The sequence below is a fragment of the Phalacrocorax aristotelis genome, chromosome 2 (genome assembly GCF_949628215.1).
Source record: "Phalacrocorax aristotelis chromosome 2, bGulAri2.1, whole genome shotgun sequence".
Lineage (NCBI taxonomy): Eukaryota > Metazoa > Chordata > Aves > Suliformes > Phalacrocoracidae > Phalacrocorax > Phalacrocorax aristotelis.
The window spans coordinates 24,809,422-24,953,600 of NC_134277.1; the positions used below are offsets into that span (position 1 = coordinate 24,809,422).

At 38.7% G+C, this 144,179-nt stretch overlaps 1 protein-coding gene across 1 annotated transcript; it reads left to right on the forward strand.

Moving 5' to 3' along the window:
• Nucleotides 1–38,269: 38,269 nt before the first annotated feature.
• On the forward strand, nucleotides 38,270–73,293 carry ZNF804B (zinc finger protein 804B). Its single transcript, XM_075081989.1, has 4 exons — nucleotides 38,270–38,311; nucleotides 38,553–38,771; nucleotides 66,693–66,823; nucleotides 69,502–73,293. Exons 1-4 carry the CDS (start codon nucleotides 38,270–38,272, stop codon nucleotides 73,190–73,192), a joined length of 4,083 nt encoding a protein of 1,360 aa, XP_074938090.1. The 3' UTR covers nucleotides 73,193–73,293.
• Nucleotides 73,294–144,179: the final 70,886 nt, after the last annotated feature.

Genomic DNA, 144,179 nt, shown 5'->3' on the forward strand with positions numbered 1-144,179 from the left:
TCATAATTTAGTCTGCTCAAGACCTTTTTTCACCTCCTGCACTAAACATAGAATTTTGGCAGTTTAGCATGTATTAATTGACTTGTTCTTGGGCTTTATTTTCATCATGTAAGTATTTGGTAGCTAATGATCTATTGGGCTGTAACATTTGGATTTTGTTTGTAAACATTTCTAGACATCTTGCTTCATAGCCCTCAAGATTTTTACAAAGCTCATGGGCTTGTGGTGGCATGATATTGCTGTCCAGCCCAACGCAAAGATTAAGGATCAGTAGGAAAATTTGCTTTCTGGTTGTATCTATCACTCTTCACTGATTAAATACTGTCTGAGACTTGTTACCCAAACTTTTAGATTGCTAAACTTAACAAATATGAATCCTCTTGGCTATGTTATTCATCACACAATAGTACTGAATTTTTTGCAATGGCGTAGAGATCCATAAGATGTATCACCTGACATCATGGTTCAGTTGGTTAGTCTATGAATTGATCACAGATTTTGATAAAAGCATATATTTATTGATTTTAGAGGGATGAGCTTGTTTCCACATAAGAGTTTCTTGAAGATAAGATGTATTAAGGCCATCAAAACATTGCTCACTATCTTACATTGGAACACAGAAATCTTTCACATTTCAGTATTTTCATGCCAGACCTGCTGGCTGTCTGAAAAGATCCTGAAAAAGACTGTATAGCACTTCATGACAGAATTATTTTTTCTAACCTACATTCTGGCTAAGGGCACCCACATGTGGAACTGCCTGATGTGTTTTCATACTCAGCACAAAGATTTTTAGGAGGTTTCTATGTACATCTAGGGCCTTCCCATTCAGTTATGACACTGTTGGATGGAAGGTTCCATTCCTGGTAGTGTTAAAGAGCAGAACAGCAATATTTGCCAGTTGCAAAACGGGTTTTATTGTGATCAGTGAAATATTTAACAACTGAAAGTCGAATATCTGCTTTGTCAAAGAAACTGGCAACATGCACTCTCACGGAATACTCCAGTCTTTCATTAATTTCATTCTCTATTTATGCCTCTGATGGCCCATCAATCTTTTCCACTCTTTCAAATATCTCACTAATGCACACATTGTCTACCAACATCTGAAATTTCAAGAACTGGAGACTGGAACCAAACGTCAGAAACATGTAATTGGTGTTCCAGACAGGATTGCTGAGAAATCTTTTAGATTTGTCTCAATATAACCTTGAATGGCAAAGGTGTAAAAATGATAAGTACTGGGAGAACAAAATATCCTGACATTTATTTAGATAGTGCGGGTATGGTTTTGGGTGATGCTTTGTTCATGATTACTCTTGGTTTTCTCTGGGTAGATAGAAGTAGATGCACTTGACATGTTATTGTGTCTGAATTTTCTCTCTTAGTCTCTACAGAATAGTACAAACTATTTTCCTTGTTTCAGAAATGCAGCATTAATAGAAGTTTAAGCAGCACAGCCTTTCATCTAGTTACAGTTGTGGTGCTGAACAAATCTGGATGAATGACCAAAAACTGAAACTTGACCCGTAGGAGTAATTTGTTTGAGAAGAGGACATGGGTGTGTAAGCATGGAGTTATAACAGGTTTTTCCTATGCTGAAAACACATAGACCTGCTTGGAAACAGCACAAAGCAGAGACAAGTTGCTAAAGTTAACGGAAACAATACAGATGGTTGTCACATATTATAAACACCAAAAAAAGAAGGAAAGCATTTTTACTGTGGCCTCTTCCACTCCCATCTAGTAGCATTATTGGTATTATTAATTCTATTAATTGTCTAATATTAATCATAAAAGAGTTTGTAATGAAATTTTATATGTTCGTACAAAGTAATCTGTGCTGATTTGTTACCCTTGGGGGACAATTTTTCCTTTTCCAAAGGCAGAGTTTTGCCTGTTGTGTTTAAGAAGTTTCATTTTCTTTTTCTTGATAAAGTTTTATTTCCTACTGTCAATTATTTTCAAGGCTAATGAACTGGAAATTGGTTTGCCTTTGCAATTCCCAGAATCTCCTGTTATGTGAAAAATTGTGTCAAACTATAGGCAAAATAGTGACAATGAGTGAAAAACACATAGAACATTTCTGCATGTGTGGGTTTCTAATGTTCAATGCAAGTTAAAGGCCTTGATTAATACACTTGCGACTGATTCCATTTGTAATTTCTTTCTCCAGCAAGACTCAGTTTTATGGGCAATAATAGCACAGAACACTGTGGTTAATTGTGTTATGGCTTCTAAAATTGTGTACACGATTCATTTGGAGGTCTTGCAATGTACATGCACAAGCCAAATAAATTAAAAACAAAGGCCTCTTATTAATAACAATTTTTTGACACTTGGCGCAGTCTTTTGTGCTGCGTGAAAAAATAGACACACAGCTGTTAATTCACAAGGTAAGTAATAATCCTTTGATTACAGTAGCTAAAGGCTGTCCTTTAATGGATTTTACTTGTCACTTTTAATTCTTTTTAATCTATGTCTGCATTTCATTAGAATGGCTTTATCATTCTGATGGCCCTCCTGTCGTTATTCTGATTGAGTTAATGGGTTGTCGTCATACCACAGAGCTCCAGTATAAAATATAATAGTGTTATATTTATAGTCTTCAGGGACATTTTTAAGATGATTGCTTTGCCAATCAGCTTTTCTGGTTTTACATAGTACATTATTGTAAATGGAGTGCTGTATTTTGCTTTCTCTTGCCTGGTAGGTACTCTGAGCAAAGCTTCTGTCTTAATCTTCCATGACTTAATCTACATAGAAAATTCAACAGCCAGTTGGCGAGGGAGCTAGAAAAGATCTGTTATAATTTCCTGTCCTGCTCATCAGCTGCGATTTTGACTTTCTGTTTAAAAGCTACATGCCTGCACTGCAGTTTTCCTAACAGATGATACAGGTACTTGAATATTACTCAAAAACTTACCTGAGGTCTCATAATGCAGCTAGTAAAGTGGATTTGTTACTATCTCGTGTTCTCAACTACAGCTGTATAGCTGAAGGATGTGTGATATTTAGGCCTTTATGCTTCATTTACTTATCTTTGGTAAAACTAGTGTTCAGGGTACAGTATTTTTTCCATATGTTACTGAAGAGTCTGATAAATTGCTAATAATTTTAAAGATAATACTTTTTAATAGAAGGAAACCTTGTTAAATAATTATGGAACATGTGTCAGGCAGTTCATGATTACTTTTTCAATTATATTCTTTAAAAATTATGCTTGTTGCACATAGAACAATGTTTGGAAGGAGAATAATATTTGCCTTTTTAGGTTGACAGAAACAATATACTATACAAGAAATTATTGTAAAGAATCCATTAATACAGTATTGATGATTTTATCTATGGTACAAGTGCAGCTCTGACACCGACCCATGCTGGTGGTATTGAACTATATAATACCCTGCTGCATGACAGATGTCATAATTATAATAGGCAACATTTTACGATATGTTTTTGGAAAGCTTCCTAAAGTATGACTTATATGTTTATAACAATGAGTTAATCTTGCTTACGAGCTAGGAAATGAGGAAGATATGTGGAAAATAGCTAGATAAATAAATACATTTTTATTTTAAAAATAATTTCAGTGTAACATTTTCATTTCTCCCTTTTCTGTAGAGATTTGCTAAAATAGGATGCAGTTTTCAAAGAACATTAGTACTTATATTTATATTCTAAAAATTGACGAAGAAGCAGAGATATGCTGCTAACTTATTATATCAGTAGGTAAGGTTTTCAGAACTATATATAGAGATGCAGAGGATTTTTTAAAACTGTCTTCTAGAAAGAAAAAATATTTGTTATATTTGGGGTAGTCTGAGTTGGCAGTGTTAAAAAGCAATTTCTTGGAAAGAGCTACTTATATACTTTGTGTTACTTGAATCTGTTAATGTTAAGTAGTGTAGAATGTCTGTCAATATGTATATATTCATATATATATTTATGTTTGCTTGTGCTCACTGTTCTTGCAATTAAGTATTTAATTGGAGTTTTGTTTTATTTTAGTCAATGAAACTTTTAATTGAGGCACACTTTCATAGGCTCCATTATTAGCAGACCTTAAACATGTAACAGATACCTGACTGTGACCTTTGTTCTATCCAGTTCCACTGTACTAAATTGCAGATGTCAAAGCTTGGTTAATCATGTGCTGCCGTGCTGCCAAAGAATTGTATTTTGTCGAAGTTCTAGTTGCAACTATATTTAAATATTCTAATCAGAGATAGAGGCTCCAGAACAATAACCTCTATGATTTTTTCCTGGACCCACCAGGGAACATCCTTCAGGCTGTCTAGCTTTTGTATAATTACTATTATTATTTGCATTCCTATAGTGCTGAGGAACCCTAGCTGGGAAGGAACTCCATCTGAGTCCTCCTACATAACGACAATCCAGTATGAAATCTTTACTATACAGGCAAAGCTCACTTTACAAATTCTGTCCCATGCAAATCATTGAATCCAAGTACAAGATACATTGAGATTTTTTTATAGTAGCAACCAGTGCACTTTTTTAAAACCTTTCAAATATTAATATTTTCAAAACACTATACTTAGTGCCCAGGCTTTCCCTTTTTGGGTAGCTACAGCAAAAAAGGCTTACATCAGCATTAGCATATTGCACAGAAGTCCATGTAACAGCACTCTGAGGAATGGAGAGCTTTTACTGGTTCACAGGCTTTCCTTTCTCTTGTAATTTTTAATGATTTCTAATATAGTACCTATGGTCTAAGTTTTTTCCAATTCCAATATGTCTGCAGTTATATAGATTTCTGCTTGACTTGGATGGAAGCAGCTTCTCCTGTTTTCTATACTTGCTTATATGTGTATAAGTACAGAAGCTCAGCATAATTGTCTTTATAACTTGCTTAAAGAATGATGCATAGATCTGTATTGATTCATATTTCTTTCTCTCCTGTATGAATTTTTCATTTCTGGATGTTGCCAAAAAAACTCAGCAAATTTATTATGGTATTTTTCTAGCCTGAGTTAAAGGACAGGCAAGAGCAGATGATGGTTTCATGTGGGACCTATTAGAACACAGTGGTCATAGAACCATAAACATTTACCAGAAACCTACAAAGAAATAAAATGGCTGCTAGAAATGTTTTCGTGTAGATTTACTCCACTGAGCTGAATCAGCAGAGAAAAATTTGTAAATTTAGAAGTGTTTTTTTGAAGGATCCATTCACTCTCAACGGGTTTGCTGGACTACCCTGATTCTACATCAGTAAATGAGGGCTCGTTGACAGAGGTAGATGAGTGGCAAAACAGAAAAGACACAGGAAAGACACAATGAACATTTAGAAGATATTGCGTAGAGAAATGGAGGCAAAAATTGACAGAAAGCAGGGAGGGAGGGGGAAAAAGGAGACACAGACTAAAACAGAAGAACTTAGAAACAGTAATAAGAGAGAGTATGTGCAAGTTGAAAACAGCAGGATTTTAACTTCAGTTTAGACTGATGATTTTTAATGCCTTAAGTGTCTAGTTATCCTAGCAATAGTTGGGCTTATCTTTTTCATCTCTCTTTGCTTCAGCACTGCACTATGGGTTATAATTAAAGCTGGTCTAAGATAGCACCAAAATTGAATAAATTATACATTGAAAACTGGCAATATTTTCTAAATAATGTATTCAATAAATAATATTCAGCTAAAAATAGGTAGAATATACGGAGTATTCTGTGCACACTCAGAGTTGGTCCTTGGCCCACATTTTATTATAACTAGTAGATTGATTTATTTTCTTTTTAGGGGAAGCAAGCAAGAAACACTGCTTTTCTTTCTAGCTTCACAAGATAGGATATATGAGTGCATTTCACTGTTACAATTTATAGTTCATTTTCGTGTATTATTCTAATAAGTAGAAAGTAATTAGTCCCTTCACTGGAACTTATTGGTGGCCTAGACATCAGTGATAATGATATGATTACGCTCAGAAGAGGAAAATAAAGGTAGTTCCAACTCCCTGGATGTATATTTAGTGCTTCAGAAAAGTTAATTTTCAAACCCAAACAAAATTAAGAGAAAATTCTGACTAACAGCAAAAAGGTACACAGAAAATTTTGTCTGGAAGTGGATATGAGAAAATATTTATAGAATAGAAAGAAAGCTGCATTGCCTTACTAAAAAGGACATCTTTTTTCTAAAAGTCCATTGCAGCTCAGTGGCAATATAAAGGACAGAAATTGTCAATGTAAAGCAATGAGGAGAAAGTGGAAGAAAGGATACATAAAAATTAACCGATAAACATGGCAGTATAAAACACAGAGTATTTAAAGGAAGATAAAAAACCAGGGTAAAAGGCAATCTGTTGATCTAAGACCTATGAGCTTCACAAAATACATTATGAATGAAATAAATATTGTCAAAGTTATATATTCTGTAAGTATGAAAAATCACATTTTGAATAGATGTGAATTATATATATATACACATATACACATATATAAAATAATGCAGAGAAGCCAAATATAATCAACACCTATTTGCGTAAAACAAATATGATGAGCAGAAAGCTAATGGAATTGAGACGAGAAAGTGCTCTCTATTACTTTACCAATCATTAATCTAAACATTAAACTGTAGTCTACAAAAAATATGAGTCTTTTCTAAGCCACCAGGCCTAACCCACTTATTGCTAAAAGTCTTTGGTTTTAGCTGGGCCTATGAAATATTTAAATAAATGTTGGGTGATGAGAGGTATTCCAGAAAGCTGAAGGAGTACAGATATTATGTCAGTATTCAATAAGGCTGCCAGGATGTTCCACAAAACCATAATCCAGTTTAGTTTCTAGCCAAAATAATGTAAAAGCCAGTATGGGAAGAACAGTATCAAGATGTGCCAATACCTAAAACATCTATCTCCATAGATGTTCTTCTCTTCTTCCTTGGACCCTTTCCAGGAGCAAACGTTACCTTGTCCTGCTCATCCTACCACTACATATCAGCAACCCTTCTTTGTGGTTGTCAGTGCAAAGGAAGGAGGACTGGTGGGACATATTCTTTTCTTGGTGCTCCTATCAACAGGATGTTTGTGGAGGAAACCCATCTTGCTTCCCTTGCTACAGCTCTGGTTAGAGAAAACAATCTAATATAGTGGCTCGGTTAATTAAATTTTTATCAAGATTTCTAGGAAAACTTGCCATGTCAACTAAACATTTCTTAGCTAAACACAGTTTTTTACATGTGTGGACATGGAAAACATACAAAGGAAAAAAAAATATCTATTCTTTCTCTATACTTTCCTTGTTTTAATCCTAAAAATTTACATTTTTTTCTTTACCACATAGGCATGGAAATCCATGTAGAGCTATTTGTTAGTTCTGAACCCTCAGTGTAATGCAGCTGAGATAGATGAAGTCATATTTCATATTATATTTTAATAAATTAGAATGTTAAATGGATTTAGAACTGCCCCTCTTTCTCTCTTTCCTAAGAAGCTGGACCTTTTATAACTAGTTTTACATTAACATTTACATTTACATTACATTACATAAACATGTTGTTTAGTTTTACATGAAATAAATACATATTTTTAAAGCCACCATCAAAATAATCTTGTTGAAAAGTGGGATGATGAAGGGGTTATTGACAGAACACTGGATTTTATTGTCAATTGAGATAAATTGAATAAATTGTTTGTGGCTTTATCACACAAAAGCATAGTTGCCATTCTGTACAGAAGTCATCACCACCCCACTTGTCAGGACTTTATAAAATCTACTAAAAACAGGAACACGGAAAGAAATTTAGGGGAAAATATCTGTTTTGACTCATTCAAACTGCTCTTGTTAAAGCATTTAAAATAAATAGATTCTCTGAAAAGTTTCTTGTTCAACCACAATCACTGTAATCTGCATTCATTATAATACTGTGCATTGTACTCCTTTGACAGCAGAGCTAAGCAGTCAATATGCTCCTTTTTAGCAGTCTCTGCTGTACCAATCTCATATTATTAATAGTTGAGGCAGATGTACTGTATAAGAATTCCACAATTGTACCAAACGCATGTTGGCTTCTTACAGCCTTCTGTTAGCAAGCAAATGTTTAAAGCAATACCTACTACAATAACTTCTTGCTTAGCTTTTAGAATAATTTAAATGGAAGAGCTAAAATTCATACTTTATATCCAGAAGAAAAAGTGGTATAGCAATGTAGTTTAAATTACATACAAACAAATTATTATATAAAGCCAACAGTTAAAAAAACCTAAAATGTCAGAATATGCAAATGCATAGCTAAGACGCCCAAACAAACTCAATTTTATGTAGGCCATAAAGAAGACAAAGATCCGTATTATATACAGCCCGTGCTTCTTAGTGATATAAACTTCCTTTTACTTAGCCATATATCTATCTAACTACATTTGTTCCTCTCTTGTAAATCATTTTCTTTGAAGTTTAGTTGTCTTTTGTATTTAGAATAATGTCTCACTGAATGTAGAAGAATGTCAGATAATAATTAAGTCTACATAATACATCTGCTTAATGCCACAGCTGTGTTAGACAAAGAAACAAAGCCCAAGATGCCCTGACGTGGCAGTTAACAAGTCTGTACATGTTATGTAGGATCCAAATATTTATATGAGTTTTGAGGCGTTTTATATTTGATAAAATTCATATTGTTTCTGATTTGTGCTTATGAAAGCTGACATCACAGAATTATAGGACCACAGGATAATTCAGGATGGAAGAGACCTCAGGAGGTCTCTAGTCCGAACTCCTGCTCAAGCGCTGCTGTGGCTATGAAGTTGTACAGTACGTTTTTTTCTCCTTTGCTGGAAGGACTATATAAAATTAATGGGAAGCTCTCTTTTCCAAGGGATCTTCTTAACTTCTTGGCTAATGCTTTACCTTTTTTTTAATGATGTCTTTAAAAAATCACATTGGATAACTGGCATTGGAAAAGTCAATGAAATCTATTATTTTTCTTTTATAATAATTCAGTGAAGATAGTAATAATTATAATATCATATGTCCTTCATGGCAAATTTCACTGAATTTTGCTCTTTGCATGGACCTAATTTATCTTTGCTTAGTTATCCTTGAAAATGTTCTTTGCCTGCTTGAGCATATGATAGATTTTTTTCATCTGCCACAGAAACCAGATTTTTAAAGGCTTTTCAGTTTAACTTTGACATTTGCTGCTATGATTTCAATCCTAGATGTTCCAAAGGTAGTCTTTGCAAAACAAATATGGAAGAATAATAACTGGACTGAACTTCAGCTGACTGCATTTGGGCACAAATTCGTGACTAGAGAAAGACCTAAAAAGTCATTGTATTTCTCAAATTCTCCAAATTAGGAACAAGATTCTGTAGTCATTATTCTTTCTTCACAAAACTTAACTAAGATTTCTCATGCAAGACCACTCTGTTCATCTGTGTTTATGCCAAATTTTGATTAGGACTCTTGGGTACTACTGCAATATAAATAATTAATAATTAGAATTATGCTAATAGTATAAGGTTTGAATGCACAGGGAAAGGAACATTGGTATTCAATTTATTGTTGATTTGATTAGCAATCGTGCTTTCTGGAAACAATAGTACAGTGATAACTAAAATCAATGTCATTCTTTTGGTAAAATAGTTTGTGATTTTTCATTCTTCTTGCCCTCCTTTGGAAAAACACTCTCAATACACTTATTCCTTATAAGGCTGCATTTTTTCAGACATGGCAGCTTCATGCAGGATGAGCAATGGGTTTATGATGTCATTCAAGCCTAGCACAACAAACTGGCAAAAAATGTCTATTTTTATTTACTATTTGACTTGCTTTTCAATGTGTCATTTAGTACTTAGAGCCAAAATATTTGTTCATCTAATGTGATTTGGCAGTTACATACAGTACGGATTATATTAGGAAATAGAAAGTTAGAGTGTTGCCAGTTTGGTAAACCCTTTTCATGAGAAGTTTCCAAACCTTAATAAAATAATAATGTCAGAAACTCAAAACTACTAAAGCCAAAATCACAAAATTGAAACTTTGGGTGATGGCAATAGACAAACTATGTGTCTTAGTAAACAAGAGAATCAGTGTAGATATTTTCCCTGTTGAGAATTCCTACAGAGGAAAATATCTGCAGTTATTGACATGGATTAAATATTTATTTAAAACAGTGCCTTGGAATCAGTCTCTTTTTAAATTTTCCTAAAACCACTGGGTAGGGTGAGTTATTAAAAAATTGTTACAGTGGGTTTTAGTTGGTTTCAGAGAAGCTATTCATTCTGCTAGAGAATTTATTGCTTTGTTAACATATTGGAGCTGGTTTTGGCCAACCTGCTCATTAAATTCCGAGCTTTCATGCACCTTGTTCTTAAATATGTAAACATTGATTAGAATTTTCAAAGAAAAATGGGCATTTACATGTAATTGGTGCAGAATACCCTGATGACAAGCTCATTCCAGCTCATTATTAGTGGAAATAAACATTCCTGGAATTTTAGAGGTTGTAAATGAGTTTGCCACTGCAATCATCTTCCATTTGCTCCAGCACGATAAGGGATGATCAAACAGCCAGTTATGAACAACTTCAAGAAAAGCAAACAATAAGCTATATAGCTCTCCAATTATTAATAATCTTCTTCCTAATATGCAGACAGCTTTAAGGAACATCTTTGCTATAGAACTGCAGTTTCATAGTATTTATCAATGTTTGTTTACCATTTAATCAAAGAACCAGTGCTCATAAACCTGCCTTCCAAAAAAATGACTCATTCTTTATGATTAATTTTACAACAAATTAATTCACAGAAAGTTAAATTCTCTAATGCAGGACAATGCATACACACCCTGCTTGATGTCCAGCTCCAAAGCCATACTGTCCCGAATGGTTTGTTCCTCCTTGCTTAGTACTACAACCTGTGAACTTATCTATGAAGACACTGGCAATATACCAGAAGAGGGATGTTCGGTGTGCTTTGTCTCAGTTTCTACCTATGAATACCATTAAGTTTCCAAATCATGTGTTTAAATTCACTGGACAAAGAAGTATTAAATTACTATCCATTATGAGCATTTTTACAGTTCTGATATTCGACATTTATGGACCTGAAAGTGTGGGCAGAAATGTTGAGGTGACCTATGTTTTACATTATAACTATCCAGAAAGACCAATAGAAAACTCGGAAAAAAATCTTTACAGTGGTTTTCACATAGAAAGAAGGTGATATAATTCCTTACAGAGGATCAAAATTAAATACTTGTTAGATTATGGAACTGGTCGTGAGAGTAGGAGGTTTACTGATCTCTAGGGATAGGTATAATTAAAGACTCTGTCAGGATTAAAAAATAAAATAAACTAACTGAGAAGGCAGACTTGATAATCATCTATAAAGCTTAGCCATGGAGCGGTAAACAAAAAGTCACAATCTCCCCACAGGCTACCCTCACAACATGACATTCAGGAACAGAACAAATACTGGCACAGAATCTTATACATCTTTAGTGGAGACAAAACAAGGCAAACAATAATCCCAAAATGGTCTATCTCATTTAAATTTAGTAATCTAAAATTAGGTGTCTAATTTTTTCATCCAAGGCCCTCAGCCTTAAGAACATTTTATCTCATCTATTTTAGGACCCCTATTTTACAATGGCCATTGTACAGCTGAGAATTATTTGCCCATTGGCTGTAAAAGAAGTCTAAAGTGAGTAGTCCTGTCTAAGACCAAATGTAATTTTTAGACGGTTGAATCAGGGTGAGTAAATCTATCCATGTAAGATTAATCACAATTCACTGCTAGTAAAGCAATATGTTGAATGAATTTTCACCATGGGTGTAGAGATGTGCCATTGAGGGCTAGCTCAGGACTCAGCAGTTTCCATTCAGATAAGCACGTAACAGGTATACCTTTGTAGAGATTCATATTATACTACAATAGAGAAATGTCTGCTGTAGTGCAGAAGCTGAATATCTGGGCTGGACTAGTAAATTGCTGTAATACCTGAGCCTCAAAAAATATGTGCATGTGTATCTGTGTGTGTGTCTGCATGTGAATGTATATGTAAATTTGCAGACAGCCACCCTTGTCTGTCACTCATCATGTAAAGTGTAGATTCAGGAAATAGCATAAAAATGTTGTAGAGTCCTTGTCATATCAGAGCATTTCTCTTGGCAGAAAAGCCCAATCAGTGCCAAGGAAGAGGAGTGGGCCCTGCATGTGGGGTTCAGGGCTGATGCCCCCAGGGAATTACGGGATTATCTTTATTGTTTTTATTACAGTACCATCTGGGACTACTAGGCTTGGAGCTGGAGCCTTCTGTGGCAAGTAACATGCAAACAGCCAGAAGGTATCTGCCCTGGATTTGTTATAATTCAAATTAAAATACAAAGGACAGCAGATGGATATAGACAGAAAGAGGAAGGGGGAAGAAACAAAAGGGAACAGTGAGATAATACAACATCAGTAGCCAAAACATCTTCTAGTTTTGCATTACAGCAAAGGAGAGGCTTCCCAAGCAAAGTGAAGGAGAGTGACGTCATGACTTGCTGGATGTTCACAGGTAACTGTCCCCCAACATATGGGAGATGCTGTAAGCAAGTGTGAAGGTAGGTATTTTAAAATCCAAGCAACTAAGAGATACACATTTATGAGGTCAGACTCTGAGTTCAAAGTAAGGAAGAATGAGATATTCTGAGACGCGATAGGTAACATGAGCATAAGCTTTGAGCTTTGACAGGAACAACAGATATTCCATGAGCTTCATTCAACTGGACAGGGACTATGTTAGCCAACATTCAACAAAATATGTTTCTTGCCATATAATTATAATTATAATTATAATTATTTCTTGTCTTTCAATTACAAAAAGAGGAAATCTCCAATATCTTTTCTTATTTTTAATTGCTAATACACAACAGGAATGGATTTATAAAGACCAAAAATCTTTAAAGCAATTCAGTTTATTCATGACTTGTACAATCACCAGTTATCACACTCTGAAACTTGTTTTGGAGACGTAGTTACATAATTGAAGGATAATTAACTGGGCCCTTTCCAATAGTTTCATTACAAAATGAGTGAAAACATTAAAGCTGCTTCAAAATTTACTGAATATCTGTTCTGGCCTTCAGGGTTTTTTTAGAAAGCCTGACAGTCTGCGAATCCATTTAATGACCTTGAATTTGAAGTTGCTCCATCACTGCTAGATTTTGTGCCATTTAATCAGTTATATCCTCAAGAACATCCTGCAACACAAGTGACACAAGGTAATTCAAAGCTGTTAGATAAGGGAATCTGAGGCATTAAAAGCTCAGGGCTGAATTTTTGATACATGCCTCTCCTTGGGCAATTTTGACACACAGAGCTATGCACACGCAAAAAAAGGGAATACATTGAGACCCTTCAGAAAACTCTAACATGAAACATTGGTCCTCAAGGGTGAGCTTCAGAGCATAGCTTTGTAAATAAAGCAGTAGAATAACATGATATCTAATATCAAATAGAATATAAGGAATTACCTGCTCCATAATCAATGGCTCTAGTACAACTGAGATAGGCCTGTAATCTCTAATAAAATCATAACCAAAAATTATTTCCATTGTCTTTCTCCCTTGCATTTTCCTCTAAATTCTTTTGCCTTTATTAATGAGAGCAGAGGAGAAATAGCAGAGGTATACAATGAGATGTCTTTAAAATGTTAAAATGGAGTGAAATTTGTTTGGGTTTTTTTTTGTTAAAAGTCTTCACTGATTGCTAAAACTGAACAAACATGTAAATAAAGCAGCAGTGGCTGAAATGCAATGTCCATTTTGTGGATTCCCATTCTCTCAATCTGAACTTTCACAGCTATTTTAAGAGTACTGTGTGCTGCTGAAATCTGTAAAGTACAATGAAATGTAATCTAATTGACAAGAGTTTGATTAATAAAACTGAAATGTCAAGTTATTTAAGATTAATATGTGACTTAGCTTTCACTGGCATTATCAACAGTAGTTCAAACAGTGAAAGCACTGGAATTTGTTTTAGGCAGTATTTGTCCTCATTTTAAACTGAAAAGCAAATGAAATTAATATTGTGTTGGGTAGTGCATTATCTTTCACAGCTAAGCAAGGAAGGAAGGTGAAATAAGGAATTTAACAAAGGCAATGAAGACTAACAAAGGCAATGAAGACATACTCAGCTCTGGTGTGAACAGAGTATGTAACTTTACCTAGTTTTGCTGTATCTGAGTTTCAGGGAGGGAGCAGATGTCTGTGGGCTTGTTGATCAGAGAATAGAATAAAATGATCCTTTTCGAGACCTATTGTAGTTTGGTGTATGTTCACACAATCACAAAATTGCAAGCAATTGAATTAGTCATCTTAAGGAGTTTCCGTCTGCCAACACAGACACAGCAATGGACAAACTCCAGCCTATACAAATAGTAAAGCGAAAATTAAGTTTCAAGACAAGGACAGGGAGAGGTATATTCCCATGATCTCTGTCCTGAGGATTCTTGTCACTGTGGTTTACAGCTGTCAGTAGAGCCAACATTACTGAACAATGGGTACTGAGGGAACTGCTACATACAAAGGTCATATTCAAGGCTGGATGTATTTCAAGATAAGGACACTGTACTTAGCAGTGTGTTCAGATTCTCCCTCCTTTTAGCGCTTTGTAGAGACTGTGGAATACAGGAGAGCTGGACAGTGAGCCCTTCTTGGTGTCCTGCCATCATTTGGCTGTCACAGTGCTGTGAGGCTTGGGGATACACTGTGAAGTGACTTTCTTCTGTGGTTATCAAAGAGACATGCATAATGGCATGGAAAATATACTGATTATTCAAAATTTACTTGTTCTTTTACCTTGTATTTATAGGTTTTACATTAAGTCTCCAGAAATAAAAGGAAGTTATGAAATACAGGCTAAAGAACAGAAGAATACACTAGACTAAAATCTCATGTTTCACTTCATTAAAAATATTGAGCTACACAAACAACAAATGCTGACATAATCAATTTGATAATATAGTCATATAGATCAATGTTTTTACTGGCCATTTAGTATCACTTATTGATTTGACACCATTGTCTTCACCAGCCGTTCTTAACATTCATCTAGTTATAAATAAACACACTGTGGCAAAACTATACACTTCTGCATATTCTTTGTAATATGCATTATAGAAAATTGCTGGGTGGGGGATTGCTAGGACAGCAGAAAAAAAGGGTTTCTATGGCAGCATTTTTTCCCTGCTGGGAGAAACCTGGACAAGATTTGGCTTTGAAGTAATAGCAGGTATGAGATTTACTAGACCTATTTCTATATCCATATTGAATACAGCAGAGACACCTGAATGGGCAAGTGTTGAACAGGTGAAAACAAAAAGATTCAAAGAGCCACTGTGGCTATATTATCACTAGATCTGCAGCTTCAGCCATTTCCGACCACAGCTATGTGCCTTATATTTTTTATTTGACTGGAAGGCACTCTTTTAACTTCTGATGTGTTGATTTTGTAGTTACACAGCAGCAGCATCACGCAGTGTTGTCCAGAGTTCTAGCATGTAGGAATTTCCACTGTGCCATTTTGATTGTATTGATGTGTTCAAGGTGCACCTAGAAGCTGACTAGGAGTGCCTGTGAAGCAGACTATGATGTTTATCAGTGAGCATTTTCCCTAGTATTGGCTCAGACCTGAGATTCCTTAAATCTCCAAAAACTTCTGACAAACTGTAATTGTATTGCATATGTGTATAATAGAGGTGGAGCATTACAATAAGGCTTGATATTTTCTTAGATGCTAGAGAAGAACACTAAAATAGGGTTCACTTTCTGCAGCCCGCAAAATGTTACATTTTCCTTACAGTCATGTGAGAAGTGTGATAGGGACCCTCTGAGTGTGTGTGTGCATCCACCCTTAGTTTTTCTCAGGGACGTATTCAAAGCCGGTTCCTCTGGTACAGCAGCAACAGCTGCATGGGTCACCTTTTGCTTTTGGAAATTATTTTCTTCTTAACACTCTTGTGCTTGATCATTTGTCTAGGTTCAGACTTGTGCCTTGTGATAATTTGGAAAGCATTGTGGAACAGACAAATAAAATACAATTTAGTGTTTTAGCATTGTGGAACAGACAAATAAAATACAATTTAGTGTTTTATTTTTTTGAAGGCACATATTGTGGCCTAGAAGAAAAGATACAGTTAGGAAACGCTGGAAGTTTTGCAAACTTTATGGGCTCAAACCCAAAAAATCTAATCTGCATGTCAGCAGACAAGTACTTCAGTGCCTCTATATGTGCTCTGATTCAAGCATTTTCAGTATTTTCTAAGGTTGTAGAGCAACAGACAATCGCAGTCACTGCATATTATGTATTTTGTGCTAAAACCAACAGCTATGGTCTGGTGTACAGCACGGGCAGTGCTATTTTGAAAAACCTAACAACACAGAAGCATTCAGTTTATTGATCCTGTCTCTTCATTAGTTCCTATCTCATCTGACTTCTTTCTCAACAACATAAGCTGTGAAGCAGAGAAAGACACAGTGCCGGAAACATTCATAGTAACTCTGAGACCAAATCCCACGCAACAGAAGAGCTATTGCCAGTCATATTTTTCTTCTTCTGAAATACGAGCATTTTTAATTGCCAACTTTGGATCAAGCTGATCTTCATGTAATTATGCAATAGCAAATACAGTCCTACAAGTAAATAGTCTTTTACCAGCAATACCAGTGAGTCTTTCCCTTCTTCTAACCTCCTGTCTGTGTAATGCTCAGTCCAGTGACGTAGGGGAGTAAGGAAATACACTGCCAGCAGACTGGATTAATTCTTCTTTTGTCTTTCATATATCTTTTTACAGTTAAGTCTACTTTAGTGGATTTGTGAACCTGAAAGTGGGACAGGTTCTTCACAGAGCTCTCCCAAGCTGCATGCCAGTTTTGCAGACTGCTGTTGAAAATGTGCTTGCATTTATACAAAGTTAGCCCAAATCAGCTAAAGAGAGCTGTGAAGTATTAAGAAAGTATAAAAATTAGGGCATAACAGTAAGGAAGTGCTCTAGAGAAGCATCTGAAGAAGAACTGCCCCAGTCACAATGTAGTGGCAGAGTAATCCTATCTTGGCATCACCCTGATGGAAAAGTGAAACCTCATGAGAAAGGTAGAAAAACTCCTGCTTGAAAGTGCCAGGCTCACAAAAGATTAAATTAAAAAGCATGAAATTATTCAGAAGTTTAATGAAATGACTGAGTCAGTATCAGTCCATTTCTTTGGTCCTTCCGGCACAATTTATTCACTCCCTTTTAAAAATTAGATTATTTGTATTCTCTCCAGATTCAGTAATTCTCTAGCTATTTTATCATTGAGTTACGTTATGTTTCCTAACTCTACCTTTTTTCCCCAGCATGTGGCATTTACCTTTTTTTTGTCCCCAGTAGAGCTTTTTACATTGAAATTTTGTTCTTGCCTCTTGATATTCATTTGTGGTGTTTTACATAATCATTCTAATATTCTACGAATGTGTATATGTAGTGTTTGTACAGCTACTAGAAATTAGTCTTAAGCCCAGCAAATTAGCACAACTGATGAATAATTGTAAAAGCTAGCTACAACGGCATTTGCCAAAGGCCACAGAAAGGCTCAGACAAAAGGTTTGTCAGTGTTTAATGCTTTTGGGGGAACCAATTTTGCAAAAGCTGAAGCCAGTGTTACCTCACAGGTTGCAAGCCTGAATTCTTAATACATGCCCCTGTTGAAACCACAGGACAAAGACGTCTTCAGCTTCTCTTACAGTTTTTGACTCCATGGAACAGAATGATTGGCTTTGGTCAGAGGCTCTAGGAAGGAGAGATTACTTTTATTCAGATCGCAGCCATATAAAGTTAGGGAGGACTGGAGATATCATGTCTAGTATTGATCTCTACATTATTGGAGGGAACTCTATTTTCTTAAGATTTTGCATTTCAAAAGCAAAATCTTTGAAATTTTCAAATTCAGAGTGGAAAACACTTTTCATGTTGTCCATCAGTCTGTATGACAAAAGATAAACCCTTCCAGAATCCATTTGAACAAAATATTTAACACTGAGCGAGAACAGAATTAAAAAAAAAAACCACAACCTACTTTTTTCCTATTATTCTAAAAGAAAATTTGATAACATCTTTTTGGGCAGTCTCACAGTCAAGGTGGCTAAGACTTCAGTGGTCTGTGTAGACTTCTTAAGGAGTAATGCATATGAAATTGATTTTACCTAGGCTATTGCACATAGTAACTGAAAATTGCCTACCTAAAGTGCAATCATTATTTTTATTCCTGCAATGCTTGCAAATATTTGTAGGGAAAAAATTGCAGGTATGCTGTGATTTTATAGCACACATTGAACTCTGGCATCCCCCAAAGAGTCCAACAGACCTTTATGAAATATCAGCAAAAACTATAATTTGTTGAAAGTCAATTCTCTTCTTTTAACCAAAATACCCTGTGGCTAGAGTGTAGCTACACAAACAAATTCATCCTTACAGACAAAAAATTCTGAACAGTCTCTTTCTAATGCCATTTACTTTACTATGATAGCACATTACGAACGCGTACTCCCCCTGTATTAACAAGAGGAGTTCTGGATTTTTTTGCTTTATGTTGAAAAATAACTTGCAGAAGCAGGTTTTCGCATTATTTGAACACTGATAGGGGTCACACTGGTCACTCTCCTTTTAAGCTAATATAAAAGAGAACTACATGTGGTGGACCAGCTGCAGAATAAGTGTCTTCCCTCACTGTTTGTTCAGGTGACAGTTCCATCGTCCCCAAGGAGAAGGGCTGTCAAGGGACATCCTGCCTATGAAGAGATTCTTGGTCCCTACTGACGCTGGAAAAATAAAAGTAATAAATGACCTGAAAATTAGGATTTAAAAAAAAATCTTTTTTTCTCTGTTCAGTCAATAGTCAGTGAGGTTAATAGGACAGTGCAAGAACAATATTTTACTAACATGCTTTACTAGGATACAAGCTCCCCCAACCTAACCCAGGATAGGTTTTGAAGTTATTGAAGCTTAGGAATAAAAAAACATAAATGTCTCCAAACTCATGTCCTAATCTGACACGGTTGACTTCTTTCCCTTGTCAGCTGTATGTATCAGCAGAAAAGATTTGAAAAGGTTTCAGTTTTTCCATTAGCTGTAAGCACTTAATCAACGTTCCAAGATGAGACCCATCTCCAGACTGAAATATCTAAGTTTAGGTGTCTAGACATGGGCTATTGAAAGGATTCAGTTGCTTGAGATGCCTCACCTAGTAGCATTTTCAATGCCCAAGGGTATTCTACCTGCTCCTCAGGTGCCTCTTCTAGAAAGGTGTGAGTCTTAAGTGGGGTCCAGTGTACCACCAGTGTATGTCTTGATAAACACAAACACCTGAAAAGACACTCAAAAATCCTGCATTGAGCCTCTGACCAGCACAGGCCATATAGTCTAGAGGACGGCTCATTTTGCTCCAAAGTAAATCCCGAGTGCAGGTTTGGTCTCTCCCTGCCCACTTGCTCAGCTGACAAGGCATTAGATGCAGTTGCTCTTGACAGCATCTAGGGTGAAAATTACCACATGGGTGGTAGATAGGATCTAATGCAGACTGATACTCTTACAGAGCAGTGCTAAGGATATATTAGGTAGCACTGGATGTGTGTGGGCAGCAGAACCAAACCCCAGCACTCAACTGACTGTATTAGGAGAGCCCAGACAGTACACATTTAGACGCTCATCCTTAGGTCATGAAATGAGTACCTTTCTAAATGTCTGCACTGATGACTACGTGGGTTTGTGCTCAGTACGACTGCCTTGTTAAAGTCATCTTCTGTTACCCAGCTACATGTAATGCTTTGGCATTCCATGGGAGCAAGCATCCTTACAGTGCCTTCTGCCTCACTGCTCTTAGGAAAACCTCTTGGAGATGATAATGAGAATGCCCTCAGGGATAATGGGGAAAGCAGAGTGTGGAAATGCTGTCTGGGTGCCAAAGGTCAGCATCTGTTTTCTAGCTTTTCTTGCCCTGGTGTTGAATCTGGAGTTGGATCATTTTGTGCCTAAACTGAGCAAGCTAATGGAACTGTGCAAGCTTACTACTTTGCACACATAGCAGGTGACTTTACAGCCTGATAATACACTGTAGTATGCTTCTCAATGGCATCAGATAAATCTGAGGATACTATTCAAAGCTGATGATAGCATTTTATTGGTTTTTTTTTTTTTTATAAATAAATAGGTGTTATTATAGCTATATCAATTCCTCACTATATGATCTACCCATGGTACATATGGTACATCATTATTCTCCCTGTGCAAAACTATAGCTAGTGAAAATCTATTCCTATAACTACGGTGAAATTCGTGCTATACTAGCAATCAAATTACTACTAGAGCACTGGCCCAAGAAAGAAAACATTGCAGAGATGGATAGGAAATTTAAAAAAAAAATCCAACAAATTCTCTTTTACTATAGGTAAATGGTGTATATAGCATATATATCATATTTAACATATATTAACTGTGTATACTGTAAAGCAAACTAAGAGGACAGAAAGCATAATTTGGTTAATCAGGATTCTGTCTCTAAACCATTCTTTGTCTTGAATCACTTCAAAATCCAGCTGGCAGTATAAATTTCCTGACTGCCTCCAAGCCAGATTGCCAGCTTTGGACTGGAGGCCTGTACCAAGCCAAAGTATACTCCTCCGTACAGACACCCTGTGCTGGGGAGGTTAAACCCCAGAGGAAAATCCTTTGAACAGTTCTAAAAATAACATCTCTTTTCTTATTCTTCTCTGCCAAATCAAATTACTAATATTTTCCCTATGTAAAAGCTCCAATAACATTGCTATTAGGAGCTCAGCTGCTCTGAGACCAAAAAGCCACCCAATAAATCCAATAAAAAAGCACAGAAAAGCAAAAAAGAGGGTATTACTCTAACACACTTCAGGTGCATGAGCATGTAACTGTCATGCAGTTACAGGGAGAGGGACAAGATCACCTAGAATATATGTCTTTTATTCTCTATCAAAAATTGTTATGGTTCTATAATTAGATCAAACAAAGTCATGCTTTCTTCAGCCTGCAAGCAGTGCCAAGTGTTATCAGTATGGAAAGGCAGGACATTTAAACCACTCAAGCAGGTGAAGTCACTGTCACTGATATTTTTTTCCTGAGTGCTGATAACGCTGTTCAGCTAATCCAGTTCATAGACTGCTTTCCTATATTGTAATGATATTTGAACCCCTGGAAGACAGCCACATGCTATGGAAATGTTGCTTGATAATGTTTCTGTACCAGTTCTGCTTCAATTGACCTGACTGCAGTGTTATCAAAACGTTCACTTTATAGAACCTAAGCTATATTTGGCGTCTCCTTGATTGAAAAGAAAAATCTGTCCCTAAATGTGGTGACCTTAATGCATAAGTTATAGATGACACTTTTCTTGAATCCAAGAGGGAGAAAATTCACTTCAGGGGCTCACTTTCTTTGCACTGCTATTTTAAAGCTACAGGTTGCTAATGGACTGTCCTTCACTTCCTCACAAAGCAATCCTCGTGTTTGACCCCTTCTTGGTGACAGGCTGGATGCAGGCTAATGGGTAGGCTAGTGAGCTTGTATTTGTGTAACTCAGAAAGCTACTGTTCTCATTTTTAATGTAAACCCCTCAAAGCCAGAAAGATATAGAGAAGCCTAACAACCCAGCAGTTGACCAACTGTATAAGGGTCTGTATAATACAGCATGCTGACAAATGGCCTCCTGGTGTGTAGCAAAACCTTTGTGCTTTACTGAGTTCAGGAGAATCAGGGCCAAAAGTGGTAGAGCACCTGATAGGGGAAATTGCAAAAAAGGGATCCTAGTCTGCTATGACTATCATGTAGCCAGGCCTTGTCTACATCAACAAATAATTCAGTATAGTAGGAGTGGATTTGTGATTTGAAACTGTTGGTTTTGAGACACCTGCATTGACCTTGTTGTTCAGAGATTTTGCTCTGGACAAGATTTAGGCTGCTCACTTGGAGCAGTTGTCCCCACCACACATGTGGCTCAAAGGTGTTTGCAGGATAAATCATTAGTTTAGACCTTTACGTTTCCATCAGTGGTTGGAGCCCATTTGGCATGCACCCAGGGCAAATAATCTCTTGTAGTTTCCCTTGAAAGAAAGCCAGCTGCATGCACCAAAGCTATTCCATGAACCAAACCAGCATGCAGGAAGTGGAGAAGGCTTTTAGGTTTGCTTCAAAAGCCTGCTACTGCTTTGATCCAAAATACTAAGGCAGAGACAGCCACATTCTCTGAAGAACACCTGCTTGAGGCCTGATTTTTATTTCTGGTATAAATAAAGAAAAAATTAAATAAAACACATTGCCTCAAACTTAGCTTTTTTAAGTTTCTCATCTCTGCACTGCAACTACTTTCCTTTTGCCTTAAGATTCTTGAAGTCTTTTGTATGAGGTGTCGTGGCTGAAATGATTTGACTACAGGCACTGTTATACGAGAGCAATGATTACTCTGTACTTGAATAAGAGGTTCCAGAATCTGAAAAGAGCATGTCAGCAGCATTTGGGGACCTAGAGTCCAACCAACCCCAAAAGACCTTGACAACTCAAGAGACTAGACGATATGTCTTATTTCAACGAAAGCAAGATAAACACAAACACAGGGGTCCATTTTTGTGCGTAAGAATACTAACTCAGAATTCCCATCTGCTTCTTTTGCTAGAGCTTGCAAATGGAAAAATAAGCTTAAATTCCACTTAAAACTGTAGCGCAAGCAGACAACATGCAGTCCTCACCCTTCCTCCAGTAACTTTGAAAACCTTCTTCATAATCTGCACACTGACACTCATTGAAAATGGAATTCATCCCAGTGCAGAGCACTAGTCAAGCTCCTAATTTTTGCCCAAGGGAGAGCAGAGAATCATAAGCAGGTTTTCTATGCAGGGTTGAATTTCATCCAAAATTAGATGCCAGTGTCACATCATTACATTTCAGGGCAATACAGCTAATTATCAAATGCAGGATCTGAGATGAAATGAGTTAGCTTCAGAAAATGTCTTGGTGAGCAATTAGTGTAAAAAAAAGAGATTTTATTTTGTTTGATATATGACAAATTTTTGAGCAGGAGTATAATTTCTGAATAAAGTAATATATGAAATGGGCTGGGTTTGTTCCTGTTGTATGAATATCTTGTTTGCTTTGTCACTTCAGTTTTCCATTATTTTATTGTATCCTGACTCCTTTTTTGTTTATGGGAAATATAAGCATGACATTAATTTCATTATCGTATTCTGCATGCAAACATGTATTACATTTGCAAATGAGGAAGTGGTAAGGAGAAGCAAATTCAGTGAGAGGGTTTATTATGCATGCATAACCAAGCAAGTGCTAGTTTTAGAACAGTACGTCTTGAACAGTTGCAATAAGGATTGCCAGGATTTAAGTATGAGTTTTATGAATAGAAATTTTTAAAAAGTAACTACTATAGAAATTACTTCACTTCATTGACCTCTGCATGTTTTATCCTGAGTAGCACCACAAATTGTGATATTCATTATTAGACTGAGTTGAAATCTGAAACAAAGAAACAAAGGACAAATGTGGGTATTATTAAAATATGTAACTTGTCATAAACTCTCATTAGTTTAAGTAGCCTCCTTTTTTATGACATCTTAAGTAAAAATGAAGAGAACTGCAAAAAGATGTTTTTCAGCACTAACCATAAAAGCAAAAATATTGAGAACAAGAATTTTGTACATTCAAACGAATCTAAAATACTTGTTCCCATAAAATCTGCACTTTGCTGTAAATTTGGAGATATTAATACTATGCATGAAGTGATGGAACCATAGGTTTACTTGAAGTGATTTGTGAAAATGCAGCTCATTAGCAGAGCCAAGCTGGTAGCAGAGATAGTAGTAACACTATTTCTCCTTGTGGCATAGCATAATGTTGCAACATTATTTAGATTTAGTGATGTCAACTTCTGTTTCTTTTAAAGTCACACTTATGTATCTGGTTTTAGTTCATAATGCAGGTGGCCTATCCTCAGTGACACGATGTTATATGAAGGATACTAATGTAGAAATTAATCATAAAATTTTTAATACAGAAACTCGGATGTTCAATGGAATGTTGTGACTTGCAATATCAGTAACCATTTCACACAATATATTTCTATATTGTGTTACACTAACGTTATACTATATATAATAATATCATATTTTAATTTATAATATTAAGAATGTAAAAAAATACCGATGATATTCTATTTATAATATATTAATATTAACATTAACTTGATATTACATATAGCATTATATTTTTATTATATTATTATACTAATGATTTAATAGTATAATAATATAATGAATGTGATGTATATTAGATGGAACTATAGTATAGTTTCATAGTTATACTATATATACTAAATTACATAAACTACACATACTATATAAACTAAACAGACAGAAAGGTTGAATCATATGTCAATACAATGGGGTTTTTTTTTTCACCTAGGTAATTAGTATGAAGTTTTATTTTCTTTCATCTTCCATGGTTGTATTTTCTCCTTCCTCATTTTCTCCAGTGCCTTGTCATTTGTTCCTTTATTTTCTAACCATTTTTACCTTCTTTTTTGTATTTTTCCATGTTTTCTAGATATCTTCCACTCACTAAAATTATTGAAGATGTAGTCATGCAGCCCATTCACTGGGCTAAGGCAGGATCATGGGGTGCTATTTCTGGCACAACCACAAACATGCAGGCAAATCTTATTCATGTCATCTCACTGCTTGCATTCACTTCCATAGTGCTAGAAGCATACAGTGTTGTACTGAGCTCCTCTGTCCTCCAAGTGATTAGAAAAGGGATGAGAATAAATGCAGTGCCATGTTCCCAACTCAATCAGAAAATTCACCATGTGTGGGCAAGTGTGAAAGAGAGACCAACAACTTTGTGAGGAATTGCTTAGCTATTTAACTTCAGGAAATCCCTGAAAGACACATACATCTCCATTTTTTGTCTTGGTACTTCCTAATACTGTCTCATTAAATATGCTGGATTTATGCTGGGCTCACAATAGGCAGCTGTGATGCCTAATTCAGCTCTACAGGTTCTAGTATGGGCAGGGCTCTTACAAGTTCAGTGCTGCAAAGTTGAGAATGGTGAGGCCAAAGTCTTAGCACTGCATTCAGTGCAGGAGTCAGTCAGGCTTCAGAATGATGTTTTGAATATTAAATGTAACCTTATGCAACCATATAACAAATAGACTCAGAGACGAAGACAGATGACCATATAAATCACATATAGACATATTTGGTTTTTATATTTCCTTCTATAAAACATATACAGTAATTCCATCAAAACTTGTCATAGTCATTCTACTAGAACAGAATAGGTTATTTTGAATATATGAAAATATCTTGTACTGAATTCATAAATGGAATTTACTGTATAGAGGTCACTGAATATGGCTGAGTGTCCTGCATTTAAGAGCTGTGTTCCTCTCAAATGGGGAAAAGGCAAATTTGGAGGACAGCAGTAACTGCTAATATGAAGTTTGAGTCTCACATGGTCACCCCTGACATGATGCGTACGAAGATCTGATTGTTTTTAAATCACTAGACTTGCTTCTCAAATGATCTATTCATAGCCCTAATGAATCGAGTCAGAACTTCTGCTTTAGTAATTTCATATGGTGTAGTACTTATATTAAAATGGGAGGAGAATATCTCTAAATACAGGCAGTGAGAGCTGACAAAAATATTCCCTGAACATTTCTACAGTGCACTTGTGTTATCCCCAACACGTGTGGGGAATGGTTGTGAATTCTTGCACTACTGAGAATGCACATCCCATCACACAGCTATTGATACTAGTGTGAGCCAGCTCAGAACAATCCAGCTTCACATTAACACATCAAATCTTGTAATGGCCAATTTTCGGTTGGGTTTTCCTGACAGTATATTGACTGTGTAACAGAAAGCTGCTCATGGATGGAAGTTAGACCAAAATCACTGGTGATGAAATGTACCAGAATAAGTGACTTTAAAACAAAATGTAAGCAATAAAGTGTCAATGGGACGTATACAAAATAATGAGTTTTAGAGACTGAGGCAGTGGAAAATTTGTGCAGAAGGGAGGTAATTAACAGAACACTGTGTAAAATAGCTCCCCTAAACTTATTAATAAACTTGCCATACAAAGATTATTTTTTTTTTGTGCCCATCCACATTAACTCTTTGTTAAACTTTTCATTCATATTGCAAGTACCAACTCAGTCTGAGTTATCCAATAGTTTAGAAATTACATTCATATTGATTACAGGCATATACATGATGTTACACAAAACACTGAGTGTGGTCCCTGGATGCTCTCATGCTGTAGCCATTCAGTGAAGTCTCAATGTACTAGAGGACTGTGTTGCTGCTAGTATCGTAGAACCATACAGTATCTTGAGTTGGAAGGGACTCATAAGGATTGAGTCCAACTCTCTGTTCCTCGCACGTCTACCTAAAACTAAATTGTATGACTAACAGTGTCAGCCAGAAAAAAATTACTGTTCATTTGCTTCTGCTTTCATACAGACAGTTATGTAACCAAATATTCTAGTAAAGGGAGTGGCAAGCCAGTGAAACTATAAGCAGGTTTTTTGTTTGTTGTATTTTATTCAAGGACAGGCAGTTTACTAAGAAGGTTTTAAATACTGGCAGGAAATGTCTCATCATTAATTCATTGAGTTGTCTATTTTAATTAGATCAAGAGTTCGAGAGCTCACACCCTTGTTTTCATATTAATTAAGGAAATGCACTATCAAATCTGTTATAAGTTTGTGGACTGTTTTATGACACAGGTTGTTGTGCTAGCAGGTTATCAAAAATCAAAGCTATAAAGTGCTTCTGTTCGTTTATATAGCATTAAAATCATTAAAGATTCAATGCAGAGTCACGGTTCAAAAATAAAGAAGAATCCAGAGCCCATAATGGATATAAATTCAGTCAGTTTTTAAGATGACTCACGCTTAATAAATGTGACAGAGTAAGATAGGAAATTTAATGATGGTACTCTTCAAGTTGAGAACTCCCCATCTCTAAGGTGAAGCCAGAAATATTCTTTCAAGTTGAGAGACACCAGCCTAGCTCATTTTTCTGAAATCAAGAATCTCTAACATTGCACTATGTTGAGTAAATTCATGGGATTAATTGACATCCCAGGAAGCCTCGTGAAACAGCATCAGGCTGTAATCAGCTGCTTGAGTTGTTGTCACAGGAAGCCTCAGGTCTCCACGGCAGCGCTAGAAGTGCTTGTTAAGTCTGGGTAATGTATTCCCAACCAAGTACTTGTGACAGAATTAGTTCTATGTTATACAGTTTGTTCATTTCAAGGGAGATGAGGATGGATCATTTTTTATTTGTTCAACAAAGTGTCTATTTAAGACCTTTTGTGCCCCAGATATATTTATTTTAAATTGCATGTTGTATTCTACAACGCCGTTCCTAATACCAGCGATCACGTATGGTGAATCCAAGAGCACAATAGATGTTTGCTATAATTTTGGTACCATATTAGGCTGATAAAAATATCGCAGCAGAAAAAAATGTAGTCTTTGATTATAAAGAGGTATTCTTTTCCTTTTTCACATCTTGTTTTTTTTTCCAAATCTGCCTCTGCAAGAATATGCTCACCCTCCCTTTTAATAATTTTAATAATCTCAGGAAATCCCCCTGGATGTAAATTTTATCTTCTCTTTTGAATGTTTTGTTTTTCCATGTATTATGTTTGTTATAGCTGGATCTTACACTCTCTGGTTTGTTGTTTCCCAGTTTCTGGGGAGGGACCTCACCAAGAGGTGAGGACTGAGTGGAGTATTTTAGGCAAACATTTGTAGATAGTCCTTCATGCCCTTTTGCAATATGTCCTTACCCTGGGTGAAAGAACAGTAAGAGCTGTTGGTAAGTGGCACCAAGGTGTCCCAACCCATCACGAGAGTGGGGATTTCTCCACACTCTCACGAGGGCTGGGAATTTGCACCAATGATACAATCTGACTAAAATTTCTTTCTTTTCTGTTAATAAATAATCAAACACATTGCAGACTTGCAGCTGTTTAACATCATTACTGACTATACTGCCTGGTAAACACAGAAACTGGCAGGTAGGACCAGGGTTCTGTCTCTGTCATGAAGGAAAGGTGGAACCAATAAAAAAAAAAAAAAAGGAGGGAAGTGAACAAAGACAGAAAGCACAAAGTCATTCAGCATCAGCCATAAGTTGAACAAGATACCATGGGCTGGAAGGATTCTGCTGCATGGCCTGGAATTGTTGTACGCTGAGCATGGAAACTGTGACAAAAACTACTTGGCCCTTGAATCACATTCACCTGCAGCAGTGCTCAGCATTGCTGCTGAGCTGTCACTTCCTGTGTGTCTCCACTCATTTCACTAATGCATTCACTCTTCCCTGCTGAGGAGGCCTCGTCATGCTGAAAATAAAAACTAGCATTTTATCTTGAAAAGTCTCTCCTAGGGGAAGGTTGGAACTGAAGATATGATGCAAGAATGTAGACTTTGCAGAGGTTTTGGGATAGTTAGCATTAATTCAATTTTAAGTTTGGAGGTGGTGGACAGAGGCTGAATTAATGTCTTCAGTCAATAATTTTTTTCTACAGTCAACAATCAAATATTCATATTAATTCCTTAGATATCTCAGTAACTACTGTCTTTTGCTTGTGGACGTATTCCCAAGTTATCACACAGAAGTAACTTGGGAAAATAGTTGTTTCCCTTCAGGTGCAGGGGATACTACAAGGCAATTAATTATTCCTGTATGACAGCATTTGAGCATGGAATGGCAGAGTTTTATCTTGGAAACTGCCATAATGGTGCCATTAATCTGCAATTTGAGCGCCCAGTTGTATTTAGAAATTAAATTACTTCTAATTGCCAGGTGTGCTGCAGGGCGGATTTCAAGCAGGGTGGGTTTTGGCTAGAAAAGAGCTAGAAAAAGTCTTTGTTCCTCCTTGCCTCCCTCCCTCTGTTCCTTCCTAACTTCCTCTTTCTCAACCTCTCATGCATTTTTTTTCAATCAGACTGCAAACAGTAACCTTTCATTTGGCAGAAGAATGAAAGGAACTTTTTTGCTTTGACTCCGATCAGTGGAATTGAAACATGTATAAAACTGCAGAGTTAACACAAAAAAAGAGTATATAGAGTTTTGCAACTCACATAAATGCATTTGGGGAGAGGCAGAGGAAGAGGGGTATATGTGTGTGTAAATAACCTTCCTTTTTCCATTTGGTCTTTATAGAGCAATTTGGAATTCTTTCTTTTTCACTCAAGTGAACTCAGTGAAACCTCAAGTGCTGAGGAAAGCCAAAGCTTTCATAAATCAGTGTTTTGGGCTCCTGTTGAAAAAAATGCAAAAAGGGACACATGAAAAGCTAATGTGCAGAAATACCTTGGTTTCTGGATAAAAACGTCATCAAATGCTACACAATGCAATGATGAGGCAGTATTTTATGGGGAAGTTTTAAGAGAAGGTGTGCAGTATAGGTATAATTCAAATTTATGATTAATGCTTATCCTGCAGGATATTTTTCTGAAGTAGACTGCAAATATACGTAATATAAGAAAATAAATTTACCAATCTGGATTTACTAGAAGTTTCTTAATATTTTATCATAAAATTAACAATTATTCTCCATTGCTATGAGCAATAGAAACCCACTGATATTGCATCATTTATGATATTGAACTGGCTTTAATTTTATGGTATCTACAAAGAAAGAGTCAAACAATATTAAAAGAGAGAGGATGTAAATGTTTAATGTTATTGGTATTAAAGACTATAAAAAGCTATCTGATATGATTAGCCTGTATTTTATGAAAAAGTCACTTAATAAAAAAAACAGTTCTAAAAGCTACAGATGAGTTGTGTGATAACTATTCCTGTGCTCATAACAAATGCTGTTACTGCGTGATCAATACCATTATTATAAAGTGCTTTTAGCTAACTCAAATATGAAAGACCCTGCACATAAGTTAAATTGTGTTGTGTTCTATAGAAGAAGGTTTTAGGTCAAAATGTACAAAGATCTTAAATTATGTCAAGTAGGTTTCATCTGAAAAGATGTTTCAGACAAAGAAATACAACATCACACAATCTATTAAATGCAGTGCTGGAACATGGATTGTACTCTAAAAATTGCAGTTGGAAGAATGAGAATAGTAAGGGAAAAATGGAGGACTAACTCTTCAGATTAATTGATAATATCTCACTCATCAGAAACCAGGTAAAAGAAATGATCACTTGAGAGAAGGAGAGAGAAAGTAGTATGAAATAGTGATCAAATTGAAGGAATTAACTTTAAATGGAAGGCAGACAATAATGTCACAATCAGATTCACTGAAGGACTTGCATTTGTGCAGAGAAGCAGGACTATAAGGAAAAAGTGAGTAATGTACTTTTTTTTCTTCTTCTGTGTAACAGGAACAGTTCTGCTGTCCAACTTAGAAAAAACATTACTATTCTATCTACATTTTAAGATGGCCATACTAAAATATAATTTAACTGAAGCCTTAGGAGAGAGTCTATGTTTACAGCAGTCACACTAGTCACCATATCTGCAGAGTAGCTGGAAACATTCCGAGATCCTCTATAATTTTCTATCTTTTGAGTCATACTCATGAGTCTCTTAGAAGTTGCTTTTAAATGCCAGAATATAATCCTAACAGTAATAAAACCACATTCATTTCTATGGTTATCCCAGAAATCGTTTCAGCCTCTTCAACCATGTCACAACCCTGACAGTTCTGATATCCTTTGTGTTTTCATGTTGTCCTTGAGTCACATCCCTTCATCTTTTTTGGGCTGTTGCTCTAGTTACAGAATGACAACAATCTTTATTTTTTTAATGGCAGAGTTAGTATTTGGAAATTGTTATTTAATTTCTTCGTACCTAGAAAATACTTTCAAAATAATAAGTCAAATACTAATCATAGCACTAATAGAGGACATAGATTAACAATGAAGATCAGAGCTACAAATCAGGCAGCCTCACATATCATTAAGCAGATTTAGTATAACTGTAGATTTTCCTAAATCTTCAAACCAAACTTAGTTTTCTAGTAGCATAGTCATCCAAAGGACATCATATATTCCCCTTCAGAAATGTATCATGCTCCATCTTAAAATGACACCCCCTGCTTCAATGTGAAGGCTGTTCTTAAGTCTCTTCCACTGATTATAATAAACCTTGTGGATTCCAGTCTAAATATAGTGAAGGCTTTGTGTACCATTTGGTCTTTACAGAATCACAGAATGGCAGGGGTTGGAAGGGGCCTCTGGAGATCATCTCCCCCAACCCTCCTGCTTGATCAGGCACACCTAGAGCAGGGGGCACAGGACCGTGTCCAGGCAGGTTTTAAATGTTTCCAGGGAAGGAGACTCCACAACCTCTCTGGGCAAACATTTGGGTGTATTTCCCCATCTCTCTGGAAATTCTGCATTTGCTGTATTAAAATATTATAATTTCTACATCTGAATCTCACTAGTTGGTTAATACATGAGAGCAGATCCTTCATCACCTTCTGTTTCAGCTGCAGGTTGCCCCACTCAGGTGCAGGGCCTTGCACCTGAAGTTCATGATGTTCACACGGGCCCACTTCTCGAGCTTGTCCAGGTCACTCTGGATGGCACCCCATCCCTCAGGTGTGTCAACCACACAACTCAGCTTGGTGTCGTCTGCAAATTTGCTGAGGGTGCACTTGATCCTACTGTCTCTATCACTGATGAAGACATTAAACAGTACTGGTCCCAGTATGGACCCCTGAGGGACACCACTCACCGCTTATCTCCACGTTATGCCTTCATTTTCTGAAATTGGTGATTTAGTTTTCTTTATTATTTATATTATTTCCATTCTGGTTCTAATATCCTCTTTGAGCTGCTTATTTATCCTAGAACTCTTGTTTCTGCACTTTGTGTCATTCCAGGCAGTTTTGTTCACTTAAAGAAATTACATTTTGCTAATTACTTCCTTCAAGCTCTTTAAATATATCCCTTTGGAATGAAAAATTATCTAAACTCTCAAATGCACTTTATTATATATTTCTTTTAAAATTAAACTGAACACATACAATTTTGTATGTAACTTTCAGTTAGGTAGCTAATTCCCTTTGCAGGTCAACTTTTGATCATATTTTCGGGTAATCTAATAGATGTAGCTGCTTAAGTTCCACCAATTTCTGAAAATGAGGGGGAAAATGTTGAATCACATTGAGATGTTTGAAAAATGTCTTCTATATCCACAGCAAAGATTTTGAGTGTTTATATGCTCCATTTATAAAGTTGAAAAAGTGTTTAGAAAATCTCAAAGTGTAAGTCCTTATAAAGTTATGAGAAGCAGTAGTGTGTCTTAGAATATTAAAGATTTGCTGAAGACCTGAATAGCTCTGCTGCTTTTCTTTGAATACATGTGTCCTGTAAGGCTGATCCCAATCTGCACTGATGTTTTTGATTAATACTAAATAAGTTAGGAATAGGTTTATGACTCCTTAAAGTTACAGCTCTCTATCTGTCCTATTAGTTCCAGCAGGTTTGTACTCTGAAGGGCATGTGAGACCTGCTAAAAGCATTGCACTTCTCAGGTCTCAGCATTCTAGTAGCAAATGGAAGTGCATATAATCGAAAATGCTGCAGTAATTGGCTGCGTGTGAAAAATATGAAGATGTATTTATTTGCAGAAGTTAGGAGCTGCCCTCTATAAGTCAGTGGAGAATGGTAGTATTGGCTGCTTTTGAAGAAGAAAGAATTCCTTTGCAACAGACCACTCTGTAATTCCTCACCAGAGATCCCACACTGGCAGAAACTCTGCATAGAGTTTTCAAGGTGGAGAATGCCAGAACATGTGTGAGGTAAATGAGTGTTCTGTGTTGCTGGTTATTGCAGCTGAACAACATTACTTGCTTTCTATTCTATCTCCACAGCTAAACTTTCCTAGGAAATTCCTTAGGTAAGAGGGCAGAGTCTTCTCCTGGGGAAAAAAAGAGGGCATTCAGGGAAATTCAACCATCCTGATGTTCAGTTACATATCCTAATATAAGGACATTTTTGTGGTACTCAAGTTTCACACTGCACACGAGTACTTTGATTAATTCCTGCATTCTATCACCTGCCTACTAAGTTTTAGAAATCTTTTAAAATCTATTTCACTGTAGCTGCGGAAGAAAAGATAAGGGCCTAAAAATTACATGTGGTTATCCCAAGAATTGGTGAATGAGGAAGAAGTGGTGAATGAACACTCAAAATGAATGTCCTACAGTTGCTCTCTCTACCCATCCATGTGCAGGTCCTGACCCCCAGAGATGTTCTGTACCAGCCCCCACAGTTCTACAGATTTCCCTCAATAAAAGTTAATTACAAGTGCTTACATGAATGATCCAATGAAAATATGAATTATAGATTGAAATCTAGGTTGTCTAATTTAAGGATGTTATTCACTTTTAAACCTCTTATCCCTACTGTCCTGCTCAAGGATCTCCCAGGTACATATATTTCTTTCTCAAATCGTGGGGACCAAAATTGCCTTTAAGGCTACATCTACACTTTGATCTGCCCCAACAAGCAGACCTAGTATCTCAGGCCCAGTGATGTAGAAAAAACTGTCAGCCACACTGCATCCCGGGACAAACAGGTTATGTCCCTGTTTGGCCTAAGTCCCCTCAGGTCTGTGTGGCCGTACCCTCAGGTATATTTTCAATATTTGTTTTTATTTCAGTCTGTCTGAAAAAGTGTGAGCGCTATGTTAAAATACTGCCTGGGTAGTTCTTCTGTGGCATGATGTTGCAATGCTTTTTCACGGCATACACGTTGCTTGCCTTGGGGGAGGTCATGAGATGGGGATGCCTGGGGGAATGCAGACTGATGGTTATTGGAAGACTATACAAGGCATGGAGAGCCTGGTGAAGTCTCACCCCTGTTGCCTGTAGAGTGTGGTCCCTGAACAGAATGTTATTCTAGAACTGCACTCATTTTTATCTCAAAGGGAACCAGCAAGTTTAATCCGAAATGAAAAGCTGAGAATGAACTGTCACACATGGAGTGGGGATGATGGAGGGCCAGGTTCCAGGAGCCAAGTTATTTGCTGGTGTAGATGTATCCAATAGTATTTTACAGCTGACGTTTCACCAATACTGAATCAAGTCAAATTATTACCCTCAGCGTCTTACATATAACACTGCTATTAACATGCCAGAATGTGATTCGCCTTGACTTTCATTGTTGACTTTCATTTAATTTCTTTTCTACTCTAACCTCCCGAACTTTTTCCCTTGCATTGGTGTTTACTCAGCTACTTACAATCTGGTATTTGTGAATGAGATTTCCCTCTCCAAAAGGCAGCACTTGACACACATCTTACTGAACTTTATCTTGCTGATTTCAGACCATATCTCAAGATTATTACAGTAATTTTGAATCACAATCCTGGTCCCTAAAGCATTTGTATGCCCTGTGCTTTTAATTACTATCATTCATATATTTCATACACAATCACAATTAATTTTTGTCATCTAAGTCACTAATGAAAACATACTTAAAATTCTTAGACATAGAATATAGTTCTGTAGCTTATATTTGTCCTACTTCTTCTCTAACCTCTAGTCTGAGAATGCCCAAGAGGCATCTCAGTAGTTGCATCGGTATTTAATACTTGCACTCATATCTAATCTGATTCACACAATTATATTTAAGTTATCAAACTCTAACAACTCTGATTGCTTATGTCCCCAAAGAGGGAGCAGTCTGTCACTTACTGAGTTCTGCATTAATGTGAGTTAGCTGTTCTGTCACTAAATCTGCATTCCATTCCAATTTAGAAACAGGTGACCAAAAGAGGGCTAATAATGTAATATTTTTGTCATGTTCTATTTACGAGCACTGTGCATTTACTCCACTATATTTGTAGAAATCCATGGGTTTATAGAAAACTGCCTCTGAAAGTTTTGCTGTATCAGGTGACCTACTTTTCACCTTAATCCATTTGAACACAGCAGATATATTTACTATCAGTTACTGAGGCAGGGAATGTGGTATTGTTTTGTCTAGATCAGCATACTTTAATGGCCATGCAGTCTATTAAATATCTCTTACAGACGCTGGATTTAATAAACGATTTCTAATTGACTAGATGTCAGTGGCAACATTCTAGAAAACTCAGTTACATGGAATCTTCCATTGATTTTCCCTATATTAGAAAATGAAATGTCAGATACCATTAATTGCATTTTCACAATAAGAAGCATACTGCAAAAGTAACTGCTAAGCGAAAGCACTTCCAGCCTAACGGGCAATAGAGGTATTCTTTTTAAATTAATCCAATATATAAACATTAATTACAGTTATATGCCTCTGTGGGCCAAACTGATGTGAATGTAATTACAATTTATAATATGGAATCATTTTGCGGGCTTCTAGGAAAAAAATGCATTTAGGTATATTTTGCACTTATATATCCTTATACAGTATGCTGTCTGCATCCAGCAACATGGACGGTGGTTAGCCCATGGTTTCTAGGAATTCGTACCTACAACGACTGCATCATCCCTGACATCAGCTTGCACTTACTGTTGTCCATGGTTCAAAGACAGAACTGTTAATGTATGTTATCTTATAAGTATGCATGCATTTGTTAACCCCGGCTATATGCCATTAGTAAGTAGCGTATGATCCAGAATAAAGTTTATGAGACTGTGACACACTTATTCATTACCATTGGTGGTCCCTAGTTTAAAAAACTTTGGTGCATCTTTCCTGCTTTCCTGTGTCTGCATTGGTGTGGTCAGGCGTTCATGGTCACATATGTTTTCTGCAGGTGTAATTCTACAGATTTTCTTTCACATGACCGTATTTATTATGCCAAAATTGACCACCAGTAACTATAGTCCTAGGGAGATGATATTAGCAGTCTGGATGTGAAAATTCATTTGACTATGCACAATTTACTGTAGTGCTAGAAGTTCTTATGTCTTTGTAGAGAAAGAAAAATCCATGACCTTTCTAAAGTATGTGATGTAGCATTCAATTTCCCTGCATCTGATCGATAAGCAAGCAGGAAATTATATCTTCTGCCGTGGTAGACAAGCATAATTAAGCAATAAGGCAATGGAGGTAGTTGTGATTATCTTAGGGTGCACCTGGGAGCTGCCTTGTTGCTATTTTAAAACATCTTTATGCTAAGGGAACTGTATTAATTTCTGCTGAGAAAGATAAAGTTGACAGTTTGGAATGCTCATGAGCAGCAGTTTCAGTTGTGCTTCACAGACAGTAATGTGGTGTGTTCGCCCTAAACAATTAGGCTTCTCCTTCAGCAGAAGCAAAGATGGAGTAGGCTGTAAACATTTAATTGACAGTTCAGACCCGGGGAAAAAAAAAGCCCACCCACCAAAAAAAGAATTGTGCATTGGCTGGCTGCCAGTGAGTGCAAAACTTACATTTTTACCAGTTTAGAATAAAAATATGTTGCCCCCAACACTTGACTTCCAGGGAAGACAGCTCTGCATAATTAATGCTATTGCATCCACATTCTAATTTATGCATTTTAATTATACCAAAGGCCCGGTGAATAATTAATGCTATCAAAAGAATGGGTCTGAAGCATAAGCCGAAAAGTATCAGTTTTTAATGGGCTTTGTAGATTTAAATAACTAATGAAAGCTACTTAACTATTTGATTGCAAGAATATTTCCCCCTGATACAATCAGGTATTAACTACCATTACTGAGCAGCTTCTCAAGAGGAGAAATGTTAGCTCAGGCTACCTGTTTACACAGTTGACCAATCTGAGTACACCACAGTACACTAACCCACCTGAGCTGTATGCATGTAGGAAAGAGATTTATTTGGGTGTTTGCCCTGTGGGGGGGGACTGGCATGTCATTGGCATCTTCTGTAAGACGTAAAATCAAAATTCTAGGCACAAAATTCCTCTTTGTTCGCCTTCCTTCAAGCAGGTCAGTTCATCCAAGTTCCATGGGGGGATTTAGAATTGAATATAAAGAAATACAACATAGAATTCATTATCCCTGAGTTCAGCAATCTAAGAATTAAAGATGTAGGCCAGGTTAGTAATTTAGAGCCTTGCAGTGGTCAATGGAGAGAGATAGCACCTCTGGAGAGTTTCATCTCATCCTAAAACAGGTTTTTGAAATAGATGGAATTAATCACCCTTTGGCAGTGGTTATCATTTTTCTATTTCTTACAGAGGAACCTTAGAATACTGCCTTAGATCATACACCTAACTTCTAGACAGTCTAGTTTAGGTGAAGTTAATTTCACTAGCAACAGCAGCCTCTAAACTACTGTGTGAGAAAGACCTACTGTAACCAACCTGATGGCATAAAGACCAGGGCAGAGCAGAAGGGCTCAGAGCACAGAGCTGTCCAAAGCTCAGTGTCACATTGACAACCAGCACCCCTGCTGCTTGGTCAAGTCTCTGACTCGAAACATGTGACACTCATTAAGAAAGTCCTTCCCCCTCTGAAAGGCTCAGAATATTTATTCACATTGATCTGCTGTGCCCAGAGGCTTGCCTCCACCCTGGCGTGGTCCCTAGAGCAGTGCTGGGCAGCAGGATATACTAGGAGCAGGGTGTCCCAGATGTGCAGTATGTCCCTGGTTTGGTGTACTTTGAGTTTGTCATGCAAAGGGTAGTGAAAACATGTAGACAGTAGACAGAACTGACTGCATAGCATGGAAAGCCTGGTGGCAGAAAGTATCCATTTCTTTAGGTGAGTAAAATGATACAGCAAATGATGAATTACTACAATTTCTGGCAATATATTACATACACTCAAGTAATATCAACTTGTCAATACAAATATAAAATGAATTACTTTACCAACTTTTTTGTTCGTGTTTTCCATGTCAGAAGTTTGCTTTTTAACCTCTAATGTAAAATGTATAAAAAGTGTCATAATAATAAGGTTGGCAAAGGCTGCTGCCAATTTTGAATATCAGTCCCCTTGTTTAAGTGCATTTTTTGGACCTCAGTAACTTTTGGCTCCTAAGTTTTAAATTTTCTCTTTTACCTAATACTGTATATTGAAATCAATGTACTTGACCCTCCAGAGCACCCACCTGAGTCATTAGGGAGGCATGGAGGGGGACTACATAGGAACTAATTGTGTTTTTCCTGTTTTTGGCTGTGTTTGCCTGAGGCTGGACATGAGTTAGTGCTCTTGCCAGTGGTTGGGGTCTGTGAGGGGTGGGTGAGAGTTACATTCAGTTTGGGTGGGCTGGATTGTGTGTCCCCTCACGCAGACATGGGGAAGGGACAGGGTGGCATGGAAAAGGCTCCTGCTGAGGTGGCTCTGCTCCAGGGAAATCTCAGCCAGCCATAGCCTGGCCCTGCTGAATGTTTCATAGAAGGTAGAAAGCAGAACACAAAAGTTAATCAGCCTTAATATCAGACTAAAACTAGTTTCTTTCTTCTAAGCAATAATACCTGAAAGAGCAGACACATGTTGGTGCAAACTGGGACAGTGCTGTAACAGTTTACAGACTAACCCTGCATACCTGGTGGCTCATGTCTTCTCCACTGCTCAGCTTTCCTGCCCAGGAGCTAGGCAGTGTCCTGATGGTATTCCTCTACAACCCATTCCTTTGCTTCTTCCTTTGCAGGACTATGCTGAGAAGGAGAAAGCTGCAGCCAAGGCTCTGGAGGATGTGAAGGCTAACTTCTACTGTGAACTGTGTGACAAGCAGTACCACAAACACCAGGAATTTGACAACCACATCAATTCTTATGATCACGCTCACAAGCAGGTAAACCTGACAAATATCCGTGCATGTTACAGTAGTCCATCTTTGTCCCTCACTGATTGTGGGAGGTTTCTAAATTCACACAAGTAGAAGGGAATTTAACATTTGATGGTTTTGATTTCAACATGCTATTTTTCATTAAAATAAAATGTGAAATATGAATTGTTTTAATCTTTACCACAATTTTTTTAAGCCCCTTTGACTGAAAGATCACTGTCTATAGTTTTAGATAGGTGCTCAACACCAATATTCACACTGAATTTGATATATCTAAATGAAATGTGGAATTGCTTATAAACTAGAGGGAGGGGAAAGGACCACTTCGTCAAATATCCAGGTCCCTCTTTTGGATGCAGAAGGCATATGACCATGTTGTTTCAAGGACAGAAAAGCTTTTTTTAAAAAAGCATATGTTTCTTGTAGCTGTACGCTTCTACGGGAGAACTTATCTTGGGCCGCATATCTCCGGGACACAGGGCTCTACCCACCCTGGGGACAGCGATGCACAGACATCAATATGATGGATACAAAATGTCCGTTTATTTAGCTGCGTCACACGCTTATATAGCTCTTGCGCTTCCTGTTCCTGCCACTCCTATGGGGAGGAGTCTATCTTTCCGTCACATCCCGTGATCTTCCGGTCGCCGATCCCTGTCTATTCCCCTACAGTTTCTGAAGTTGAAATCTATGTCTCTTAATATTTCTCAGGGTAGAATACATTTTACCTTGCATGCAGAACATAATAGAAAATAATGGCTACTTTTGAACAAGGTATTAGGTTCTTGGGAAAAGATAATAGATGCTAATTTTTTGTCATTGCTTTTGTATTAACTTTATCAGATCTGTATATGGTAGGTATATCCTACCCATATATACCTATTAACCTTCTATGTCTGCTTTTTACATCCTAGTTTTCCTCCAGTTTTAGCAAAATCCTTATTTCAGTTGGCATTATGGAAACAAAATGCAATTAAGTCACATAAGCACTTCAGAATTTGAAGAACATTGTTTGCAAAGTTCAGGACTGAGCAGTTCTGAACTTCTGATGAACAGATGTTATCTGCTAATCTAAGACATAAGAACATTGAACAGGATTCCACAGAAGTTTTTCTACTGGCACTTACATGCATTACACAGTTCAAGTTCTCATGTATATTGTGCATTTAAGTCGCCAGGGTATTAGTGTCTTCTGGGTGATCACACTTCTGGGTGCATGGGGGTCAGGAGCTACCTTGTAAATATATGAATCATTTAGAAGCTGGAGGTATTTCTGACAGAGGACTAGAAATAATAAATGTTGAGTAAAACAAACCGTGCTAAAGGCAAACCTCCTCACTCTTGCTGCAAGCAATCTTATTGTCTTTTGCAGTATTATAGAGCATGCAAATCAGCCTGGAATTTTCTGCATGCATCTATCACCGCCCTGCATTAACAAACTGCCTAGTGTCTGCCCACCCATCATGTTGAAACATCCCGCTGAAGTCAAGCAGCCCAGAGTCAGTTATCCATGGATATTAATGGGACTTTTTTGGCCCATCACTTCCAAAACAGGGCTAAATTCATCTAACATATTTTTGTATGAAATCAAAAGCAATTCCTTACATCACCATTCCATTAATTAATCCATATAAATGGTTATAATAATACAAGACAAATGCTTCTCCAGATCCTAAACATGTGACTCTAATCCCTATAAATCCTCATTTGCTGCACAAAGAATCTTTTTCACCCTTCAGCTGTTTTTTTACTTGCCAGAAATGCATCTGAACTCAAATGAGTCCATTTGTGCCCTTCCCTCTTCACACACACACCCTGCAAAGAGCAGCTGATGCAAAATAAAACATCCTGCTTGATGTATCATCTATGATTGGGTTGTTGGGCAGGGGAAGTTTTGGCAGCTTTCCGTTATAAAAGGGGATGTTTAAGCAATTTTTAGGTAAATTTACTGCTTTAAAAGCTGGCAGACATAGTACTGGGAATTAAGAGTCTGTATGGAAATGCACAAGACATACTAGCAGTACAAGCCCACCCCATCCTGCCCTTTCAGATGTAGTTCAGTTAGCGCAAGATTAACTAGCTACCCTCCTGATGTGTCAGGGTAATTCAGTCTCTTCTCCCCTCTCACTTCTTGACTGCTCAACCAAGTATGGGAACAGCATTACTTTGCCTCTAGGAATAGTGTGGATGTACCCTTTTCTCTGACTTTTATAGTCTGTCTGGAAGAGCCTTTATTCTTCTTACTTTTATCAGAGTAATCTTCAAAGAAAACAAGTTAATTTATTGTTTCCTGTGGTTTTAGTTAGCTTAGTTTCAAAATGTTTTTTATGGAAGGGATAGTAGCCACCTGGAAATCTTCTTTCTCCTAAGGTATGTTTTCTGTTTCCCAGCAGAAATGTAAGGGTACCTTTAGTCATCCGCAGGGATATGTTCTAAGCATCATTCTTCTAATGGAGAGTAAATTAAAATGAGGGACTCTTTCCATCGCAGAAACAATACAGTGTAGACCTCCCATGAGATTTCCCATTTAAATGTTACTACTTCAAAATTTGTATTAAAGTGGCAATGCTGTTTAGAGAAGATATAAAGGCAGAAAAAAGGATGTTGCACTGAGTACTTTGTCATAAGCTTTTTGTTTCTCTTCCAGAGGAAACAGATTTTATTCAAAGAATTACGACTCTAATCTCCCAATATTATGGTTTTATAAAATTAATTTTGTGATCCATTTTCTTATCTATAATTTCAAGCAGTTGCTAAAGCAGAAAGTACTGAGTCTCAGATCTAGGAGTTGGCATACCAGCCCTGTCCTCAGATGGGTGCAAAATATTATGATGACAATCTGGCCCCATTTGCTTAACTGGCCTTTCTACTGTGTTAGGTTATTCTAAAGCAGTATAGTCAGAAACATTTTCTTTCTCTCTCTGTATACTCATACATTATTACTTACATATATATAAAACCTACATATATATGTGCACATATATACACACATAAGCATACAAAGAAAACTTTGACAGAATATCAATGATCTCCCCAGCCTATATCTTCATTATCTTCTAACACTGTAATGACCCTGGAGGGGTCTAATATGATTTATATATTTTTGAGTAATATTGTCTGAGTATTTAACAGCTCTTATTTCTTTGGTTGTCTAGTCAGCATTAATCTTAATTAATGTTGTCAACATCTTTCCTAATGCACTACTCTATAATAATTTTTCATTGATATTACCTGTTATTGGAAATTAATTTCAGTGCAAAGTTGGATAAAGTAAACTCAGAAAATCTGTTTGAGTGGAAGGCTGTGTTCCCATCCAGCTTTTCTTGAGCTCTCTATTGCTAAACCTAATACCTAACACGGCTGGGTGGGAGTGTGGGTGACTTTCCTGGGACCACCTAATCTTTCACCACCATATAGCCCTGTGCATACCTGCTTCATCAGTGCATACCAGCTAACCCACTTGAAATCAACAGCTTTTTTCCTTTGTGTTTTTCCTTTGCTATGGAATCTATGACTTTATAAATTTCTGGGCACCAGTCACGGGCAGTAGCACATCTAATAAATCCACAGTATCTCTCATCAAGCATCAAGGTGAATGATGAGTGCTATCAGTTGCTCACCGTGTTCTCTACAACAAAAGTTAACTGCATCAGGACTGATTGCCTTGGCACTGTTGAAACTATCTGAACACTGAAAAGGATAAAGGTCCTCATGTGAATTTGTTCAAAAGTGATTAGTATATAGGTAATCAATATAGGCTGCTGCCTGAAAATGTAATATATGTGGATGTATGTTACATGCTAAGCTGAAAAAATATGGAAGTTTAGATTTTTTTAACAGGGTTGTTAAGTCATGTGCTTCTCTAAAAGGAAGCTGAACTTGAGCAGGATGTCTATTTGGTCGATGTTATTAAATGGAATCTTTTAATACCTCCAGGTCATGCATAGCATTCATCCATTCAGTTAACGTCAAAGTAGTTGGAGCTTTCAGTTTTTGTATAAATAATCCTTAGCTATCAGCAAGACTTTTAGATGTCAGCAAAGGAGAAAATCACAAATCTATTCCATGTACTGCACTATAATAATTGTAATGATAATAATAATAATAGAAATAAGTAGCAAAGAAAAACAAGGCTGTATTGCCATCTTGGGGTTTCTGATGACAAAACAGGTCTTTTAGTTCTGTTGTCAAAATTTAGCCATACAGTTAAATACATCACATTCTCTCTGATGAAAAACAAAATCTCTAAATTTTAGTGTTCTTGAAGCAGGCATCACTGTATAAGTAGGTGAACAGAACTTTCGGTCTACGCTAGTTCACATGCACATACCTGTATCTTAGTATTTAAATCCATACATACTAGCACTTCGGTGTATTTTTTGCATGAAAGTCTGATTTAGTGCGTACAGCTGTGGGCACTTGCCATTAAGCCTTTATAGTGCCTGTGGATTTAAACTCTAATTCAGGCAGAGATTTAGCTCCTGTTAAACATCAAAGCTAGCAAATATGCTTACATTTTAGCTAGCATTGCATCTACCACCTAGAAAATGCACAGATAAGTGAACACAGAGAAAGCGCCAGGAATAAGTGTAATGCTGAGATCTTGTTCATTCATCTTTAGGGATTTTTTTCCAGCATCTGCATGTTTACTGGAGGAAAAGCAATTCTTGTATTTTGGCCCTAAGGTACACCTCTCCTATTACCCAAACAGTACTCATCTGGAGGAAAGGCAACTGATTTAGCAATATCTGAAAGATTTCACCTTGGGATCTGGGAAATTAGGCAAACACAGCAACACCAAGAAATCTTCTTCTGGACAAAGTATCATATATTTAGCTGTAAGAGCACACCAATCAAACAGAAAGGGCTACACTACCATGAAGGTCCACTACTATGTGTGCTTGTGGGGTCCCTGCTGTTTTCCCTTGATGTACATGTGGACCCACTGTCCCTCTTGTACTCCCATGTGATCAAGGTTAACGTCCTTCCCTGCAGCCCTGATTCTGTTTCTCTGTATCAGGACACTGGCTGTTAAGAACTGCCTGCTTTTTTAGGGCCAGGTTTTGCACATGAGGTCTGTACTCTCTATAGCCTCCTCAGAAAACAACTTGAATGGCAAAAGACCTCAGCATTTCTTTCTCCCAGTTAACGAGAGCTGCTGCCTGCAGCCATCAGCATTCTGCTCCTGTAACCTCACAAAAATCACCTTGGTTTGATGCTTGTTAAGAAATGCCTGCATACTTTTAATAAAATTTTCACATTTGTTACATCCCTAGTAAGAAACCCTGAACCAGAATTGTATTAAAGATAAAAGAAAAGGAGTCAAGTGGGAGAAACGGTAATATGATGTTAGATTCCCTCAAACAGCTGGTTTATAAGTGGACTTGAAGTGATAAAGGAATTTTGTATGTGTGGTAGTTATTGCCCTATTTTTAGGTACCAATAGATTGCTATGTTCAAAAGCAACTACCACATACACAAATGGTTGTGTGTGCGCAATTTGGAGGGTGTTAATTAGGCTCAGTTGTGAAAACAATTGTGAACTTCCTAAGGTGTATGTCTATAAGTAGCCCCACAAAAATAAAGGAAAACATTCAAATGCACAAAATGCAGGATGCTGAGATGTTTTACAGGAGAAGGGTTTTAGAGATGAAGGTTATTACTTATTATTTATTTTTTCTATCTTCAGAACATTTACCATAAGTATCTCTAGCCTGATTAGATGCTTCTGTTGCACATAGCAAAATACTGAAATTGTGATTCAATATGGTGAACAGTTTCTTAGATTTTTCCACAAATTATTCTTTAATTTCAGTGAAATGCCCATTTATTTTAGCTTCAGGCAAATCTATTACCTATTATGTTTTAACCATCACCATTAGACAATTATTTAGAATGATCATCTGTGCCTGTACACCCTTTGTCAGACACTTCTGCTTCATCACAATATTTATTTTCTCTTGAACTTGGGGGGGGGGGGGGTTTGATGTTGAGGAATTCTTTACTGTTACTTTATTCATTATTCTACAATACACATACCGACTCAATTTTCTCTGCTCTTTCTTTTAAGCACATCATTCTCTTCCCTTGGAAACAGTATACTCTACATTTCTGGCATAAGTCTTGTTTTCTTTCATGTGAAAACAAAAGCTAAAAGAAAGAATTAATTTCTATAGTCTATCCTATGATTTCAGTATCCTTTTGCCTTAAAGACATGCTGTTCTCTTGCTCATTTTGAAACTAGCTATTTTCTTACTGTTTCTTATGCGTATGACATTCTCTAATTTCTGTTATAGCTTTACACTTTCTTAGCTTTTCATCATACACTGATTTTGCGGTGTGTGTTCTTGTTCATACTCCCCAAAATTACTTCCACTCTGACTGTAACTGTTCCCAAAGAGCAGGTTTTTGATAATTTCTTGCTGAATAGTTTTCATTTTCTCACACTGCCTTTCCCATAATTAACTTTAAAAGTTCTCATTCTTTCAGAATTTGTTCCTGTGAATTAACCCCTTTAATTCGTCCCTTTTGTTCCTAAATTAGTTTTGATTACAAACTATATCATCCCGTGGTTTCTAGTGGATTGTTAGATACCGAACTGGCTGTGATGCTTATAATTAAGGTTTCCAAACATTTTGCATTTTAAGACCCAGGTTTCTGTTGCTTTCAGAGATTGGACTGAAATTTTCTTTTTGGATCCCAACCATTAGTAAATTACAGTCAAAATATATAGTATTTGCAAAGTCTAGAATAAGGAAGTGATAAGGCACCAGAATTAATACTGTTTGGACAACCTAATCTGATACTTCTATATATCTGCTCTTTAATAAAATCTTTAATTGCAGGTTGCATGTTGTTTTCTCTAAGAAAACTCTCCGACTCAGTACTGAAGATGGACCATACCTGAGGAATGAATCCATCTTGTGCAGGGAATGAAGCTGTTGGCTACAAAAGAACTGATGATGTGAAACGAGGGGGAAACAGAAGAAGTGGGTTTAGGAAGTAATTATGGGAATAGGTGTAATGAACAGAGAGAGACAGAAATTGCAAGAACAGAAAGGCATGCAGTATCACTCTGAAATTAGAAGACAATGAAAGGTGTGTACAAGAAAGGGAGAAAATCGAGTTAAAAGAGGAAGGACCTGGAGAAATAATCCATAAATAATGGGGAATATCAGGATAAAGCACAGGAGGAGACTGTCAATGTCAGCCACTTAAAGCCACCAATGTCTAAGCCATTCCACTTAGAGCTGAGGTAAATCAACATCATCAACCTTATCTGGAGATAAATCAACCAGAAAGGCTATATGAAAATCGCATTTCACAACACTAATTCTGTTAACAAGAATACTGCAGATGTTTTATTGCACAAAATATTGTATTGAAAATAATTCAGACTTACACAACATTAAAAATATCTGGGGTCTGGAAAAAAGCAAAGAATGAATGTATAATGCTGCTGCTCATGTACAATTCCATCTTTTGCCACTGATGGATAATATAAGACCAAAATACTCTATTTTCTTGGCCTCAACACTTCCTTCTGCTATTTAGAAACAGAGAAAACCTGCCTTTCTAAAAGCATGTTTTCATCACAGCTACCGTGCTTCAAAATACCTGCAATCCAGCATCTTTGAAATACTGAAGTAGCAGCGCAGTGAAACAGACAATCGGGTCGTGTCACATCACAGAAACTGATGTAAATAAAGTTAACATAAAGCAATACAGGATGACATCAACATTTAAGCAAAGAGAGTATACAGCATATGAGCAAAAGCAAGATGTAAACAATATGATAATTCTGTGGCATCAATGTATGAAGAATATTTATTTTGCCAGTTTGAAATGATGTTAAAGTGAATGCTTAGTTTACGTTATCATGCAAGATTTTCTTAAATGTTATGAGGGGAGGCTTGTATTTATAGCTATGCTACGCAGAGATGTTGCAATTGCACACTACAGCAAGTGCATGTACCCGAGCAGCTCCAGAGCAGCAGAAGCAACATTAGCAAATACCACTGAGCACACTCTGGTGATTGGGCATGACTCAAGGCAACAGATTCCAAAGAAATGTCACCAGAAACAATTCTTTATTTTAAAGTTACAAATCTGTGCAGGTCAGTGGGCGTTATTAAGAATTGCTGAACCTGCTGCCCTGGCAATGCTTTGCTGCTTTCTTAGTACTCAGTGATAAAGTAAATAAATGGCCAGCATTCATCCTTTCTAAATTGCATGTTGCTTAGAATAATGAGATTCCTTTCATCATTAGCCCTCAAAAAAAACTTCTTGCAAATAACGCAGAGCTTCTTTTAAATTTAATGTCTTGATAAGCCAAATTGTTAAATGCTAGATGCTATGGAATTACATTTGGTGTTCTTTAGAATGAATGCTAATTAACATGTAAATTAGCAATTTAACCCTCTTTAAATTGGAAAAGAAAACCTATGGGACACCTAATTTCATAGTTGTTAGTGATGGTCCAATGACTGTAAGATATTTCTTAAGTATTTCATTATATAAGGAATTACAGAAGTGTATTATCAGATTTTGGCATTTAAGACATAGTAATAACCAGAATGTCAGTTAGAGGAAGTGCTCTCCATTAATGCCCACGTTATTGTCCTTTCCATTCTTCTCAGAGGATATACTTCTTAATTACTAAAGTTTTAAAACTAATTTTTCAAGCAGGAGGAATGGTTGATGCAGTGTAATGGATGGCTTATTCAAATAAGCAGGGAATCTGCAGGATTAGGTTTCTAAAAAAAAACCCCAGATTATGCCAAACTGCAGACAAATATTAAATTCTGCCCCAAAATATCAGTTTAGGGTTTAATTTTGTACAGTAATTCCCCACCCAGAACATGAAGAAAGATACTCTTATTTAATTATATTTAGACAAATTGTGTGATAAATCTGGCTGAAACTCATCATCTCTGGTTCAAATAATTTTCCATTGTTTTGACCTTTGCTTCCATTTCAAATATGGATAAGAAAAATATTTTGAAAAACAAATTTTGTTATGACTAATTTTACATGGCAATTACAATGTAAATTCAATAAAATTTGAAATTAAAGACTTCCTGAAACATTCCATTTAAATAAAAAGTTTTTTTGAGCCAGTCACACTTTTTCATACTGTGTAAAAAGGAGTGATTAAAATCAACATATTCCTCTTTGGTTCTCAGTTCTGAAATGTTACTACATGGAGTACATAGGATATTACTTAAGAAAACAGGATAGATATGGAAACCTAAACATTCATGTTTAAATTATTATTCTAATTTTCAGTTAACCTTTAGGACAGTCAGGCTGGAGTTGTGTCTGTATTGATAAATGAATAAGATAAACTATACTTGGTGTTACTCTCCTTTTTTTAGGTGTCTGTATTCAGATGTCTTTTACACTTTTTAAATGCTAGTAATAAGGACATAAGAAACATAACATACAGCATGTTTTCTACCTACTTCTATGTAAAATATTACCATTCATGCAAAAATGTCTATTCACCATGAACTAATAAGAACTGGGCAAGACTGAACACAGACATACATTGAATTTCACATGCCAGCTTTGAAAGACTGGCAAACATTACCTACTGTTCTTTACAGGCTATATATTTTGCAGGTGTTTTTGTGATTTTTTTTTTCTGTTAAATCAATAGATCTGGAATAACTGGTGTCATCTTAAGGTCAGGCTTTACAAGTCTTGCTTTAAATATAAGGTGATAGGCACAAAGCACTGCCAGATGTTATAATTGTCTTTGATTATTGTCTGTTCACAAGTATGTTAATTTATATTTGTGGAATGACTTGTAGAAGAAGGTATTGTTGAGCCAGATTAAGGAATCTGTTGTGCAGGTTACAACACATCTGTACCTATCTTACCTGAGGCAATTCTGTGCTATAGTCAGCTTTTTGGAAATACTGGGCAATTAGCTTTGCTGGCTAAACGATGTATCCTCAAATGTTCACAGAAGAATTATATTTCTGTTGGCTTCTGCCTAACTTTTAAACAGTGATCTCTTGCTCATATTTTTCCCTCCTTTGGAAACGTAATCATAGAATCATAGAATGGTTTGGGTTGGAAGTGGCCTTACAGATCATCTAGTTCTATCCCCCCCTGCCAAGGGCAGGGACACCTTCCACTAGCCCACGTTGCTCAAAGCCCCATCCAATCTGGCCTTGAACACTTCCAGGGATGGGGCATCCACAACTTCTCTGGGCAACCTGTACCAGTGCCTCACCACCCTCATAGTGAAGAATTTCTTCCTTATACTTAATCTAAATCTATCCTCTTTCAGTTTAAAGCCATTACCCCTTGCCCTATCACAACATGTCCTTGTAAATAATCCCTCTTGAGCTTTCTTGTAGGCCCCCTTCAGGTACTTGAAGGTCTCCCCCAGAGCCTTCTTCAGGCTGAACAACCCCAACTCCCTCAACCTGTCCTCATAGGAGAGGTGCTGCAGCCCACTGATCGTCTTCATGGCCCTCCTCCAGACTCACTCTAACAGATCCATGTCCTTCTTATGTTGGGGTCCCCAGAGCTGAACACAGTACTCCATGTGGGGTCTCACAAGAGTGGTGGAGCAGGGGAAGAATCACCTTCCTCAACCTGCTGGTCACACTTCTTTTGATGCAGCCCAGGATATAGTTAGCTTTCTGGCCTCGAGCACACATTGCCAGGTCCTGTTGAGCGTCTCACCAACCAAAACCCCACAAGTTCTCCTCAGAGCTGCCCTCAATCCATTCTCTGTCCAGCCTGTATTTGTGCTAGGGATTGCCCCAGCCCAGCTGCAGGACCTTGCAATTGACCTTGTTGAACTTCATGAGGTTCACCTGGGCCCACCATCCCCCAAACCTGTCAAGGTCCCTCTGGGTGGCATCCCTTCCCTCCAGAGTATCACACAGCTTGGTGTCATCAGCAGACTGGCTGAGGGTGTACGCAATCCGCCTGTCCATATCACTGACAAAGATGTTAAACAGTGCCTGTCCCAATAGCAACCCCTGAGGAACACCACTCATCACTGGTCTCCACTTGGACATTGAGACATTGACCACAACCTTTTGAGTGTGACCATCCAGCCAATTCGTTATCCACCAAGTGGTCCACCTGTCAAATCCGTGACTCCCCAACTTAGAGACAAGGATGTAGTATGGGACAGCATCAAATGCTTTGACCAAGTCCAGGTAGATGATGCCAGTTGCCGTTGTAGAAGGCCACCAAATTTGTGCAGGCACAAGTTGTCCTTAGTGAACCAATCACCTCCTTATTTTCCATGTACCTTAGCATAGTTTCCCAGAGGATCTGCTCCATGATCTTGCTGGGCACAGAGGTGAGACTGACTGGCCTGTAGTTCCCTGCGTCTTCCTTTCCTCCCTTTTTAAAAATGGTGGTTATGTTTCCCCTTTCCTGTCAGTGGGAACTTCACCAGGCTGCCACAGCTTCTCAGATATGATGGATAGTGTCTTAGCAACTTCATCTGCCAGTTCCCTCAGGACCCACAGATGCATCTCATCAGGTCCCATGGACTTGTGCACTTTCAGGTTCCTTAGGTGGTCTTGAACAAGGCCTTCTCCTACAGTGGGCGGTTCTTCATTATCCCAGTCCCTGCCTTTGCCTTCTGTGACTTGGGTGGTGTGGCTTGAGCACTTGCCAGTGAAGACTGAGGCAAAAAAAGTAGCTGAGTACCTCAGCCTTCTCCATATCCTGGGTAACCAGGTCTCCCATTTCCTTCTAGAGAGGGTGCACACTTTCCCCAGTCTTCCTTTTATCACTGATGTACCTATAGAAGTTTTCTGTGTTGTCCTTGATGTCTCTGGCCAGATTTAATTCTATCAGGGCTTTAGCTTTCCTAACCTGATCCCTAGCTGTATTCCTCCCAGGCTACCTGTCCTTGCTTCCACCCTCTATAGGCTTCCTTTTTGTGTCTGGGTTTGCCCAGAAGCTCCTTGTTTATCCATGCAGGCCTCCTGGCACTTTTGCCTGAATTCCTCTTTGTTGGGATGCATTACTCCTGAGCTTGGAGGAGGTGATCCTTGAATATTAACCAGCCCTCTTGGGCCCTTCTTCCCTCCAGGGCTTTAGCCCATGGTACTCTACCAAGCAGGCTCCTGAAGAGGCAAAGTCTGCTCTCCTATAGTCCAGGGTAGTGAGTTTGCTGTGCAGCCTCCTTGGTGCCCTAAGGATCTTGAACTCTATCACTCCACCAGTTCATGGCCACTGAAGCCAAGGCTGCCCTTGAGCTTCACTTTCACTACCAACCCTTCCTTGTTGGTGAGAACAAGGTGCAGCATAACACTTCTCCTCATTGGCTACTCTATCTCTTGGAGAAGAAAGTTATCAATGCATTCCAGGAACCTCCCAGATTGCTTTTACCCTGCTATGTTGTCTCTCCAACAAATATTGAGGTGGTTGAAGTCCCCCATGAGGACCAGGGCTCCTGAACATGAGGCTGCTCCTGCTTGGTCTTCCTGGTCAGGCGACCTGTAGAAGACCCCCCACTATAATGTCACCAGTCCCTGCCCTCCATTTAATCCTGACCCATAAACTCTTGGCCAGCTTCTCATCTGTTCCAAGGTGGAGCTCCATGCAATCCAGCTGGTCGTTGACAGAGAGGGTGACACCCCCTCCTTGTCTTCCCTCCCTGTCCTTCCTAAAGACCCTGTGTCCTTCCATTCCAACACTCCAGTCATGGGAACCATCCCACCACATCTCTGTGTGGCCAATAAGATCATAGTCCTGCAGGCATGCACACATCCCTAACTCCTCTTGTTTATTCCCCATACTACATTTGTTTGCACAGAGGCATTTAAGTTGGTCCCCGATGAAGCTGGCTTACTGGCTTGAGTGGCTGGAATTCCTTTGTGCTGCTTTTCAGATGCTCTCCTGCTGACCTGTAATCCTTCTCCCGTTAGGAGACTGGGCATCTGTTGCTGGCATTGGCATCAAACTGTTAGAAGTGGAATGGATTGAGGTTCCTCTTCCCTGGCAACTTTAGTTTAAAGCCCTCTTCACCAGTTTTGCAAGACTATGACCCAAGATACTCTTTCCCTTCTCTGACAAGCGGACCACATCAGCTCCCAGTAGATCAGGTTTCTCAAAGTGAGTCCCACGGTCTAAGTAGTCAAACCCCTAGCTGTGGCACCAGTCCTGTAACTATGTGTTGATTTGCCAGACTCAACTGGCCCTTCCAAACCCCTTCCCTTTGACCAGGAGGATTGCTGAAAGAACTACCTGCACTCCAGAGTCCCTTACCACTGCTCCCAGGGCTCTGCAATCCTTCTTGATACTCCTTAGAGTGCTCCTGGCTGTATCTCTGGTGCCCAGGTGAAACAACAGCAACAGATAATAGTCAGTGGTCTGCAAGAGGTTTGGTAGTATCTTGGTGACATCCCTGATAAAAGCTGCCAGTAAGCAGCACACCTCTCCAGAAAGCGTGTCTGGTCAGCAAATGGGTGCCTCTGTACCTCTCAGAAGAGAGGTACTATTATCACCCATAGCCTTTTCTTAATTCTTCTAATCCCATTGGCATCCACAAAGTGTAACTGGCACTAGGATCATCTGTCTAGAATCTGCATCTATTATGGTTCTGTTAATTTTTGACCATCTGCACCTTCCATGCAGTAATTAATGTGCAAGAATGTAGCTGAGCGATTGATTCGTGTGGAGCTCTGAAGTCATGCTAATCCACTATGTTTGTGTTTGAAGAAATGTACAATGTGCTGTGTATGTCTTTAAGGGGCATTCATAGCAGAAACAAATATTTAAAAACAAACCAGAAACATATCTGTGCATCACCAAGACAGCAATAAAAATGGTAAGATTAGTCATTTATTACCCTTACTTAGTTAAAAGCATTAATTAACATTTTTTAACATGTCTCTAAGGGAAAAATAAAGGAGGTAACCCAGACTAATTACCATTTCACAGCTTTTGCAATTTCATAATAATTAGGCTCCACCAGGAGCCATTAAAAAGATGAGGGCTCTTGAAGCACCTTCTCAGATTAAATTGCAGGGAATATCTAGAGAAATGTAGATGATATTCACATGAATACTGAGCAAATATTTTATCACAGGTGATGGGACAGTAAAAAACAAATGTTTCCTGAAGAAAGAAAAATTGACAACTAAACACTTTTTTTATCATGAAATGCTATCTTTAGAGTAGAATGGTTTTGCAGGAATGTGAGAATATCAAAAACATTTTTCATTTTAAATGTTTATATCATTTACGAACCATTTGAATCTGATTGAAACTAAAGATTGAAATACTTTGCTTCAACAGTGTTACTTATAAAAACTTTAAAAATGTATTGTCAAGTATTTAAAAATACTATTAAAATTAAATTGCAACATATGCACACATATTTACTATTCTTGAGATAAAGAAATGATGAAAATTATAACTTTAATACATTATGTTTCATTGCTATTTAGATTTATTGACATCAAGTCACTTGGAAACACTTGAAATTTTAGTATTTCTACTATTTTTCCAAAGACTAAAAAGTAAAGAAATCCCAAATGTCAAAATTTCCTGCAGAGCAGAAACTCTGGTTCTTTAAACAAGAGTGTAAGTATAGAGGAATTCCCCTTTGCAACCCTGTAAGATACTTTCTACCTAAAGTTAGCATTTCTCTCCTTGTTTTAGCGTGTTGAATGTTGATTAGATTAACATGTTAGCTAATGTTGATGGATTCTTAGCACTGCTTCCTTCAAAACAGACACTTAAATACTGATCTTTAAAAGTGCAAATGCAGTCACATTCCATTGCTCTAGATTTACACTTTCCATTTAGGCTCTGTGGGATTCAATAACATAATAAATCATATCCAGTAGGAGTGATAAAACCTATTGCTTGTGTTCTGAACCTGCCCTGGATCTCCAGTCTTAGATAAGGATCTGACTGTATGAATATCAAATCATAATTCATTGAGAAATTATAGGATAAAGTAATATCATTTTAGGGGTAAAGCAATACAATTTATTAAGTCACATAATTACCAATATTTGTATAGAAAAATATTGCCTAAAAGGTACAATACAATTTTTACCTTTTAAAAGGCACCCAGAATAGTCAGATTAACCTCATCTTGTTCTTTACTTCAAAGCAAAATTCAGTCTTCTCACCAGCTCCTAATGACCATATTTTCTGAATTCTGCATTACTTTTGTAGCGTTTGAACCTGGGTTACACCAAACATTCAATTTATTGACATAATTACGGCTCTCAATAGCCCACATTACATTATGATTTCCTTCCCATTTTGAAATTTAACACAGCATAATGTCCTTTTGCTTGGTTAAAAAACGAAAATGAAGATTCTGGCCTGCAATTTGAAAATAATCATAAACTGGGCCTCTACACACAGAAAACAGCAAGTCATAGCCTAGTAAATCTGAACATGGAGCATGTGGGAAGTGTACAATAATTGTTATAGAAATTTTCTGTTATTTCTAGGAAATGAACACAGTTTTTTATATAATTCGTTTTTTAGTTTTTGCACAAGGTCTTTCTAAAAGCAAAACCAGTAATATCTGGGAAAAACAATGGAATTTTTTTTTTCAGAATTTAAAATTATAACATATAATCTAGTTGCCCTACTTCTCCTTGTCTCCAGAATAATTCACAGTATTGTTTTAACTCACCAAGTCCGAAGAATATAAAGTCACTATAACCATATTGTATGTGTTGGTGCATATTTTAAGAGGATTGTTGTTCCATTTGAGCACATAAACTCACAATATTTCTTTATTTGCAAGAAATAATTATAATTCAGGAGCATAGAAAAGTATGGATTACTAGAATAAGAAGCCATGGTATAAATAAAAGATCAACTTCAAATGTTACAGGACTAAAATTTTCCTGGGAGGGAGTAGTAGAGTAAAGCTTGCTTCAAAGGTTGGTTGTGTCAAGTGAGAGGCAAAGAATTTGAGAAGTAACATAAAGCATTTCAGAAGCAGTGAGCAATAGATCAGCTGTAAAATATTAAAAATATTCATGTCTACATGAACAACTAGATGTGTGTTTACAGCAACATTTGATATAAGAGTGAATATGAAGAGACAGATTCTGGAGCATGGGTAAGAGGGCAGAGGGGATACACAGGGATGAGAGCAGTAATCTGGGATTGCTTTTACAAGAGTGCATCATGCTCATTTCCACCCTCTTTCCAGGGAGCAGTTTCTACAGTATTAATTCAATTTTAAATTATGGAATCACAATTGAAGGGTGTCAAGTTGCAGCTCGATGATATGTTATACACCACTGGGCTGAACTGCATATCTTGACCATGTGCTTGCTTTTATCTCACTCTCTCAGTGAAAACCTCAGGCACTGCAGGTTGCAACAGCAGTATGTTCAAAGAGACCAAGTACAAATAACAAATTGCAAATAAATAATATTTTAAGCACGTGGCAATAAAAAGGGTGCCAGATAGGCCAAAATATCTTTGCCTTTATAAACTGGAAAATTAGGACATCATTCACTCTGCACAGTTTGGTCATCTTTTTCCATGACACACTAAATTTGCTTAGGAAGCACCTTATTGCTTTTGTTATTTCAGAGGGAAATGCTGCTGAACTGGGAAGTGAGATGGATAAGACAAGTAGAGGGAAGAAAGGACACTAAAGTCAAAGGAGATAACACATAATGTGAGACAAAATTGGAAAAGAATTAAATAAAAGAAAAAACATATAATCAAAATAAACTTTTTAAAATCAGTATAATTTACTGAGTTGTGTTCTCAGAAGATTGTCTCAGATAAGCAAAGGCTAAACCAGGATATTGCAGGAGTTAATTACCCTGGAAAAAAAAAGGGACATCTGTTCATCTCCTCCTGTAAATAAGCCACGGACTGGAACATAAACTACAACTCCAATCCCATGCATGTAGAAATTAAAATTAACAGATTATCCATCTGAATTTGCTGCCTCTATGGGCCTCCCTTATGTCAAGAATAGCACAAAAATACTTCATCCACATTATTGGTGTCTAAAAAAGTGATCTTTAATCTATACATTATTAGGATTGTGATGACCAACACAGGCATACAGGAAATTTAGTAAATGCAAATCCAATATTTGCACAAATTTGTATATAAAACAAACTGTAACATACACTTATTTAAGGAATCTAGTTTCATACAGGTGAATGAGCTTGCCAAATGGACAGGGAGGAGGAATTCAAACAGAAAGATGTGAAAGAGACCTAAGAAATTTTACAGACAACAGAGTACAGGGCAGATGGTTTAAAAACCCAAATCCCACAACTGAAAACAACCAAATAGGTTATAAACAGCTAATTTCATTTAGAAGGAAAGTCAGTTCTCTGTGGCTTAAAATTGTAATGAAGGAAACAAAGGAAAAATGGATTGTAAAAATCATAAATCAGAAGGCAAAAAAGTGGAAAAATATGACGGAGGAAGTAAAGAGGTGTGGTAGCTTGACACTGGCTGGCACGCCACATGCCCACCAAAGCCACTCTGTCACTCCCCCTCCTCAGCTGAGCAGGGGAGAGAAAATATAAGGAAAGACTCATGGGTCAAGGTAAGGACAGGGAGAGAACGGTTACCAATTACTATCATGGGGAAATCAGACTCAACTTGGGAAAATTAATTTAATTTATTACCAATCAAATCAGAGCAGGGTAATGAGAAATAAAACCAAATCTTAAAACATCTTCCAACTACCCTCCCTTCTTCCCAGGCTTAACTTTACTCCTGATTTTCTCTACCTCCCCTCCAGCAGTGCAGGGGGACAGGGAATGGGGGCTGTGGTCAGTTCATCATACTTACTTTGTTTCTGCTTCCCCTTCCTCCTCATGGGGAGGACTCCTCACACTCTTCCCCTGCTCCAGCCTGGGGTCCCTCCCACAGGAGACAGTCCTCCACAAACCTCTCCAATGTGAATCCTTCCCATGGGCTGCAGTTCTTTATGAATTGCTCCAGCATGGGTCCCTTCCACAGGGTGCAGTCCTTCAGGAACAGACTGCTCCAGCATGGGTCCCTTCCACAGGGTCACAAGTCCTGCCAGCAAACCTGCTCCAGCATGAGCTTCTCTCTCCATGGGTCTACAGATTCTGCCCAGATCCTGCTCCCGTGTGGACTTCCCATGGGTCACAGCCTCCTTTGGGCATCCACCTGCTCTGGCATGGGGTCCTCCATGTGCTGCAGGTGGATATCTGCTCCACCATTAACGTCCAATGGGCTGCAGGTGGACAGCCTGCCTTGCTGTGGTCTTCACCATGGGCTGCAGGGAAATCTCTGCTCCAGTGCCTGGCGCATCTCCTTCCCCTCCTTTACTGACCTTGGTGTCTGCAGAGTTGTTCCTCTCACATATTCTCACCCTTCTCCCTAGATAGGGTTGCACAGGTTTTTTCCCCACCTTCTTAAATATGTTATCCCAGAGGTGCTACCACCACTGCTGATGGGCTCAGCCTTGGCCAGTGGTGGGCCTGTCTTGGAGCTAGTGGTGGGCCTCTCTTAGAGCCAGTTGGTTCTGGCTCTGTTGGACATGGGGGGAGCTTCTAGCACCTTCTCACAGGAAAGCCACCCCTATAGCCTCCCTGCTACCAAAACCTTGCCATGCAAACCCAATATGAAAGTGCATAAGGAAAATCTGTAATTATGAGAGGTGAGGGCAAGAAGGTTTCTGAAAGTATATTGAGGACATAAAGAATCTTTTCCTCCAAATAGAAATTAGTAACTTCTTAGAAGTTATGTGAAAAGAACTGTTCAATACAGATTCCTGTTCTATACTTGGCGCTAAACCAGACGATTTAGTCACACCTATAATGTTAATGATGATTGTGAAGTACCACTCTACCAATAGCTGAGAAGGATATTAAACAACAATCTAGAGCTAAATATTTTTGTATGAGCATGTCCAAGTGACCAACATTTAAGTATTAGAAAAGAGATGGCCGTAAACTCTCCTAATCTTTACAGTTGATTTTTAGTAAGTCTTAGAGCACTAGAGGAAAATGCATCAATCTAGAAGCTAGATAATGCCATGCTAGTATTTAAAGAAAATAAATAAGATGATCTGTCATCCTGACATAGTGCCAGGGAAAATACTGGCATGACCAATACAGAACTCCATAAAGTATTAACAAGTGATAAAGTAATTAATTTCATTTGATGTGGTTTATGTAAAATAGATCTTGTCAAAGTAGCTTGATTCTATCAATTTATCTATTAAAAGATAACAAATCAGGATGTCCTCTGTCTTGTGCTATTGAAAAGTTTTGATCAGGTGATTAGAAAAGTGGCCTTTTTTTATTGACAAAAACTGCAAGGAAATGTCATTTCTTAAATCTCCTTTACTTTGAGCAGGCATTTTGTTTTAGTATTATTGCTAGATTCCCAGTTACCTCAACTCTCTTACTCCAGAAGAGAACAGTCTACTTTAAGCAAATACAAGAGAAGAGTATTTTGGGGTTTGACTGAAAAAACCAACCAACAAAAAACCCAACACACACAGAAGAACAGAAAAACAAAACACTAAAATGCTTTTTATGGATAACTATTACATCCTATTAGAAAAAGCAATATTTTACTTCCTTGAGATATCTGATGAGGCTTCTGTTTATAGCTACTTTTAATATCCTTCATGCACATATTAGTCTTCACTATTTGCCCTGACGACACTTTTTCATCTAAAGTGCAGTGAGACGTACCTATCAACAACACTAGATTTATCTCAAGTACATATTAAAATGACTCTTTTTAGTGATGAACTTGTTCTCTGGTACAGCACTTCAAAGTCGCTGTTTAGTGGTCTGCTGACTCAACTTTCTTTTTGTAAACCTATGGACATAGCACAATAGTTTCTAATAGGTTTATTCTTTCATGCTTTGTCATTATTCCTTCAGCACTACCACAGTTATCAAGAATCAACTGATTATACAAGTAAATCAAATGTAGGCTTAATTCAGATGTCTGGCATTTTTCTCTTGTTTCAATGGGCTTATAAAGAATGAGATATACTAATTAAACATATATTTACAAGTGCTCATTCAGCCTCCTCCCTGCTCTTTTCAGAAGTCACTCCATTTCTCTTTGCCTTCATTTATTTATTTGTAAAAGATAAAATGGTAAAGACAGCCTGTTTCATAAGAAGCCTGAGCTCTATGGAATGTGCTGTGTAAAATGTATGTTTGATCATTTCTACTATCATTTTTTTTTAGTCTGAAAGTCTGATGACCACATTGAAGAAAGTTTGATGCTAGGCTTTGGACTTGCCTGTTAAATTATTGGATAATTCCGACTTTAGCTCTTTTCCTTAAAATGTAGGTGATTTTGTATTCTGCCTGCTATAGTTAGAACAGAGAAATACAGTGTGGTAAGACAGGCTTCAAAAAGATATAGAAAAGGCTTAAATATTTTTTAAATAAGATTACAAGAAGTGCTGGAAGTTTTGAAAGGAGCTAATCTTGCACAGGGTCTGTAATACCAGTTTCTTCTCTTTAAGCTGCTTAAAAGAGAAGGAAAAAGAAATAAAATACATGAGATGTTGTTTTTCCTCTGGCTAAGAAATAGAGCCCAACACCTCGATGAGTGAGGTAATATATGGAGATGCAGTGAAGATACAGTCCCTCCCCCAAGTTTCTTACCATTCAAATGTGTTGCTTTTACTAAGTAAATGACTTTGTATTCCACAATGGCACTGAATATGTCTAATCGAATTGTGCAGTGCACAGCCAGGCTGTTGGAACAGGTGACAATAAATTCACTGGAACTAATATAAACGTGGGTGGTCAAGTGGAGCATATGGTGGATCCACAAATAGCTCAGGCCTTCAGATCAGTGAATTGGTGCCACAAAGTGCTTGTTCTGTCTTCTCCCCTGTGGAAATGGCCCCCATTAAATCCATCTGTTTTAACTTTACTTGGGGGATTCTCATGAGTAGTACAAATGTACCCTGAAATTCATTTGTCCAAACTCACACTTTGGGCAATGGATGAAATTAGTTTAATTACCAGGAATATTTGCAGATCTGGTTGAACAGTAAGAAGCTCCCACAGAAAAGGCACAGGTAAGCACTAGTAGGTCTTGATGTTTTCTGGCAGGAAGACCCAGTGCACTAGCTCAGACTACCTTCCTATAAAGACTTACCAGGAGTTTCTATGAAGACATGCAAAAACAAGCCATCCAAAAAGGCATCTGTAATTTATCCTTGCAGTCGGATCTGTGATCAATATCCCATTCATCAACAGATGGGCTCCCTAGGGCATGCCTGAGGGCTGACTTTTCCCCTCTCCTGCTATCATCTCATTCCCTAACCCAGTCATACCAGGATATTTTCTTTCTGTCTTCCCATTCACTCCTGCTAACACTATTGAATCTGTTAAGAGTTACTATAATATAATTTGCTCTAAAAAACAATCACTGTCACATACTTCGAAGTGATCTGTAGTTATTTATGGGTAAAACAAATGAAAATTTATTAGCTAGTTTTTGAGCTTCATGTCTTACGGTTAATTCCTGCATGTAATAGCCTTTCTGATTTATTTTTAGGATTTTATTCACCATACTAAAAGCAAATTTCTTCGCTGCTCTTTCCTCCCTTTCACTCAGAGAGCTAATACCGTAAGCTTCAGACATAAAGTCTAATTACGTTCTTTAGTAACTGTCATTCTCATTTGATAGTTTGCAGTGTGAATTCATTTTACAAATAATGTAATTGGTTCCATCGTTAGGGTTAGAGGCAACAGAATAATTGCTGAAAGTCACATTCTGTTTTTTCATTTAACCCTTCTATGGTGAATTTGTTTAGAATTTAATTAAGGAGCTTTTCAGCAAAGTGGAAATCAATCTTTAAAGCCGATCAGGCACTCAGACACTCACATTGGTTTATGGACTTTGATTCAGAGAAGGCTCTCTACATATGACAGGAGACATACACCTAATGCTGACCGAAGAAAGCAGAGGTACATACGATATTTTTATCTGGGGCTGCAATGCATTACAGAATGATGGATATTTTGGAGGATGCGTTATGAAAAAAGGTCTGAATGTAAATGAAAAAAAATGTTTAACTCATACTAACCTGCCATTTTCTAACTTAATGCATGGAGGTTTTTTTTTCCAAAGCTGCCTTCTATTTACATCAATGCAGTTATGCTACTGTGAATAACAACATCATTTGCTTCTCAGTGTGCTTGCAGCAACAGTTATGCCCCAGCACTGAACTACAGTTATACTGAGAACCCCAGGTAGACCTATATAATGAGATGAACATGGCCCCTAGCAAAATGCTCAAGAAGTAATGCTGTCCCCCTGTTCTGTGTTCCCTCTGGTCCCCAAACTGAGAGAGTGATTGAGAAAGCAATATAGAAAAAATTATTCCTGAAGCCAGAGATGCCCTGGAGTATGAAGGGTGGCAAATCTGGCAGGGAAATGCAGATTATGAAAATTTTCTCTGTATTCTTGTCCATGCTTTATAAAAAACCCCAGATATCTTCCCCAATTTTCTTTCTATTACATGTGCCAAAAGTGCACTAATATAAAGTACTCTTTTATGAAACCTGTAAACATGAATATTGTCTGTAGCAATGTGAATGTATTGATAGCACCCATTTCCTCTGTCTGTCAAAAGTCCATGTCTGAGACAGCCACCCTTATGTGGTGGTTTAACCCCAGCCAGCAACTAAGCACCAGAGAGCCGCTCACTTGCTCCCCCTCTGTGAGGGGGGAAAGAATTCAAAAAGTGAGAAGACTCGTGGGTTGAGATAAAGACAATTTAATGGGTAAAGCAAAAGCCGCTCCCACAAGCAAAGCAAAACAAGGAATTCACTCATTACTTCCCATCAGCAGGCAGGTGTTCAGCCATCTCCAGGAAAGCAGGGCTCCATCAAGCGTAACAGTTACTTGAGAAGACAAATGCCATCATTTAGAAAGTTTCCCCTTTCCTCTTCTTCCCCCAGCTTTATACACTGAGCATGATGTCATACGGTGTGGGATATCCCTTTGGTCAGTTGGGGTCAGCTGTCCCAGCCATGTCCCCTCCCAACTTCTTGTGCACACCCAGCCTGCTCACTGGTGGGGTGGGGTGAGAGGCAGAAAAGGCCTTGACTCTGTGTAAGCACTGCTGAGCAGTAACTAAAACATCCCTGTGTTATCAACACTGTTTTTATCACAAATCCAAAGCACAGTCCCATATTAGCTTCTGTGAATAAAATTAACTCTATCCCAGCGAAACCAACATACCTTAATACCCTCTGTACACAACAAGAAGAAGGAGGTACTTTCACATCTCACTTTATCCCACTTGTTTCAGACAGTTGCCTTAAGAAGAGGTGATTAGGTCCCTTAAAAGTGTTTGTTTCTTTCCAGTGGTTGTAAAGAAAAATCTAAGCAACCACTGTAGGCATCAAACTTTGATCAGATGAATAGCAATCAGGAGAAGCATTCACCTGCACAGGGAGGAATAGAAATCAGGATGATAACTCTGGAAAGAAAGTAATCTTGGTACTACAAATGCAGCCAGTGGTAAGTATGCTACAGGTGCTCATAGGTCAGTGAAATGCAAGTACTGGTGTTGTGGTTCAGCCTCAGTTGGCAACTGAACACCACGCAGCCGCTCGCTCACTCCCTCCACCCCTGTGGGATGGGGAAGAGAATTGGAAGAGCAAAAGAACGTGTGGGTTGAGATAAGCACAGTTTAATAATTACAATAAAATAATAATTATAATAATGATTATGATAATACTGACAATAATGATAATATAATAAAATGGAAAAGGAAAAAAGCCAGAAACAAACGATACAGCTGCTCACCACCCGCCAACTGACACTGCCCCTCCCCAAGCCGCGATTGCTGCCTGCCTCCCCCAGCCAGCCCCTCCCAGGTAACATACTGGGCATGACATTACATGATATGGAATATCCCTTCGGTCAGTTTGAATCCGCTCTCTTGGCTGTGCCCCCTCCCCTCCCGGCTTCTTGTGCCCCCAGCAGAGCATGGGAAGCTGGAAAAGGCCTTGACTAGTACAAGCGCTACCCAGCAACAGCCCAAACATCTGTGTGTTATCTCAACATTGTTTTCATGCTAAGTTCAAAGCACAGCACTGTGCCAGCTGCAGTGAAGAAAATTAACACTATCCCAGCTAAAACCATGACAACTGGCCACAGTAAAGCAACAATTTTTAAAAACAAGCCAACATTAAGGATGAGCAGAAAATGTTAAAGTACAGGTATTTGGCCACTGATATTTCATGCCTAGCAAAAGTAGGTGGTGAAGATGCAGCTCCATTAACTCATTTGGATGTCCAGATGATCATACCAGAGTTCAGGAGGACAAGGAGATATTCAGAAGATTTTGAGGGGGACTTAGACAGAGAAGCCAACGTGACTCAGGCCTAGTTATATAAGTAAACCTTTCTATAACAGTGAATATTATTTCATATTCTTTTAATATCCTGCGTGGGTGCTTATAAAAAAGGTATGGGTTACTTTTAGATATGGCAATGTCCACACGCACATGTACACGACAACCAGAGAAAAAATAGAACATGAGTCTAAAAATGAAATATAACTCCAAGGTAATGATATTTGTATCAAATGAAGGAAAGAGTACAAGACTCCTATTAAATAAATCATAATTTATTACACATGCCTGTATTTGGATGCCCAGTTAAGTACCTAATTACATGAAAAATGCAATTGCTGTGTAAAGTGATGTTAATTTTCAAGCACACCTGCTGAGCTTAGGGTTGTCATTCAGGTACCTGCTCAGTTGCATGTTGTTGTGCACCACCTGCAGAAAATATTTGTGTGCCTGTCAGGAGGCTGGCACAGGTTAGTAGTGAGGAAAACCATGGCTTTGCAGGTTCAGCAGGCAGTCCCATGGTCTATCTAACATAGCTGACAAATTTCATTACAATTCCTAACCAGAGCTCTGGCAGTGCAGCTTTTTTTGTTTTGATGAGGGGATGTGCAGGGAGAGCCCTTTCTCTGTTGAGACTGTAGATGCTTTTGATTTCTTGGATTTCATCTCCAGTTGATGAGTCCTCTGCTATGCTTACTTATATTTTTTTTTATTCTTTTCTCTATTTCCCTGACACATGCTGTATGCCTTTAGAGAGCAAAAATACTGCTAGAACTTCTATTCTTAGTGTTGGTCCATTTGCTTTGTTGATTATCATCCTAACTGTCAAAGAAGTGAAATGGCATTGCTTTGCAGTACCTGTGCTCCATAGTACTAGCTTTCAGATTGTTCTTTGTTTCCTTGACAGGTAGAAACTGTTTCTGTTTTTCCTCATGGATGCTTTATGCATGATACCGAACAGCTCACGGTGACAGCTAAACCATAGCAAGCGGCACTAAGGGACATTTCTCAAGTGTGCTTCTTTGCCCTTTCTTCACACTGAAGATGTTAATAAGACTCACGACTACCTGTGTTTTTCTATGGAGGATAGGATCTTTACTGCTTAAATAGCTTTACGCACTTGTAAACATTACTTAGGTGACAGAAAGTGTGGATTCATTCTGGGAATATTCTCTAATTTCTTTTATAGCTTTGGCTTTAACATATTATATTAAAAGCTTCTTTCTTGGACCAAAGTAATGTTGTCTTACATGTTCATCCATTTTACTGTAATTTGCAGGGAATGAGGTCAAGGGAATGGAGCGCTATATAACTGGCCAAGCAAGGGGAAAGTGAACAGTGAGGGAGGGCATTTAAGAGGACAGGAATAAGCTAAAAATGAGGTGGAGCATCTATTTCTTTCCCAAGGACTGAAACCTAAGAGCTTTAAAGAGGACTTTGCAGCTGTCCTGTTTCAGAGTCTAGTTCGGTGAAGTACTAGGTGTTGGAGCTGATAGAAACTTTCTGGAGAAACATACAGGTTTGGCAGACTAAATATTTCTGATGAATATGGCTAAACTTTCAACAGGCAGAGGCAGCAGGACAGTTATTGCTGGTTGGAGCTGTACCATTTCCTTGAGGAGCTCCCTCTCCTCATCCAAGGGAGTTTGCCTGTGCAGAGACATCAAGGATGTTGAGAAGCAGCTCTTAAGCTTCCTTAGCAACTCATTCATGGGCAGCCCAGCTCCCCCTACCTCCAGATCAGTGCTCAGCAGCACATGTCTTGTGGTCCAGAATGCAGAGAGCAAACAAGAAACATCTGTTCTTAGTCTCCCAGCATTCATTTATTTTTCTTTCACAGGTGTTATCTGGCCTTTTAAAAAATCCTGTACTTGAAGGACAGCTGATGTGACAGTAGTGGGAGACACCCACTACAGCTTTCCAGCACTCTTCACAGAATGTAGTCATGGACCCTGCATGACTTGTTTCCACCAAGGGTTCCTCCATGCCTCTCTGTCATACTATGGCATTGCCACTAACTGGATGACTTCATTTTAGCTGGAGAAAGAAGAAGCTGCCATCTCTTTAGATTGTATACAGCAACGACACAGTAGTTTTCACCTATTCTCTTTGTCTACAGACAAAAGAGAAAGCTCTCTCCAGAAAGCAGTTCTCTCTAATGCATTCATCATTCTTTTGACCACTACAGGTTGAGGACTCTCTGTCTTCAGCCCTGTTTCTCAAAGGCAGGTACCTGTTGGCCTGTGCAGAGCTGTGTGCCATGGCTAGACTGCTCCACATACCTGAGCTGCAGAAAGCAGTATTTGTTGCTACAATGCTGGGTCAGCCTCCAATTTATCCTACTGATTGACGCATGTTACACTTTTGGTCATGCTATAGGGAAACAACAGCATGAGATGACGGCAGTGATTAGGATGTTGATCTCTAGGTGCTGGTGGACAGGCAAGTAGGCATAGATATTGGCAGCTGAGCGGAAGTTTAAAAATGATTGTTATACCAAAGCTTTTCTTCAAGTCTAGCTTGCTAAAACAGCTCTCTGGGATCCATGGAAAATTTAGCATTTCCTGTTGTTGTTACTGTAGTTCTGAATTTCACAGAAGAGCACAGGGCCACCTCCAGACCAAGGGGCAAACGGATGCAGCGGTTTAGTTCTCAGTCCTGGTCCTCAAAGTTTTCAGTTTAGGCACCTGGCTGAATGCACCAGAGCTCCCTTCTGGCTTGTAGACCTGCCTTCCCCAAACACCACAGCATTGGAGAGGTGGTGAAAGGATGAAGGTGTTTCTGCCACGGACCATGGAAGCATGGATCTGAACCAGGAAGTTGGAAGGTTGGACATGACCTGATGAGTCTTAGAGAGCACAGTGAATTCAAACACAAGATAACAACATTTATTTTTTTTTTGCAGAGGATGTTTCTGATACTTTTTGGTTTGTGTCTTCTTCTTCACTTTCCTTCAGCAGTGCAAAACCATGTAATAAAAAATGTAATAAAAGCAAAGAATTTTGTTCTCTCCAACAGGAATTACCTGATTTATAGATGCTCAAGGAGATAAAAAACATATTGTGAAAATGGCCATAAAAGGGTTTCCTGATCAAATATTTCAGACAGTAGTTCTCTCTTTTGAAAAAACAAATGCAGTCTTTAAAAGCTACAAAACCAACACAGAAACACTCATAGCTCCCTGCATACATGTGCAGGTATAGAGATCTATAAAATATATTACACACACGAGTTCAGCTTTATTCCAGTATTTGCCTATGGATTAAATTCCAACTGTCTGAATTAAATAGGAAAATTTCTACTACATTAAACGTTTTTGTGTACATATTTGTACACAAAAGATTTGTGTGTTCATAAGAAACTAAAAAGCTATCGTTCATATATGGGTATATATAGATAGATAGTGATGGTCCAATCATGTTGTTTTGTTAGACAAAAATAGCATTTTCAATCTCTTCTTAGGATGATAACATTTTATGCATATTTTTGCTCTCTATTTGCATACTAACTTCAACAAAAGCAAATAAATTGAGTAAGAGGAAATGTATCTGCTGTGTACATATTTAATCCTTTCTCTTTTTGTTCTTTTCACACAGAGATTGAAAGATTTAAAACAAAGGGAATTTGCTCGAAATGTGGCTTCAAAGTCATGGAAAGATGAGAAGAAACAGGAAAAAGCACTCAAGCGGCTCCACCAGCTTGCAGAATTACGGAAGCAATCAGAATGGCAAGTATTTAAAATTTATATTATGTTTTAATGCCCTCTTTCCTCAGTCCCAGAAGAAATCTCCACATTTTTACTCCTACACTCTGTAATACAGAGAGATTGTGTATACTGTAACCTGTTTTCAGCTGTCCCCAACTCCAAATGTTCCTGTTCTGCAAACCATAAAATTGAAAGCTCCTGAATAAATTATTTGCTGTTTGAAGGTTTGTGGTTTTTTCTCCTGTAGCTAGTTAATATCTTCTTTTCTGAACTGAGAGGTTTGAAGATGTTTTTATATCATCACCATTTTATCTTATTCAAACTGACCTGAATAGATTAGTATAACTGTCTTATCATTTGGTAGTAAGTGAATAGGAGAGGAAAAATGCCTTTTAGAGCATCTGTACTTAGTCTGTGAATCATTTTCACTACTTTTAGTATACTGAGATTATTCTCACAGTTTCTCTATAGAGTAATGGAAGTATCATTAAGTGAATGAAAAACAAGTAATTAACTGAGTTAAGTTTGCCCAACACTGTTATCTGTATTGATGAATATCAAGATACAGTACAAAGTTTGCACTAATAAACATCTACATTTCAGAAATCTCCTTTTTTTAATGACACTGAATGCTTCAGTAGAATAGATTGCCACCAGAACAATTGTTTCTGTTAATCTATGACCATAATGAGTTAAGTAGATAATTAAACTGACATTCTTTTAAATTCATATCATGCTTACTGTACCCCAGAAATAATAACATTCACAGTTTATTATATACCCATTTTGGCCTAAGTAATTGCTTTTGAGTAATCTGCTGAAATGTAACAGTTTAGTGCTAATGTATCACTTTTATGGTTACAACTCTATTTTCATACAAATCTACTGAAAGAAATGTAACTGCCTGTGGGAAGGTGCCGTTATGCCCGTGCACTTGAAGATGTAGTCTCAAAGAGACCGATAAGGTCAGTGATAAAAGTAAAGCCAGAGCGAGACTGGGAGGGGAAAAACAGGTTTGCTTTTAGAAAGAGCCAGGAGTCCACAATCCCTCACCAAGAGCCTGGAAAGACAGTGCTTGCTCTTCCTGTTCGTAATGACTAATAGGTTGACGCGTGGCTGAGAACCATGATCTTGGTGGAGGGGTAGCACTCCCAGATGCTCAGGCAAGACAGAAAGTCAGCCTTTCTGCGCAAAAGTCTACACACACACACACAATCGTTATTGTCCCCGAGTATTGTGTCTCAGTTCCAACAGAGTTCCTTACAACGAGCTAATGAAATTTGACAACAAATTACTGTTAATCTTGTGCACAGGAAAACTGAAAATGCAGTTTTATTTTGCTGTTCCAAGGAGACTTTGAAAAGGATCTGTTTACACGCCTTCAAGAGATAATTCCTTCTTGATGTACAAATAGGGGTGAATTAGTATCTCCTGATGCCAAAATCGTGGCAAATGCAAATATATTCTCAGAAATGCATACATATTCTCATACTCCAAACTGACCCTACTCCAGGGAGTCTTTATGTCGTTCCTACTGCTGAAGATCAATGCATTTTTATAACATTTATAAAGCACGCTAGCCTATTTATAGATAGCTGTTACACAGATCTGGCAGTTGTAATTTACTTATATTTAATTAAAATATTTTCTAATTTTTAATCAAACTCTTTAATGAAGCTGGTTCCAAAATTTTTTCATGTAAGTGTACTGTAGTACTGCATTGATAGGAAATGTAGATAATTGTTCTAATGAAATGTATGTTTAAAATATTACTTGGAATAACATTTGTACGGTAGGTATATATGTCTCATCTCTAACGGAAAGCAGCAACATTCATTCCAATCTCAGTTAATTATATATTGCAAGAAATAAATGATTTACCATGTTTATTAAGGCCTTCTTAGAATAGGTTGTGGGGGTTTTGTAAGTACAAAAAACCTAAACCACAGATTTAAAATCTGAGAGGTTTTGGGAGAGGAAAGATGTAATTAATGAAAGTAGACTACAGAAAGAGAGAATATGGCAAAGTAAGTCAAATGGTGCTTGATACTGAGAGCAGTGATGTTGCCATTAATATTGATGGAAATCCACCTATGTCCTTGTCCCCACCAATGTTTGGTGATAGTTTTAGCATTAATATCTCTTTGACTATTTCACGAAGTCATTTACTGTGGAATAATATAAAGATAAAATAAAAATCTACACTTTAAAATGTTGTACATACATCCCTCCACCCGCAAGCTAGCAAAATGCTGCCCTTTCTCTTATAGAGTTTGATTCTGCAGATGCTGCAAGTCAGTGTCTCATTTTGAACATGATTTCCTTTGTGGTGGTCTCTCAGAAAACCAAGACTTAGCACAGACCAGATTCTCACTGATATAAAATCAGAGTAAAGACAATACTGTTTATTCTGGATGTACATGGGCATAACTCTGAAAAAGAGCATTCATGTGGTAACTTCAGATCCTAAAATTTCCTGTATGTAAAGACTGTCTTGTCCATACAGAAGCCCAAGCTCAGGGCTAGGCTGCACATTTACCCTTTAGAAACTTCAGAAACTTAGTTTTGGCATGAGTGACACCCTTCTTTACCAGACAGATATTGTCAAATGCAAATTTTGTCTTAACTTGGTTACTTAATACAGCTTGCTTTCTTTCTTATTTATTTATTTATTTATTTATTTATTTATTACCTTACAGCATCACTGGGAGTGGACCATTGCTTAAAGCCCCCAGATTACTCATGGAAAAGCAGCAATCACCAGATGGCATTTTCCTGTACAAGGGCAGCAAGTTCACAGCCAGTTCTCAAAGAACCACCGCAAGAGCAGGACAAGGTTTCTCCAGCAGCGTACTAGAGAAACAGCAGCTTATTGTAAATAGGCACCAATCCCCTGCTGAAAGACCCCATGCACTTGGAAATCAAGTCTCACAAGTATTCCCAGATAGCAACAATGCTTCTCAAAGGGCGGGAGTGTCTTTCTCATTCTCTAAAAAAGTCTCTTTGAAGCTCGAGTCTTCGGCATCAGTCTTCAGTGAGAACTCTGAAGAAGGAAATGATTGTAGTGAATCCCCCAACCATAAAATAAAGCAAGCTCTTGAGGGCTGTCGTTCTGGCTCACTTTTGGATGAGGATGTAAAAGCAAGCTTGGATAAAGGGCCACTTATTACACAAGATCAAATGGATTTGCATAACTGTGCATCAAGTTATGTACCTGCAAAACCTAAAATGCTAAAGGAAAATGATAAAAGCAGTGATAGAGAAATAGAAGAAAAGGTCCGTGCTCATACTTCATTTTGCAAAGTCAAAATGCAACTTTCAAATTTGGATTTTTCTGGATCACTTAGAGAAACAGAGCAAGAGAGCCGATTGAATGAGTCTGAACAATTGCTGGAAACTCCCATTTCACCTTCTTACCAAGCTAGCAATTTTTGTACACAGCCAAACACCTACAAATACAGCAATGCCCACCTGCCTGAGCAGTTACCTGAGCTCCCACAACAGCCAGAACCTCAGCTGGCATGCACAAGCAGTATTAATGACAGTCCTGGGATGGTAAAAAGAGAAAAATCTTTGGAGAGTTCAGAAACCACAAATGGGAATATGGAAACGTTTCCAAGAGAGACCATGGTTAAAGAGGTTAGGCCACAGGCATTACCTTTCCTCCATGTAGTGAGCAAAGATGGCACCACTGCTCTGCAGTGGCCCACAGAATTACTTTTGTTTACAAAAACTGAGCCCTGTATTTCATATGGCTGTAATCCATTGTATTTTGACTTCAGACTCTCTTTAAATCACAGAGATGGTAAACAGCATGAAACAAACAAAGCAAGCTGTAAAGAGCACTCTATAAATAAGACTGCAGATGAAAATGAAGCCTCAGGTTTAATAAAATACAAGCAAATGTCAAATGAACAAGATAATCAGTTGTTGAAACCAAAGAAGATGAAAGGTTCCCTAAATCCAAGAAAGGCCAAGCAAAAAGCTGAGTCAGACATAGGGAAAGAGATGAATGAAAATGGTCAAAAATACTTTACAGATTATTTGAATGAAAATATACCCAAAGTGCCTGCTTACCTTGATGTCTCACAAAAGGATTATGTGACAGAAAAAAGTCTTCATGCAACAACACTGAGAAGATCTTTAAAGCATCATTTTCATAGCTGTGAAAGAAAAAAGCAGAACATTAGAAATGAAAGCATTTCCTATTCTGCTTTTATGTCTAGGATTAAAAAGTCTAAAGCTGCAAAATGTCATTTAATTTATTCTGAGGAAAAATGTGAAAGCCAAAATGACTGCAGATCCGTTCAAGACATGGCCAGCAGCAACAGTGACATAAGTGACTGTGGAAAAGACTCTAGTGGAAGTTTCCTTAGTTATAAATCCAGTTCAAGCAGCAGGTACTCAGAAAATGAAGGATGTGAAAGTTACACAAGATGCTGGAGTTTTCCATCTCCTCAAAAGTCCGCCTCTGACAGACGTTCCAGCTATTCAGACACTTCGGTTAGTGGTACAGGTAGCTACGTGAGCTACGTGAGTCCCAAATCGAACAATCACAGCAGAAATAATTTGCTTTTTTGTTGTAAAAGAAAAAGAAAGACAGCTGAAAGGCACAAATGTAAACACAGAAAGCACATATGTATTTTCACTTCTGATGATACAGACGAGGATTATCTTTGTCATAGTAGAAGTCACAGAACTAGAAACAGTACACAGAGGGGCACAATTAAATATCAAAGATGTTCAAGAAGTAAAGTTTTACAACACAGAGACAGATCTAAACACAGCAGACGTAGACATAGGCATTCTGGCAAAGTGCATAGTAGAAGTCGAAACTACCATAGCTCCAAAACTTTTTTCACCAGAGATTCAAGAAGTAGCGAAAGATCATCTAGTAGCAGGATATCAAGAGGTAGCAGTTCAGGATCCTTCTCAAAAGAGACTGACAACTGCAACAACAAAACAAAAGAGGACACAGAAAGGAGTTCTAACACTGAACTGGGAAAAACTGAAACTGCACATTATGACTCTCTGAATGTGAACGGTCAGTCAAAAAACTTTGCCACCTGCTCTTCTGAAACCCTGGCAAAAGACATATGTGAAAAAAGAAAGTCACTAACAGCCAAGTTACTTTTAGAAAGAGTGCAGTCCAAGAAAATCCAGGAACAAACACACAATTCAGAGAGATTTTCAAACAGTTGTGGGGTAGAATTAAAGGATCAGTCCCAAAGTCACTTTTCTCTTCAGTTTTCATCATCGGTTGAAGACATTGCAATGCTACCTTTGCCAGAGAAACTGATAAGCATAGGTAAAAATGACACAGGGCATAATGAAATCAGTTCGTTGGAAAACACTCTGAAGAAAAACAACTTTGAAGCATCACAGATAACTAATGTTGCTCTTTCAACAGGCACTGATTATGATCATTGTCTTTTTAAAGATATCATTCAAATAGGAACAGACTATCAGAGCCCAAGCATAAAAAGGAACACAGCAATAAAGGAACAATCCAATCTCTTCATTAGTGAAGTGCAGCCCTTTATACAAAGCTGTGACCCAGTACCAAATGATTTCCCTGGTGCTTTTCCCTCTAATATATATTCTGTTGTTGCTAATTCAACAGAGACCAAAGAAGAACTACGTGATGTAAACATGGACTCAAACCGGGCAGAAGGCAGTTCAGACTCTCTTTGTGACAGTGCTATGCAGAAGTATGATGATACAGTAAATGACCCAGAAGTGTACAGTAAATCCACCTCCCCTGCTTTAACACAGCAGCCTATCACTTTTTCACCGGAGGAAGTAGACAAATACAGGTTGCTGCAGCTGCAAGCCCAGCAGCATATGCAGAAACAACTTCTGGCAAAACACCTGAAAGTTTTGCCTGCCCCAGGACCAGCTGCCTTCTCTGCAACACCAGCAGTTCCTGCCCTCCCTCTTCAGCAGCATGCTACTGTCACCACCATCCACCACACACTGCTGCAACGCTTTGCTGTCTCGGCATCTGTACATCCCCAAGGCAGCCATCTCTCCCTGGCACACCTCCACCCCCTCTCTCAGGCACATTTTGCCCCCATACCACTTTCCCCATTAGCACCAGCCCTCATTCCCTCCCACCCTGCTCTGCTGACAGGGCACCCATTGCATTTGGTCTCCACCGCTCCCCTCCACCCTTCCCCACTGTCCTTCCCTGCACTGCCACACAGTGCATATATCCCAGCCTTATTCACACCACACTTGAATGCAGCCACACCTTCTGCTATACATCCAAATCCCTTAGTTCATCCATTATTCCAAGGGCAAGAGCCCCATCACCATTCTTGCTGTAGCCAGACCCAACAGTTACCGACAATAAAAGAGGTTTTCAGTGTTTCTAGCTATTTAAACTAGCCCAAATGATTACACTATGGCTCCAAAACCAAATTTGAATAAAATAAATTATTCAGTGTTCAATCACATGTCTGAGGGGAATTCTACTGTTTTGCTGAGAGTAAAATGGCAAATATTTTAAAGTCCACATTCTGGCTGACGGCATACGAATATTGATTTAATTCTCATATCACTGAGTAAAAGCTGTTTTAAAGTTTTTTATAATACTATTACAAGGAGGACAGGGTCCAGCTAGTGTCATTCTACAGAATGTTGGAAAGAACAGCCATAAGTGAAGTCTGTGACTGACAGTAGGAATAGGACCACAACTCCCAGATACAATAGGACCAACAGTGTCGACATTGATGAATGATTTCAAGTAGTGCAATTTAAGGTAGAGCAATCTTGACCATGTCAAAGGTTTGCTTTTCTGAGTGTGTATGCCCATAGTATATTTTCTGAGTGTGTATGTGCAACGGCATAGTACTTGGTCTCATTAAGGTATTTCAGACTGAACAAAAAAGAAAGTATCTGGGACCACAAGTCCCTGGTTCTGTCTCTTGTCCAAAATAGATCGGGGATCCTCAGAGTGAGGGGTGATGAGTTAACACTTGAAGAAAAGGGTCACAACAACATCTCAAAGGTACTTTATTGATTTTATCCTTAGGGTGTGTTGCTCGTACAGTGCAAAGGGACTGCAGTCTGGCCACAGGTACACAACAAAAAATTCCCTTAGTGTACGGGGCTCTGTGCTGGCACAAGCAGGCTGCTACATTTTTCCCTGAGCCAAGCATCCAAGAAGGCAAAGGAAAGAAGGGGATGAAGCGAAGTTCTTTGTCATTGCCTGCCTGTGGCTGTAGCATGGGTATGTCAGGGGTGGGCTGCAGCAGCCCAGAGTAGCCAAGCAGCATGTGCCGGCCTTGAAAGTCAGTGACCCTTGACCAATGCCACAACACTTCTTTCCTACCAAACAGCGCTCTGACATGCCCAAGGAATGTGTAAATATGTTTTGTCCCTTTCACAAACAACATAAACAATTGGCTGGTCCTATAAAATAATAAAAAATGCAGAAGTAAAATTTTGAGCGGAAACCAGCTCTCCAGGTCAAGTCTCATAGACAACCATGACACAGTTCTCAGGACTTCAGGGTATATTGAATCTAAACAAATAAGTCTAGATTCTCACATGGCTTCCTAAACTCTCAACATACAAATTGAAGTTCTGAATCTGCAATGTTTGAATGCATGTATCCAGCCTTCAGGGTAACGTGTGGTTGAAGTTGCTAGTAATAACTGTGTATCTGGAAAGAGGTGAGGGCTCTGCATCTCTTTGAATGGCACATTCTGAGTATTTTTATAATGTTTCTAACTCAACATGAGATATTGAGCATGAAATTAAGCTTAAAATTTTGGACTGCAGGCATGGTTCCCAATATAATTGGAGAGTGAAGTGTCTGATAGACAGTACCTGTTTGTTTGGATTAGAAACATTTGAAAAAATTTCAATTCATTTGCAGTAATGTAGTGCACAATTAATAATGTATCTTTCAGAATTGATAAAAAACACATTAAAAAACTTCTGGAGTATTTTATTCCATTATATTTGGCTATCTGAAGAAAATGAGAAATCTAATCGCAATTAAGTTCATTATTTAAAATAAAACTTAGAACCAATTTTCTAACTTAGTTTTAATCAAACTGGATTGACCCATTGCAATAAAATGGAATTGTTTTAATTTCCAAAAGCAGCTGCTTCAGCATAAATTGGTATTATGCCGAATTTTCAAATGGCTTTACAATTTGTGATGGCTTGTTTTGCAGTTGATTTCAAAGTTCAAGTTTCTTTGGATACTTAATGTTTTAACCATCAAAAAAGCTATCAGGAAAAAAATCTGGAGAGTCAGCAGAAGCAAAACATTTTTGTATTGAAAAAGGTTGCTGAAACCAGCATCCTCAAACATCTTTTGCTTAGATTCCCATCTGGTTTATTAATTTTATTAACAAAATGGTATGTCATTTTGGAGTTACTTATCTTTATGGTTTAATTTTCTCATTTTAATTGTAGGGAACTCCTTTAATTAAAAATATTACTTCAGAATTAACAAAGCCAGAAATTTTCTTTGGGAAAGATGTTAAAAATAAATATTTCCACAGTTTTAAAATTCTTCCTTTCATTTTTGGATTAAAATATTCTCAAAATTAGATCTGAATTTACAAATCATTCCTATACTTCTGAAACTTTATTTTCTCAGAATCAAACATATTTCACTGAAAGTGACTTAACACCTCTGAAAATTAGTACTTGCTTGCTCAGATGGAGAACCCTTACTCAGTGGACCACTCGGAAACATTAGTTATAATTCTGTAGGAACACTCTGAATTGGGCATTTTAAAGGAACAGGTCAACCTCTACCCTAGAAGAGGTTGACTGAGCAGCACAGCTACTACTACCAGGTCAGGGCTAATACTGGCCTAAAAGATGCATTTCCAGCCCTACAAACTTTTACATTTATGAGCCCAGTTCCATTTTCATTCAAGAAGAAACAGCTGTTCTCATTGTGTATAAAAATTCATTTGAACCTAATTAGATAACACTAAGAGAAAAAAGTGGAACAGAAGAAATGACAGGCTAGTCTCATCTTTAAAGCCTACACACGCATTTCATATCCCTGCTTCTTACAGGAAGTGTTAATATTGTAGAAATTCCTATGGCGAGAAACATGACCAGTTGAAATTTAACCACACCCTACTACGTAGATCATTCATGGAAAATAGTTGTATACGTTTCCCTTGATGTATGCACAAGACAATGGGATTCTAGGAAGGAACCAAATCATAGGATGTCCATGCATCATCAAATGAACCAACAAGGATGATCTGGTAAGGCAAATGAATAGAAAATAAAGACTAAATTTAGTTCTTGGAACAATGGAAATACAGATTTTGAGAGATATTGATGGAAAAAAAAAAAGATTAAGATGGAAAAGAAACAGCACAATAGCAAAACAGCAATCACTGGGTACCAACAAAGGGAATGTCCAATATCATTCTTAGTACACAGAAGGGATTTTCTTGAAGATATGTAATAAAATTATCAGCACAGCTGAGATGATATATGTGCTCTACTTGCAGTCATATTTGTTTTTCATGAGCAATGTACTTTAAATATGTATCATTATTGTAATTAAAAGCATAATTGAGCCTAATGTATGGAGCCATGCTACAATTTTGATTTAACTTAGACTGATTTTTAAAAGAATTACAGTATCCTGGTGGCAACGATATATAGACTCCAAGTTAATAATCTGTTTTGGCTTGGTCGTATATTCTTGATACATATCCAAGGAAACAGGTGATCCACACTAAAATTTCCAATAAAAAGGTTTCCTGAGTTACACAATGACAATTTTTTTCTTTGTTGGGTTTTTTTGGGGGGGTAACTGAGGCACTTCTGGAATACATTTAACTTGTATATTTGTTGTGCAGATTTGCATAAAAATGCCATTTGACCATACTGATTTTAAAAGTGTTAAGTTTATATTTAAAACGGGATAATACTCTGGCTAGTATAATATGTAAACTAGTAATTTTGTTTTGTATTCTCTGTATAAAGTGTTTTATATTATACAGTAGCTAAGTGAATTGCACTATTGTACATGCAATGCGGCTTTTTTTTAGGTTATTCAAGGAATTCCTGGGAATGTAGTTTAATGCAATAATTTTTTTTTTCAATAAAAAGGCTTACTGGTATAAAAAGTGTCAGTCATGTATTTTTAATGTAAAGCATACCAAAAGGCAGCAAAGTAGTAAAATGCAGAATGGTGCAAACATATTCTGTATTTTAATCTGCAGAACTGAAATGCATTTAATTCATCCCTGTGGCTATAATCCTGAAATTTCTTAGACTGTTTCCTAAAGATTTTAGTATGTGTTACAAAAGTGGGTTGTTTAAATGGAACTGAAAATAAATATTCCTTTAAAAAATGACTCTATCTATGTGGTTTTTGCAAGTACTTTTAATGGATCAACATCCTCCTGGATATTTTTATGCACTAATCTGTTTGCTTAGAATTACATTTATAACTCACTTGTCAGGATCCCCAAATAAAGTCTCTGAGGTATGATTCCTAATGTTTGTGTAGAAGGTGCTTCGGTAAAGAAGCTAACAGTGGGATCCACAAAAGTATTACTTATTCACTTTTTAACCATTCTTTAAAACTTACCTTAGTCATGATAAGTATCTCCTTATTTCATGTTTCTCTTTTACTTTGTATTTTTCCAGTTTATTTATTGTATCCTTTTTCTATCTATCTTTCATTTGCATTGTAAGCTTTCTGACACAAGGCTTTGGGTTTTGTCATATAGGTACTCAGCTTTGGAGGTCCCAGGCACTGCTGCTATACTAATAGTAATTGCAAAGCTAGTTATTGCCATTAATAGACAGTTTCAGAAGTTACATGTCTCCAGGTGAGCACGAAAACTGAAGTAATGCAAAAACAAGTCTCTGCATGGGTACATGTAACAGATAAAACTGTCTTTTGAGTTGTGGTGTGGTAGAGGTCATATTCTGTTAGGTCTGTCTGCATAGCTGGAAATGTTTTGGCCAATCTCTGGGACAATATTAATCTACCATGCAGTGACATCTTATGACTCAGGCATTCCATAAAATCTTGAAATCACAGCAAACCAACAGAGACATAATTGACACAGTGTATCTAATTCCATTCGTCTGTGTTTTTTCATCTTAAAAACAAAATTCAGAATTGGGCGAACAAATAAAAAGTGTGGCATGTCTGAAGGAAATACCCTGTGAGTTAATATCTACATCATTAACTGTTAACTATAGTAGGCTTCCAGTTGAGGTCCGATCTCACCTGTTTGTTGCTGAACAGTGATACTGTTTTGACTAGGATGTAATATCTGAAGAAATAAAGCTGTCCACACCTTCCTATTCCTGGTAAAGCTAGCTACTAATTACCCTTTCTTAAAGCCTGAATCCCAGATCTGTTTAACATAATTCGTCTATTCAGGCCAAACCTACGTTTAGGTCTGTTGCTTCCCTGAGAATAAAAAACAAATGTTTTGCCCGGCTTGAAATGTCTCTTATTGCCAGATGGAGAGGCTTCTGGAGGAAGCAAATATAGATTTTATTTAACTTAAAAATAGAAAGCCCAATGAAGCAGATATTTAGAGACAGTACAAAAGAAAAGAAAAGCATATTTGTAGCTACTTATGCCTAAGGTTAGCTTCAAGACGTTCTTTTCACTTCCCTCAGTTAACATACTGTCTCAGTGCAGTGTCCAGCCTTAGGAAGACCCAGACATTGTCTCCACTCTACAGGATCTCAACTTGGGGACAGGATTGGTCTTAGAGATACTGTTTCCCCAGCATCTGCTCTGATGGGAAACCTCCCAGCCCTCTGAAGGCTTCCTGTAAGTCTGAGGTGAGCTCTCATGGCTTCTTCCATTGCAGCTACAATGTACCCAGCCCTTGGGCACAGGCTAGGAAGCATTGTCACCCAGCCAGGCAGAATACAAAATGAATATGATTGCAAAATAGACCTGACTAGACTATTCCAGTTGGAAGGGACCTACAATGACCACCTAGTCCAACTGCCTGACCAATTCAGTGCTGACCAAATTAAAGCATTTTATTAGGGGCATTGTCCAAATGCCTCTTAAACACTGACCACCTCCTTGGTAAAAAAATACTTCCTAATGTCCAGTCTAAACTTCCCCTGGCACATCTTTGAACCATTCCTCTGCCTCCCATCACTGGATATGAGGGAGAAGAGGTCAGCACCTCCCTTTCCACTTCCCCTCCTCAGGAAGCTGTAGAGAGCAATGAGGTCACCCCTCAGCCTCCTTTTCTCCAAAACAGACAAGACCAAAATCCTTAGCTGCTCCTCATAAGACATTCCTTCCAGCCCTTTCACCAGCTTTGTTGCCCTCCTCTGGATCCATTCAAGGACCTTCACATCCTTCTTAAATTGTGGGGCCCAGAACTGCACACAGTATCCAAGGTGAGGCTGCACCAATGCTGAATACAGCACGATAATCACGCCTTTTGACTGGCTGATTATATGTGTTTGATGCACCCCAGGATGTGGTTTGCCCTCTTGGCTGCCAGGACACACTGCTGACTCACATTGAGCCTGCTGTTGAGACCAACACCCCAGATCCCTTTCTGCAGGGCTGCTCTCCCACCACTGCTCCCCTAATTTATACTTGTGCCCAGCATTACTCTGTCCTAGGTGCAAAATCTGTCATTTGGGATTGTTAAATTTCATCCCATTAATCGTAGCCCAGTGCTCCAATCTGTCTAGATCTTTCTGCAAGGCCTCCTGTCCCTCAAGAGAGTCAACAGCACCTCCCGGTTTGGTATCATCAGCAAACTTGCTAATCATGCATTCAGCTCCTGCATCCAGGAATAATCTAATACCTTACCTGGCTACAACCAATCCATTCAGGATCCAGGCACAGAAGGCTGATTTAAGGATGTTCCGTCTCCTCCTAAACCTCCAGGCACACGTTTCAACCCCTACATTGCAGTTCTTTTTGCTTTGTCCCCTTCCCTTCCCTTCCCATTCCTGTTCCTTTCCATTCCTGTTCCGTTCCATTCCTTTCCTGTTCCTTTTTTCTTTTCCTCTTCTCTTCTCTTCTCTTCTCTTCTCTTCTCTTCTCTTCTCTTCTCTTCTCTTCTCTTCTCTTCTCTTCTCTTCTCTTCTCTTCTCTTCTCTTCTTCTCTTCTCTTCTCTTCTCTTCTCTTCTCTTCTCTTCTCTTCTCTTCTCTTCTCCTCTTCCCTTCCCCTCCCCTCTTCCCTTCCCTTTCCTTCCCTTCCCTTCTCCTCTCTTCTCTCTTCTCTCTTCTCTTCTCCCTACTGTGTTCTTCTTCACTGGTTAGTCCCACAATCACATCAGCAAAGCTGAAGAGGGGAATGAGACTGAGCCAGGAGAGGAAAAGAGAGAGAGCAAACAACACAGGAAGGGAGGCTGGAAACGTATTAGGCCAATTTTCTTCACAGATGACATTTGAATACTTACGTCCCCGTGCAAGGCCAGCAAAACCTTTCCTACACTCTATTGCGAAGTCTTTCACTTCAGTGCATAGCCTTATGCAAAGTAAGCATCGGTGGTTTAACCTGGAAGGCAACTAAACACCACACAGCTGTTCGCTCACCCCCCCACAGTGGGATGGGGGAGAGAATTGAAAACAAAAGGTTGAGATAAAGACAATTTAATAGGACAGAAAGAAAGGGAAAATAATAATAATGATAAAAGAATATACAAAATAAATGATACAGAATGCAATTGCTCACCACCCGCTGACCAATGCCAAGTCAGTTCCTTAGCAGCAGACCCCCAGCCAGCTTTTCCCCTAGTTTATACACTGAGCATGACATCATACAGTATGTTTAGTTGGGGTCAGCTGTGCAAGCCGTCTCCCCTCCCAGCTTCTTGTGCACCCCCAGCCTACTCGCTGGTGGGGTGAGGTGAGAGGCAGAAAAGGCCTTGACTCTGTGTAAGCACTGCTGAGCAGTAACTAAAACATCCCTGTGTTATCAACACTGTTCCCAGCACAAATCCAAAACACAGCACTATACCAGCTACTGGAAAGAAAATTAACTCTATCCCAGCTGAAACCAGGACAACATCTTAATATAAACTTTATAGAGAAATATAAAGAATCACTGGGAATGCAGCTCATTACCTTCCTCTTTCTAGACACTAGGCACAATAATAACAATGTGTGTGGAAAACAGGAATCTGCAAGTCAGTGAACTGCACTGCTGCTTTGCTGAGATTGGGACACACTGTTCTGATGTGCTTGAATGTTCCTCTGCCCCAGGGCTAAGGGAATTAACTTATTAACATTTTAGGTCATGGAAGTATTCTTACTGTCTTCAGGACCATCAGGCTGAGCCTTAAGTCAACACCTTACTTGTCTATAAAGCACACAGCACTTTTAAAAAACTTTTTATTATTCTTCAATAAAAACATTATTTTCTTTAACAGAGAACACAGAAGAAGCAAAATAACCAATTGCAGAAATTATAGGCAGAAATAATTCTACAGTTACAGTAATGGGTATTCTATACTAAATATCTACTGCTTAACAGTGACCAATCTGTTTTGTGAATGTGCTTAAAAGTGCTCTTAACGGAGATGTCAAGAAGTAGATACATGACTATCTTAAAAGAAGACTCAGCCTAAACTCATTTTTTATGGCCCAGCTATAAACCTCTCAAAATAAAGTTGAGAAGCTTGATAGACTTCCACCAAGCAGTGTAAGCAGTTCTGCTGCCTCTACTTAAGTGCACATCTAAAACTTATACACAAAAATCAATATTTCATTCTTATGAACTGATAAACTTTCTAGACCAAATAAATTTGGCATTTGCAAATCAATAAATTAAATGTATTTATCAATTTTATATATAAAATTTTTCTGCGTACTCCAAGCTGTGTATGTGTGCGAATCAGCAACATTAATAAATAAATCATTGTGAGTGGAATGAACCAATTAGTCTCCAACAGCTATAAACTGACTATTTCTATATATAGCAATATGTTCTATACAACAATGGTTGAATTATAATTTGCTGTCATCTTTTTTGCAAGTAATTTACGGGCTGTTTTCTGCCAGCCCCAGTGAGAAACCCTGCAGAATTTAATACAAATAGTTATGTGTGTACATGTTGGGGAGGGTGTGTGTGTCTTCTTAAGGATGTGCAATTTAATCTAATAGAAACTTATAACCCTGACACAGAATTATGCATGTAAATCAGAAAAGGAAAGGTGTACAGGTAGGAAATACCTTCAATCAATTGTTTCATGTCTTCATGGTTGAAATACTGCTGAGTTCCCAAAACAGAGAGTCTTTTTTTCCCCTGTCCCTCATGCTTAGAAGGTGTAAGTTGCTGAGGAAATCCTTATCTGTCAGCTGTCCACATTGTTATGAAGTGGAAAGTCCTACCTTCATCAAAGAAGGTGAAAACACTAGAAATGTTTGCTCCTTGTTTATGCCAGGATTTCTCTGAAAAGATTCCAGTCTTCTTGAGAGTACACTCCGTTTTCAAGTGAGTTTGCTTTCTCCAGAGGGCTGGAGCAGCCACAGGTTTGAAAGCGGAGATTCAGATCATCTCTTCTGCTTAAACAATGATCCTGTTAATTTAGGTTCCAAGCAAAGACATCCAGATCCAGGGACAGACATCCATATTTGAAGAACTTAAACGTATTAAGATGAAAGTTAACACTACATGTTATTTAAGTTGGTAGTTGTCAACTGGGACAAGTTTCCTGCTAACACAAGACTGGATTTTTTCTGTCTTATCCATAGAATGCAACTAATACCTGAAGTACACAGGAGAGTTTTCAGGACTATATTATATTTCCCTCTCTCTCCCTGAGAGACTTGAGAAACTGGCTGCGAGAAAAATCCCTGACAATTAAACAAGATAATCATTGGTCTGCTTTTTCATTTACTAGTAATTTCTTGAAAGGTCTCTGTGACTTGAAATACTTAATGGTTTTATTAATATCATCTGTAATTACAGTACTTGTATCTACTGCTGACATATTTTAAGTTTAATCCTTAGCAATGAGCTGTCCCCCTATGAATGTCTCCCTCTTAGTTCTGTTCTGTGACTGTATTTTTTCAGATGCTAAAATCCCTCATTTTATTTTTCTTAAATAATGTGTTAGATAAGCAGTTCTTATATTATTTTTATTGGAAATTATATGGGTCAGGGTGAAGTATAATAATGAATCTTATTATGGGCTATGGTCAGAGCTTATCAGTTGAAAATAATTTTGTCTTTCATCTCAGTGTTGCCAGCTCACGCCAGCTTTCCAGAGGAGACTCTCAGAAGCTGAGGGTCGGACAGGGTGCTGAAACGGGAAAGCGGAAGGAAACGAATGAGCACAAGGGCTGCCTGTAAATGATAAAGGTAAAAGAGAGGGTGCGTGCAAAGTCTGAACAGCAATGTCAGATTTGTAAACCTGAAGAAAAGGGTATGTTAATTCCAGAGGGTGCAGAGAACACCAAGAAAAGGTTAGACTCATGATGGATAAAGCTAGAGAGGTCTGCAGGCTCAAATAAAACCTCAGATGAGGAGCCATAATTACTGATGTCAATAAAATTAAGACAAAATTTCCTGGTGAGATTTTTTTACTCATGGCAGGCTGTAATTTTAGAAAGAAAAAAAAATTCTTTTCCGTACCTGCTCCCAGTCAAGTCCTAGGACAAACAGGGTCAGATAATGACAAAAAAAAAAATTAATAACTGCACATATGTTTCAAAAAATGCACAAAGATGTGTTTAGCTACTGACTAAACATTTGGTCAGTTCTTACTCTGCTAGATGTGATCTGCTCATTCCTACATCAGGGACATTTGACACAGCAGGTTATGGGCTAGTTTAGAGCAAGTATAAGCAAACCTTAAAATCCTTCTAAAACTGTAAAATACACATACACTTTAATCATGCTGTAAAATTCCTACTGCCCACGCAACACAAATCCTTTCTGTCTGCACAATTGGACCATCATGATCATGGCAAACCTTGCAAAATGAACACTGAGAACCATATAGCATTTTCACCTGTTGCTAATTCAATAAATACTTGGATTAAAAATGTTCTGATCCTTTCTTTCTAAGGTCACTCATCTGCAGTTGGAAGCAGAGGAGGAGTTAGACTACTGCTACAGGTATATTTTCAAAACACAGCAGAGAGATTTAGCCACTTAATTCCTATTATAGGTAAAACATTTGAAAGGTCTGGTGACCTTTAGGATAAAATACATGGGTTAAAGTGTAACTTCATTTTTTTCTAAAGACTTCTGTCCTGGTTTCAGCTGGGATAGAGTTAAATTTCTCCGTAGTAGCTAGTATGGGGCTATGTTTTGGATTTTTGCTGGAAACAGCAGTGATAATGTGGAGATGTTTTAGTTGTTGCTAAGTAGCACTTACACTGGTCAAGGACTTTTTCAGCTCCCCAAGCTCTGCCAGGTGCACAAGAAGCTGGGAGGGGACACAGCCGGGACAGCTGACCCAAACTGACCAATGGGATATTCCATACCATATGATGTCATGCTCAGTGTATAAAGCTGGGGAAGAAGAAGGAAGGGGGGACATTGGGAGTGATGGCATTTGTCTTCCCAAGTAACCATTGCACGTGATGGAGCCCTGCTTTCCTGGAGACGGCTGAACACCTGCCTGCCGATGGGAAGTAGTGAATTAATTCCTTGTTTTGCTTTGCTTCTATGCGCAGCTTTTGCTTTACCTATTAAACTGTCTTTATCTCAAACCATGAGTTACCTCACTTTTTACTCTTCCGGTTCTCTCCCCTGTCCCACCAGGAGGGAGTGAGCGAGCGACTGCGTGGTGCTTGGTTGCTGACTGGGGCTAAGCCACAACAACTTCTCAATAATTTATCAGGAAATTGGCTTTAGAAACTCATAGTGAATAGAGATGTGATCAGCATCATCAGACATGTTCAGGCTGAGAAAGTGTCTTTGGCAGTTTGGAAAACTAAAAGCATTGCATGAAAACTATATCACAGTCCTGTCTGTCAGATCCTGTTAGAAAAGCATTTTAACTTTTCCTTAGAATTTCGTTGTCCTTCACAAATCCAAGAATTAATTCACCATGTAACTCTTCCACTGAACAGTTTTCAGATCTAAGCATATAAGTACTCAGTACTTATGGAGAAACTTAACATTGAGTCAAATGCTGGCTTGACCTTATGCTCTCTGATCATGTGCTATTGACCTCTCATAAGCTTGGTCAGCAACACCAATGAGCTCCAGAAGCTCAGTAATACACTACAGGACATCCATGCCACTGTGCAAAGTCTGAAATGCACAGCGGCCAACGAACTGCCCCGGTGTCTGTGTCCACTTCCCTTTATCTTCATAAGCCAGTGTTTAGAGTTTTCCAGAGCAAAAGCCAAGGTGCACTCTTGACTCCTGTATGTGTGACAGGTACACTCCAGTATTCATGTGACTTATTACATTAACAGATCTGCCAATGAAAACTCTCTGTGTTATGGAAATGACACAAGATCAGCTCATTACATACAGCATGGAAGAATCCTCCCATCTAAACAGGGCTGCATAAAATGTAGGTGTCTACTCCTCCTTTTATTCCCTATATATCCAAGAGCCCTTACCGTGGGCTCATCCCACTTTCTTCAGGATCACTAAAGTCACCCTTTCTAGGTGCTTACCTCTCCCCACTGAGCTTAGGAGGTGCCTACATGGCAGCTCGAGCTACATTTTAGAGTTCAAAGCAGATCAGCCGTGTAAAATACATATTGCTATATTTTGGACATCTGGAAATTTATGAAACTCAAAACTGGAATCACTACAACTAAGCCAATTCATCACAATAGAGGTACTACTCCTGCTTAAAGCACAGAAGAGGAAAGTAAGATGGAAATTACAGCAGATCCTTATTTTCAGCTATTTATAAGCAGATGCCTATTAAATGCCTACTGTGACTGAAGTCAAAAGAAGGCTGACATCTCAAATACATGTAGTTTTAGCTCCAGTGCTTTACAAGAGTTGTCTAGATTTATTCACCAAAATATTTTGTGAATAATATATGATTACAAGTATAATTTTAAGCACCTCATGACCAATTTAGGAAACGAAAATTGTTACATATTATTCACTCAGCTCAAATGCTAATTCAGTTATGTTCTTACATAGGTTTGCACATAGTACCAGATTCATGTCTTGCTTTTAATTTTTGCATTTTTCTTCTTTGTCCCCATGCAGATAGAGTCATCATCAGATTGGTTGACTTTCAGTGCTAGTTTGCTCTTAGCTGGTTTTAAATAGTCAGTCTGTATGTCACATAAACATTCAGTACAGTATCTGTTTTTCATAAACATTAGCTGCTAGAAATGAATGAAAGATGCAGCAGTGGAACATTTCAAAAGGTTTTGTCAAAGAGATGTGTGGGATTATCCTTGATGCAAGTTCAAAAATATCCATAGTAACAAGTGTAGATAAAATGATTACCACAGAAAGAAAATGACAGGCCAAAAAAGAGAGCCTTCAGAGGCTCTTTTTTTTGATTAGATGTAATTACTACAGAGAATTCTATTATTCGGATCATGGCCTTTACTCTCTGACAAACCATTAAAGCATCTGCTACAAATCCTGAGCAAAGGATGTGCCAGAGAATGATAGTCATAGGTAGACCTAATGTGATGATACATCATGGTCGTCTTCCATGAATTGTCAGTGCACAAGAAATCTATGGCCCAAACAACACTGCAAACTCAACCCAAGTTGGTCAACTCTGTACTCTTCCTGATCTATTTCAGACCCCAGGGAATAAAGGGAAATGAAGACCTGCTACGAAGTCTCGCAGCCTTCACTGGGGAATGGATTATTTTAGAAAATGAAAAGGCACAGGCATGCCTCAGGGGAGCAAAAGTCCTGGGAGCGAGCTTACCCTCTGGCAGAGGAAGCTGGGGAAAGCTCCTGGGCTGCAGCCAACAAGAGGAATGTGTTAAGAGGGGCACCTGCACTGTTCCACTTGCATGGGAAAAGGCTTTAAAGGCTGAGCCTGTCCCAGCTGAGAAAAACAGAGCATGAAGATAACCAAGCAGTCTATGAAAGCAAATTGCCCTTCTAAAGAAAGATGGCTCATTTTAACCCTCTTTCGTTAATGTGAGCTGCTGTGCTTAAACGAGCATGAAGACACAGTCTAAGGGAAGGACAGCTCTCACATCCACATAAATTCCCATGGTGGAGGATGCATGCAGTCAGGGCTGGTTGCCATAAAGTCTGTGTTTTATGGGAGAGGCTGTTCTTTCCATACAGACTTTCTACTGCATGGACCCATTCAATCCCATTTTCTGATCTGAAAATATTACTTTGAAAGCTAAATAGCTAGAGGTTTTACCTTTAATTGTGACATTGGCGTATATAAAAAAGCCATTTAAGCAACCTACAGAGCTGCTTATAAACTGAGTACAGCTGTAGTAGATAGCACTGATGCCAAGGTGGGGAGGACCTTCATATACTGTACAGGGGATTCATTATGCCTGTCTTGGAAGAACAGAAACAGTGGTTGGATATGGCAGTTAGCTATAGATATCATCAAAGCATAAGCTGCCAAGCCATTACAGTTAGTGCCTGAAGATTAAAATTTCTCAGGTAGCTCCCATTAGGACCCAATAATTCACTGGAATATGCTCAGAGCATATATTGCACTACATGAGCTGGCTATATCTCTCCAAATAAGGACATAAACTGCTGGAGATGTAACAGAGGAGGTGCGGGGCATTCATTGCTCTTTCCCATTGCAGTTCTTAAAACAGTTGTTTGACAGTCCTGTGCCATTTGTTCTGGCTTGTAGCTGCCCAATTCCACACAATAAACCTAGGGATTATATTAGCTGTCTTGGTTTTCCAAAGATCTCAGAGTAGTGATATTTTTAAGAAAATAAACTGAAGATCTTTGTTTTAAAATAGGTAAGCAGGATAATTTCCAGGCTGCTAATGCAAAGACATGTAAGCACGATGATGATTTCTGCAATGAGGTTCAAGCAATAGGTGTGCAGCAGGGTGAATGTAATCATAGGATCATGGAATCATTCAGGTTGGAAAAGACCTCTAAGATCACCAAGTCTAACTGTCCACCCAACACCACCATGCCCCGAAGTGCCATGTCTACACGTCTTTTGAACACCTCCAGGGGTCGTGACTCTACCACCCCTCTGGGCAGCCTGTTCCAATGCCTGACCACTCTTTCAGTAAAGATATTTTTCCTAATATCCAATCTAAACTTCTCCTGATGCAACTTGAGGCCATTTCCTCTCATCGTATCACTAGTTACTTGGGAGAAAAGTCCAACCCCCGTGTCACTACAACCTCCTTTCAGGTAGTTGCAGAGAGTGATAAGGCCTCCCCTCATCTTCCTACTCTCCAGGCTAAACAACCCCAGTTCCCTCAGTAGCTTTTCATAAGACCTGCTCTCCAGACCCTTCACCAGCTTTGTTTCCCTTCTCTGGACACACTCCAGCACCTCAGTGTAGTACTTCTTGTAGTGAGGGGCCCAAAATGGAACACAATATTCAAGGTGCACCTCACCAGTGCTGAGTACAGGGGCACAATCACCTCCCTGCTCCTGCTGGCCACGCCATTCCTGATACAAGCCAGGATGCTGTTGGCCTTCTTGGCCACCTGAGCACACTGCTGGCTCATGTTCAGCCAGCTGTCAACCAACATCCCCAGGTCCTTTTCCAATGGGCATCTCTCCAGCCACTCTTCCCCAAGCCTGTAGCGCTGCGACCAAAGTGCAGGACCCAGCACTTGGCCTTGCTAAACCTCATGCAATTGATCTCAGCCCATCGATCCAGCCTGTCCAGATCCCTCTGCAGAACCTTCCTACCCTCAAGCAGATCAACACTCCCACCCAACTTGGTGTCATCTGCAAACTTACTGCAGGTGCACTTGATCCCCTGGTCCAGATCATTGATAAAGATATTAAACAAGACTGGCCCCAAAACTGAGCCCTGGGAAACCCCACTCGTGACCGGCCACCAACTGGATTTAGCTCCATTCACCACAACTCTCTGGGCTCGGCCATCCAGCCAGTTTTTTACCCAGCAAAGAGTACACCTGTCTAAGCCACGAGCCTCCAGGTTCTCTGGGAGGATGCTGTGGGAGACAGTATCAAAGGCTTTACTAAAGTCCAGGTAGATAAATTTCCATGAAATTACACTTGTGACTCTAGAAAATGTAAGTAGTCACAAACTTCACTGTTCACAATATATGTGTGTATCTGTCTGTCTGTCTGTCTGTCTATCTATCTATCTATATCTATTCAAAGATATATCTGTGCATCAGCTGAGGAAGATTTCTGTCCTCACCTTGATCTCATATTTTGAATGACCCAATCACCAAAGTGCATCCCCAGTCATCTGCCTAAATCTACACTTGTCACACATTGGGAGGAATTGACATTTTAACCATATTATGGATGTCCAAACATGATGGGGAGGAATTATATACTCCAGTATATAAGTGCTCTGTAGTTCTTGGAAAGCTCCAAGCTCCTACATTGTTTTGCTTGCATGGTGGCAGTTGGGTCTGCTTTTGTTGCCACTATAGATGTGCAAAACAGACTTGCTCAGAACCTAGAAATGCTTGAAATCTAAGACCAGACCCAAATTTTGCAGTGCTAGTTCAGTTCTATTCTTACCATCTTGATTCATCTTAACTATATGAGATCTCTGCCCTTCTTGAAGAGTCCCACAGGACATCATGCTTTCCACCTGAGCAGCCTTTCAACAGAGACGTCCTCTGGTGCCACCTCTTACTTCCCAGTGTAAGTTGTCATAATGCAAAAGTATGGACTATTTTAGAACCATGCTTAAAATATAAAATGCCGGCTTCTTTCACTTTGAGGCCCCAAGGCTTTTTTAAAATCAAGCTACTGCTGCCAGAAATAAGATTCTGCAATTAAATCTGTGATTTTGTGAATCATTCAGAGTTTCATGTTTTATGTTTCTGCACTATACTAGGCTTCCCAGTTGGGCATGTGTACATGTGCATTTGATGACATCTAATATACGCATAGAGCTAATATAAAATTTGGACAATGGTAACTGATCACATGCAGAATCTGATTAGCTCCTTTCCTTATGCTAAGCTCCACATATCTTAATGAATATCTGCATCAGTTCAACTCCTGGATCAGAGTGATGCACACATCATATATATCTGTGGGTAAGTACAAATATACACTTTTCTATGACTCAACAATAAATCAGCTAATATGTGATAGCTAAAATAGTATTGGTTTATATAAGTTGCCAGATGAACAGAATGTTTTCCATTGCTTTTTTAATTTCATTTCCAGTCTTAATTAAACATAGATGAATCAATTTAATCCGTATTATGTCAGGGATTTGAAGTGTTTTAGCAATCCTGTTGTTTTCTAGTCTGTGTTTGAGGGTATTTGTGCTAAAGGACAGGAAAAGCTCACATTAGTACTAATTTATTATAAGGAAATTTTGCTGTTCACTGTCATTAAACAATATGTACAAGGAGCCCTAGAATTAAGAATTCTTATTTAAAAGGAGGAAAACTAGCTTAATTTGTTCTCGGAAGAGTCTTATTGATTTTCCTCCTACTTCTAGGTATTCATTTGAGGGGGTTGCTTATGTACAGACACTTCAGGTGAGCTCTGAACATACCGCTTAAAGCAGAGCAAAGGATCTTCCTTAGATTCTGCAAAAGAATGAAGAATTAAGTGACAGCCTTCTGGTATGATAACCAAAGCTGTATTGAATTTAAGGGAAATGATAGATTTTATCACCTTATGCAAAGTCTGCTGATAAGCATCTGTTTTTCACTGTCATACCGATTACTGATGGTCCAAACATATTAGGCTTTTCAGTCTCTGTTCACAGAATTAAAGCAGCACAGCAGAAGGAAGAAAAAAGAGCACTAAAATTATTTTCTACTGTTTTGCTGAAATGCTATATGAATTCTTATATCTTATGGGCAGATGGAATAATTCAAAGGTCTTATTTTGTAAGGGTATCTCATTATGCCATTGCTTATGAAAACTCCTTACTTTTCACAACTAGTCAGCAAAGAAAGATTTTGTGTGATGAACTACTGAGGATGACTCCCAAGCAGCAGAAGAAGATACAAATTTAAACACGTCACACAGGTAACGTCTTCATGGTACTTCTGATTTTCTTTCATAGTTTCAGATGTCATATGTGAACTGAACTTTCAAGGCAGGCACTTTTAACTTTTTTTTTTTAAATCTAACGCATATAAATGCACTGAAAGTTAAAATTAACAATCCATGGCTTTTTTAAGTAAGAAACTCTGTTCAAGGAAAGGCCAACAAGTTATTTCAAGAGCTGCCCAAAAGATCCCACACATCTTCTTTGAGTATTTTATCAAATATATCACACCATTTTCTCATTTCTTGATTACAAAAAAATGATGACTGACTGCCCATGACCATCTGAAAATCTTCATTTGTCTCTTTCAAGGTCATGGTTAACTTTCAGGTTTCTCTAATTTCCAGCAGATATTCTGCTTCAGCAGGAACCTTCCTGCTCAGGTGACCAAGACATGATGAACAATACACCCGAATACAGCTGACTGAAGCATGGATTCCCAAAATATGAAAATTAATAACCCAAAGACAAAGAGGAGCCTAGGAAAGTACACTGCAGGTCAGAAAGAGCACTGACACCCCATAGCAGTGACAAGTTTCTCTTCTAGAAAAGGATCCTCGCACAAATAGATATTGTCCCTCCCCTTCCATTATTTCAGCTCTAAAGCCTGATTTTATTCCATTTTCCTGATCTCAATGTCCCTCTCTTCTATTCTAAACTCTGAACCTTCTCTCCATTGTTATTTCTGATTCTATTACTCTATTAGATTTTGCTGTATCTTTTCATTCTCTTTACTTTTCCACCAAAATAGTATAACACCAGACACACGGCCTCTCAAGGATTAAACTGTTTATCTCCTCTAGGGAAGTATTCTTGGCTGTAGCAACTGAGCAGGTGATCAGGTACTACAAAAGCAGTGGTGTATATAAGCAAGAAGAATCCTGGCATGGTAGTAAAAAGATCATAGGAACCCATCTCAAGCACTGGTGTTTCCATACTCAGGAGTCCCATTTCTTTTCTTGCATCAGCAGCCAACCCAGCCACACTGCCTTAATTTGGGGCTTTTGCTTTTCTCATACCTGGACTCTTGGCTTGATGAGAGGATAATATTTCTGCATTCAGTTTATTCTGATCTATTCTACTATCTCTGAGAAAAAAAATTCACTGGGTGGGGTATGTCCCTTAAAACAAAAGAATGAGAAGAGACACAGAATGAAAGAACTTATTTCTTCAAAAGGAAGAGAGTAATAAAAATATTTTTTCTGTAGTGATTTCCCACCAATGGCACATTGTATGAAATTACGGGTTATTTCTGTTTTCTTATTTAGCTAGTACAGGAGTACATTGAGCTGTTCTGTGTCACACTGGAGTGTGCTGTACTGTAGGATGGCACCACATAATATGATTCAAGGTGGCATTTTTATCTAAGTCCACCGTTAGTCTTTCAGACAAGCATGCAGTAATCACAGAATATTTAAGATTTACACATATGTAGTGCAGCCTTGAAAGCAGTGAGGAAAAGAGTAGTGAGAAAAACAGTGAGAAAATATCTCCTTAAGACACTAACAACACCTGTCTTCTTTGAATTTGGGTGCTCAGTTTGACAGCTTTCCATATGTTGGTGTTCATATAGTCTTCTGGTTTCCCAGAAAATAGCTTGTTACAGAACAAGAGGCTACAGACCAAATCCACAGAAGTCTGGCCAAAGTTGCAAGACTTTCTAGGATATTGCCATGATATGCAGGCCAGAGCTGTAGTTATTCTGCTTCAGTGGAGTGGCAACACAGTTCCTACAACCTCTCTGGTCATACTGAAGGAAAATGGAAATGCTATCTCCAGATTTTCAAATCAGTTATTTCTCCATTTTGGACAAGTAATTTAAGAATTGACTTTAAAACTGCTCCAAAGAACTGGACATTTACAGTAGATACTTCTAGATAATGAAGCAAGCATGAAAGCTGTACCAAGTCCTTGGATACGAACTTAAATGCACTAATTTCTCAGTTTATACCTCAATGCTTGCAGTTTACCCAGAAAAGGATGATTTTTTTTTTTCAACTTATTGTCTTATAACACATCAAACATACCTGGAGCAATATAAAAACTATCACACTACATGTCAGGAAATAAAAAGGATATCTTCTATCATATGGATACCCTTGTATTAAAAACAACCACACAGATTGCTGTTCATTCTGTGTAACACAGTTTATTTGCCTCAATTAAATAAGCTATACAATTACTAGCACTTTTGCCAATGTGTAAGTATTACAGAGGTAAAAGTAAAAAATTCACTTTTATACCAATAAAATATTCTGTGTCACATAGAACTATTAGGAATCACTAGGAGGGTCATTACTAATTTGCCATTCAGCTGTAGAAATGTGCAGTCTCCTTCCTAATAAAGCAAATATTTGTTATTACTAAAGATTTACAAATTTCCAATACTAAGGAATACAGACAGAGATTTAGACATAGCCAGAATGATGCAGGATGTGCTTTTAGGACAATTGTTTTTTGCAGAAGAGTCTGTGGGTGTTATGGGGGTACCTGGTGAAAACAGGACAACCTGAAATCCCAAATTGCTTTTTAAGTAATCAAGTGGGGGGGAAAATAACTTTGGAACAATACTTCTAGAAATAAAGCTGTAATTACGCTCTTGACACAAAGTACACAGCCAAGATGGAGGTCAAGACTGGGATCAATAAAATGAACTACAACTTACAAGTATCAAAAATATCTGTCCTTTATTGTGGTATGTATTGATTTTTCACAAATGGAGCTTTGCTCTCAATAGGGAGTACAGATATGGTGAAAGCTGTGTAAATGACTAGACCACAAGAAAGCAATGACCATCCATGACCTGATGAACATATCTGGATAGTACAAACCAGTGTTACACAAGGTCAGTAACTAAGTTATCCTCTAAAGCTTTGGATATGTTAAAAGAAAAGAGGATGGACTTTGCAAATCTTCATAATGTTAATTAGCTTTCTATTTTCTGACACTTTATTCACATTGAAAAATTTTGTGGTATTTTGATGGTCATTTTTCAGCTATAGCATTAATAGCCTAGCAAAATAAAGGTAGACAGAATGAAATTATTCCATGATGTGTAGATTGCCTCTTGACTTTCACTATCATTGCATTACTTTCCATTGAGTCCTTTTCATGGCTGTGACAAGGACAAGAGGCATGTGGTCTTCTAGGCACAGTGACTACCCACACCTCCAGTTACTTTCATTCAGGTGCAAGAGTGGGTGGGTGCACAAAGGTAAAATATCCAGTGAGCCTTTCTGCACTGAATGGCTGCCTGTATGCTCAAGACTGGACTCCAAAATGCTGGAAGTGTCTTCTTTTCCAAAGAGCTAATAATTTAGGAAATAAGTAACAGTCTGTGGATTTTTTTGGTTTTATCAAAAAGGTTCTACTTGTTACCACACGCCGCTCAACATACAAGTGATTGTCAAACACACTCTGATGTTTTTCTCTCTCTCATTCAGCATGCAGTCGTGGGATGGAGCTATTTACTTCATCTGTCATTTATGAACATCCTACAGTGATTCCACCAAACACAGAGACTTTGAAAAGTTAATGAGAAAGTCCTAGGGAAGATCCATCGAGAAGCTAAGTGCATCAGGTAGAATCACCCATTCTGTTTTCCAGCCGATCCTGACAGCGAAGTCATACATCTTTAAATTAGTAAAAAGAGAATTGGAAGCAGGGCAAAAAGCATCAGGTAAACTGTCATTTGAACACTGTTGCAGATTTAGGCATGTTTTGAGGTGGGATGTATTTCAGTACGGCACAATAATCCCACTACTACTCAGCAGTCCAGAGCCACCAGCTGAAAGAGCTGCATTCCAGTATGTACACTGAAGCAAATATTTCCTTATTTTCAAATCTAAATTCCCCATCCAAGCCCACTACATTTGTTATATTAAAATGTTAAACATTATAAAATGAGGTAATAAATTTTCCCTTCAAAATCCCTTACGTCAGCCCTTGAACTTTCCCCCTAGGAAGCCAGGGTTAGAGTCTCCCATCTGACCTTCCTGGGGTGAATCATCCAGGATGTTCCGCAGCTTTCTGGAGAGCGCTAATACACCTAGTCACATTCTTCTTCCGAAAGCAAACATTTTTGTAATCTGAAAAATGCATAAAACATTCACATGTTCACACGCAAGAATAAACGTGCAATAAGAATATGAGCTTTGTTTGCAACCTAAAGGATTCATGCTGGGCAAGTCACTGGTGCACCTTGCAGAGATCTTGAAGCAGCCACCAAGCAGGGCATCTCTGTGCCGCAGCGTACCACAAGGCAGAGACACCACTTTGAATTCAGAAGAGAACAGATCTCATTGCTCACTGCATTTACACCAAATGTACTATATCTAACAGGAGAGGCATGGCAGGTGGGAAATAAGGCTTGCTTTTTAACAAGCATTTTTAAACAGATCTGTAGCAGCCAAGGTGCTTGGTTGAACCCCTGTGCCCTAGGTTTGCTAGGTCATCTAACTCCTCTGGGCCAGACCACAATGCTATTCCTAGTAAGGAGTTTAGATATGATCATTTAAACTTGAAGAGACCAGACAACAGCCTGTCTGTGATGGCAAAGGTTAATTTAACAAAATATGTGAGGGATGTGTGTAGGTGATGTCATAATTACTCAAATTATTACCCTTCTGTTCACCCCTAGGTCAGCTTGCTGTCCAGTCTTGGATGATCAAATCATAGTTCTTTTCCGTAGCTAAAGGTTTGGGGCTTTTTTTGTTGTGAGCTTTCTTTTTTTTTAAAAAAAAAAGTTATCACTCATTACAGAGCGGATGCATACACTGAACCTGTTTTGCCAATCAATTTTTTTTGTCAATGAATTATTATTATTTTACATTTGTTAAATATAGAAGATCAGCTGTCTCCTGCAGCAAACAAGTTTACGAACTGAAGCAATATTTAAAAAATTATTTCATTCCCTTAACACACAAAATAAAAATTTGTACTACTTCTTAATTAATGTCTGTGTAATTGTTGTATAAACTTATCCAATGCCAGAAATTCAGTGGCAAACAGAATGGGACCAGGATTTGGCTTTGACAAAAAAATTGAGAGGAATTCCAGGATACAGAAAGACAGAAAATAATCTATGTCCCTGTAGTGCATAGTTCCCGACTTGCCACTGAACACTTCCATTGTTTCAGGGTCTGAACATCAGAAGAGGCATTCACCCTTGGCACACACCTGGAAGCAAGCAGGCAAGCAAAACAAGTGTATCAAAGCAGCACATGCTGTCATGCTGAAGCCATTCGCTTCTGAGACCATTTCTGTGTGTTGGCAATTCCCATGGAGGCTGGGAACTCAGGCACATTCCCATGCAGTCCCCTGCTAAAATCCCTTTCGTCAGCCTCCTCTAGACTCCAAACTGTGTATGGGGGCTCCTTGAGAACCCATTCCCATTGCATTTTGGGAAGAAATTAAGTGCCCTTTTTGCATGCAGTCTGGTTCATTGTGTGGTTTTTGATGACTATGACAAATGTTAGAGGCACATGATCTTCTAGGGACAATGGCTGCTCAACACCTCCAGTTCGTTTCACTCTGAGCTGCAAGAGTGAGTGTGAGCAAAAAAGTAAATATCCAGTGAGCTTTTCTGCACTAAATGGCTAGAGGTTGGCTGCCTGCAACCTTGAGACTAAATAAATTATATTCCAGTCCTCTACCTGGAAATGAACATGAGTGGCATATTTGCTACATGCTGTTGTCTTCTAGATTTCCAAGCTGTTGTTTCTGAAGTTGCCAGGTAGAACACATTTCATGCATGACTAATCCTCATTCATTCAGTTTTAGATCAGTTAGGTTTCTGTGAAAACTTCCTCTTTCCTACCACACTGATGCTCTCTCCTCTGGGCTATGACAGATTGGGCACTGTCATTTCAGTGCTCACTGCCACCAGGGTAACAGAGCAGGTTCTCTCACTTCTGCACTAAAACAGTCTGCTCAAAAGGCCAGGTGTCTCATCTAGTGCTCTCAAGAGCTGAAGCGCTCAAAGCACACAGCATCTGAAGCTGGAATTAACTAGGTAGTGCAGAAGACACCTGATATCGAGTGGAAACGAAAAAGGAAGATCTAATGACCACAGAGTCAGAAACTCAGTGATATAATGATATTCTCCAAGTGCCCAGCTTGTTACAGATGGGTAATTGCTACTATAACAACACGGATAACACCTTTTTTTTTTCTACAAGAAATAATTACTTTAATTTAAAACACTGGCTGTCTGACAACAGAATACCTACTGCCACACCTGCACACCAGGATCAGATGTCTGTATTTTCCTCGTAGCACTGCTAATCAGGTTCCTGCAACTGCCAGATCTTTGATGAGGGTGAGGGGACAGGTTGCCATTATGCTTTTGAAGTAGTTTTTCCTCTTTACCTACTGCTTTACTCTCAGATCCTCCCTCTACCTTTTCCCACTCTAAAATATGTTGTTGGCAGTGACAGCAAATATGGAGAAGACAAACTGCCAGATACTCAAGTGATATAAATGAATGTATTATTATAGTCAGTAGAGCTATACCAATATATGTGAGATGAAAAGTAACCCCAAATCTGCTCAGATGCTAATTAGTATTTGATATTATGTGTAATGATTATGTGAGACACTAAACCCATAAAGGAAATTGCAGACTAGGCAAACCTATTATCCTTAGGTTAGCAGTTGTCAGCTTCTCAGTCTGTATTCTCAGCTAAGACAGACATTTAAACATGCACTTATTTCTGATTGTGTTCACTTTATTTTCAAGCATAACAAAAATACAGACCATTACCTTTTATAAACTGGACGGAAATGATGCAAGAAAAAAAGAAAATCACTTTCTTCTACAGACACTATCTGCTGTACTGGAGGATTTTATAATACAAAAAATTGGACTAACATCAAAAGCAAAAATAATCTCACCTTAATCAATACAGTGACAAGCTAAATTCGATGGCAATAGCCTTCACAGAGCCTGTCCTCCAAATGAAAAGCAAGTTTTCACTAAAGGCCTTGTGGAAATATAGGGTTATTCAGTGTACATAATAGTTTCTCTAGAAAAGAAATCTCCAGAGATTGTTAGTTTTGGCTAGTGTACACACAGCTATATCAGCTTATGTGACTTTCTTCTACAGATTGATGGAGTGCTGTTTAAATTCATGTAGTTAGCTTCTATAGTATGATGCTGAGTCATGCTTGTAAATAAGCATGAGACTGAGACTTAGTAAGGACAGGCAATATGTATTTTGAGTTGATGCTAATTATAGAAATATTTCCCTTATAAAAGACTTGTCAACTTGAATGGCTTTTATTGTTTTAAAATTCAGTATGTATTGAGATTAGAAGACAGCCAGCCAAATAATCATTTGTAGGGAACTGAAGATGAACCTTGAAGAGTCAGTTAATATTTGCTGCAGAGCACAACAAAATGATGAATTCATTAAAGTTAAATGGCATTTCTCAACATCCTACACACTGTAAAAAGACAGATGCAGCACTAGAAATGTGGTATAACTAGGTAACAATTACATTACTTTAGCACAGCCAGGAAAGCACATATTTATTACTTGCCCTGTGCTCTGCTATTCTGCCTTCTTTCTTACCCAGCTGCCTCCAAAACTTTGAGGCCATGGATCTCCATCGTGTAAAGTCAAGGGTGAAGAACAGGTGGTTCTTCATTGTGTATCTAATATGATTGTCATCTACTTTAGAGGACTTCCTTGCCTCGTTCTCTTCTGAGGTCTAATCCAGTATGGAGCAAAATCCTCTGTTGCATGACACCATGAATGGGGCATGCTTTAACCTAAACTAGCCCCTGGGATTATGTTGCAGAGAAATAGAGAGACACAAGTTTATTTATCCCTCCTTCCCATTACGAATCACTTTAAAACTAATTCATAGAGCACAGTACCATTGTGTGGCCCTTGGGATACTTTCCTTGTTTCTCATTTCCATGTCATTATATTTTTTTATAATTACAGGAAGAGGTTGCCACTACTGTTCAACATCAGCTCTCCATAAGAAATGTGAAATGTAGCCAGCCAGGGAGGATAGCAACAAAGATTCAGACAGGTGGTCAGGTACATATACTTTTTAAAGGCATGTTTTAGTGCACTGGGTATGGTATCCATGGTATCCCAGTGTAAGGGAAGGACTTGCACAGCAAACAGGAAGGCTAGGACTTCATCCCTCTGTTTTCAGCAGAGTCTCCTGAAGACTGTCTGGTGTATGCCCTACTGGGAGAAGCCCCAAGGAGGTCAGGAACAGTTGGGAAAAAAAAGAGAGGGACACAGATAACATCAAGTCAGCAAGGCTTTCGAGCTGAAATATTTCAGTCATGACTCAAGGGGGAAAGATAAAACTGAAGGAAGCTCACAGAACTGAAAGCCTGCAATACTTCCATTAGGTAACACTGAAATACAGTGAATGAGTTTGTGGAATGGGTTTCAAATCCTAGGCTACCAATGAGGCTAAACCACATAAATTTAGGATTCTCAAAGCAGGTATTTCTCTGTGAGTTAGGTGTCTAATCTTCTGATATAGCTGAAGCAGAGCATCATTCAGCTGATGAGCTACTGGAAACTCAGCTGAGGTGCTGAAACATAGGTGCCTGGTGTGGTGTTAACACTGCCACTGAATGACTAGGTCTGTGCAATGAACCTGAGCCATTATTGTCCACCATGAGGTGAGCTGCTCCCCATACCATGCAGTCAGTCCTCACCAGAGACAAAATTCAGGTGTCTGGTGCCATTTTGGGAAATCCTCCTGATCTCCAACCACTGCCCCAAGGACACACAGCTGCTGTAGGTACTGCATTGGGTCTGACAGGGCTCTACAGGTGTCTTGGATACAAAGATCATCTCAGTCAAAACAAGGCGCCTAAGTTTTGATAATTGAATCCTACCCTAGCACTCCACAGACTGTAACGTGAGCGTGGCTGCCTAGCTCACATGTAGGTGCCTACACTTCAGTGTCTTCACCTGAAAAACAACCTTGCTCAAGCTCCCTAAAATCTAGGTAAGCATGATGCTTATCTTAGTCCTTGTTTTCTATTAGTAAGCAGTAAGGAGTGGCACTAACAAAACCTATTAATTTGAGTCTGCTTTTTTGTTACAGGAAATTACATGCTAGCAGTATGAACATGCTGAATGTTCCACAGATGAAGGCCTCAGGATTTCAAGACCCATTTGGTTCCTGAGGCTCAGGGACAAGTTCCCAAGGCTATGCTTGTGACAAGTCAGATGGAGATGTCACAGATCCAGAAGCTTAACCCTGAAAATCTGACCTCAGATTTAAACTTTTGGGGGCTGATACTTTAGGCACCATGTCTCAGGCTGTGGGAGCTGGACAGATGGGGAAATCAGATGGTCTGGGCTTCTCCACCTAGGACTGTTTTGCAGAGTGGTTCTCCCAGACCTGAGAAACAAAGTGATTCAGAGGTTCTGCTCATAGATACGTAACTCCAGAGGCAGACGCACACACGTCGCATGAGCCTGGTCAGAACTGGAAACCTACCTAGCTCACAAGTTGTGAAGTACAATTGTTCCCATTAGATTTGCCAAAAGAAATAATTTCATGGAAATGCTTTGCTTTTTTCATATCCCATTCTTCCCATTAAAAAATCCCATTTCTCTGTAGAATATCTAATGAGGCCCAGAGTAATACTCTAATCAGAGATCAGGAGAGAAAAGGAAATCTCATTTCCATTTGCAAACAGTGGGATGAGTGGCACAGCTATCTAAGTAGCAGCTCAAAATATGTGGGTCAGAGTTACCCATGAGAAGCATGCATTTTAATTAATAGGATGTGTTACATGTAATGACAGAGCCCAAAACCAGATTCACAAGTTCTTAACAAATATTTCAGTAAGTTTCTAAATTGATAACCCATCTTGCTTATAATCTCTTTCCACAATATTTTGTTTTATTTACATCGAGGTAGATACCTAGGAATGTACAAACAGTGACTTGATTGCCACATTACTTAGTTATGTAAGGACATTCATTTGGCTTTTAGAACTGGTGAGAAAACCATTAATTCATTGCAGAAAATTTAAATTTTTAGGGAAATACAAAAACATCAGAAGACTAAAGCTAAAAAAGCAAATCTTTTGATTCAAAATTGAGCTATGATTGTCTCACCTTTCTCTTCTCCTCCATAGGCCAAGATTTTAATTTCATATAGGTGATGATCAGAGATATTCTTCCTCTGGCTAGAAACTTGGGGAGAGGATTTATACTTTTTAAGTGAACACCCCTTTGGTTATCCATACATCATTTCTTTATGAAACACAGATTCTACCAAGCTGTGATATGACGAAGGAAAATAATCAGATGATTTATGAGACAACCTTTGAAATTCATCAGATAAAATATTTGAAAAATAAGCTCTTCTAAGATAAGGCTAATGTTAGACAAATAATGCTTCTTCCAAAGACAATAGGTAACAGAAGTTATCAAAGATTTTTCTGGGATTATATGAATATGCTATCTCACTTCAGTTTACAGATTTTATCATTGGAAGGGGTAGAAGTTTTGGTATGTGTATTTGAATAGCCTGTCTTTTGAATCACCAGCTATTTGAAATTCACAAATTGAGTCAACATCAGGCAGCTTCCACTCTCCTGCCAGCAGACAAGGAAACCTGCAGGAGGCCTGAAACTGGGAAGTCTGAGAAAGACATTTTGTTCATGTTGTCCATACAAAATCCCAATATGGAATGTACTTAAAATAAGGTTTTTTAACCACAGCACATCCAACTGATTGGTGTCCAATAAACTTCCTACTCCTGCCTATCTATATCACCCACCTTTTATGAAGCAAGTTTTCTGGCCTATGGCTTCTCCAGTGTCTTGCTAGTTATTTGCACAGACATTGTCAGAAAGCGTGTGGTTTAAGGTGTTTCAGTGCCACATGGAGGTGTGCAGAGAAATTTTGCATGTCTGAAAAGGCAGTGCAGATATCTCACACAGAGCAGCAGGTACAGAGTGAAGCCAAAAATCATCTACCATAGCAGAGATTGAATTTACACGGCAAGGTTTTGGTAGCAGGGAGGCTATAGGGGTGGCTTTCCTGTGAGAAGCTGTAGAAGCTTCCCCCATATCTGATAGAGCCAGTGCCAGCCAGCTCCAAGACAGGCCCACCACTGGCCAAAGCTGAGCCCATCAGCAGTGGTGGTAGCACCTCTGGGATAACTTATTTAAGAAGGTGGGGAAAAAACCTGTGCAACTTTATCTGGGGAGAAGAGTGAGAATATGTGAGAGACACCAAGGTCAGTGAAGAAGGAGAACAAAGAGGTGCTCCAGATGCCAGAGCAGAGATTTCCCTGCAGCCCATGGTGAAGACCACAGCAAGGCAGGCTGTCCACCTGCAGCCCATTGGAGGTTAATGGTGGAGCAGATATCCACCTGCAGCACATGGAGGACCCCATGCCAGAGCAGGTGGATGCCCAAAGGAGGCTGTGACCCATGGGAAGTCCACACGGGAGCAGGATCTGGGCAGAATCTGTAGACCCATGGAGAGAGAAGCTCATGCTGGAGCAGGTTTGCTGGCAGGACTTGTGACCCTGTGGGGGACCCATGCTGGAGCAGTCTGTTCCTGAAGGACTGCACCCTGTGGAAGGGACCCATGCTGGAGCAATTCATAAAGAACTGCAGCCCATGGGAAGAATTCACATTGGAGAGGTTTGTGGAGGACTGTCTCCTGTGGGAGGGACCCCAGGCTGGAGCAGGGGAAGAGTGTGAGGAGTCAAGGAGCAGCAGAAACAAAATATGATGAACTGACCACAACCCCTGTTCCCTGTACCTCTGAGGCACTGCAGGGGAAGGAGGTAGAGAAAATCAGGAGTAATGTTAAGCCTGGGAAGAAGGGAGGGGTAGTTGGAAGACATTTTAAGATTTGGTTTTATATTTCATTACCCTGCTCTGATTTGATTGGTAATAAATTTTCCCAAGTCAAGTCTGTTTTGTCTGTAACAATAATTGGTGAATGATCTCTCCCTGTCCTTACCTTGTCTCACAAGCTTTTAATTATATTTTCTCTCCCCTGCTCAGCTGAGGAGGGGGAGTGATAGAGCAGCTTTGTTGGGCACCTGGTGTCCAACCAGGGAAACCCATCACAACCCATTAAGGGCACTAGGTGCTGTCAGTAAAAACACAGACAAATAATAGCTTTTCTGAAGCAGCTAATGTATGCTGGGAGAGAATAGAATATATTTACCAAGACTCACAAAGCCCCTCCAATTTTTTTGCTGTATATTGAAGGCAAAGTTCAGACACTGTTGTCACTGAGTCTGAAAATAATAATTTTCTGGTCAATGATGCTCATGATGAGATGGACTGACACACAAGGAAGTTTTGAAACATTGAGTAATATTGAAGATTATGTAGAAAAATGCTACATATTTAATAGCATTTTCTTTTGCTTACAGTGCTTTACTTATTTTAACTTTGTAGTTTCACATAAAAGACATGCTTTAGAGTAGAGCTACAGGAATAATGGTGGGTTTTGCTGTTTATACCTTCAGTGGTGTAACATTTTATACTCACAGCAGTCTGAAAAGTGAAAAGTTCTGATTTTTTTTCTTTTCCTTTCTTTTTTTAATTAAATATTGGTGGAGTACAAGGGGAATGGACCACATAGTGACCAGTTTCTCGTGTCATCCCTAGAATAAATATCCTAGTGCTGCTGTCAGAGGTAGAGCACTCTTAAGGGTGGATCAAAGTCTAATCCAATAGGCCATTACTTACGTTATTAAGTCTAGGACAGGTCTCATCTCATCTTTAGCTCCTATCCTGTTGCAATGGGCAAGCAGCAACCTAATTTTGCTTGCTTTCTTTGATTTGTGAGAATGCAGTGCAATGCAGCCAACTGGAGTATCCAATGATGCAGGCAGTCAAATGCAAAATGAAAATGCTAATAAATTCCAAAGAACGTAAATATTGTCAAGCACAGTCCTATAGATCAAACTGCATTTTAAGAACCTTATAATCTCTTCGAATACCAGCCTACCATATGTCAGAAAAGTTATTTAAAAAGGACTCTGCCTTTGATATGCTAAGAAAGGGAGAAATGACAGTAGATATGAAAAAACGGGTGGGTCAGTCAGTAATTCAAGAGCACTGCTGTGAAAGTGGTATGAAAGAATTGCTGGAAAGTTTAGCTGGGAAACTACAAACAATATTTTAATTGCACAATAGTATGAAAAGTAGCAAGGTGGGGAAAAAAGAAAATCCCACAGCAGCAAATATCAGCTGAGTCTCTGTGAAAATGAGCAATTATCTGTGCTGTGGAGGAAAGGAAAATCACAGACTCTAAGTCTTCAATTCCAACAGGGAAGAACAAAATGTCTTTCAGCTGAAAGATGCTGAGAGAAACAAACGTGAGAAAATAATCAAGCAAGACAGAAAAGTCTGTTTAGGAGAAGTCATGACCACTGTTATATGGCTCTAAAGGTGGGAGAGGGGACTTTAAAAAATGCACATATTCAAAAGCAGATTTAGGTCAGAAAGAACTACCTCTAGGGGTAGGTCTGGAGGTCACTGGCAGGAACATATCTGGGTGAACAGAAGGGATTCCTACTACCATGGGGAAATATTTAACCTAGGTATCATTAGCTCAAGTAGATTTTTCATCTGGTCTCTCTGTAAAGAGTAACTGACAGTGCTTGGAGGAAATGATGCTCTGCCCAAACCTGAATGGCCAGAGGAGTGCCTCTGGATGGGAGTGCACCATGGGGCAGCTTCGAGCCTTCTCCACCTCTCTAGACTAACCAAGAAATCAGCCCTTGGAGTAAAATGTATTCCGTATCCAAAGCTTTAGAGACAAAAATAAAACTATGAATGAGGTTGTACTAATAGCACATGATCAGATAGTTCTAATCAACAATATAAAATTAAAAGCAACTTATTCATTCACCATTTTAAAATTATGGGGCCAAGATTTCAACATGGGGATAGATCGATAGTCAAGTTGTACACCTTGGAAAATGATTATGTTATCAAAGCAACAATAAAAGATCTTTAACTATTGAAACACAAACAGTTCTGCTATAATTACAAATATTAAGAACTACAAGGGACTGCATCAAGTGAAAAACTAAGAGAACAGGTATTACAACCCCTGCTGTTTCTGCAAACATTTTTATTAGCTAAAGAAGCAATGGAATTAGACCAAAGGGAATGAGTTTCTGGAAGCTATTTACCAACTATAAACTAGCAAAGGAACAGGGAATACTAGTAACATTGCAAGCTATTAAAGTTGTTGTTTCTCTTTCCCTTTTTTCCCCCAAATGGCTGTTCAATATGAAAAATTACTCTCTGCCAGCAGAGGCTCTTCATAACCCACCCTGATCAGCAACCTTCATTGCTTTATTGAGATAAACAGGCAGTATGCAACCAAAACATTTCATGTAAATGGAGTTAAAAACTCAGAAACAAGGTTTTGTCATGTGAGAATAGAAAGTGAAGAACAAATCTGGACCCACCCTATCAAAAAAATTAGTAACGAGCAGCCAGTTCTGAACTATCTCTTGATACAATTACTCTCAGGTGAAGTTGTGCAAAATGATTTATGGACTAAAACACTTTCTAATTGCTTTGGCCAGTATTAATTGTTATTATGAAGACGAATTATTTCTACAGTTCTTGAGTGTAAATACTATTTCTTGGTTATATGTGATAAACAGTGAATGGTGATCACCTTTTTTGATGTTCTCTTTTTCTCTCATGAAAGAAGAGGCATAAGAACATATCATCTTCATTTAAGCATAATTACATAAACCTTCTGCAAACATTTTTGATAGATAATTTATTAATTGGAAAATAATATTTCCTCAAAACTGAGACATCTTACAGTATAACATCAAATGTTACAAAATATTTAAATCAAAGTAATGTGAAACATGGTTTGTTCCAAATGTTTTATAACTCCTTAATATTTTCTAATTTAAACATAAAAAATTAGTCACGGTCTGCCCATGATATTTTGTTTACTCAAAACAAGGACTTCAATAACTCATATTCTTTCCATTCCTGAATTAAAATTTGTAGGAATATCTTTCCATGGTATTTAAACTTTCAGTGATAGCCAATAACTGTCTCCATCGTAAGTCTCTAAATAACTTCAAGGTCTGGCCTTAGAGAGGTCTCAGCAGATTCTTAAACCCTCACTGTCCAAGATAAGACCCACTATACCTCTGACTTTCCACTTTTCTTCTTAATTTAACCAGTTCCTTTAAAAAGTATTAAAAACTAATTAATGTTTTACTTAAACCCTTGCTTTGAGGCAGCCAGAGTAACTTTGAATCCGGGTTCCAAGCTTCCAGCACAATGCTGCGATCTGCCCTACACATGCTGAGCAGAGTCCTCTTCCATGTCCCTGCAGGCAGCTGATATGGAGTTAGCTTCTCTGGCAGGCCAGTGAATTGTGATCTTCTGCTTCTGCACTCTGTGGTCTTATCACTGAGTCACTGAACAAATATACACCCTTCTACTATCACTAACATTTTTGCAGCTCGAGTCTTCTTGACCACCATTAGCAGGCACTTTAAGGTTTTCTTTTTCTTTGTCACCAGCCACCCTACCTTTCGATTCTTATTCCTTTTGCCTATTTTTTAATGCTCTTTCTTCTCTCTCCAAAATCAGTTAAAATTTCAAGTCAGATTAAAGGGTTGGTGGGAGGGGTTGTTTCAGTAAAAGGAAAATCAGAAAGTTTTATAGTCTCTTTGAGTCTATTTTTTCCCCTCACATGAACAGAATAATCAATTATTAGCTAGCATTATACAGAAATTCATGCCTCTGTAATGATCTGGTCTCTCCATAGACAAAGAAAGAAATAACCTGCTAAGCTACACACAGTAGAGCTAACCTGTAATCATTAGCTCCAGAAGCACTGAATCTTCCCAGCTGGGCTAAATGGAGAATCTCCATTACTTGTCACTGGGGAAGTATATATTCTCATTGCAGGACAGCAAATGCAAATGGAATAACCACAAAAACATGAGCAGGACTGAAACTGCATGCAGAGAAAGGTGACTGAGTCTGCTTTCCTGCCTCCTTATTTCTCATCTTCCCATTAGGGACTTTTGTTAAAGAATGTGTTGTGGGTGGAAAAAAGTCCCCTTCACCCTGTGGGAAGATTGCAGGAGAAATGATTCGTGTCAGCATGCTGTCAAAGCCTTCTTACCAGAGACCTTCCACTAACCAATTTCCCCGCAGACCAAAGATTTCCAGTCCCCTGTTAAGGAGGGGGGCTGGAGAGTATGGCCATGAACACATGTGCCTGCATGTAAATTCACTGTTTCTAATGTCAAGCAGACAAAAATACACAAAAATACATATCTTGCATAGGAAGAACATCTTTTTATCCTTTCAAAAAACAGTGCTACACTGGATTACATGTTTTCCATTATTAAGACCTTTTACTTAAGGAGAAGATTTGCTATGTCCCAACCAGTGAAATAACACCAGTGTTGATATTCCATAGACAACCAAATGCTATTCCTGCCCAGCTGAATCAGTGAGAAGATGAGAACAGCTAGTCCTCAGAGGGAAAGAAATGCCAGGATACCAAATACTTTATGCTGAGGTCTGTAACAGCACATTCACATCCTGCGCAGGTGGGCAGAGCCCATTGCACATCCCTGCACCAAGTCTCATCCCTGCTGCCCTGCCCCTTCTTTTCTGGGTCCTGGCTCCAAACTGTGCCCTGGCCCCTGCTGAGCCACCCCTGCCCCAGCGCTTCCCTTTGCCACCTCCTCGTGCTACCACTCACCATTCAGACTCTTCTTCTCTCCCACGAGCTTCCTCCCTGCCTCCAGCTCTGCTCCCCAAAGTCTCAGGTTTATCTCTGAGTCTTCCTCCATTTTCTTCCCCACACATGAATATGGATTTTATATTTTTGGCACACCAATGGAAAAACACCTTTTTTTTTTTTTTTTTTTCACCAGGAATCGGTTAATCATAGATTATAAGTATGGAAACAGAGCACATCATTCAAAAGAGCATACAAGATCTGGCTGCTTTCCAGCACAGAATAATACAAATTTCCAGTGAATTATATACACTTGCATGAAGGTTACAACACCCTGTTGGGAATCCAACATGGATTCTCGCTATATCTTTTTTTTTTTTCCTGCCAACAATACATGGCATTATGTGAAAAAATATAGAGCTCTCAGGTATTTCATTATATACCTATCTGAAGAAAGTTAATACACATCTGACAACATGCATACCAGCTGCATAGAGCTACAGAACTATTTCCATTCTGGAGTAAAAAAACAAAGTTAAAGAGATTGAAGCTGAATGGTTATTTGCTAGTTCAGAATAAGAATGAGAAATTAAAATTACATCAGTAAAGAAACAGGCCACAACTTTAATTATATGCTTCCAGATTTATTTGTGCTTGCTTATTTTGTAAGTAATATTTTCTGCAAGAAATGTAACATTTTGGCAGATGCAAATGTTTGTGGGAGGGCCTGCAGAAGTGAGATGGGTGAAGGCTTTTGCTGATTTTAGTATACGCCGTTTCAGCCTTCATGTTTTGCTGACGTTTCTTTCTATCACCTACTGCCGATGATGATAAGCAAACTTGCATTACCTTTGCTTCAATTCCAGCAACCAAATCCATTAAGAGTCACAAATATTGTCAGAAATGTAAGCCTTCCAAGAACAATTTCAGGTGTGGGAGTTAGCTAACCTGAGCACTCTGCTAATATAAGTTACTGCTTCTGTCTAGCTATAGTTTACAAGTTTCCTGTTTTGTGTTTGATGGGCAACAAGATACGAAATTTGCTAACAACAGCACCTGTTATTAACAGTAACGTGTCTCTAGAAGATGCTGGCACAGTTTACTGTCAGCATGTTGTCACACAGGTATCCCTGTGAAGGACTCTGTAGTACACTCTGCTGTTATTCACAAGATAAATTGCTGCAGTTTTATTCTTGGAACCATTCTCAGATGTCAGGATTTTCCATAGCTTTATTGCAAACTTTACAGTGATAAGTTAGCCTAATTCACTGACCCTCATTGTCTTTAAAATCCTCTGGGGTAAGGAATTAGACATGGCAGTCCTTCAGTTTCCAGGTCACTCCTCTCCCCTACACAAATACAAACCCACCCTGCATTATTAAAGGCACAGTCCTACCTGCTTAAGCCACAGCAGATAACTATGTCAGCTAATTAAAATTCTTTGGGTAAAAGGTCAGAGAAACGAGATCTCACAGCTGCAGGATGACAAGGCAAAAGTGACGAAGAAGACAAAACCAGCATTTTTCCCTGTTCCTGCTTCCTCCAACTTGACAAGATGCGGTATAAGGTCCATGGGGCTGTTTTCCACTCTTGTCTTGGGGAGCCATTGTAATTCCTTTCACTTCATTGGGAAAAAATTTGACCTTGGCCAATCTGTGATGCCCTGTGGTTAAATTGTTTGTTCAGCTTCACTCTCTCTCTTCCCTCAGCTAATATCTTAGAAATTGTTCTCAGCCAGAGTCACACAGGAGCTTTCTATACACAGTGTGGATGAAGCATTCAATCTTGCCCATGTGTACATAAATGAGCTCAGACAATTAACCAGGTGGGCTGCCCACTAATGGAACTATGTCGGTTTCAGTTACAGTTTCTGCATGGTACTTCATTTTGCCACATAGGTATACCTTCAGTGCTGGTGAATGACTAATATGTGATGAAAAGGAGCACATCCCTCTGGGAATTATTTTCCCTGAAAACATGAAATAATTTAGTCATTTAATAATGCCTTCACTTGTCTCCACTGTAAGCACTCTGCATCCCTCTCCGAATAACATCAGTGGGGAAAGCAAGCTACAAACATTCTGACAAAGTTTCTCAGCTCAGAAATGCCAGTTCCAGCCTGACCACTCATCCCGTATGCACTGATCTGCTGTAGGTGCTGGCCTGGCAGCAGTGTGGAGTCATGCCCTGCCTTGCCACTGGGCTTCCTGTCACTTCCCCTGCTTGCCTGGTGGCCTCTGAGGCAGGCAGGTACCTAGCCCAGCCCAGAAACCAGGCTGGGAAGCTCAGAGCTGCCAGGTGCTCTTCAGTTGTGCCACAGGTGAGTCGTCCCAAGCCCAGAGCCCCATAATAGCCTAACTGACATCAGGACTCCCGGGCACTCCCGGACACAGGGTTTGTCCTGCCCAGAAAGGGGAACAGGTGGGGCTTTCCACCATTCATTCAGCCAGCCTGGGAATCTGGGCTTTTACTGGGAATTCGTCCTGTCCCTCCTAGGGATATGCCCTGACTAGGAGCAATCCCAGCAGACTGAAGACCTGGCAGAAAGAGGAGAAGCTGTATGTTCCTGAACCATGTTGCTCCCTTTTGTGAAAGACAGCAATTACTCTGTTATGAAATGAAATATTTTCTTGAATGCTTGGATATTCTTTCAGAAGAGAGGCTGCGTTTCCACCATTCTCTGTAATAAGAGAGCATAATAGCAAATCAAGGTCTCACACCTATGATGGGCTAATTAAAAAGTGTTTTGACAAAATTATATTCAAGGGAAACACTTTTTCCTTTTCTTTCTAAATTAAATTGGTATTTTCTCTGAAAAATCAAACATCCAAAACATTTCTGGGTTTGCCTCTGGGTTATCAGGTTTCCTGGATCATGTGTTTCGTCTGCTTGTCCTCTTCACAAGTTGGGCCTACCTTTCCATGTCTCCCATGCTTTTTCCAAAAGGTTGAGCACCTGAGGGATCTGGCAGGTTCTCTCCATGCAGGGAAACCAATACACTACTGGCACTTACTCACATGCCTCATGTCATCAACATTCATAGTATGAAATTATTATGCTGTGTAATCACTTCTGATGTCGTGGTTGCTGCCATGATAAATGGAGCTGTTGGCTATATAATTCATATGTAATCATATGAACTCCTGTGCATATGGGTTCACCTGGGTCTGTTATAACCACCAGACATCTTTAGTAGCTTTGCTTATTAGCTTCTCATCAAGAAGATGAGATTGATTTCAGATTAGAAAATGTTGTCAAGCTCAGCATGGCTTGCTGTGTAATTTTCAGGCTATGCAAAGGAGAAAGTTTCCCTGCCAGCCCACGTGCTCCAGCCAAGCTGGACACTGCCATGGTCCCTGCCTGGCCCATGGCTAGACATATCAGGGAAAAAAGGCTAAAAATAAGGCCATCTCTGTCTACATTGGCAAAAGTGCCTGGTACCAAAGCACTTTGATTATTTAAATCTCTGCTTTTGGCTCCCCTAAGACACTTATAACTTACCTCTTTACCCCTTTTCCAAAGTCATATTTCTTTTCCACTTCAAGCAATCATCTCCTACATTTTGTCCACCAGCCTTATAGCCAACTTACTTTGCTAGCCACTAGCAAATGCCAGATTGTCTGTCACCTCTTACCATAAACATTAATTATTCTGGAAAAAGAAAGCAAAACCTTCTTGTTTCTTGTTTTTTATCTTTTTTTCCAACTGGCCAAAGCCATGGGATAACCTCTTTCTGTGTACCTCTTACACTATAAATGAAATATGTAAGAAGAAGACAGTCTTCCTCGTGGGCTGAAATCAGAATATGCAGAGTCTATAGTGAAGCATTATTTTCAAAGAGGCCACCCGTGTTTTCCAGATTAAGTGCAGTACTGTCACAGGGTACTGAGAGACAGCTGACAAGGAGCTGTACAACACCCTTCACAGTCCACTCAGAATAAAAGTATTTTTGAAGACTTTTTCTTAGGGGTGCCCTGGCACTGATGGTTCAGAGAAATACCACTAAAAAACCAGCTGAAATAGTTATTGTCACAGTAAACATGAATTAAGTTTAATAGCCTTCTGCCCTCCACTTCAGGCTTCAAGTGCTCTCAAGAGGTCAACATTCCCTTTATTATAGTCTGTCAAATAATGCAGACAATGCAGGTGAAAGTTTCTCAAATAAGAGAAATATTGTGCTAAGCAAATAGATAAGAACAAACCAAAGGCACATGACCATATGCGCTCCTGAGAGCCTTTGTTTCCTAGACACTGTGAGGAGCTGCTGTGTTTCCTCCTGCCCCGATGGTGGGGTTGTTCTCTCAGCCTGTTCCTCACAACTACAAACTGCACAGCTGGGTTCCCCATCACATTCACAGACCCATGGGAGCACTGCTGAGGCAATGTCTCTGGCTATTATGTTGGCTCTTAAGGGATGGCCTGAGCTACCTGTGGTTGGGGCAGTTTCACAGGATCACAGGATAATTCAGGCTGGAAGGGACTGGAAGGACGACTCTAGTCCAATCTCCTGCTCAAGGCAGGGTCAGGTATGACATCCGACCAGGCTGTTCCAGGCTTTCTCCAGTTGAGCCTTGAAAACCTCTGTAGACATCACAACCTCGCCAGGTAAGCTGTTCCTTGCCCCAGCTGTCCTCATGGGGAACAAGTTTGTCCATCTATCCAGTCTGAACATCTCTTGTTAAGTGTGTGCCCATTGTAACCATCTAGCCCTGTCATACAGTAACAGGCCACTGCCAGGAGCAAGCCATAAGCTTTGTATTGAATTTGCAAGGCCTCAAGACTGAGGCTGCCATGCTTGCTCTCTCTGAACTTTTTTTAACCTGCCCACAGCTTTCTTCTACTTGGTTTAGCAGTGGCAGCAGTGTTTCTCATTGATCAGGACTCTATGGCTAATTTATTTCACTTTTGTTTGTCTTTTTACAGTACCACCATGGTTTTATGACTTTAACACAATGGTTTAGTACAAAGAAATACAGGCCTGATGTGACAGCAGAGGCCTTAAGACATGGAGAGGCTGGGTGCAGCATAGAGGGTTGGCTCTGGAGACCCCATGGCTAGAAACAGCACACCCATGATCAGTTCAAGAAATGCAAACGGGACCTGGGCAAAACTGGTTTTAGGGGAAAAAAAAGAGAATAAAGAAATGTCAACTAGCGTACATAAAAAGCAAAATATGTAGTACCTTTGAATCTAACATGGAGTTACAGACCAATGATGAAGCATTTAGCAAACATATAAGAAAGATCCCAAGTTGATCCTAGAGTGAGAAAAAAGAAACCATCAACACTTGGCCATACTCCTCCCAGGGAACGACTCCACATGCTGACAACTCGCAGTAACACAACCCCACGACTGCCACCAAAGTGAAGCTACCAACCTCAAGACCCAGAGAAGCAGAAGGGGAAGGGTAAGCATAACATGAGAAAAAGTGTTAGAAACTAGGAAGAGTGTGTACAACAATTTCAACTGCATCGTGATTATTGAAACCTGCTTAGGCTATTCTTTATTTTCCTGTAATTAAACATCTAGACTAGTAATGATTAGTCCATTAAGATTTCAGTTATACTGACAAAAAATTCTTAGTTTTATATGTATAAGGTGTGCTTTTTCTTTGCTTGGAAACAAATTTTTGAGTGTAACACCACTGTCTCTCATCCTCCTACCATGCAACACTGTGAAGAATCTCCCTCCTCTTCAGTGTAACTTCCTTGTAGGTACTGGATAGCTGCTACTAGGTTCCCTTGAAGATATCCCTTTCTCAGGCTCAGCAAACCTTGGAACTTCAGCCCCTCCTCACAGGACAATTGCTCCAGCTCCTGACCGTCTTGGGTGCCCTCCAATGAACTCCCCAATTCGTCGGTGTCTGTCTGGTACTGAAGGACCCCATACTGTCCTCAGTAATAAAGATGTGGTCTAATGAGTGCTGAGCAGAAGGGGGTTATCACTTCCCTGGATGTAGTACCTGTGCTCCTGTTCATGCAGCCCAAGATGCTGTTGGCCCTTGCTGCTGCCAGGAGCATGGCTGCTCTCTGCCACGTCCTCCAGCGCTGTGTCTGTAGAACTGCCACAAGGCAGTCATACCCAGTGTGTAGAATTGTGCAGGGGGTGCTTAGTTCTGGCTGATGAACTATGTGTTTTTCCATGCTGAATTGCATGAAGTTTCCATCAGGCCATTCCTTTGAGTGCCCCTCATCCCCTCCTCCAGGTTGTTGACAGGTCCCAGAACACACCCCTGTAGTACTTCAGTTCTAACTGACCCTTTAACCGCTTAGCCCCATTATCTGAATGGGTTTTTACCAAGCCAGTTTCCACGCATTCAGACTATAAAGCTTTATCTTGGATAGACAAAATACTATGAAAGACTCTGTTAAAAGCCTTACTAAAGTCAGGGTAAATGATGTTCACTGGTCTCCCCTTGTCCACAGATCCAGTCACTTTACCATAGGAGGCAGTCTGGCTGATCAGGCAAGGTCTATGCTTGGGTACATCTATATTGACTGTTCCCAAAAACAACTGCCTTCACACACTCAATAACGTGCTCCAAAAGGACCCACTCCATGATTTTCCTAAGAATCAAAAGAACAGTGACAAATTTGGTTTGGTCACTGGATTGTCCTTTTGGCCTGTTCTGAAGGTGGGAATAATATTTGCCCAGTTTTCAAGGTCTCCCCATCCCCAGACTCCATGACTTCTTAATCATGATCTTTGCAATGACACCAGCCAGCACTCCCAGCAGTCTCTCAGTTTGGAGAACTGAGATGGACCAATAGAACTCTTGCTGAACCTGACAGATCTCAGTCTCCACTTTTAAGGGGCTCTCAGGGCCAGTAGTCCTTATGTTTCTGCAGGTTTTAAGAAAGCTGTACAAAATTTTGCCTCAGGAACCCGTCCTACAGGAGCTGTCTTTCAGAGATCAGCCACATTGAACCTGAATGACATGAATGATAGCAGAGAAGTCATAAGAAATGTAAAAGGGGCAAGAAAGGATGGAAACCACTTCAAGGGTTTCTGACTTCCTCCTGGGATGATTCTGTGGAAAAAATACAGGTGTTGTAATTGAATGATCAGAAGGTTATACCTGATTTACATGCATACGATTGCTGGGCAAACATGTTTTGCTTGCATAGAACAACTTTCACAAATGTTCATCGAGTGGTGGTTATGACTTTATCACACATGAATGTTACGTCCCTAAGCTTTGGTTAAGGGATGATGAGAGGGGGAAGGGAGAAAAGTGACAGTGCTGTTGAGACAGTGGGCTCTGAGCTCATTTCTGGAGGAGGTTTTGTCCTGACCACCCTTGGGAAATTGGTATCTCCAAGCTGTCCACACAGACTCTCTCTGGATCTCCCAGCTGAGCTGTCCTCCACCCAAACACTGCTAAGCTTGGCAGTATATTGCTTGTAGTAATATTGATAGAACTAATAAAAATACAGGAAAAAGTAATTGTGATTAAATCCTTCCACTTACACATCACTGATACCGGTTTTGTTGTTTTTTTTTTGGCTATTAGTTGTGTAAGCTACTACCTGATATTATTATTTCATAGAGAGTTGTACTTTTGTTTCATTTTGATAAATCAGAAAACTACTTCTTGGAAAGCTATAGCCAAGAAGTTTTTCATCAGAATGATTCTAACAAGATTGTTTTAGGAAACGATAGGAAAAAAGAGGTCTTATGAAGTAGAGCATGTCATAAAGTCATGAATTTGAATGGCTTTGAAAGAATTAATAGACTTTGTGAACCCAAGCAGTGGTAGGATGATAAACAATGAAAAAAAAATCAAATAGTCGGCAGCTTTTAAAAAAAATTATGTAACAATATTATGCTTTAAACTGTACATAGGATAATAAATGTGCACTTGAAGCCCCTGTGGAAATTCAGCCTCTGCTTTATGACAGTATAATATTTCTAAACATTCTCTTGCTTGTGAAATGGAATTTTTCTGAATTACTGCATGAGTGACTCCTGGGGTATGTGTAAAAGCCCCTATGATTTGGCAGAAGTGTGCAGGCAATACAAGAGTAAATGTAAGAGAAAGCTGACTTTCATCCAGCAGGCCTTCTGCTTTGATTTCACTATAAACTGGAACTTCAAGTAGAAACTCCCTCCTTCCACCTCTTCCTCTGATAAAGTTGTCTGAGAGGGCAGGTTATCTGAGGACTTAGTCTCAAGGAATGATACTTTTAAAGATTTCACATTATCTGAGTTGTGGCTTTTATGCATGGAAACACAATCATTACTTCAAGGGAAATTAGTTCTTCATATAGTGCTAGAGTGGTTATACTACATTGTCAGCTGGAGTGAGCTGTATGCTGATTTACACCTGCTGAGCCCTTCATCTGCCAAAATACTCATTTCATCATGCCCAGAAGCCCTACACACTTTTTAAAATCTGATGTAAACCAATCCCAAAATAGTTACTCTTCCTGCTACAGTCCTCTCTGGGTGGCACTGATACAGTCCCCTTTACAACAGAAAAAGATAATCTGCAGGGCAAATCTTTCCCAGGAGCCTGGACCTTTTCTCTGCTCAACTGACTAGTGCCATGCATATGTTGCAGATGCTTTTCTCTTTCCGTAACATATTGTACTTTGGCAAATAAAAGCTATTGAAAGAGTAATCAAAGATCATATGAAGGATGAAACGTGGAATCAAACTAATCATAGAATCATTAAGGTTGGAAAAGACTTCTGGGATCATCAAGTCCAACTGTCAACCCAACACCACCATGCCTCCTAAACCATCTCCCCAAGTGCCATGTCTACACATCTTCTAAATATCTCCAGGGCTGGTGACTCCACCATGTCTCTGGGCAGCCTGTTCCAATGCCTGACCACTCTTTCAGTAAAGACATTTTTCCTAATATCCAATCTAAACCTCCCCTGACACGGCCTGAGGCCATTTCCTCTCGTCCTTTTGCTAGTAACTTGGAAGAAGAGTCCAACTCCCATGTCACTACAACCTCCTTTCAGGTAGTTGTAGAGAGCAATAAGGTCTCCCCTCAACTTCCTCTTCTCCAGACTAAACAACCCCAGTTCCCTCAGCCTCTCCTCATAACATCTGCTCTCCAGACCCTTCACCAGCTTTGTTTCCCTTCTCTGGACATGCTCAGTAGAACAAAGAACAAAGGCAGAACTTTTAAAATTGTATTAGTAGGAAGTAGGACAGAAAATATATTAGTTTCTGAATTACCCAGAAAAAGCTTCTAGGCTTCCACCCTGTAAAATCCTGTGAAAGTTCCCTTTTTATTAAGACTTTCCATCTGTACTTTGGAAAAACAGGTGATGTTTTGTAGCCAAAGCTATGAGTGTCCTTCAAGCCTTTCTGTCAACAGTTAACAAAGTGGAGATGTAAAATTCCTTTCTTGACTGGTCCTTTCTGTACAACGGACAGTTCAAGCCACATGGCCATATAAAACTAGGCAAGGCAGCACGTACATTAGAATGACCATGAGTTGAAACACATGCATCTGCCAGACCCTTCTCTTAGTATTTTTCTACAGAAGAGAACAAAGACAGTTTGCATGATTTAAATTATGTGAAGCCAGGATGATGCTGGTGATCTGTCAGACTCCAAAGAGAGGTAAATTGAATTGGGTGATACCTATAATTCAAGGGTCACCATAACATAGTTCTAAGAAAGCTCCCACATAAACATTTCTTCAATGCAGTTAACACCAGCAGAAACTGTCAGGCAAGACTTCAAGGGAAAATGCTTCATTTTATCCTAACCCATTGAAGCAATGGACCTGAGTAATTATACTAAAGGCTCACAAAGCTAAAAAAATTTACTAGACTGAAACCACTGAAAATATACAGAATCATACATTTTCCTGAAAAAAATGAGCATATTTGCACCAAAATACTAATTTTAAAGCTAGTTTTCTCAGGATTTTTTTTAAAAATAAATTCCATACAATCTAAAGTTAACAGGGGTGGAGCTAATCAAATTGGAAATGCTACTAGGCAGAATACTTGTTTTTTTCTCCCCACAGAACGCAACTGACCTACACAAATTGACCTGTCTGACTTCTTACCATATATAGCATTAAGACTTTAGGGTTACCAAGATCTCCCAAAGACTGGAATGTTTCCATATTTGGAAAGAAAATCCAGTTACACTGAAAAAAAAAAAGTAAAAAGGAACTGAATGTATATATAAATTCCCCACTGTGAGACAAAACCAATAAAAGATAAAAGTTGTACAAGGTTAGAAAGAAATCTGCTCAGCAAAAACATTTTTCTTCTGCGATTGTCCAATATGTTCATTCATCTGCTCTGAAGCATCTGGTGTTGGTCATTATTGGAGAGAGAATGCCAGCCTAGATAGTCTACATTCTCATCTGTACTTCAATTCTTATGTACATTCGAACATTTCATGACTTTTTTCTATAGGGACATTAAAACTTTACAGCAATGTTTATTAACAAAGTTCTTTGACAAGCTACTTGGTAATATAGGATGAAAAGTGTGAGATGTTTCCTACTAATGTCAGGATGACTTAATGTGATGCATCAAATGAATCAACACATTATACATCTTTTAATCTTGTATTGCAAAAACAACTTATTAATGAAAATCAGTTTGTCATCTCAATAACAGACCAGGATAGCTCAATTAAGTGGCTACTGCATTTGTCTAAATTAGTTCTGCAAATTGAAATACATCAAAATGCTTGTAACTGGAAAATCCTTTTGTTACTGCTCACTGGGTGACTGCAACTGCAGAAGTAACACATGTCACTACATCTCAATCTGAAATCTTAGCAGACAATCCGTTGCCCATACCACTGGGAATAAAACAGTACAGCTGGATTATTGTCATCAGGCACTGCACCTGTCTCTATTATGCAAAGTCTCCTAAGTGACTGGAGCATAAATTCTCATAAGTAAAGAGAGCAAAATATATCTTTCACAAGAAAAGGTTCACAATATTTTGACCTCGGTGCTGACAGAAGGTATTTCAGTAAGGAAAAGATATGTTTTCCTCTGTATGCTACAATCATCCATACGGTCTGCTCCTTGGTACTTGATTCTCAGAGATGATTGGCTCAAAGGTGCCTATTCTCTGCATCCAAACTCAATGAATTCCATCCCCTTCTTTCACAAAATCCATTTCACGTTCCCTACCTCAAAAAGATGTCGAGTTTATTCTTAAAAAGCAGTTTCAGCTCCTCCTAGTAGATACGTCATCTAAAACCTGAGTGCAATAATAAGTAGAAGTATCCTATCAGTTCCCAGCTAAATTCTTTGATGATCATTTGATATCATTCTAGAAAGGAACTCAATGGTACCCTGGAAGTGGTGATGGCAACAAGGGCACACCCAGCTCTGTACCAGTGTGACTGCAAGTACCACCACAGCTAGCAGAGCAAGCTGGGGTAAGGAAGAGAGCTTAGAAGCAGCACTGTCTTCCAGACTTGCCTCACATGTAATCATGAGCATTGCCTTCATGAAAATGAAATAACAGAAAAAACTGGAAGTTTGAAGAGATTGTGTTCAATGGATGCTTCTAATGACACTTGATATCTACAACATAACCATCTTCTTTAAAGAATGCGATTTTTTTTTAAGAAAGCCTAAGACTAGTAAGAATGAGCCAATAAAGGACAAAAATATTAGTATTTTTCAATGAAACACTGAGGGAAGGGAAAATAAGAGTTCCACACAGCAGATAGGAGATACTCAGTTCAAGAGACCAAGGTAGTAAGACAAAGAAGAAAGGTGCAAGGAGAGGAGGAACTTTCTACCCTGTCAGATAAAACTTTCTTCTCCAGTGAATCTTCTTTTATCATTGTTGCTTTTTACAAAATGACTATTTAACATAGAAATGCAAATGCTAATTTGTATGTCTCACTTATACAACTGTGGTCTCTTGCCTCAGTGTCTTGGACTTATGGACACTCTGGTTCTAGCTCAGGCACTGCCTTTGGACCTGAAAAACCTTTAGTAATTTCATGTGAAATGAGGCTATTTACGAGCAATCTTGTACTTTAATGTACTTCCTCTTGGGAATGGGGAATCTGAGTTCAACCTTCCTCTGGCAAAGAGCAAAGTGATCATTTGTTACATTCTGAATCCTACAGGAAAGCATAAAGAAACAAGACTTCCATGGAAAAACTGGGAAGGTCCTTTCACAGATCACTGTTAACAGGAGAAAATAAGTGTAAATTAAGAGAAATTGGAACACAGGTCTAGCCTGAAACCTGGGCTGTATGAATTGATCATCAAACAGAATCTATAAAGAGTTGTCTGAGTTTATCAGCAGGTTTATTAACTGGTATCACCAGTGTAAAATAACCATGTTTGCACAAAGCTGGCCTCTAAATTAGTTATTACTAGGCAGAAAAGGAATCCTAAAATTATTGTTTTCTAATATCTACCCCTATTAACTACATGCTCAGTGGTTGGTAAATAAAAAAGTAGGAATGAATAAGAAATGCTTAAAAATGAAAGAGAAAGCATCATTGTGTTACTGCATAAATCCACAATGTGCCCACCTCTTAAATGTTGCATGAAGTTCTTGGCAAACCTCTTCTAAAAACTTTATAGTGGAGTTAGAAAAGGACAGAGAAAGGTAACAAATACTATCAGATATGTGGAATACATTCTAGATTAGATGAGACTGTAAAGAAGAGGGCTTTATGGCTTTAAAAAGCCAGTGAAGAGGATATGATGGTACACAATAAAATTAGGAATTCTACAGAGAGGGACATTTATTGTTTCTCAGAGTACATGGAATAAATGGAAATCAGCCCTTGCAAAATTATCAGGTAGCACATTTACAGTAAGAACTACATTTTTCATATGAATCTATTTAAATTGGAAACTCATTGCCACAGAATTGCCACAGAATTTCACAGAGGTTAGTAGGATAAATGGTCTCAAAATACATAAAACAAATTCGCAGAAGTTAAGGTTATTAGTAGCTTTTGAAAACAATATTCTAAATGCTAACTCAAGCTCAAGCAGGCCTTTAACTTCTGATTGCCATAAATACATTTTTAAAACATGTAAAGGTCACCTCATTATTATTAGAGGGGTCTGATCTGATACATGTGCTCTAAAAGTGCTTCTTTTATTGATCTTAGCATTTCCAAGGTACGTATTAATCACTGAGTCATGACAAGGCTGAGTTACTTCTAAGCATACACAGGTACCTGAAGAACTTTAATGTGAAAAATGGAGAAAGTTCCTCAGTTAAACAGTTTTTTATTTACTAAGCCTCCACATACACTCATTTTAAGTGCCCTAGTCATATATTAGGTATCACAGGTCCTTTTAATAGTGAGGCTGAGGAAACAGATTTTAGTTTAAAAGAAATCTGTAAATTCTCAATGAGAAAAAAAAGCTCACTCCAAAAAGCACACAGAAAAAGGTCACAATCTTAAATATTTCTGTGGAATAAGATAACCATATACATAGGTCTACATTTTGTGCGCAGAGATCACAGTTTCTTTACCAGAATATTAAGTAGAGCAACAACCATTAACACCATCTTATAAGGGTTTTCTTTGCTCCACTTTTCACTGACCGTTGTAATGAATGCCTTACAATAATCTATCCCTTATGAAAAATTGTAAACTTCCTCATTGCTGAATGTTTTTCTCTTTATCTGAATGAAATGCAGTCTTTAAAATTTCACCACAGAAAAACAATAAAGCATCTCACCAACCAAGGTTCATATACCAGGTCTGCCGCTGAAGCTGGTATTTATTTTTACACAATGGAATGGCCCCTTCTCCAGACACATGATACAACATCCAGAAATACAACTTAAACACATGGTCATCCAGAAAACTGAATGTTTGTTGGAAGAAAGCTTTGTTTATTTTATTAAAAGAAAAGGCAACACAGAATCATAGAATCACAGAGTGGTTGAGATTGGAAGGCATGTCTGGAGACTGGCTGGTACACCCTCTGCTCAAGTAGGTTCAACTACAGCTGGTTGCCCAGGGCTGTGTCTAAGTAGGTTTTCAATATCTCCAACGATGGACACTCTACTCTACTGCATCTCTGGGCAACAAGTGCCAGTGCTTACTCACCCTCACAGTAAAAAAAAAAGTTTTGTCTAACGTTTAACCATTCTCCTGTGTTTAAGTTTGTGCCCGTTGCCTCTTGTCCTGTCACTGGGCACTGCTGAGAAGAACCTGTCCTTGCCTTCTTTAGTCTCCTCCATCAGGTAGTTATACAGATGGTTAAGACCCCCTGAGCCTTCTTCATGCTGAACAGTCCCTGCTCTCTCACCCTCTCCTCATACATCAGATGCTCCAGTCCCTTGAACATCTTCGTGGCCCCTTGCTGAACTTGTTCTAGTGTGTCCATGCCTTTCTGGTACTGAGGAGCCCGGAACTGGAGCCAGTACTCCAGGTGTGTTTCACCAGTGCTGAGCAGACAGGAAGGGTCACCTTTCTTGACTGCTAGTGATGCTCCTTCTAAAGCAGCCCAGGAGGCTTTTGACTTTCTTTGCTGCGAAGGCAAAGAAAAACTTGGTGTCCACCAGGACCCCCAGGGCCTCTTCCGCAGAGCTGCTTTTCAGCTGGCTGGCCCCAGCCTGTACTGGTGTGTGGGGTTATCCTTCCCCATGGGCAGGACTTTGCATTTCCCTTTTTTTGAATTTCATGAGACTCATGAAGTTCACAGGGAGTAGAGGCAGTTTAGCAAAATGGCTATTTACCATGCACAGAAAATATGTTTCTGTTTATCTTCTGTGGTTAACAAGTTGAGAGCAAATTTAAGAGCAATTTTCTCATTATTTTTATTTGAGATCATCACTATCAGGAGCACGGGGGGACAAAAAAGAAAAATGTGAAACATCATAGATTGAAAATAAGTTCCTTTGATGGGCCTTAAATTATTATTTCCTGATTATGGCAGTTGTAAATCTTGAAAGATATCTATGAATATGTAATAATCAAATAACTTGTCAGATAAACTTTTCAACTTTCCTGTTCTAAAAGAAAGCACAACAGATTTTTTTTTTAAAGCTTAAACAGGTGGTGTTCAAAGTCCCCAAGGATACAAATTATCTGCATCAAAAATACCAATGTAGAACAACATACCCCAGTCCTCAGTCTCAAAGGGAGAGAGAAATGCAGGAATTATTTTCTGTTAAGGTGCCTTGATGAGATGTAATTGCTACTCTCTCACCAGCAAAGAGCTTATTTTGTATTTTACAATGTTTTCATATTTTTTCCTAATCGGCAGAAAGAAGGAATCAAATTACTGTTGACAGTTTTCATATTAATACAGCTTTTTACCTTAAGTCTCTTAGATGTATAAGGTTATAAATTTCAGTTGAAACTTCCTCTGTAGGACTGAGTTATTGTCTTCAAAAGTCAGTAGCTTACCCACCACTAAGCTCCTACCTCTTCCAGTCTGAGATGATATGATATAGGGACTGTATTTTCATTGAACCACATGATAAGGTTGGTCAGATAATGGAATTTCAAGAGAAAGTGAAAAGAGGTAAGAAGAAATGGTACAAGATAGGAGGGAGAGAGGAAGGCAGGGAAGAGGGAAGGATAAGGTCAACACAATCTTGTTCAATTTCCCTTCTGAAATGCAAAACACATAAAATATTCTTCTTCCTGGATGTTCACCCTTTGTGATCTGACCATGTATCTCATACAATTAATTTCTTACCGAGTTCTACTTCTAACCTATAATAGTACTTGTCTGTGCCTCTCTGTCCCTTTACATGATGCCTTGGAATGGACATTCCATCTCCAAAATATCTCAATCTAGATTATTTGCAAAATACCTTTTTTTTTTTTAAGAATCTAAAACTGGCTTTGGCTAAGAAGAAGTTATTAATGTTCTATTGTTCTATTTCTATTTCTTTTTTTCTTTCTTTCTGCCTGACTGTAGGTAGCAATGACTATAAACTTCCCCAAAGGATTTGATCCTCTCACAGTTTCCTCCAGCTGTATATGTCCTTGTGTTTCTTCGGGTCGTCTAATCAGTTCCTCAGTGTGTTACTCCCAGGATTGCCCTTTTCACCATCCAGTTCTGTGGGGTGAAGTGAGGGGAGAGGGGTCTATTACAGGTCTATTTCTTTGCTTCAGACCTGATCCCTGTGTCCACATAAGCTATCTCTCCAAACCATCCAGCTATTTGCTGACAAGCAATCCGAATCCTTAACTTTCTCTCCCCCAGCCCTCTGGCCTTCTTTCTTGATCACTTTTGACAGCACTTTCATCTTGCTCTTGACAGATAACCTAGTAATTTTCTTCTCTTGGCACTCTCCCTGCAATTTTACACCACAACTTTCTCTGAATCTTAATGGTTTACTCTTTTAAAATACCTGTATCTGAAATATAGTTATAAAATAATATAAAATAATGTGGAAAAAGAGCTCATTTTAACCCACTGTTTTAGTTATGATCCCCAACTTGCAGCCATCCTCTAATGACCTCCCTTCTCCATTCTGCTAAAAATAACTCACTTTTACTTAGCTTTATCTTACTCTTACTTTTCAGCTCTATCCCCAAACCACTGCAATGTCAACCCGTATTGCCAGTCAGCCAGCTCCATCCTACACTTACAGAGTTTTTAGGCAAATACCTTTGAGCTCCCCACAAACATCTACAGAAGTACCTTCTTGTTCTCTCAAATCATTCCCTGAAACTCTCTTTTGCAATGACACTTACAAGAAATAGACTTGGCAACAGTTAGATATATGGTAAACAGAGAGTGCTGCCTGCCACCCTTTCTATATTATCTGCTCCTTGCACCTCCCAGCTCTCTTTTACATCCACCCAGTGCCCTAAACCAGAAGGGAATGGCTTAAGCAAAGAATCTTGTCTTTTGCCTTTTGGTTAGTGCAAAATCTAACAGACAGTGGTCTTTGCTGTAACAAACTTCTAGATGCTATCAGAGGACATAGAGTATGCAGGATATCGCTGCATGTAGAAGTATAATAGACATGTTCTGACAACAATCGTGTGAAAACCTGGCAGGACCTGGGCACAGAGTGTCTTGCAGTCAGATCGTAGATCATAACGTCTGCTGGTGAAAAGAATACATTCCAAAAACTTCCAACAAGTTTTACCATGAGATACCTAATCTTTGCTTCCATTTTATTCCTTTACTTAAATAGAAGCATTATGGAAGGTGTAATATTTCCAATATTATGAAAAAAAAATATTGTGAATTAATGAAGTTATAGCTTCATTGATACAAATACTCATCCCCCTGACTGAAAAAACCCCATGAAGGTGACCAGCTATAAGACAGTCAGAGAGCCAGCACTCTGAGACACAGAGGGTGGGAAATAATTTATCTAAGGCCACACAATAATTCTGTCAGAAGATTAAGATATCCAGACAGCAGCTTCCTAGAAGTTTTTTCTTGATGTGAAAAGTAACAATATAGGTTAAGGTGTTACGAAATTCTTCAGCCATACAGCCTTGTCTACAATCTGAGTCACATCCATATGAACCTTTTGAACTCATAAGAATCTTATGTCAGCAAATGTTCAAACAAATACAGCAAGCTAACACACTGGCTCTGATCACAACTGGGATGCAAACCCAGGTTTTAATAGAGGGGTATATATCTGTGGAAGATCCCGTTGTTTCAGAAAACAGTCCCATGAGTGCTACTGTATGTAGAATATTGCATCTCATCACGTTTGAAAAATTATCTGTGGAGAGCTTCTTATACCATGCACAGCTATATACTATTTCTTTTTCTAAGCTAGTTTCTTAATCTCTTTTTTTTTTTAATGGATTCAGACATAGGAAATATACTTACTGAAAATTTGGGAGATGGAAGTACAAGGTTAGATATAATTCAGAACACAATGGACAAAATGTTTGAAATCTCTCACTTAAGATTGTAAGTGGCTTATAGAGAAATTGAAAAAAGTTGAGATAACACTTGATGGACATGATGCTATCCATGTGATTGTTCTTAGATTGCTATCTAAGAAACCAAGCTGGTGACCTGGAAATAAGTTCGTATTAGAAAATATAATATTGGTTCTGGTTCCTGAAGGCAAAATAACCAGTGAGGTTGAAATACAATCTTCTGTAAAAGATTGTAGATGGGCCAGGCACAGATAAGTTTGAAATGCATTTACAGTATTTCTTGGCTTGTCAGAGTTTTTCTTATGAATGTCAATTATACAAGATCTCAGTCTGTCAGAGAAAGCCTCAGTCTGAAGAGAAATTTTGAGAGACACAAAAAATCAAAACCTAGTCTGCAAGGGTCATAAGTCACTTTTTGCTTGATGATTTTGGTAATAAATATGGATTAGGAAAAAATTGGGCTTTGAGAAATCAGGATAGGGAGAATAATAATTATGTCTAAGATTCTTTTAATTCTGAACTTTGTGTAAAACAGAGTAAGCATATAAAATACTAAGCTTATGCTGGATCTCCTATGCCTATCACTAGTGTTCGTTGTTATCACTCTTTCTCTAAATCCTTCCAGGATTATTTGTACTGTGACACTTTATCTCTCAGCTTTTGAACAGTCCAAGAGAAATTATTTAATGGACACAAGCACACACACATACATTTGAAAATTCCACAGAGATTTTCTCTCTGCAAAACTACCAGGAAATCCTGAATTGGAATGAGGAGGAACTTGCTCCTTGGATTGAGTCCAACAGAGTCCCTTTGCAGTCTGAGCTGGTATCATGTGGCTACAGCAATCTGCACTGCCCTTTACTTTAGAAACTTGCTTATATAACCCCAGGTATCCCCTGCTTCTCTTCCAAATACCACACTCAGCATATCACACCTTGAATGTGGCACTATGCAGGTCAAAATGGATCATGTGTTCCTGGTCGTCTGTATGACTTCATACAGACGTCATCAGCACCATGGGGTCCCAATTCCAGTCAGTGCTTTTTGGGTCCCATATATATTTACAGGTTTTAGTCAAAACACAAAGAATTTTAGAAAACTTTATTATTTACTAAGCTCCCTCTTGTCTCCCAGAACCCTGAAGCTAAAATAATTTATAACATTGACATTTCACCATCCATAATTTTGTAGCCAATTTCCATTTGCCCTTTGCGTTACACTTATGAATAGTTGTTGGATTAAGTTTGGTCCTTGCCTACTCCACTAAATGCATGAGCAAAACTGTGTTGAGCTGTAATTTGACTAACAGTTAATTGCTGACATATGGCATATTGAGTAAGGAGGGGAGGGAAAAGTACTCCTGGGGGGTAAGTGATTAGCAGTCTGAACAAGAGAATTACTGACATTCGTGATTTTGCATTTTCTGACTATTCGTTCTAAAATCCTGGCTTTCAGAATGTGCTGCTTCTCTGTTTATTTGGTGCAGGAGATGCTATGGTGAATTATTTTAGAAGAGAGAAGTCAAAAAGCCCATAAATACTGCAAGTAAAGCAATCTTCCAGAGATGATCATGCATATTTAAAACTATTTACAAATAGGGCAAAGCACGAGCAGCTGCATCCAGTTCTTAAAGCTCTCAGATGGAGAACAGATCATTTACAAATACCAATGCACATTGCCTGGGAAACTCGCTGTATGTACAGCTGACACCCGAAGGAGAAACTCCTCATTTACCACTCATGCTTTCTCTAATGGGGAGATTATTTGGAAATGAGAAAATAATATATCACCTACGCTTTCATAATTGAAAAGATTCTGTTTGAAATATCCACCAACTAGTAGTCAAATGAGGAGTGCAATACTGTAAGAAGCAGAAGACCAGTTCTTCACTTAATCAAGACAGTCAGTAGCTAGAATATTTTATGAAACAACTATTTGCTCAGAAATTGCTTATATTTTTTGGTGATACAGTTTAAACACTAAGCAATGGCAGAAACCTTACAAACTACTGACACACCTTGAGCAAGACAGTCTGTAAGAGATGAAAGGCTTCTTACGCTTATAAAGTGCCAAGTTTTTGTCTTAGCTTAACTAAATCAGTATGACACAAACACAGGCAGCCTTCTGGGAACTCCACAGATCCTCCCAGAATGTGATTTCTAAAAACTGGCAAAAAAACCTATTACCAGGCCTGTCCCTGTCCAGCTGTTCTATCAAAAAAGAATAGATGAAAGATCTGCCCCTATTAAATATGTTGCTTGGTGAGCTGCAGTCCCACAGCCTGAAGACAGGCACAGAACCATTGTGATCTAAATGTAGGCGACCTGCAGTTACTTTGCCGAAATCACATCAATAAGAAAGAGTACATGCTAGGCCAGTTATTGGAAGATTAACTCACCCTTAACCCTAAATAATGAATCTGTGCCAACGAATGACTACAGATCAGAACAGAGCTTATGGAGGAGATGCAAACTTATACACATTTTTATATATCTGTGCAATTCTTCAAATTTTCAGAGAAAAATCCCCTGGAACTTTGAAGCAGGTTTTGGAATTATTCTTATTTTTTGGACTAAAAATCATTTCTAATCAGATCAGTCCTCAAATCTGCTATTTTCTTATAGAAATTTAAACCATTCCAAAGATTCCAAACACAATACCTGTTTCTCACAAATACTGTTAATTTCAAAAGCACAATAATGTAAAATCCAATGCTTTTAATTTAAAATCTCGTTTGTTTGAAAGAATCTGCACAGGATTGCAGATATTCATGTTTTGTAGCATCCTGTCCCAAGCTACAACACAGCATGCTGGTAGTCTTGTCAAGAAAGCACCAGTTACCTGCAGGGCTTGTGCCCTGCTGGAGCTCAAGCACGGTATCACTAGTGAAAACACAAAAGAGCTAAGAAGACGCTATAGCCCACAACCCATATGAACAAGCTGAGCATATTTCTGGGAAGGCATCTGGCAAGCCATGTGTTGCAAGACCTTCACACTGGGCATCATAAGTCCTTTTACCTCCTGGAGGCAGCCTGTGTCAACTATTATCCTTTAAACCATAATTTGAGAATATGGAGATAAACTGCTATGTTTTGCAAGGTGTGGATCCCCTTAGTGACACGAAAAGTTTGTTATTAAATTAAGAGGATTCAGCATCAGTAAACCAGAATATGACCCTATTCTGACTGAAATTCAAGTGGAAAAAACAAACCTATTCCTATCTATTTAACACAGCCTGAGGTGGATTTATTTGCCCTTTCAGCCCAAAAGCTACATCCAACATATATAAACATATGACTATCCCTGACTTAAGCATCTAAGCCACTAGAGCAGAACCTGCCTCTTTCAATCAATGATATTTAGAATAAAATAGAAAGCAATATTGGGGAGGGGGGATAAAGCAAAACAGTCAAGTAAATGTCCCAGACCTATTAAATAAGCAACTGAGATGAAACAAGTGATCTGAAAGGTGATAAAGGCAATGGTGGCTCTGACAGCTCTGTCTAAGCCTGTGCCAGCTACAGTCAAACTGAAACATCATTCCCATTCTTCTTGGATTGCAATAAAGGACCCAGATGCTGGGCTTTGAGAGATATTTCTCTAGCAGCAGGATCTGACTCACTGGCAGACTTGTCAAACAGTTTAGCTGGCAACCTTGAAGCTGCCTCTGTGCAGTAACACAAGTTCAGGGCAAGCTTATTTCCCTATACGCCAATTCCTTGTTCTTTCTCATGAAGATAAAGCATAAAGCTTATTTACAGTTTCAGCTTTTTTCAATATGATAAAAGCTATTCTTTTGTTAAAGTATTTTTGCAGAAATATACATTATTTTTTCCAGTTTCCTCACAACTCGTCATATGTGCCATGTTGAGCTGTACACAAAGTCAGTGACATGCTATCTACAGCAGTCTTGAACATAAAATAAATACTGAAAAATGTTCTTTAACATTATTCTGGTAACAATCAATAAACAGTGCAAGTAAGCTTTGTGTCAGCTGCAAATTGCATATAGAGCAGCTTCAAGCAAATCCATTACTTCTTTACTTACTGGAAACAAGTACAAATGTGTATTATATCATGACACGTGTCTCCAAATAGCCCTGCAGGTCTAATTTACTTAGTTATTTTTCTAACATCGAAGCAAATATTTAGTCTTATGAAGACAAAGGGTGCTGCTGATTTGAGTTTACTAGAGGTGTGGGTTCACAGAGAAAAACTTGCAATCAGCAAAAAAATGCAGTCCTGTCCTTTGACTATGATTAGAATTGAAGTTATTCTTTACAAAAAACCTTTGGCAATTCCTTTATACTTCTCTTTACATAATGTAAGCAGAACACAGATGTAAAGAAAGTAAATTTCATTTTGAATATATCAGTGTCTTCTGTGCTACAAAGCTGCACTGGCAGACTCTAAACATTCTATACAGGATTGATTGCACAACATTATAGCTAGCTAAAAGCTAATTGCCTAGTCTAAGCTGGACAGTCAGCCTAGTTATCTCTGCTCCCCATAGAGGTATCAGTGAAAGACAGCTACACATCTGAGTGCAATTCATCTGTCTCTCAAATGCTTAACCTGGCACAGAGTGCCTGTTTCTCACTGGAGACTGTAGGGGAAGCTTATGTAACTTAAGACAGACACCTACATTTGAGGCAATCCAAGTCAGGTGAGAAGGCCACCAGCTTCCCTCCCATATGGTGAGCTCACTGGGATGCTGATATCAGAGGTACCAGTTACAAGGGCCTTGTTCAGTTACCAGGGCATGAGGTCGGACATTTCCCATTTCAAAGCCTGTCTCAGTTGCCTGTCATTTTAGGAAGGTTACCTCAGGCTGGTTGGTTAGTTGGTTTTGAAAACAAAAGACGACTGTATTGCCGCTTTCTGAAAGCAGAGAAAAATGTGCATGTAGCTAGGACAGAAAGGTGCTCATCCACGCATTTCAGCAGGGGTTGAGCCCTTCCTTTGTTCAGTTTTAAAACCTATAATTCACTCAGTACTAGTTAGCATACTCTTTCCTGTTGCACTTATTCCAAACATCTCCAAAAGACTCTGCCAATCACAGCCCACAAAGAAGCCACACCAAACAGCCCTGTGAGCTGGGTTGACACAGGCGCCCTCTTATAGGGCTGGTAGCCTAAGGAGGGGCTTCATAATCCTGAACCCTCTTTACCAACAGCCATGTGGGAGAAGGCTACAGGCATTATTAGGTGCCCTAAGTTTCCCTTTGTTTAATGTCCTTTGCAGTATGGGCTCAGGTCTGTTCTCACAGGCTCAGTCTGTAACTTCCTTGTAAAATCAGATTTTAGAGGGAAACTTCTACATAGCTGAAATCTGCTTTTACATTGAGCTCTGGCCCCATTCCTAAAGCAATGCAATCGCCACCTGAGTCAGGAAAGCATCCAGCAAGAATAAATATCAAAATTACATTCTTCGAATACATTGGTTTTAGAAAAAGAAATCAGGAAAGGATTGTGGAAAGCATGCCAAAGGTGAAGCAGCATCCTCCAACAAAAAAAAGAAACAAGATGGCCTCAAGATCATGGCCAAAAGACAGACTGGAAAAAAGAAATAAAAACAGACAAGCAAAAACAGAGAATAAGGTTGAGAAAAACAATTTCCACTCAACTTTGCACCTTGTCCTGCAAGAATTTTCTGCTGGAATGACACACCTGTCTAGAATCTGTGCATTAAGGTAATGGCTGCTCCACCAGATAAAAAGCAGGAGGACAATTAATAGTTACTCCTGGTCTTGAACAAGAATCAACAGTGATAGTGGGAAATACCTCTAAGCAGTGAAGTACTTCTTCCAACTTCAGAAAATCATCAATAAAAAAGAAAACAAGAAGTCTAAACTGTAGTACAATCCCAGATGATTAACAACCTGAATAACCCAAATCAGTCCAGTAACAGGAAGAAATTTCTGCAATGAAAAAGGGTAGGAGTAAAATGGATCAGTTAGATAAAGAAATACAGATTTTGAAAATGCCTCTCTGTTTCAGAGAAAATAAGTTATCCTGTAGTAGATTTCCTGGACAGAGAGTTTATCTGTATTCAATGGCTTCAAGAACCTTCCCTGGAAAATACCATAAAATCTTGCTACTTTGACAGGAAAACCTGCATGGTGGTTAGGAACTGTCCAGACTGTCACAGCATGGGAGATTTGCAATATATTATGCAGCATCTATGGAAGATTTTAATTTGAAATAGATCACCCCCAAATATAAAAAGGAAAGCAAGAGCCTATGCAACAGAATTATTACTGAACAAACACAGTACCTGAACACAGTATACTTCTAGACCTATTGCTACTCTTTAATTTGCTGAAACAGCCACTGAAGTTATATTATTTAAAAACTATAAGTTTTTTTATGGCTTAGTTTTTCTCAATGCTCATGAACAGATTTGACCTTTAAAAGCCACCCCAAACTAAATGCAGCCATGTTGAGATTTCAAAAGGACACTGATTTTATCCATCCTGTGCAGCCACTCTTTCCACAAAAGCGTTTCTTCCCTAGGCAAAGTGCCCATATTACTGTTCACCTGATACATACTCTGCACCTCACCTGGAACTGTTAAAAGGAAGCGTTTAAAGCTAGGAATGAAACAAAACTGCAAGTCAGCTTTGAAGGTATTATGAGATGTTCTTAAAAACACCAATAATTAAAACAGCTACTGGGGGATCTTACCATCAGTCCTTCAGGATTCCCAATTTCAAGCTCTTTTCCCAGTCAGAAGGTATAAAAACCTTGTGATGCCGAAAGTGAAATCCAAGACTGGCATGTTATCAGTTGGCTCCAGAAGCTTTTAGAAGAGCACTGAATACGAGAAAACTCTTGATAAAATCACAAGAGTTTGCAATACTGACAGTTAACCTGCAGCCCCTTCAATGTGGGGCTGCTCTTTGATAACACGGTAAGTGAAATATCTCAAGCCTCTCTCCACAGTAAAGAAATTATCAGCTTTGGCCCTTGCAGAGTGGAGATGCTTTAGCTGCTGAGGAGCCTTGCAGTGACTCCAGTATGTTTGGATTTGCACAGAACTCCAGTAATAGCTTTCCTAACTCCCTTATGATGTTGCTTGTCCTGTCTTCCTGCATCATCTTGTTGCCCTCATACCTCAACTTTAGAGGGCCAATACAGAGAAATTCTTCTTGTTTCTATATTCAAATATTCGTTCACATTATAACCATTTGTCTCAAGGCAAAATATGTGTTGAGAATGTTAAATGAGTGAAGAACAGAAAAGAGTTTGAAGGGTATTCTCCCTGTTTTAAAACTGTGTCTTCCCCAGGCCTTGGACACAATGTGAGATTTGGAGGTGTGAGGCACATGCTGTTCCAGTGCTGCAGATTTAACTCCTTTGGTCTGTTTACGTTTCCCACCTGCTCAGCCACTCTGCAGAGTTAACCTACAGCCTGGCTAGTTTGTAGCTAGATGGTGAAGAAGCTTAGGTTTCTTTATTCACATAGCAAATAGGTGTCAAACAATTGTAATAGTTGGTGCAGAGGTTTGTTGCTGAGCCAGAGACATTCAGCTATTTTGTTAGTAAAGTCAGGACCTTTGCTTTTCTAGCTGGCAGAAACAGAACAAATTGGTAGGTGATACACTTTCTGTCCAGACAGGGATGATTATGGTCATCAATCATTGCTCTGTCAGACCAGCTCCTACCGAATCTTCTGCTGTGCCAGCCACAGAAAAATTAGCTGACTGCTTTGTTGCAAGCAATGGATGCTGTGAAAGAAAGATGCCAGGTGGCAAGGTGGTTTAATGCACAATGGCTATTAATGGAGTCGAGCTGACATTATGGCAACAGTAAAGGAGGGGCATCATGTGAATTCAGCAAAAGTGATAGAACAAAACACACTCCCCACTGACACTGCAACATGAGGAAGAGTTTAAAAACAAAAATAAACAATATACCTCAGACCTCAAAGAAGAGAGAAAAAAATCTCATCTGCCGTTCCTTCCAAAATAAATCTGCTTCCTTATTGATAAAAGAACTGTATTGTTTTTCTAGTTAGACGTACCTCTTTATCTTCTGCTCAATTCAAAGCAGTACAATGTTTCCCCAATCTCCAATAGAAAATTTTATATAAAAAATATTTCATCCTTGCTGGAGTAAGAATCATCAGGCATCAGGCACAGCAATTATCCTTGTTTTAGAAAAGAGGGCTATTTTCTGCTACACCTGCCAATTGTACTTCCTCCACATTACCCCAAACATAAGCGGTTAAGTAGAATATCACCACCTTTGTCTATAGATGCATGTACTTCAACACATCTAGTTATTTACTGAATCACAAATAAAACTTTTCTGCTCTTGGCCTCTTCAACCAGTGAGACTCAAGCTGAAAAACTGGTGAGCTGACTAAGAAATTTTGTTTCTAAAACCCAGCTTATCAAAGCATATATACTTCTGCAGAGGTAGGCCAGAGTAGGTAGTACTAATTGCACCGCTTGTTTTGAGTGAGTTGTTTTGGGATTCTGCTCATCCACACTTACCCACCTGCAGGTTAGGGTTCTAGTTTAAGTTTCATTGTAGTAGTTGTATTCAGCCAGGTTTGCAACAAATCAAGGCTTGCAAACATATTTTTTTAAATTTAGACTGACTTTTTCCCCTGTACTTTATTTCCTTTTTATTGATCCTAAAATGCAAACCTTGCCTACTCCAAGCTGATCGCCTTGACTCTTTTAAAGACTAGAGACAGGCTCACCCTAACCCATCGTACTGGTGTTAGACACCTGAGGGATAAACTGTCTTCCTAAACCATCTTGTTCTTGACTTAAACTCTTCTACCATTGACCAGAGAAAAACTATAGGGCTAGCTTAAATTGCAATCCAAATTTTGTTAAAGGAGGCATGATACACCCTACCTGCTGTTTGCAACCTGCTTCATTCTGTTTTGAGCAGCAACTTTAAAATTGAGTGGTATGTTGAGGGAGGGGGCAGGAGCAGGGCTAGAAAAGAAGCAAAAGGCATCACTGGTGAAGACTGGCTTTTGAGTCTGCTCAGGGTCTGGCTTGAAGAAAAACAGAAAAAAAACAACCTTCTGTCTCAAATTATTCATGAAAAGTCTTGAGTTAAGTTATTAAAAATGTGTCTATTGAGGAGGGCAGCATATGGTAACATAATTAAATATGCCTGGAGTTCACCAGAGGTGGTACATGCAGAAAGAATGACTTAGTACAGGAGAGCCTCTGTTATATTATTTTCATCTCAGAGTTACTCCGAACTGGCAAAATATTTATAGCTACAGCCTCCTTTCTGTTTCAGTGAATCTGTACCACTGTGTCAGCTGAAGATCTGACCCACATTGAGTTATTTTCCTTAGGCAGTGTCGTGGTTTAACCACAGCTGGCATCTAAGGGGAGGAGTTCTTTGCAGTGTTCAACCCTATGGTCTGGGCCAAAGGGGCCAGGAGTAGAGCTTGTAATGGAAGTACCTTTAACCTCTTGCAGCCCAGAATTTCAGCTGCATGTTATGGGAATTACTATAGCAGGAACCTCTTGTTGCTAGCCAGGTTAGGAGCAAGGGGAGGAATTCACTGCAATGTTAAACCCTATAACCCGGCCCAAAAGAACCAGGGGTGGAGTCTGTGATGGATATACCTTTAAAATGTTGTAAGCCATTATTTGAGTTGCATGTTACAGGAATTACTGTATCAGGAACCACCCAAACCAGCAGAGGAGAAGCCTTACAAGCAGCAGTGCAAGTGCAGCAGTGACATGACCTGGGCTGGCTTTGGTACCCAGTAACTCCATGCAGCACACCACCTCTCCTGCCCTGAGAGAACACCATAACAGACGGAGCCCAAAGTCATGGACTGAATTAACTCAGTGGACATTTGTGGACATTTATGGGCATTTTACAGTCATTTCACAGATGTTCTCCATAGACTAAGGGAATTGTAGCTGTGTGTTGTATCAAAGGATGGGAAGGGAGGTGGTGTTTAACAAGGGTGTATTTCATAGTGTGGCACCTAAGCATGACATAAATGATGTGGAATAAGGGATAGTGAATGTGCTGGTTTTGGCTGGGGTAGAGTTAATTTTTTCCATAATAGCTTGTATGGGACTATGTTTTGGATTTTTGCTGAATACAGTGTTGATAACACAGGGATGTTTTAGTTACTGCTGAGCAGGGCTTAGACAGACTCAAGGCCTTTTCTGCCTCTCACCCCACCCCACCAGTGAGTAGGCTGAGGGTGCACAAGGGGCTGCAAGGGGACATGGCTGGGACAGCTGACCCCAACTGACCAAAGGGATATCCCAGACTGTATGACGTTGTGCTCAACATAAAACCTAGGGGAGGAAGAAGAAAGGGGGAGGACATTTGGAGTGATGGCATTTGTCTTCCCAAGAAACCATTACATGTGATGGAGCTCTGCTTTCCTGGAGATGGCTGAGCACCTGCCTGCCCATGGGAAGGAGTGAATGAATCCCTTGTTGTGCTTTGCTTGCATGTGCGGCTTTTGCTTTACTTATTAAACTGTCTTCATCTCAGCCCACAAGTTTTCTCACTTCTACACTTCTGATTCTCTCCCCCATCCCACCGTGAGGGGGAGTGAGCGATTGGTTGTGTGATGCTTAGTTGCCAGCTGGGGTTAAACCACGACAGGCAGTCAGGCAGACAAACTTACCATAATCACTTAATGTGTAGTGTTTTGTAATTTTTTATCAGATCCATTTAGCCTGTTCTTTGTATTATATTTCGTCTCACAACCACACAAAGAAAAGGAGTGTGTTTGATGTTCTATGGTGCACATCCTTGTACAACCAGTAACTTTGAGGAAGCCACATTAAAAACAACAAATCACACACAGTTACTTCATGTCCAAAAAATATTTATCCTCATGTGTAGGTATGCCATTTCTTCTGTACTGCTTAACATCACATGGCTACAGTATCACTCAGTTAGAAAAACATGGATATAATTGTCACAGACTGCCAACAATAATTTCCTACTTGGGTCTAACTCTCATTTTCCAGCACAGCCAATCTCACCATAGATACACTCACACAGGCTACCTGAAGTCAGAAGTGTAAAGCATCTAATCTAAGTCTCGACTCCCTTGACAGCAAAGGGTGACTGACACCTCCTGTACTGTCTAAAATGGTTGGAAATTAAATTGCACAGATGCCTGTCCATCTGCATTTTGAGAGCAGAGGGAACACATTAGCTGACAACAGTCTTTAAGGCAGCTAATTGTAGGGCGATGGACTCCATGAATGGAGACTTTTAGCAGACAGGCGTTTGTCAGGAATATGGGAGCTGAGGTGGGTAATATACTTCTGGTATCTCTTTCTATTGCTACATGTAAATCCCATAGCTTTTCCTTGTAGTGCCCTGCTGCATTGCCAGCTGATAAGATGGAACATTCCCCTGGACTGCTGCCTCCACAGTAACAAATGTCTTTGAAACTCGTCTTCATTTATCCAGTATTTGAGTAAGAGTTAGCTATCATTTTATAAGCGTTTTCTCTTACCCTGACACAAATTGTGCTATCCTTTTTCAGTTCTCCTCCCACATTTCTTTCTTGTTTTCCTTGTGATCTTTTTATGATGTTCTTATACAACATACACTAACTGTATATCATATCACTGCAATTTAGCAGACTGAATATTCTGTATAAAACACAATTGGTGAGTCTGCCTAATTAATAAAGATAACAGGTTTATTTAAGATAGAATTATATATTAATAAAAATGTTATATATTTTATATATTAATTAAAAATAGCTGTGTAACATCTAAAATCAGCTTCAAGCACTTATATAACTGTCATTTACTAAAGTATTTCTTACAGAAGTTGTACTATTGAAATAAAAACTGTCTCAGACCCTTCCCTTTTTTAGACGGTGAGAGGAAGTCTTTTATTCCAAGCAGGTAGAGTTCACTATTTCAGTAGAGGGCAATTAGTATTTTTTAAAAAGTAATATAAGGAACAACAGATTTTCTGCTGCTTATGAATCTAAAAACTAGATGGCAGCAAGAGAAAGAGACTTGAAAATTAAGCTTGGTCATTTTGGCATCATCTTTCAAATTGCTGTACTCACAACAAAGACTTAAACCATAATTCGGGGATGTTACAGAGTGGAATGAGAAAGAACTATTACCCACTCAATAAATCCAAAACAAGTCTCCTGAATTCTCTACTGGCTCTGCTAAAACATTAATTTGAGTCATCTATGACTCTGTTTAGAAGCTTGCTGGTGCATCTTGAGAAGTTTTGATGATATTATAAATTTGGCTGGTAGAATGAACAGTAATGATATCTAAAGCTTCTCTACAGCACATGATCTGGTAGCATGCAAAAGTTTTCATAAAGAAATTACGGGAACACAAAATCAACAAGTCAAACATTAAATGGATTAAAAACTGATGAATTGGTCTCACAGTATAGTTGTGAAGTATTATCAAGCAAGACAGCTGTAGGAAAGACCCTTAGTAATTTGTTCTTTTCTTCTTTTTACTAGGAAGAAAATCACAGAATCAGGATCATACAGGTTGGAAGGGACCACAGTAGGTCATCTGCTCTAACCTTCTGCTCAGAGCAGTGTCAGATATGAAGTCAGAAACGCAGCTACTGATGAAGATTGGACAATTATGCAGAAATTGAAGGTATGTAAAGAATGGGGGGAAACAGCTTGCTTAGACCTATTTAAATATGTATGTCTGGATGGAAGAAAAATCAAGTAGAGTTTTATATCATTAAATATGAAGTGAGACTGGAGAAATAGGCATCAAACGGGAGATTTTGTGCTGATAAATACAATTATATGCTAGTATATAATGAAAACATTTTACTATACAAAGGATTCAGCAGAGGATTGTAGCCATCTCTTTCAAACTTACAATCTATTACTCTAGTGTTTAAGAAACTAGACTCGCAGTAATTTTTAAATCAACTAGTTAAGCAGGTATTAAAAACTATTTTTGCAGATGCTTTGGAATTAGTTCTTTTATTCCATAAGGAATTCTGAAATTCCATATCACACAGGAAAGAATTTAAAACAAATAAACACCTGAGAAGAATTTGTTTAATTAACAAAAGGCAGGAATCTAGATGGGATCTGAAGCTGATGTGGAGGCAGCAGCCGAACCTGAGCTCTAAGCGCTCTCAGTGCAAGCTTAACGAGACAGGCTGATCTTCACCTCACGAGTGTAGACAGAATAATATTGATTATTACAAACTCTATATTGCTACCAAGATAGCAAGTGCTCTGCTGATTTCTGGTGTCTGTAATTCAGAAAAGGTTTGATGAAATAGAAAGAATACCAAGAACAGCTTTTAGGAGAAAGCTAAAATTACTGATAACAAAAGAGCCAAGGATCTCAGTCTATTTAGTTTAACAAAAGGAACGTTAAATGATGACCAGTCCATAAAACTGACACAGAAAGAACATAATTTTTTTCAATCTGACAGACAAAACCAGAACAAAACACAGTGGCTGGAGATTGAAGGAAACTAGATTTGGATTCACAACAAGGAACAAATTTGCAACCTTGAAAGTAATTAACCTTTGGGGCAATATAGGGTAGTTTATAATGGTTTTGCCATTATTAAATCACATTCTAAGCACAAGGCTTTTGCTAAAACAGGAATTTTTTGAGTGACTTTTTATTATATAAAGGACTCAGCTAGAGGATTGTAGCCAGCTCTTTCCAATTTATAATCTATTACTCCAGTGTTTAAGAAACTGAGCTCTTATTAATTTTCAATCAACTAGTTAAGCAGGTATTAAAAGTTATTTCTGTACGTGACTTGGAATCAGTTGTTTCATTCCACAAGGAATTCTGAAATATTATATTGTTCAGTAAAAGGTTGAAGACAAATAAACATCTCGGAAGAATTCAATTAATTAACAAAATCTTTCATTTTAATATTATCAAAGTATCTCAGACTTCAGCATTCTGGTTCATTTCATTTGAAGTCTTGTATTAAAATGTTAAAGAGAATATATTATCTTTACTAAGTCAAATCAGATTGATATAAATGTTTTAACACTGTCAAAAAGAAATATTAGACATTCCCATTCTCCCATCCCAGCAGTCCCATGAAACAGAATTCAACGGAACTCTGTTGTTCTGGAGAAAGCTGTTCTTCTTCAATCCTGTCTGATGCAGTTAGTTAACAGCATCTTTTATTCTTGCCCGGATAATTCTTTCCAAACTTAATCATTGTTACTGCAGTAAGAGACAGTCCAAGAACAAATTGCAACATCAACAGGACAACAGGAAAAACAATACACTGAACCATGGGTACAGTGAACTGAGTAGTTCTAGTCTCACTTTGTAATTTTCCCTATTTCTCTATTTTGTCTTTTTCCATCTTCTAATATTTTTCTTTAATCTATCTTTTTCTATTTGCCATTTCATCTCTAATTATACTCCCAATCCTAATACATCTTATGATTTTGTCCTGCCTTCCCCGCTTCTCCAAACACCATCCCATTCAACATTTTTCCAATTTTTCCTAGTCTCCTACCTTCCCCCAACCTTTCTCATTGTCATTCCAGCACTTTATTTAGTTTCCTTCATCTCCTGCTGTCACCCCACAGGCTAAGATAGCATTCAATGGGTTTCCCCTCCTCTCTCTGTGCCAGCTGGCTTCTCTTTTTCTTGCCAGTTTCTAGAACAAGCTTGACTCTCATGCTGGGCTGCAGCATATTAGCAAAAGAAGATGCATATAACACAGCTGGTCAGTGAGTACGATAAATAAAATGCTCCCAGAGCACTACTGCTTGCACTGATCTGGTACATATTTATAAGCTGCTGACTGGCACAGAGCAAAGAGACAAATGGCCTGTCTTCCATAGCATTAGAAAACAATTGGGTTTTTTTGTGCGGGGTTGAATGTGAGACCTTTCCTTCCTGTGTAATTCTCACTTGTATCCATCCCCATCCACAAGAACTTGCAGACCAGCATGGGGAGTGCAGCATCAGCTAGGCACGTACCAGATGGCTGTGAGGAGGACAGTAGGGAGATTGGGAGTCAAAAACTGAAATTATTACGGAAGATGCATTGCATATATTCAGTTCTGGGCCCCTCACTACAAAAGCAACATTGAGGTGCTAAAGTGTGTCCAGAGAAGGGCAACAAAGCTGGTGAAGGGTTTGGAGAACAAGTCTTATAAAGAGCAGCTGAGGGAACTGGAGTTGTTTAGTCTGGAGAAGAGAAGGCTGAGGGGAGACCTTATTGCTCTCTACAACTACCTGAAAGGAGGTTGTAGTGAGGTGGTTGTTGGTCTCTTCTCCCAAGTAACAAGTGATAGGACAAGAAGAAATGGCCTCATGTTGTGCCAGGGGATGTTTAGTTTGGATATTAGGAAAAATTTCTTCACCAAAAGGGTTGTCAAACATTGGAACAGGCTGCCCAGAGAGGTGGTTGAGTGAGTCACCATCCCTGAAGGTGTTTAAAAGGTGTGTAGATGCGGTGCTTATGGGCACAGTCTAGTGGTGGACTTGGCAGTGCTCAGTTAATGGTTGGACTCGATAATCTTAAAGGTCTTTTCCAACCTAAAAAATTCTATGATTCTATGATATGTACCAGGAGGAAGGAAACCTCTGCCATTGTCTCAGATGTACCTAAGGAATGAGAACTGCAGTACAGAATTACTTTCTACAGATGGTGGATTACTTCAGCAAGGCTTGAGAGTTGAAGGTGCAGAGAGTTCTTGGAGGTTTCACAAAAGACTTGGCACTCTTCTTTTTGAGGAGGAACATAAAACCCCAGTCAAAAGTGCACTGCAGTGTTTTGGTGGAGGCTGACCTGAGGCATAGGAGACAAGAATAGGTGTGGGGAGCTGGAGCATAGGTCATGGTATCAAGTGAGAGGAACAGTAGAACTCTGGGATCCTCATGTTCCTGGGTTTGTCTGTAGCTACTAAGGGACCACCAGCAAGCTCTTAAGGTTTGGTGGTAGCTTGCCCTAGACAGAAGGTTTGAAAGAGACTGATACAAAGAACTTCCTTCCCTTTTTGTACCAACCTCCAGAAGATCAGAATCACAGTCTGAAAAGTGGTTTAGTGCAGGTCTGATACTCAGATGGTAGAGATTCATAAGCAGGTGCTAGGCATCACCAAAACCATTAAGAAACAGCAGGAACTGAACCCTTGTCCTGCTGTTCCTCTCTCAAAGGCAGGTGGAACAGGGCCAGTGCAGGAGCAATTGGAATTGCATCAGCATTAAGGCAAGCTAAAGAGGAGGCAGCAGGTCAAATAAGAGCACAGTGTTTTGGTGCCTTACACTGCTCTTTGGCAAAAATGATATAACAACATTTATTTATGTCTAGGGAATATGAGTTTTAATCCAAAGCCTTGGATAAAGTTTCTTAGCAATAAAGCAGAGCAATAAGGTGAGACTAATGATAAATAACTCCTGGGACTTCCTCTCCTCTTATTCATCCCCTGAACTTGCTCCTGGGAATTGGCACTCCCAGGAGCTCTTGGCATAGGGCTAGCCCAAAGATGCTATCAGAATAGAAGAGAATAATTGAATGATAAAAGTAGAAGTCGAGACGATGGTTTCATGATATGAGCTCAGACCATTAAATCCAGACCTCAAATTCATTCACAGGTTTCATGCCCTCCTCTTGCAGCTAGAAAATAAATGTCTTAGGAAATACCTTAATTAATGGATTTCAATTGTCATGTAAAGTTGTTGGGTAGTTTCAGTTCTGAAAGCAAGACTCAAAACATGTGTTTTTTAATGGAAGAGTTTTTTCCACCTCCCACTCACCCCACATTACAGGCAACTAATGATACAAAAACTTTCACTACAAAGAAATTTTTAAAAAAAAGGGTCACAGAGGATTGCATTGACTTTGAGATGTCAAGCCAGCATACCATTAATCATAAAATATTGTTTCTTTTATGTTTTGCATACTCTGCATGCTTTTAAGTTTTGCAGAAACACTTTATTAGTAAAGGTAATAGTTGCATTTATAATACCATTGTCTGTAGTTCCTAGCTGATATTTATTGCTTTTCCGCAGTTTAGTTTGCATCTTTTATTCAACTTAGTTTCTTTTCTGTAAAGACATTATTTCTCATACACTAGGTACAAAATATCTGTATTAATCTTACTCGTTGCTGTTAGGTTTTTCTATTGCACTAGCATTTCAAAAGGTCAATTAAAATAAAATGGAAGATGAATTGGCCTGCTGGAAAGAAATCTCAATATAGATACCCACAGCTTAAGGCATCTTTAGAAGACAAGGTCAAGCAAATTGAAGCCTATACATCTGCTTCCCTTTTTGCAGTCTTGATCCAGATGGCCTCCGTTAATCAAGAAATTGAATATAGCAACAGAAAAGCTATAATTCATATTTCTGAAACAAAACACATACTGATGGATCTTAATAATCCGGAGTAGTGCTGCAGGCTGTATTCACAGACCCAGCTAATGCCAAAGGAGAGCACCATGTTCTGTGTGTACAGGCTGTAGAATTTTTTTCAGAAATCTGGATTAAATCATATCCTTTAGAAAGCAGTGGAAGAAAACAAAGTCAAGACAACAAAGCAAAAATCCTCTTCCCTTCTTTACTCACCCACTGTTTTGGCTAAAATACTTCAATGCTTAATTTTTTAATGGTAAATCATATCATATTTCAAAATGTTATTAATCAAATTTAAATTTTTAGCCACTGAAATTAGTCATACTCTCTTGTGGAGAGCTGAAAAGTATCTCTTTCACTTTACTTTTCTCTGTGCAGCAGCTATATGTAACCACAAGTCACATGCCGTCAGCTTCCAGTATCTTTTCAGCAAACTGATTAGGCTGAACTCTGTAGACTTTACAAGGGTTCACAAGGCTTGTTTTCTGTGGCCTTGGATGCTTTCTTTATCTGACTATCTACTGAGTGCTCTCGAGTGTTTCTGTACCTTCCTTAAGTGTTGGTAAAACTTAGTCTTATTAGGGTTGGGTACAAGAGGGTTGAATAACTTCAGAATTAAATGCCGTGTTGCAAGCCTATCTTTCTGGTTGGATGCTAAGTTTAATGATACAATTTTTTTCTCCCCTTTGATCCAAGAGTGTGACACAGTCCAGTATTCACATTATTGTTGACCTACATTACTTGATTTGAGAAAGCAAAAGCTTCCAAGAATCCAGCATCAAACCCCAGGATGCCACATTCAGGCATGGTGGTGTTCAAGTTTGGTGTTCAGCTGGCTGAGAACTACGCTGTTTGATGACCTTCAGCCAAACAGAAAACTTCTGTTCTATAATTTTTAAATGCTAAATTTTAATGGCAACATTGTAAGCACAATGTACCATCAAAATTTTTATACTTTTTAAATCCAGTTCTAAAAGTTTTGTATTTTTTTTTCTCTCAACATAACAAGAAAAATACAAAACATTTCCTTCTGAATCAAAGTGCTGGTTCCTGTTTATGGTTTATTTCAACCAAATATAAAGTGACAGTTGTCTTCTACTACTTCTGCTGGAGCAGGAGAAGAAAGCAAGGAAGAAGGAGCAGCAGAGTGTGATGGACGGACTGCAACTCCCTTTCCCTCTTCCCTCTCTGCTGTTCGGGAGGAGGAGGTAGAGAAGCTGGGAGTGAACTTGATCCTTGCAAGAAGTGGGGGGGGGGAAGGTGTTTTAAGATTTGGGTTTATTTCTCATTATCTGACTCTGATTTGACTGGTAATAAATTAAAGTAATTACCCCAAGTCAAATCTGTTTTGCCCATGATGGTAACTGCTGAGTGATTCCCTGTCCTTACCTTAACACACGAGCTTTCGTTGTA

What these genes read in the sequence shown, in the direction of transcription:
- ZNF804B (XM_075081989.1), top strand. Translation starts at nt 38,270, where the DNA reads ATGGGGAAGGGACAGGGTGGCATGGAAAAGGCTCCTGCTGAG. An exon ending in TGGAAAAGGCTCCTGCTGAG is followed by an intron (nt 38,312 to 38,552) that starts GTGGCTCTGCTC and finishes TCCACTGCTCAG; the next exon opens with CTTTCCTGCCCAGGAGCTAG. An exon ending in TTACGGAAGCAATCAGAATG is followed by an intron (nt 66,824 to 69,501) that starts GCAAGTATTTAA and finishes ATTACCTTACAG; the next exon opens with CATCACTGGGAGTGGACCAT.